Below are 144,179 nucleotides of genomic sequence, written 5' to 3' on the forward strand. Positions count from 1 at the left end.
AACAAAAGGGGCCCTTGAGAGAGCTAGCGATCGGATGAAGAGGTACGCCGACAAGAAACGCCTTGACACTCCCCCTTATCAGGCGGGCGATAAGGTCTGGCTATCCTCACGTTTCGTTCGCCTTAAGATCCCCTCTTATAAATTGGGTCCACGTTATATTGGGCCTTTTGAGATTTTGAGTCGCATCAACGACGTGGCCTATAAACTAAATCTACCTGCCTCTCTGCGAATTCCCAATACCTTCCACGTATCGCTCCTCAAACCCACAGTATTTAATCGCTTTCACCCAGCCTCCTCCCGCGCCCCTCAACCTAGCACCGCAGAAGACATCTTGGATGTCAAGGACATCTTGGCAAAGAAGACCGTCAGGGGTAGGACCTTTTTTCTTATTGATTGGAAAGGGTTCAGTCCTGAGGAGAGGTCATGGGAACCCCGAGAAAACATCAATGCCCCTCATATCATGAGAAAATTCTTGTCCCGCCTTAAGAGGGAGGGGAGTAAGAGAGGGGGTACTGTTGCGCCCGCCGGCGCTCACTTGGGGTCCTCCTCCTGCCGGCGCCCCCCCTCTCTGCTCTCGCGCCGTCCCCTGTCTGGCTTTGCAGGGGTTCGGCGCGTCGGAGGTCCGCGCATGCGCGCTCGCCCTTCCTCAGCCTCTGTGCATCCTGGGGGCACGTGACCCGGTGGCACCGCCACCATCATGGCGGCGCCCACCGGGTATTTCAGCTGGGCGTCTGGACAGGTAAGACGCCTGTTTGTCTTAGCCCGTGGCGCCCGCTATCCTTGCGCAGCGTCACCCTTGGCCATCAGGTCCCCGCGCACCCTCTGTGCTGCGCTCTCCTGTATCTCTGCCTTTGTCCCCGTCTGTAGCCTGCTCCCGTGTCTCCCTGTCTCTGCCTACCGTCCTCCTTGGTTCCTCTGCTTCCTCCTCCTGTGTTCCCCGTGCCTGTCCCTCTCCTGTACCTCTGCCCTATTGTTGCCTGCCTCCTGTATTTTACGCTCCTTCCCCTGTCTCGTTCCTTGTCTCATTTCCCAGGCCCAGCCTTTCCTAACCCCCTTTCCCTCATCTTCCTTTCAGCTTCTGGTCCCGGTTCCGTCCTGACCCTTCGGACATCCACAGCCTGCCTCCTGTTACTTTGTATCTACTCTACCCCTCGTATACCTTCCCACACTCTGATCTGCTCTCCTGTATTTACCCTGGGTCGTCCCTTTGGTTCCGGCTGTCGTGGTTCCATCTCCCTTGGGCCTGCCCCTAACACTCCCTGTATAGGGGGTGGTCATCACCTGGTCCGCTCGCCCTCGGGGGCTCTGGAGCCACGACCCAGAGGGTCCACTCTCGGGTTTTCTACCTAGAAACCCTAACACAGGCAAACAGTGTAAACAGCAATAATGTAAACGGTATTTCCAGAAATGAACTTAAGAGTCTGAAGGGGACTTGCTTGCAGGGTCGAACTTCTCCCACGTAAGCGCCGAACAACAGCGGCACTTGTCATCTATAGTCTCTGTGAACTCTGTTGTCTTTAACAATCCCCAGCTTGCGTTTCAGGGGTTACTGTGAGAGTCAGAGGGGATATGAGGCAAATGGGTCCCCTCCGCTCTGGGTCCTTCGCTCCAACACTACAGTCTCTCCTAGAGAGGTGAAGCTCCGTCTGCAATTGAGTCCCTCCACCGGAATCAGGGGCTCTGCACTAACACTGCAGGTAACGGGGCTTCATATGGGGGTCACAGTCTCTGCATGGGTCACAATTTCTGCACGGGCCACAGTCTCTGCACTGGCCACAGTCTCTGCACGGTGGTCAGGATGCACCTCTCCTGTCACTGCAGACTCCGGATTCACGTACTCACAAGATGCAGTCTTCCTGTGCAGTCCACCCGTATGTGTCCTTTGGACGGGAGTTTTCTTTCCTCTCCTGAGCACAGCTGCGTCCTGCCCTGTCCACTGCCCAAGCTGCTCGGAGGACTGCGTGCATGCTTTCCCGCTCTCTGCCTGGCTTCCTTCCTGTACCAGTCTCCTTTTGGGTCCCATGGGGAACCTGCTGTGCCACTCAATGGTTCCGGGCACGGAGCAGAGTTGGCAAACGACCCCCCCGACTCTTCCTGTGTTTCACCCCCTTACACATACCAGGATTGGGGGGTGAGGGGGCCATGCATATCAGGTTTGGGAGATGAGGGGTACCATGCATACCAGGATAGGGGGGTGAGGGGTGCCATGTATACCAGGATGAGGAATGGGGTGCCATGCATACCAGGATTGGGGGGGTGAGGGAACCATACATACCAGAATAGGGATGAGAGGGCCATGCATACCATTATAGGGATGACGGGGCCATGCCAGGGACGTACAGCCAATTAGCGGTGCCGCGTGGCTTTGGCGGGGGATTCAAATCCCACGTGGCGCCGCTCATTGGCTCAGCCGTTGGGGGCGGGGGATTTGAATCCCATGCCGATCATTGGCTGAGCACCAGGGGCGCTCAACCAATGAGCGGTGCCACGCGGTTTTGGCAGGGGAATTGAATCCTGCGCCACTCAAAGCCGCGCGGCACCGCTCATTGGCTGAGCTGCAGCCAGCTGAGCCAATGAGCGGCGCAGGATTCAAATACCCCGCCCTGCCGGCTGAGCCAATGAGCGGTGCCGCGCGGGATTTAAATCCCCCGCCACAGATGTTCATGTCGTTTTTTTATGTTTTGGTGCTTTTATGCAATGAAAACAATTTTATATAAAAAATAATTATTTTTGCATCGCTTTATTCTGCGAGCTATAACTTTTTTATTTTTTCGCTGATGATGCTGTATGGAGGCTCGTTTTTTACGGGACAAGATGACGTTTTCAGCGGTACCATGGATATTTATATGCGTCTTTTTGATCGCACGTTATTGCACTTTTTGTTCGGCAGTATGATAATAAATCATTATTTTTTGCTTCGTTTTTTATTTTTACTTTTTAAGGGGTTTGCTAATGGGACAGTATTTTTTTTATTTCCAAGAAATGAATTTATTAGGGAATTTTTTTTTTTTTTTTTAAATTATTTTTACACTTTTTTTTTTTTTTTTTAACTTTATTACATTGTCCCAGGGGGGACATCACTGTCATGTGACAGATCGCTGATCTGTCACATCACAGATCACTGTGACAGATCAGCGATCTGTCACAGGCATAGAAGCAGAGTTCCTCATGCCTGCGCTTTGCAGGCACTGAGGAAGCCAGCTCCCTGCAGGCCCCGAAGGTCCCCGTCGCCATCTTGGATCCGGGGACCTGAAGGGAAGGAGCCCCCCGCAGCAGCGCTGCACATTGCGCTGCTGTGGGGGGCTCAAGGAAGCACAGAGGGAGCCCCCTCCCTGCCGATGCTTCCCTTTAACCCCCGGTACACCGCGATCGTGTTTGATTGCAGTGTGCAAGGGTGACACATAGTGCCGGGTGTCAGTGCTGCTCTGTGAGCGCGTCTGATCGCTGTGACGTACTATCCCATCCCTGGGAATTTAAGTCCCAGGGCACATGGACGGGATAGTACGTCACATGGTAGAAAGGGGTTAATAGAGTTAATCCAGAGCCCTTTTTTCTCCATTTGCTTTTTGACAGTGCATAACACAGACAGATCCTTTTCCTAGCAAAGCGTGAAGATCCTGCAATTTTAAGGGGGCCCCAAAAATCCCTTTAGAGTGCGCAGAGAAATATTTTATTTTTATGTGGTACGATTGAGTAGATTTTTTTTGAGTGTCTTACACAATTTCTCGACACTGTTTTGCTGAACCCCCCCCCCCCAAAAAAAAAGGCCACATATTTTACAGTGCGGTATATCTGTGACACACCTCATCTGTCCGTCTGCTAAAAATTTTGGTCTTTTTAGCCCTAAATGCAATTTTTTTTGCTGTCTGTCACTGTACTTATATACAGAACTATTTAGCCCCAAAAAAATACAGGCCACACATTTGTCGGTGTGGTATCTCTGTGCCAGTTCATATCTGTGCGGGCTCAGAGTTGAGCCAGTTTAGGCCGGTTTTCCTTTTTTGTCCTGTATGTCACTGTACTTATATACAGCACAATTTAGCCAAAAAAGCCAAAAATACAGGCCACACATTTGTCGGTGTGGTATCTCCCTAACAGGCCTCATTTATCAGTGCCAAAAATTTGGCCATTTTAGGCCTACATATTGTATTTTTTTTGCAGTCTGTTAACGTACTTATTGACACAAATCTGATAAGGCAAAACACATTTTTACCTACAGTCCAGATAGGTAAAAGTGGGGTTTTCCAGCACACGTATCACATACAAGTTGCCTCCCAAATCAGTCATTTGTAGTGAACGTGTATGATATTCTAGTCCATTTACAATGGGCAAGGTGCGTGGTAAGGGACGGGGAAGTGGATGTGATGGTGATGGTGCAGGACAAGGCCGAGGCCGTGGCAAGCTGAAATTGGGCCACCAAAAATACTCACATCTTCTCGCCGCTGGACTTTAGTATCCGAAGTCCTAGGGGACCGCGGCAAGACAGCACTATTGAAGCCCGAGCAGTGTGAAAAAGTTGTTGGTTGGATAGCGGATAATACTTCAAGTTACTTATCCACCACTACCAGCACCCTGTCTTCCACATGGTCAAGTCACTGTAGCCATGAATCTGGACAGCATATTCCTTACCATGATCCTCCGTCCTCCCACCATGCTGAGTGCCCTGAGACAACTGGTCCCACACTCGGACACTCCGAAGATATGTTCAGTTTTCCATTTGGACATTCGGGCCTCTCGCCCGGTCCACTTGAAGCAGGGCAAGATGATATTCCATGTAGCGATGCACAAATATTTGAGCAGCCACGGTCACAAGAGGTGGATGATGATGAGACACAATTGCAGGGAAGTCAGGAGGAGACCAGGGTGGGGAAGTGGAAGATGAGGTGGTGGATGATATAGTAACAGACCCAACCAGGCAGGAGGACATGCAGATCGAGGATAGCAGCACACAGGGGGAGGTAGGCGTCGCACCACTTCAGGCAGGAAGAAGCAGTGTGGTGGCTGCAGACAGAAGGCGTGCAACCGTTCCTCGTAACACTAACATGACGGAAGTTGCCAGTCCAACTGTTAGGTCTTACCGAATCTGGTTATTTTTAAAGACTCTGCCGATAACCCAAAACAGGCCATTTGCAACACCTGTCATGCCAGCATCAGCAGGGGTAGTAAAACTACCAGCCTGACCACCACTAGCATGATCAGGCACATGAAACAAACTATAGAACAAATATTATAGTGCCACCATATAAAGGGCAACAGGAATACTCAAAAAGCATATAGTATACCACAAAGAAAAGAGTACAAAAAAGCCAGTTTAAAATATCATGGAAAAATCAATTTTTATTAATCATACACATAATTTAAAATTAATATGGACAAAAATTGTTCAAAATCCGAAAGACACGAACAGTAATAAAGTGTACTCTTTTCTTTGTGGTATGCTATGATCAGGCACATGGCAGCAAAGCACCCAACTTTGTGGGACCAACCGCATGCTGCAGGAACAGTGTCTGGTGACACCACAGCTTCTTCCACTGTTGTGCATGCAAGCCAATCCCCTCTCCATGGTGCATGCGAAGATGCCTCCTGCCCTGCACCTGCCGTTACCCACAGTCAAATAGCCCCATCATCAAGCACGTCCACGTCCTTGTACCAGCGCAGCCTTCAGTTGTCCATATCCCAGTCATTGCAATGTAAATGTAAATACGCAGCCAATGCCCCACAGTACTCAATTCTTATATTTCTCGTCTGCTTGTGCTCGAAATGTTGCCTTTTAGGCTCGTGGAGATGGAAGCTTTACGCAACCTGATGGGGGCGGCCGTCAAAAGGTACTCGGTCCCCAGCCACCACTATTTCTCCCGCTGTGCCGTCCCGGCATTACACAAGCATGTGTCCCACCACATTACCCGTGCCCTCTACAGTGCAGTTACTGGGAAAGTACACCTAACCATGGACACGTGGACAAGTGCTTGTGGCCAGGGACGGTACATCTCGCTGACAGCACACTGGGTTAACATAGTGGAAGCCGGGACCCAGTCAGACCTTGAGATGGAACACATCCTCCCAACGCCAAGGATTGCGGGCCCTACGTCAATCAGGGTTGCCCTGACTGTGTACATACAGCTCCTGCACCTCCTCCTCCTCTTCAGCCTCCATCTCCGAGATGAGCACATCAGTCACAAGCTGGAAGCACTGCAGCACTTCCAAAGCCAAGTGGCAACAGGTTGTGCTGAAGCTAATTTTCTTAGGAGGCAAACTGCACAATGCTGAAGAGTTGGTGACAGCTCTGAAAGAACAGGCAGATATGTGGCTGACACCACTGAATCTCCAGCCAAGCATGGTTGAGTGTATCAATGGCAGGAACCTGGTGGCGGCTCCGAGGCGAGGCGAACTGACACATGTACCATGCCTGGCCCATGTGCTTTTCTAAAAAGATACCCGGAGCTGCCGGATCTGCTGGTGAAAGCACACCACCTGAGTGCCCATTTTAGAAAGTCAGCTACAGCTTCAGCCGCCCTTGCCGTGCTTCAGCAGCAATTGTAGATTCCGGCTCACGGACTGGTGTATGATGTCCCCACGTGTTAGAACTCTACACTGCATATGTTGGAAAGGATTTGTGAGCAGAAGCGGGCAGTTGTTGAATACCAGCATCAACAAGGCCGTTGTTTTTCAGGTTTGACTCCACACATAAGACCTTAGGAGTGGACATGGATGTCAGACATATGTAACATCCTCCAAAACATTGAGGAGTCCACCAAGATGGTGAGCGGTGATGACGCCATAATTAGTGTCACCATCCCGCTCATCTGCATTCTGAAAAGCTCTCTGCTCACAATGAAAGAGGATACATTGCAGGCGGAGCACGAGGACATGGATCAAGGAACCATACAGGGTGATTACACACAGCCCAGCCTCATGTCATCCCAGCGTTGATTGGCTGACAATGAGCAAGAGGAGGAGGAGGAAGAACAGAAGCTACTTTCATGCGCTATAGACGGGACTACAACCACAACTGTCATACCATCTGTTCAGCGTGGATGGCCTGAGGTCAGGGAAGAAGAGTAAGAGGAGGAGGAGGACACCTTGGTCAGTCATCCTGTTGGTGAGGACACAGAAGGCTTGCTTGTTACCAGTCTGGCACGCATGGCTGACTTTATGTTGCGCTGCCTTTCCCGTGACCCTTGTATTGTGAAAATATTGGGTAACAGTCATTAGTGGCTAGTGACACTTTTATATCCACACAACAAGAAGAACTTTCAATCTCTTATTCTAGAGGCAGACAGGTGTACCAAAATGGTGCAGTACCAAAGGGCCATTGTTGCTGAATTATTAAAAAAAATTCCCATCTCAAAACGCTGGCAGCAGAGATAACAGTTCATTGGCCAACCAAGGAGGACAGGCGAGAGAGACACAACTTCAATCCAGCAGAGGCAGGGGAACACTGGCAAAGTTCTAGGACAGTTTTCTAAGACCCTCCCATTGCCCTGGCACTGAGGCGTGGGGTAATCTCACAAGGAATGCAATGTTTTCTAAGATGCTAAGGGAGTACCTTGCTGACCATACCTACGTCCTCCGTGATTCCTCTGTGCCTTTTAATTATTGGGTATCCAAGCTGGATACGTGGCATGAACTGGCTCTCTACGCCTTGGAGGTCCTGGCCTGCCCTGCCGCTAGTGTTTTGTCAGTGCAGGTTTTTGGAATTATCACAGATAAGCGCATTCGCCTTTCAGCGGAAAATGCAGACAGGTTGACTCTTATAAAGATGAACAAGGGATGGATTGGGCCTGACTTCTCGACACCACCAAATGATGACAGCGAAACATAAACTCCAATGTAGTGTTTTTTTGGGAGATGTATTTCCATGCACCTCTTCACAACCAAACATTGGTATACACTTCATGATTTTGGCTATTTGGTTTCCTCCTCCTCCTCCTCCTTCTCCTCATCCTCACTGTCCACCACCACTCGAACACCAGGGTGAATATGTTCTGGCATGCTCCAGCCACTCTATTTTTAGGCAAGGGTGTTATGATACCCGTCACCAAAATACAAAAAATATGTACACCCCACAGGGTAAATGTTTGACAGCCCATACACTAAGCGTATGGGCATTCCAAGTCTATGAGACCCATTCATAGAAATTGGGCCTATTTTTTAATCAGACCTTCCTCGAAGTCTCATCACTCACCGCCACTAGATCAAAAGGGTTTATGTGTACGGTGTAGCTACAGCCAGTATCGAATTCCGAACAAGGGTGTGTGGTTTTGCTGGGCATAAAATACTTGTTATGGAAAAGGTTGAAGTGTACCCCACAGGGGAATTGTTTGCCAGCACATACACTTAGTGTATGGGCATTACAAGTCTAGGAGACCCACTCCTTTTTAATGGGACATTTTTGGTTTAGAGGCCCTCCTCCATGTTTCTTCCAAGGGGGATTGGTGTAATTTGGGTGCAGAATAAGAGTACAAAATGAATAATGTCAAGTGGATTTTCCTGTGCCCATCCAGTACCTGGGTTCAAAGGCATATTGGGGTGCATATGACTTGGCAGCAGTGCAGGCCTTGCAGTCATTGCATAAGAAAAGTTTGGGATTACAAAATTAATAATGTGAAGTGGATTTTCCGGTGGATATCCAGTACGTGGCTTGAAAATCTTATTTGGGCTGCATGTAACTATGGGGCAGGCCAGGCCTTGCATTCAATGCAACATTTTTTCTGGAAGCCCTCCTGGACCTCTTGTGAAAGGGGTATTGGGGTGCGTCGTAGTTCTTGGCAGCCCATTCACTCACTGCATAGGCAATAACAGTTTAGGAGACCCACTGTTTAATAATGGCCCTTTAAGCAGATTAATGCTGCCTGATGCCCCGGTAAAAATAGGCTCTATGACTTTGAGTCCCTCCTTCATAAATGAAACATGATTGGTCTGCTTATGTGTCACACACCACATGGCCAGGTAGGGTTGGTAAATGTTACAATGACATTTCCCAGTGAATGCATTTGTAGTGGTTGAAAGCAATGTTAAAGTTGAAAAACGCTTCAAAGACACTGCGTCTGAACATAGCCCAAGTGGTGGAGGAACATTTTGGTTTGGGGTTAATTATTTTGCCTTTTATACAAGTCATTAACCTGGAAAGGATGTACCTTTACATATTTCCCAGCAAAATCCGTTTTGGTATGTTTTTTGGTGCACCGGTAAAAATGGCATGAAACTCTGTCAACATTGTTTAAAGCTGTGAACTAGGAGTCAGGAATGCTTCCAGGGGTGATCCCCATGATGTCCCCGTGTCATTTGAGCAGTGTTTCCATCATTTTCAGACATTTTTACACCTTAAAAGGACCCCCGGGGGGATCGCGGTAAAAATGCTCGGGTCTCCCATAGACTTACATTGGGCTCATTGTTCTGTCCGAGTACCCGAGTATTCCAATTTGCTCGACCCAAACAACGAGCACCCAAGCATTTTACTGCTCGCTCATCACTAATCTTTATATTGCAGAGAGAGATAGGAAGAAGAATAGCCGGTAATTCATTAGTCAGCATCTGTAAAATCACTGCAGGAGCCAACAGGATAGAAGACATGGTTTGCATACACTAAATAGATGCAGAATAGTTAGATATGCATATGTCAGTGACCAATACAATTAGTAGTGTGTGTGCAAATTAGGGGACATGTATGTAATTAATAAAATATTATTTTTTGGTGAAAAAAATGGTGTGGGCTCCCGCACAATTTTCCAATCCAGAGAGAGAAAGCCAGCAACTGGGGGCCAATGTTTACAGCCTAGGAAGGAGCTAATACCTATGGATTTCACCAGGCTATGAATATTAGCCCGGAGCTGTATACAGAGTGTCCGTAAAGTCATGGTGCACTTTTGGCGCCCTTTCTCTGGCCCAATCACATCAGACCTGTTCATGAGGAGAGATAACAAGAACCAATCAAACAACACAAACTAATTTAAGCTGTCTCTGAACCCCCAGTCAGCTTAACCCCTGATAAACTGAACTCTGATTAATACACTGCCAGGTCTGTGACATCATGCAACCACAAGCTATCGTACGGATGTGTGTAGGGCAGCAAATGGAGCACATATCGAACTGCACTGAATAGGCATGAAACTGGTAGAGTTTTTCTTTTAATTGGGGGCAGATTTCACATTTCTGTCGTCTTTTGTTGCTTTCCAGTGACTGGTCAAAAGTGCACCCTGACTTTACGGACACACTGTTTTTAGCATTTCCTGGCTATTAAATTAGGGGGCCCCCCAAAAATGATGAGTCCCCTTATAAATAATAGCCAGAAAGGGTATGCAGACAGCTGCAGGCTGATATTCATAACCTATGAAGGGGCCATGGATATTGACCCCCCCCCCCCCAGCTGCAAACACCAGCCCTCAGCTGCCCCAGAAATGGCGCATCTGTAAGATGCGCCAATTCCGGCGCTTAGCCTTTCTCTTCCCACTGCCCTGTAGTGGTGGCATATGGGGTAAGTTTGGGGGTTGATGTGACCTTTGTATTATAAGGTCACATCAAGCCCATTTAGTAATGGAGAGGCGTCAATAAGATACCTATCCATTACTAATCCTATAATCATTACAGGTTCAATAAAGATGCAGCCAGAATAAAGTATTTTAATGAAATAAAACACTAAACACAGTTTTTCATCTTTATTGTCCAGCTAATCCATGTACCACCCTCATTCTCCTGTAATAAATAGAAAAAAAACGACAATATATCATACCTGGCCGTCGTTCTGTCCCATGCAATAATCCATATAGGGAAAACACAGTTTGCAACCAGGAGTGGTACTAAGATGCGACTGCCCCGGCTGCAAACTACTGGTGAATGAATGAGATGATGCCAGAGCAGCTTCAGAGAATAGCGGTGACATGACTGAGTCTGCCCTCCCTGCCGGCCTGAACTGCGATGAACTCTGCAGCGTGGGAAAAATGAACTAGCATTAGGCTGTTTGCCCACTTTGATGCCAGTTCTGATGCATAGAACCCATTTGGGCCAGGTTGGAGGAACCTGGGTTTGATGCGGGGCATCACTTTCTGTGTATTCATAGTGTGACATCAGTGGCCCAAAGTCATTTAACCCCTTAAAAACATCAGTTACTTATTCAAACTTGTGAAAATCGACGTGTGCCCACTTTGATGCCAGTTCTGGTGCCAATAACCCATTTGGGCCAGGTTGGAGGGACCTGGGTTTGATGTGGGGCTCCTTGTTCTATATATCTGCAGTGTGATTTCAGTGGTCCAAAGTCTTTTAACCCTTCCATTAATGCCCTTCGGTGCCCACTTTGATGCCCATTTTGTGCCAGTTTTATAATTTTTGACGCTGATTTTAAGTGTATTCACATCAGGGCGCCTTGCTGCATTGTTTTTTATTATTGTGTTGCTGATTTTTTGTTGTTAAACCTGTAAAAATAAGAAAAGAATAAATTGCTGAATAAGAAACTGGATGAATAAGATGCCAACTTCAGCCTCGTCAAAGACGTATAAGAAACTGACAAATAAGAAACCAACTTCAGCCCCGAAAAAGAAACTGCACAAATAAGATAGCAAATTCAGCCTCATCAAAGACTTGGCATCTGGAGCCGGAGCTCCTGCAAGGTAACTCCGGACATGGGGATGACTGTTGGTGCCTGTTGTGTTCTATGAATATTAATGAACTGTACAGCGTGCTGTCGCCCACGGTAACTGGACAGTGAGGAGGTCCAGCGTGTTTAGGGACTGCAAGGAAAAGCCATATGTTGAAATGTTATGAGCTATGTGTAAGCCTGTGAAGTATAACATGGCTTCAGTGCGGTTTATGGTGCCATAATAAACTGCATTGGACTGTTTTAACGGAAAGTGTTCCTGTGTGACGTGAATGCGCTGCCAAGCAAGTGTCTCCGAACACTAACAATAAGCGCTACCTTACAGTACATATAATCTCCCCCATAATAAAAAAAAAAAACCCGGAACATCCGATTGTTACGAATACTTTCTGTATATTTTTTAATGTAGATGTACGAAAAGTTATCACTGACGTCATACGGACGTAAAAAAATGGACATAAGGATGAATGTTGGCCAAGTTATTTTTCATACGCTTTTCTTAAGATGAGCAATGAATCCCTACTGTAGCTGTGATGCCTGTGAGATTTGGCCATTAGAAGCCAGGACGTATCTCATACATCCTTAGGCACTGAGTTGCCACCCTGTGAGGGCTTATAAAATAAGTGCTTGCCAGGTAAAAGGTTAAAAAAAAAAAAAAAAAAAAAGTAGTATATAAAATAAACGCAGCCTGTGGATAAGACATCCACTTTGCTGGTAATGCAAAATGTTGGGCCAATAAACATGGAGCTTCCCAGCCTATTAATATACGCTTAGAGCTGTCTGCTTTGCCTTTACTGGTTATTAGACAAAAAATGACAACCCGATTACTAACCCCATAGTCGAAAGAAACACACGCACACACAAAAGTTCTTTAATTGTAAAAAGCATTCCTCCACAAATTCCATCTTTTACCAACTTAATACAGTAAAAACAAAATACACGGGGTCCGCTGTAATCCAAATGGAGGTGCCACAACGATCCCCGTCTTCTTTGTCCAGTGTACGGCTCTCCGTTCGGAGAATGAAGTTTGCAGCCATTGTCGGTTCTCACTCTACGTAGCGGAAGAATCTGGCTGCTGTGTTGAGCGGTGACATCAGTTAGGTTACCGCAAGTCACAGCTGCTGAATTGTGTTAACCTTACTGATGTCACCACTCGAAGCATGAGAACTCACTGCCAGTTCTCAAGCTGCTGTGAGTGGTGACATCAGTAAGGTTACTGCAGTTCAACAGCTGTGACTCACCGCTCGTCACAGCAACTGGGTTCTTGTGCTGTGGGAGACCCAGCAGTAGCTGCTACTCCAGTCTATGGAGCTGCGTTCTCCAAACTGGGCTCCATAGACCAGACGAAGGGGACGGTGATAGGCTCAGAAAACTCCTGTGAATTATTTTTTTGGGGGTAATAAATGGGTAAAAGAGGGTAACTGTCAGGAAGTGCTTTTTACAATTAAAGGACTTTTCTGTGTATTTGTTTTGACTAAGGGGTTAGTAATGGGGGTGTCTGAGATGCCTCTTCATTACTAACTCTTGGGATTGATGTCAGCGGACATTACACAGCTGACATGAACCCCTAAACGATTACCCCCGCACCAGGGCAGCCGGAAAGAGCCGAGGCAAAACGCCAGAATTTTAGCATCTAAAGCAGTGGTTCCCAAACTCAAGTCCTCATGGACCCCAACAGGTCATGTTTTCAGGATTTCCATAGTGTTACACGTGAGAGAATTCCTGATGCCTTGATGATACCTCCATCACCTGTGAAATACTAAGGAAATCCTAAAACATGACCTGTTGGGGTCCGCGAGGACTGGAGTTTGGGAACCACTGATCTAAAGGATGTCCCATTTCTGGGGTGACTGAGGTCTGGTGTTATTAGGCTGGGAAGGGAGAAATATCCATGGACCTTCCCAGCCTATTCTATACAGCCGGCAGCTGTCTGCTTAGACTTTGCTGGTAAATAAAAATAGGGAGGACCCCACGTCATTTTTTTTTGGGGGGTCCTCCCTTTGTAATAAGAAGTTAAGGCTAAGCAGAGCAGTGTGAGCTTATATTAACCCCTTTCCTACAATGGACGTAATCCGTCCATGTGACCTGGGACCTAATTCCCATGGACGGAATATTACATCATAGCGATCAGCGGCGCCAACGTGGTGAGCGCCGCTGATCGCGACCGGATGTCAGCTGATTATCACAGCTGACACCCGGCACAATGTGTCAGGGGCAGTCACGGACTGCCCCCGACACGTTAACCCCAGGCACACCGCGATCAAACACGATCGCAGTGTACCGGGGTTTAAAGGGAAGCATCGGCAGGGAGGGGGCTCCCTCCGTGCTTCCCTGAGCCCCCACCACAGCGCAATGTGCAGCGCTGCTGCGGGGGGCTCCTTCCCTGCAGGTCCCCGGATCCAATATGGCGACGGGGACCTTCGGGGGCCTGCATGGAGCTGGCTTCCTCATGCCTGCAAAGCGCAGGCAAGGAGGAAGCCTGCAGCACTGCCTGTGACAGATCGCTGATCTGTCACAGTGATCTGTGATGTGACAGATCAGCGATCTGTCACAGGACAGTGATGTCCCAGCTGGGACAATGTAATAAAGTTAAAAAAAAAAAAAAAAAAGTGAAAAATAATTTCAAAAATAATCGCGAAATAAATTAAAAAAAAAAAATTCCCTAATAAATTCATTTTTTGGAAATAAAAAAACAAAAAAAACAATAGAAGTACACATATTTGGTATCGCCACGTCCGTAACGACCCGCCCTATAAAACTGTCCGATTAGTTAACCTCTTTAGTGAACCCCTTAAAAAATAAAAATAAAAAACGAAGCAAAAAATGATTTATCATACCGCCGAACAAAAAGTCGCATATAAATATCCATAGTACCACTGAAGTCATCTTGTCCCGCAAAAAATGAGCCACCACACAGCGTCATCAGCGAAAAAATAAAAAAGTTATAGCTTGCAGAATAAAGCGAAGAAAAATAATTATTTTTTATATAAAATTGTTTTCATTGCATAAAAGCGCTAAAACATAATAAAAAAAAAAAAGACATAAATGAGGTATCGCTGTAACCGTACTGACCCGAAGAATAAAGCCGCTTTATCAATTTTACCGCAGGCGGAACGGTGTAAACGCACCCCCCCCAAAAGAAATTCATGAAACGCTGGTTTTTGTTCATTCTGCGTCCCAAAAATCGGAATAAAAAGCAATCAAAAGATGTCACGTGCCCGAAAATGACACCAATAAAAACGTCAACTCGTCCCGCAAAAAATAAGACCTCACATGACTCAGTGGGTCAAAATATGGAAAAATTAGAGCTCTCAATATGTGGTGATGCAAAAACTATTTTTACAATAAAAAGCGTCTTTTAGCGTGTGACAGCTGCCAAACATAAAAACCACCATAAATAGTAAATCAAATCCCCCGTTATCACCCCCTTAGTAAGGGAAAAATAAAATTAAAAAAATGTATTTATTTCCATTTTACCATTAGGGTTAGGGCTGATATTAGGGTTTGGGGTGTGTTGGGGTTAGAATTGGGGGTTTCCACTGTTTGGGCACAGCAGGGGGTCTTCAAACGTGACATGGCGTCTGATCTCAATTCCAGCCAATTCTGCGTTGAAAAAGTCAAATGGTGCTCCTTCCCTTCCAAGCTCTGCCATGCACCCAAACAGTGTTTTACCCCCACATATAGGGTATCAGCCTACTCAGGACAAATTGAACAAAAACTTTTGGGGTCGAATTTCTCCTGGTACCCTTAGGAAAATAAAAAAATTGGGGGCAAAAATATTTTTGTGGAAAAAAATGATTTTTTTATTTTCACGCCCGGGCGTTATAAACTTCTGTGAAGCACTTGGGGGTTCAAAGTGCTCACCACACATCTAGATAAGTTCCTTAGGGGGTCTAGTTTCCAAAATGGTGTCATTTGTGGGGGGTTTCCACTGTTTTGGTACATCAGGGGTTTTCCAATCGCGACATGGTGTCCGGCTCTGCTGAATTTCCATTTTTGTCCCTGATCAGTTAAATCTCTTTTGCTCTGTCTTCAGAATATATCGGAGTGCTGATATAGGGATTTTGAAGTCTAGTGACTTCAGGGCCGTTTTTCCTATCAGACGTGTTGGGACATTTTTGGTAGGGTTTTTGCGGATTGCAGCCAGCATCTTTTCTGTCCTTTCCTATCTAGTTAGTTGGGCCCCATCGTTTGCTCTGCCTGTCTTTCTGTTTTCATCTGTTTTCACTGACAATACATGTTGGGGGCTGTCTATTGCTTTGGAGTCTGCTCTGGGGCAGTTTAGATTTTCCCTTTCTTTCTTTAGGCTTATTTAGATCTCCGGCTGTGAGGAGGCGTCTAGGACCACCGTAGGAACGCTCCACGGCTACTGTTAGTTGTTGTGAATAGGATCAGGGGTCTGCAATCCGCTAGCTACCAACCTCTCCGTTTTTCTGGACTTAGCTTGCAGTTTTGTTTTTTCCTCCTCCGGTGACTCATTCATAACACCATTCCATCAAAGTCTGCATTCCAAAACGTCAATACTTCCCTTCCGAGCCCTGACGTGTGCCCATACAGTAGTTTTCTCCCACATATGGGGTATCAGTGTACTCAGGACAAATTGGACAACAACTTTTGGGGTCCAATTTCTCCAGGTACTCTTGGGAAAATGAAAAAATTGGGGACTAAATGATCATGTTTGTGGAAAAAATGTTTTTATTTTCATGCCCAGGCATTATAAACTTCTGTGAAGCACTGGGGGGTTCAAAGTGCTCACCACACATCTAGATAAGTTCCTTGGGGGGGTCTAGTTTCCAAAATGGTGTCATTTGTGGGGGTTTCCACTGTTTTGGTACATCAGGGGCATTCCAAACGCGACTCAATTCCAGCCAAAAAAGTCAAATGGCGCTGCTTCCCTTCTGAGCTCTGCCATGCACCCAAATAGTCGTTTACACTCACATATTAGGTATCAGCGTACTCAGGACAAATTGCACAATAACTTTTAGGCTCCTGTTACCTTTGGGAAAATAAAAATTGGGGGTGAAAAGATCATTTTTGTGGAAAAAATATGATTTTTTAATTGTACTGCTGTACGTTCTAAACTTCTGTGAAGCCCTTGTGGGCTCAAAGTTCTCACCACATATCTAGATAAGTTCCTTGGGGGGTCTAGTTTCTAAAATTGGGTCACTTGTGGGGGGGTTTCCACTGTTTAGGTACATCAGGGGCTCTCCAAATGTGACATGGCGTCCGATCTGAATTCCAGCCAATTTTGCATTGAAAAAGTCAAACGGCGCTCCTTCCCTTCTGAGCTCTGCCATGCACCGAAACAGTGGTTCCCCCCACATATCAGATAGCAGCATACTCAGAACAAATTGCATAATAACTTTTGCAGTCCAATTTCTCCTGTTACCCTTGGTAAAATAAAAAAAAAATTGAACCTGACTTTTTTTTTAAATATTCAAAAAATTCCTGTGAAGCACCTGAAGGGTTAATAAACTTCTTGAATGTGGTTTTGAGCACCTTAGGGGGTGCAGTTTTTAGAATGGTGTCACTTTTGGGTATTTTCTATCATATAGACCCCTCAAAGTGACTTCAAATGTGATGTGGTCCATAAAAATAAAATTGTGTTGCAAAAATGAGAAATCGCTGGTCAACTTTTAACCCTTATAACTTCCTAACAAAAAAAATTTTGGTTCCAAGATTGTGCTGATGTACAGTAAACATGTGGGAAATGTTACTTAAGTTTTTTGTGTGCCGTATCTCTGTGATTTAAGGGCATAAAAATGCAAAGTTGGAAAATTGCAAAATTTTCAAAATTTGCCAAATTTCCGTTTTTTTCACAAATAAACACAAGTTATATGAATGAAATTTTACCACTAACATGAAGTACAATATGTCTCGAGAAAACAATGTCAGAATCACCGGGATCCATGGAAGCGTTTCAGAGTTATTACCTCATAAAGAGACAGTGGTCAGAATTGCAAAAATTAGCCAGGGAGTTGACGTGCAAACCACCCATGGTAGTGAAGGGGTTAATATCAGGTTAATATCAGCCGAGGTCACACTTGCAAGTGTGATGCGAGAAACTCTCGCATCAATACCCGGCACTGCTGCCGCCACTTGGACCGGAGTGTGCGGCTGCATGTATTTCTAATGCAGTCGCAGACTCCGGCCCCGAGTGCTGGGTATTGATGTGAGTTTCTGGCATCACACTCGCAAGTGTGAGCCTGGCCTTAGAGTCATCCCTCCAGTTACATCTTCTGTCATTTCAGATGGAGGCTTTTCCTGCCAATATCTACATAAACACTGTATATGGAGTGAGACGTAGCCTTTAGTTCTGTGTATAGTACTCTACAGCTGGATTTACACATTCTCATTTTATCTAAAAACAGAAGTATTGCTCCTTCACTTATACCTTTTCTTCCTTTTGGATCCTTTGTTGTCTTTAAGTAAACAAAACTACATAAAAGAAGGCATTTGATTCCTGTCTTATTCCCAGCATTCCATTGTTATAATGCTGAATTGAGCTTCAGGAAAATGGACGCCGGAGGCGGCGCATGCGCAGAGTGAGCTCTCAGCAGACGAGATCTCACTATGCGCGGCCATTTTCAATTCAGCATTACAACAATGGAAGTGCGGGGGCTCCGGCCTTTCACAAAACACCGGTGGAGCCTCTGCACCGCCGATCACCTGCAAAAGTGCCGCACCAGCCCGGGATGGATGTGCCGGCGGAGCCCCCGCACCACCGATCATCTGCCAAATCACCGCCCATCAGCCTCAGATGGTGTCCCCTGGTAAGTGCATCTGGACCATAAGACGCACCCCCATTTTCCCCCAAAATTTTTTGGGAAAAAGTGCGTCTTATGGTCCGAAAAATACGGTACATTTTTTTAAATTTATTTTTGGAGTCTTCGCCCCAGTTTCTTTCAATTCAGCCAAAATGGGCATTACAGGGGCAGGACAAGGGTGTGACAACCGCCTCTTGTTAAATTCATGACAAGCTGTGGCATTCTGTACTTCAGAAGTCTTACTCCAGTACCTAACTGGAGTGAGATTTCTGGTGTAGCGCACAAAGCACACGCTACTAGTCAGATGTTCCAGATTCATGAATAGGTGTGCACCTCTTCATGGATCAGGAGTGGATCAGGAGTGGCTGACTCCAGCACTCCCACTCAATGACTGTATTGATGAATCGAGCCCACTGAACATACTGGAGATCTCACCAGTAGTGCCCATAATAGCTCACCCTATGGAGTTGGTGATTCAAAACTATGGTGTTGGATAAGATTCAATCAGGCAGATAGGGAATAGAAAACTTCTGGATATAAATGAAAGTCCTGTAAATAATCAGTATGAAGTTGTCTTTATATAGGTTCTGTGTGCCGCACTGATGGTTATAGGACAGGGGCGTTCCAGCCGGTAGCGTACCTGGAAACAAAGAACACGATCCTTGCGACTGTGACATTTACTGACATCATGTTACCTTAATATACATTGAATACATGGTTCTGTTATTTAGGTTTGGGATTTCAGCTATTTTCCCATACTCATGTGAATATCATATATCCAGCTTTCACTGCCACCATCTTGACATTTATAGCAAGTGCGGTGATATTTTTACCTTTCTTATACTATATTAAATATATGGTGGAATGTGAAATTCTGTACAGTAAATCAGCTCTGGGTAAAGGGATGTTCTTCTTTGGAGAGGTTGTACAGTATCCGACATAGTGCGCTCTGATTGACATTTCTGTAGGCTTGATGCAGGTCTGTAGGATTCAGATTATTTCGGCCATTGTGTGTATAACAAATGACTCAGATTTGGGTGGTACGGTTCTCTAGGTAGATTTTCTATTATCATTTATTCTTTATAACGATACAGTCAAGATAAAAACAAAAACTCTTTAGAACAGATTCGGCACAAACGATAGCATAAATGCACTTTTTCAGAATTTAATAACATTGAACATGGTACAAAAAAAATAATAAAATATAATAATAATGATGGTCTTGGTTGCTAACAAAAAACAAACCTAAAATGCCAGCTGCACACTAGCAAAGGCAAGTATGTGGGCTAAACAAATGTGATGGTAGTCAGACCCTGCAGCAATTTTTGTCTACATTATATGGAAATGCAATGGGGTTTAAACATTTTAATAGTGGGACCGTGGAACCAGATTACTGAATGGATAATGAACACCATGCACAGCTCAAAGTCACACTCATAATATTTTACCATACTGTACAGTAATAAATAATGCCAAATATACAGCCACAGTCTTTTACAGTCATGACTACATATGGGCTTCTGTTATTTATCAGTGGTAGTATTAAAGTGAAGCTACGCAGAGCCGCTCTCACCTGGAGAGTGCAGCCTGTGCTAATCCAATTCAGAAAACTAGATACTCAACTGAAGAAGACATTTAGTGTTCTTTATTCCAAGATTTTTTGATGCAGATTTCAAAGTTTTTAACTAAAGGCCAAATGTGTGGAGCCCCTTTAAACCACTGGAAAGCTGATATTTCCAATTTGTTGCTGGAATTAAAACTTCGGCTGGTATAGGGAAACTCGTCCACTAAGGCACCCTGACGCTATCTGACAGTGTGTGGGAGAAAACTTGGTTGTGAGGACCACATCCTTATGAGAATATAGGGAGCGGATTTCTTGTAAAGTCCCAGCTTCCTTGGGCATACAGTCTACAAGCTCACTGCATTGGGAATCAAATCCCAACAATCGGATACCATATCCATGTGGGGAGGCAATCATACGTCCATCTGGGCTAAAACAGAGTTCTTTAATGTACCCCTGGCCAACGTTGGCCTCTTCTATGTAGTGAGTTAATCGCAAAGAACAGCGAGGAGAGATGGGTCGAATGGGAGCGCCTTCTTGAAACTCGTACACACAGGTCCACTGATTAGAAAGAGACAGAAAAAGGATTAGATCAGCTGAAAATTATTCTTTACAATGTTTCACTTCTAAGCTTCTAACATTGATCACATCTGTTTCGCCACTTTAAAGGGGGTTGTCCATTCTTTGGCTCCAAGTCTGCAGTCACTCTAGGTGACTGCAGACTTGTGAATCCTCACATTGTGTACTATGGGGATTCTTCAGTGCCAGCAAAAGAAGGCAATACATGGAAAGTAAATGTTAACTGCCATTTCTTAATTACATTTCATATTGAGGAAAGCGCAACTTGAAAACACTTTGCTATCTTCTTATAGTCTTCTCCTGCTTTGTGGGCCTCCACCATTTTCATTTTCTGAGTGCTAGGCAGCTGCTTAAAAGAACCCATGGCTGCTGTTTTTTGGCACAAGGATAGAGGAGACTGGGTGTTTATAAAGCTGTGAAGTTTGCATCACCTGGCCTTTCCTAACGTTGATGGTGGACAAGCCATAACCCTAACAGGCTATGCAGTCTGAAACTTTGATCAAAGTTATCTGATCACACAAACTTCTAAGGGTGCCCAAACTTTTCCATCGGCCCATTTTCCTTTTTGTAAATTTTAATATGTAAAAAAAATTACTTTTATCCCCCCTAAAATACAAAGGAAATGTCATCTTTAACGTTAGGCCTTTTGAAGATCATTAACAGATTCCTGACCACCCAGTCTTTTTACAGCAGATAATGTGGGTCTGCACAATGAACGCATCAGGTTATTTAGTGAACATGTTTTGTGAAACGTGATCACTGTAGGTGGACAGAAAATAAAACATTTATTTTGATTTATATATAAAATTATATTTACTCACACAAGCATAATATTGACAATTAAATTTTATTCTGAACAATAATATAAAAGCCCTTATATTTTATCAACACAGACGCTCAAACTGTTTTCCATCACAATTTGCATTTGAAGTCTGCCTCTTACGCTTCCACAAACATTTTTGTACAAGAATCTTTGGGTATTAATTTCTTGAAATGCATCTCTTATGTAATTTTACAAATCACTGACACTTTTTGGTTTTCGACTATAAACTTTGTCCTTGAGTACTCCCCAAAAGAAAAAATCCATTGGGGTCAAGTCTGGTGAACATGCCGACCAATCCATTTATTAGGAAATGTTTCATTACCCTATTATTATACATACTGTCCACCTACTTCTGGAACACCCTGTATATTTATTTGAAAAAAAAAAAAAAAAAAAAAAGCACAAAAGTATTCCTCAAAATCCAAGATCTAGCTAGGCTTTGGTTACTCTACAGGGAAATAGAAGCACTTACCTCTTGGTCATCGGTATTGCTAGAGCAGCGTAATAGTGTAGCCCAGCCTTTGGGATGGAGCTGAAGTGAAGTAATACAATTGCCTCGCTCTCTCTCACCTGGGACTTCTGGAGTTAAAACTTCAAGGCTGTTACGAGGGGAATTGCCTAATGTAGACATATTACATGAAGATTCAATTATTGTTATCTGCTTCCTAGAGTTCAGCTGTTGTGTACATGCTTTAAATATTTATTTAACAAAAAAAAAAAAAAAAGAATATCCAGTACTTTAGTTACAGGAAAGCACTCTAAATCTATATGAATACACATAGGAGCATGCGCATAATTCTGTGTCTGTAAGGACAGTTCCACCGCTGTGATGGACACCATGGGCCCGATTCATTCATGCAATTATGGCTGGTTTTTGTTTTCAGTTTCTGCAGCTTTTACTTTTTTGTTTGAGCCATATTCATCATTTGAACCTTTTTATCTGCTTTTTTCCATTTTAAACCCTTAGAGACCACCAATATGACTTAAAACTGACCTGAGACAACAGTGAATAGCATCCCCGATGGGTTAAAATGCCTCATCTGTCCAATATAGCCAACATACTGACGCATCAGTCACAATTGGTGTTGGCACCGACCATGGCAGTTTAACCCCTATGCTAGTGTCAATAGTGACTACGGCATCTGGATGGTTAACAGATTATTGTGCTCCTTCTGTGACCCCATTGGCCTCCTGAGATCATGGATTGTGTAGCCCCAGTGGTTGTTATGGTAGTTCATGGCCTAATAACAGTCTCTGCCAACTAGCGTGGCCAGTTCAGAAGTTAGGTAGTAAAGATAACATTTTTCTTTCCCGTCATGCCACTTTGTATTAATTCATGAAAAGCACCTAAATGGTTAATACACTAGTTCTGGATATTTTGAAGGGAGTGCTACTGCTTTTGGGGGTTTTCCAATATACAGGTCCCCCAAAGTCACTTCAAAAACTGAACAGGTTGCTTAAAAAAACAAAAAAAACAAAAGCTTTGTAAATCTCCTTGGAAAATTGAAAAATGAATGCTAAAATTTTAACCAGGGCTGTGTAGTGGGTAAGCCAAACCTCCGACTCCTCAATTTCCCTGTCCCCCACAGCACTGGTCACAGGATGTACATAAAGGGCAGCACAGATTCATCTTCACTACGACCCCACAGCACTGGTCACTACTGAGCATGTACATAAAGTGCAGCACAGATTCATCTCATCTATGACCCCACAGCACTGGTCACTACTGAGCATGTACATAAAGTGCAGCACAGATTCATCTCATCTACATCTCCACAGCACTGATCATTACTGAGCATGTACATAAAGGGCAGCACAGATTCATCTCATCTATGACTCCACAGCACTGATCATTACTGAGCATGTACATAAAGGGCAGCACAGATTCATCTCATCTATGACCCCACAGCACTGGTCACTACTGAGCATGTACATAAAGGGCAGCACAGATTCATCTCATCTATGACTCCACAGCACTGGTCACTACTGAGCATGTACATAAAGGGCAGCACAGATTCATCTCATCTATGACTCCACAGCACTGATCATTACTGAGCATGTACATAAAGGGCAGCACAGATTCATCTCATCTATGACCCCACAGCACTGGTCACTACTGAGTATGTACATAAAGTGCAGCACAGATTCATCTCATCTATGACTCCACAGCACTGGTCACTACTGAGCATGTACATAAAGGGCAGCACAGATTCATCTCCACTATGACTCCACAGCACTGGTCACTACTGAGCATGTACATAAAGTGCAGCACAGATTCATCTCATCTATGACCCCACAGCACTGGTCACTACTGAGCATGTACATAAAGTGCAGCACAGATTCATCTCATCTACGACTCCACAGCACTGGTCACTACTGAGCATGTACATAAAGTGCGGCACAGATTCATCTCATCTATATCTCCACAGCACTGGTCACTACTGAGCATGTACATAAAGTGCAGCACAGATTCATCTCATCTACGACTCCACAGCACTGGTCACTACTGAGCATGTACATAAAGTGCAGCACAGATTCATCTCATCTATGACCCCACAGCACTGGTCACTACTGAGCATGTACATAAAGTGCAGCACAGATTCATCTCATCTATGACCCCACAGCACTGGTCACTACTGAGCATGTACATAAAGTGCAGCACAGATTCATCTCATCTACGACTCCACAGCACTGGTCACTACTGAGCATGTACATAAAGTGCAGCACAGATTCATCTCATCTATGACCCCACAGCACTGGTCACTACTGAGCATGTACATAAAGTGCAGCACAGATTCATCTCATCTATGACCCCACAGCACTGGTCACTACTGAGCATGTACATAAAGGGCAGCACAGATTCATCTCATCTATGACCCCACAGCACTGGTCACTACTGAGCATGTACATAAAGTGCAGCACAGATTCATCTCATCTATGACCCCACAGCACTGGTCACTACTGAGCATGTACATAAAGTGCAGCACAGATTCATCTCATCTATGACCCCACAGCACTGGTCACTACTGAGCATGTACATAAAGTGCAGCACAGATTCATCTCATCTATGACCCCACAGCACTGGTCACTACTGAGCATGTACATAAAGGGCAGCACAGATTCATCTCATCTATGACTCCACAGCACTGATCATTACTGAGCATGTACATAAAGGGCAGCACAGATTCATCTCATCTATGACCCCACAGCACTGGTCACTACTGAGTATGTACATAAAGTGCAGCACAGATTCATCTCATCTATGACTCCACAGCACTGGTCACTACTGAGCATGTACATAAAGGGCAGCACAGATTCATCTCCACTATGACTCCACAGCACTGGTCACTACTGAGCATGTACATAAAGGGCAGCACAGATTCATCTCATCTATGACCCCACAGCACTGGTCACTACTGTGCATGTACATAAAGTGCAGCACAGATTCATCACATCTACGACTCCACAGCACTGGTCACTACTGAGCATGTACATAAAGTGCAGCACAGATTCATCTCATCTACGACTCCACAGCACTGGTCACTACTGAGCATGTACATAAAGTGCAGCACAGATTCATCTCATCTATGACCCCACAGCACTGGTCACTACTGAGCATGTACATAAAGTGCAGCACAGATTCATCTCATCTATATCTCCACAGCACTGGTCACTACTGAGCATGTACATAAAGGGCAGCACAGATTCATCTCATCTACGACTCCACAGCACTGGTCACTACTGAGCATGTACATAAAGTGCAGCACAGATTCATCTCATCTATGACCCCACAGCACTGGTCACTACTGAGCATGTACATAAAGTGCAGCACAGATTCATCTCATCTACGACTCCACAGCACTGGTCACTACTGAGCATGTACATAAAGTGCGGCACAGATTCATCTCATCTATATCTCCACAGCACTGGTCACTACTGAGCATGTACATAAAGTGCAGCACAGATTCATCTCAGCTATGACCCCATAGCACTGATCACTACTGAGCATGTACATAAAGGGCAGCACAGATTCATCTCATCTACATCTCCACAGCACTGGTCACTACTGAGCATGTACATAAAGTGCAGCACAGATTCATCTCATCTATGACTCCACAGCACTGGTCACTACTGAGCATGTACATAAAGGGCAGCACAGATTCATCTCATCTACATCTCCACAGCACTGGTCACTACTGAGCATGTACATAAAGTACAGCACAGATTCATCTCATCTATGACTCCACAGCACTGGTCACTACTGAGCATGTACATAAAGGGCAGCACAGATTCATCTCATCTACGACTCCACAGCACTGGTCACTACTGAGCATGTACATAAAGTGCAGCACAGATTCATCTCATCTATGACCCCACAGCACTGGTCACTACTGAGCATGTACATAAAGTGCAGCACAGATTCATCTCATCTACGACTCCACAGCACTGGTCACTACTGAGCATGTACATAAAGTGCGGCACAGATTCATCTCATCTATATCTCCACAGCACTGGTCACTACTGAGCATGTACATAAAGTGCAGCACAGATTCATCTCAGCTATGACCCCATAGCACTGATCACTACTGAGCATGTACATAAAGGGCAGCACAGATTCATCTCATCTACATCTCCACAGCACTGGTCACTACTGAGCATGTACATAAAGTGCAGCACAGATTCATCTCATCTACATCTCCACAGCACTGGTCACTACTGAGCATGTACATAAAGGGCAGCACAGATTCATCTCATCTACATCTCCACAGCACTGGTCACTACTGAGCATGTACATAAAGGGCAGCACAGATTCATCTCATCTATGACTCCACAGCACTGGTCACTACTGAGCATGTACATAAAGGGCAGCACAGATTCATCTCATCTATGACTTCACAGCACTGATCACTACTGAGCATGTACATAAAGTGCAGCACAGATTCATCTCATCTACGACTCCACAGCACTGGTCACTACTGAGCATGTACATAAAGGGCAGCACAGATTCATCTCATCTATGACTCCACAGCACTGATCACTACTGAGCATGTACATAAAGTGCAACACAGATTCATCTCATCTACATCTCCACAGCACTGGTCACTACTGAGCATGTACATAAAGGGCAGCACAGATTCATCTCATCTACATCTCCACAGCACTGGTCACTACTGAGCATGTACATAAAGGGCAGCACAGATTCATCTCATCTACATCTCCACAGCACTGGTCACTACTGAGCATGTACATAAAGGGCAGCACAGATTCATCTCATCTATGACTCCACAGCACTGGTCACTACTGAGCATGTACATAAAGGGCAGCACAGATTCATCTCATCTATGACTCCACAGCACTGGTCACTACTGAGCATGTATATAAAGGGCAGCACAGATTCATCTCATCTACATCTCCACAGCACTGGTCACTACTGAGCATGTACATAAAGGGCAGCACAGATTCATCTCATCTATGACTCCACAGCACTGATCACTACTGAGCATGTACATAAAGGGCAGCACAGATTCATCTCATCTATGACTCCACAGCACTGGTCACTACTGAGCATGTACATAAAGGGCAGCACAGATTCATCTCATCTACGACCCCACAGCACTGTTCACTACTGAGCATGTACATAAAGTGCAGCACAGATTCATCTCAGCTACGACTCCACAGCACTGGTCACAACGGAGCATGTACATAAAGTGCAGCACAGATTCATCTCCGCTACGACCCCACAGCCCTGGTCACTACTGAGCATGTACATAAAGTGCAGCACAGATTCATCTCCTCTACGACCCCACAGCACTGTTCACTACTGAGCATGTACATAAAGTACAGCACAGATTCATCTCATCTACATCTCCACAGCACTGGTCACAACTGAGCATGTACATAAAGTACAGCACAGATTCATCTCATCTAAGACCCCACAGCACTGGTCACTACTGAGCATGTACATAAAGTACAGCACAGATTCATCTCATCTACATCTCCACAGCACTGGTCACAACTGAGCATGTACATAAAGTACAGCACAGATTCATCTCATCTAAGACCCCACAGCACTGGTCACTACTGAGCATGTACATAAAGGGCAGCACAGATTCATCTCATCTACGACTCCACAGCACTGGTCATTACTGAGCATGTACATAAAGGGCAGCACAGATTCATCTCATCTCAAAGTGGTTTATGATCCATGTAGGCCTGGACACTTGTTTATCTGCTAAATACATTTATTGTGTCCTGCTGTCCTAACTTAGTTTGATTGATTGCTAACGAGTAAGGAGAGGAAAAAAAAAAAAGGAAGATCTTAGAAGTGGCCTTCTATAAATTCAGAGCTAGCCTGGGGAAGGCATTTATGTACATGTAATCAAAGTACATGTATCTAAGTACGCTGGCAGTTATAACATGGCAGTTAGACAGGGCAGGAGACAGGTAAGACAAATAAATAAATCTATTCCCTGTACACTTGGGCAACCCAAGTATTTACCATAGGCATTTGTATCATTTATATCCTGGCCGCTGCATTTACACACATCCACCGCCCTGGTATTAACTCTCTACACTCCGTCCATATTGGCCCCTCACTCCTTTCCTCTCCTATGTATAGCACTCACGCTCTTTTCACATTGCTAAATTGCACAGATCCATTCAGTCCCACCATTCAACATAAGAGACGCTCTCACAAATCACTTAACCATCTGCTCACTCTTTTTATCCTCCTTCTCCTAGTCGCAGGAGACATTGCTCCCAACCCTGGTCCCCCATGTTATAGAAAGTCAACCCCCCCAACTGCTACACTCAGAAACCCCTCTAATCTTATTAATATTCCCTGCAAGCCATCTGTCTCTCTTAATTGTGCTCTTTGGAATTCTCGCTCAGTGTGTAATGACTCTCCTTCACTCATGACTTTTTCCTTTCTAATTCTCTTAACCTCCTGGCTCTTACTGAAACCTGGATCCAGCAGTCAGACACTACCACTGCTGCTGCGCTTTCATACGGGGGACTACACCTTCTCTCATACCCCAAGATCAGACAGAGCAGGTGGAGGCATTGGTCTGCTCCTATCATCAAAATGTACCTTTCAGGTTATCCCTCAAGTACCCTCACTTGTCTTTCCTTCTTTTGAGGTCCATGCCATCAGACTTCACACCCCCTTCTCCATGCGAGTGGTGGTGGTGTATCGTCCTCCCGGCCCCTCCCATCAGTTCCTGGATCATTTTGCCACTTGGCTTCCACATTTTCTCTCCTGTGACATCCCTACCCTCATCATGGGCGATTTCAACATCCCCATTGCTCTTCCCCTCTCCCCATCTGCTACTCACCTTTTATCTCTAACCTCCTCGTTTGGCCTTTTGCAGCTTACTAATTCTCCAACGCATGAAGACGGAAACTCCCTCGACTTCTTCTCTCTGCTTTGTACAGTAGATGATTTTGCAAACTCCCCTCTCCCGCTCTCTGACCACAACCTTCTTTCATTCTCTATCAAGAACTGCCAGGCTGCTAAGGTCACCCCCACTGTCCATATTTATAGAAACATACAGGCCATTAACACCCAGAAACTTTTGAAGAACTTGCAGTCTTCATTGGCCCCTATCTCCTCCCTCTCATGTCCTGATTCTGCATTGAAGCATTACAATGTAACACTTCAAAGTGCCCTGGATGAATTTGCTCCTCCTATTCATAGAACACCACAACACAGACGGCGACAACCCTGGCACACCCTGCAAACACGTTTCCTGCAGCGGTGCTCCAGGTGCGCCGAACGTCTGTGGAGAAAATCCAACCTACCCGAAGATTTCATCCATTGTAAGTTTATGCTTCGAACATACAACACTGCCCTTCACCTCTCAAAACAAACCTATTTCAACACCCTCATCACCTCACTGTCCAATAACCCGAAACGTCTCTTTGACACTTTTCATTCTCTACTCAGCCCAAGAGTACAGGCCCCTACCACGGAGCTTCGAGCTGACGATCTGGCCAATTACTTCAAAGAAAAAATTGACCAGATCCGACAGGAAATTATCTCCCAGTCATCTCATCCCATGCACTGTCCTCCCTCCCCCACTGCATCTAGCTCACTCTATGACTTTGAACCAGTCTCAGAAGTAAGCAGGCTCCTTGCATCTTCCCGCCCAACCACTTGCACCAGTGACCCATTTCCATCACATCTACTCCAGACCCTTTCCCCTGCTGTCACCCCTCACCTAACTAAAATATTTAACCTCTCTCTCTTCTGGTATCTTTCCCTCCTCATTTAAGCATGCCATCATACATCCACTACTTAAAAAACCATCCCTCGACCAAAACTGTGCCGCTAACTATAGACCTGTTTCTAATCTTCCCTTCATCTCTAAACTCCTGGAACGCCTGGTCCACTCCCGTCTTATCCACTATCTCTCAGAAAACTCTCTTGTCAACCCTCTCCAATCCGGTTTCCGCTCTTTACATTCTACTGAAACTGCCCTCACTAAAGTCTCTAATGATCTACTAACAGCTAAATCAAATGGTCATTACTCCATGCTAATTCTCTTGGATCTCTCTGCAGCATTCGACACTGTGGATCATCAGCTCCTCCTCACTATGCTCCGTTCCATTGGCCTCAAGGACACCGTTCTCTCCTGGTTCTCCTCCTATCTCTCTGACCGCTCCTTTACTGTATCTTTTTCTGGCTCTTCCTCCTCTCATTTTCCCCTTACTGTTTGGGTTCCTCAAGGATCAGTCCTAGGCCCCCTCCTCTTCTCTTTGTATACTGCCCATATTGGTCAAACAATCAGTAGATTTGGTTTCCAGTACCATCTCTATGCTGACGACACCCAATTATACGCTTCTTCTCCTGACATCACGCCAGCCTTTCTAGAAAACACCGGCAATTGTCTAAACGCTGTGTCTAACATCATGTCCTCACTATATCTGAAACTGAACCTGTCAAAGACTGAACTCCTTGTGTTTAATCCCGCTACTAATGTACCTATACCCGACATTGCCATTTCCGTGTGTGGTTCTACTATTACTCCCCAGCAACATGCCCGCTGTCCTGGGGTCATACTTGACTCTGAGCTTTGTCTCCCACATCCAATCACTGGCTCGCTCTTGCTATCTGCACGTCAAAAACATTTCTAAAATTCGACCTTTTCTTACTCTTGATTCTGCAAAAACTCTGACTGTTTCTCTTATTCATTCTCGTCTCGACTATTGTAACTCCCTTCTAATCGGTCTCCCGCTTACCAAACTCTCCCCCCTCCAATCTGTCTTGAATGCAGCTGCCAGGATCATATTCCTCGCCAATCGTTACACCGATGCCTCTACCTTGTGCCAGTCATTACACTGGCTACCCATCCACTCCAGAATCCAGTACAAACTTATTACCCTCACCCACAAAGCTCTCCATGGCTCAGCACCACCTACATCTCCTCCCTTGTTTCAGTATATCATCCTACCCGCGCCCTCCGTTATGCTGATGACCTGAGGTTAGCATCCTCATTAATCAGAACCTCCCACTCCCGTCTTCAAGACTATAGACGTGCTGCGCCAATTCTTTGGAATGCACTTCCCAGGTCAATACGATTAGTCCCCAATCCCCACAATTTTAAGCGTGCCCTGAAAACGCATTTATTCAGACTGGCCTACCGCCTCAACACATTAACCTAATCTATCCCTATGTGGCACAGCCAAAAGTTTTTTACCATAACCAGGTTCCCCGCATTATGTTCCCACATGCTTTATGCATCCATTAGCCCTCTGCATCCGTACTGTTACACACTTAACATTATGGCTGGTCCATACAATCAGGGCAAAAGTTACCACGCACCTTTCGTGTCTACCTCTTTCCTCATAGATTGTAAGCTGGCGAGCAGGGCCCTCATTCCTCTTGGTATCTGTTATTATCTATGTGATTATTGTTATGCTGTAATGTATATTGTCTGTGCAAGTCCCCTCTGAAATGTAAAGTGCTGCGGAATATGTCGGCGCTATAGAAATAAAATTTATTATTATTATTATCATCTCATCTACGACTCCACAGCACTGGTCACTACTGAGGGTGTACATAAAGTGAAGCACAGATTCATTTCATCTTTGACTCCACAGCACTGGTCACTACGGAGCATGTGAATCATAGAATCATAGAACCATAGAATCGTAGAGTTGGAAGGGACCTCCTGGGCCATCTGGTCCAACCCCTTGCTCAAAGCAGGATTCGCTAAATCATCCCAGTCAGATGTCTGAGCAGCCTCTGTTTGAAGACTTCCATTGAAGGAGAACTCACTACTTCTCGTGGCAGCCTGTTCCACTCATTGATCACTCTGTCAAAAAGTTTTTTCTAATATCTAATCTGTGTCTCCTCCCATTCAGTTTCATCCGATTGCTTCTAGTCTTTCCTTGTGCAAATGAGAATAAAGTTGATCCTTCTACAATATGACAGCCCTTTAGATATTTGTAGACAGCTATTAAGTCTCCTCTCAGTCTTCTCTTTTGCAAACTAAACATTCCCAAATCCTGCAACCTTTCCTCATAAGACAGGGTTTGCAGACCAGTCACCATTCTGGTCGCTCTTTTCTGAACTTGCTCCAGTTTGTTAATGTCTTTTTTAAAATGTGGTGCCCAAAACTGGACACAATATTCCAGATGAGGTCTGACCAAAGAGGAGTAGAGGGAAATAATGACTTCACGTGATCTAGACTGTATGCTTCTGTTAATACATCCTAGAATTGCATTTGTCTTTTTTGCTGCTGCATCACACTGTTAACTCATATTCAGTCTGTGATCTATTAGTATACCCAAGTCTTTTTCACATGTGCTGTCACTTAGCCCTATTCCTCCCATTCTATATATGCTTTTTTCATTTTTATTGCCCAGATGTAGTACTTTGCATTTCTCCCTGTTAAAAACCATTGTGTTAGTTGCTGCCCACTTCTCCAGTTTATTTAAATCTTTTTGAATCCTCTCTCTCTTCTCTAGTATTAGCTATCCCTCCTAGCTTTGTGTCATCAGCAAATTTAATCAGTTTACCCTCAATTCCTTCATCTAAATCGTTGATAAAGATGTTGAACAATACAGGGCCCAGGACAGAGCCCTGTGGTACTCCACTTGAGACATTCTTCCAACTGGATGTGCAGCCATTTACGACCACTCTTTGGGTCCGATCACTAAGCCAGTTATGAATCCACCTAACAGTTGCCTTGTCCATTCCATACTTAGTCATTTTTTCAATAAGGATTGTATGAGAGACTTTGTCAAATGCTTTGCTGAAGTCAAGATATACTACAGTGGGGCAAAAAAGTATTTAGTCAGTCAGCAATAGTGCAAGTTCCACCACTTAAAAAGATGAGAGGCGTCTGTAATTTACATCATAGGTAGACCTCAACTATGGGAGACAAACTGAGAAAAAAAAATCCAGAAAATCACATTGTCTGTTTTTGTTTCATTTTATTTGCATATTATGGTGGAAAATAAGTATTTGGTCAGAAACAAGCAATCAAGATTTCTGGCTCTCACAGACCTGTAACTTCTTCTTTAAGAGTCTCCTCTTTCCTCCACTCATTACCTGTAGTAATGGCACCTGTTTAAACTTGTTATCAGTATAAAAAGACACCTGTGCACACCCTCAAACAGTCTGACTCCAAACTCCACTATGGTGAAGACCAAAGAGCTGTCAAAGGACACCAGAAACAAAATTGCAGCCCTGCACCAGGCTGGGAAGACTGAATCTGCAATAGCCAACCAGCTTGGAGTGAAGAAATCAACTGTGGGAGCAATAATTAGAAAATGGAAGACATACAAGACCACTGATAATCTCCCTCGATCTGGTGCTCCACGCAAAATCCCACCCCGTGGGGTCAGAATGATCACAAGAACGGTGAGCAAAAATCCCAGAGCCACGCGGGGGGACCTAGTGAATGAACTGCAGAGAGCTGGGACCAATGTAACAAGGCCTACCATAAGTAACACACTACGCCACCATGGACTCAGATCCTGCAGTGCCAGACGTGTCCCGCTGCTTAAGCCTGTACATGTCCGGGCCCGTCTGAAGTTTGCTAGAGAGCATTTGGATGATCCAGAGGAGTTTTGGGAGAATGTCCTATGGTCTGATGAAACCAAACTGGACCTGTTTGGTAGAAACACAACTTGTCGTGTTTGGAGGAAAAAGAATACTGAGTTGCATCCATCAAACACCATACCTACTGTAAAGCATGGTGGTGGAAACATCATGCTTTGGGGCTGTTTCTCTGCAAAGGTGCCAGGACGACTGATCCGGGTACATGAAAGAATGAATGGGGCCATGTATCGTGATATTTTGAGTGCAAACCTCCTTCCATCAGCAAGGGCATTGAAGATGAAACGTGGCTGGGTCTTTCAACATGACAATGATCCAAAGCACACCGCCAGGGCAACGAAGGAGTGGCTTCGTAAGAAGCATTTCAAGGTCCTGGAGTGGCCTAGCCAGTCTCCAGATCTCAACCCTATAGAAAACCTTTGGAGGGAGTTGAAAGTCCGTGTTGCCAAGCGAAAAGCCAAAAACATCACTGCTCTAGAGGAGATCTGCATGGAGGAATGGGCCAACATACCAACAACAGTGTGTGGCAACCTTGTGAAGACTTACAGAAAACGTTTGACCTCTGTCATTGCCAACAAAGGATATATCACAAAGTATTGAGATGAAATTTTGTTTCTGACCAAATACTTATTTTCCACCATAATATGCAAATAAAATGAAACAAAAACAGACAATGTGATTTTGGAAGATAAAGTTGTCAGCAAGAGAGGATAAGAATTTCCTTGACCTGTTAGTTTTGGATGAGAGAGATTCCCAACAAATGTCTGGATAGTTGAAATCTCCCATGACAACTATGTCATATTTTTTGGAGAACTTGGCCATTCGATGCATAAAGAGTTCATCCATATCTTCAGCTTGCACAGGCGGCCTGTAGTAAATGCCTACAATGGTGTCCTTTCCATTGTTCTGTCCTTGTATTCTTACCCAAACAGTTTCCACAGAACTCCCAGTCTCTGAAGCTTCAATCTCTGTGCAGATATACGCGTTTCTAACATACAATGCGACACCTCTTCCTCGTTTATCAAGTCTGTTTCTTGCAAATAAGTTGTATCCTTCTAGTCTTGTATTCCAATCATGTGTATTGTCCCACCAAGTTTCAGTGATTCCAATGACATCATATTTCTTTTCCTGTGTTAGTAGTTCCAATTCTCCTTGTTTGTTGCCCATGCTTTGTGCATTAGTATAGAAACATTTTAGTTTGTGATTGGTTTCTCTTTCTCCAATATTTTTATTAATTAGATTCTTTCGTCTTTGTTCTTCCTTTCCACTTCTAACAGGAGAGTTCTCAATAGCATTTGTCAGGTGTATGGCTTTTTCTGGTCTTTTGCTTCCCTTCCCACGTTGTTCTAGTTTAAAGCTCTCCTTACAAGTGTAGCAAGGCGACTTCCAAATACATGCTTTCCAGTCTTCGTAAGGTGTACCCCATCTCTAGCAAGTAGTCCATCGTATAAGTAGTTCACTCCGTGATCCAGAAATCCAAATCGTTGCTGACGGCACCATCGACGTAGCCAGTTGTTCACCTGCAGAATCTTATTCCACCTCCTTGTTCCATGGCCATCCACTGGGAGGATGGAAGAGAAGACCACCTGCGCTCCCAGTTCTTTCACTTTCTTGCCTAAGTCTTCAAAGTCTCTGCAGATGGTTTCCAGGTCGTTTCTTGCGGTGTCATTTGTCCCCACATGTAGTAGCAGGAATGGGTAGTCATCTGTAGGTCTGAAGAGTCCTGATATTCTGTCAGACACATCTTTAATTTTTGCACCTGGAAGACAGCACATTTCTCTTGAAGTTATATCCGGTCTGCAGATAGCGGCCTCTGTTCCTCTCAACAGGGAATCCCCCATGACCACCACTCTCCGTTTCTTCTTCACAACATTTTTCTTTCTCCATCCAGGAGGACTCTGAAGGCGTACAAGGTTGCTGTTTGTTGGCAAAGTCTTATCCTGATGTATTTCTTCATCGTTTTCCTGCGTGAGAGCCTGGTACTGGTTTCTGAGCAGTATGGGTGCTGACTGCCTCCTGATCCTCCTGCTTCTATGGGTCACATGTCTCCATTCCTCTGTTTCTTCAGGTGCACTTCGAATTTCTTCTCTTTCTGTAACATGAAGAGATAATTCTGCTCTGTCCAAGAACTCTTCACCTTCCTTAATGATCTTCAACGTAGCTAACCTCTCTTCGAGATTTTGCAACTTTTCCTCCAACAGGTACACAAGCTTGCATTTGTGGCATGTGAAGTTTGGCTTTTCCACTGGTAAATCTGTGAACATGTAGCAAGAAATGCAGCTCACCAAATGGCTCCTGGCCTCTTCCATCTTGAGATTTCTTAAAAATGATGAAAGATGAGCCAAATTTCCGGTTTTTCCGATTTCCTCTTTTCAGCTGCAACGGCCAAAACCCAGTGATCGTTGAGCTCGTGGAGACTCTTCACTTATCCCAGAAGGCACTGGGAATATGCAAATGATCTCCTCAAGACTCTTCCCCTGGTTTTCCGATTTCCTCTTTTCAGCTGCAACGGCCAAAACCCAGTGATCGTTGAGCTCGTGGAGACTCTTCACTTATCCCAGAAGGCACTGGGAATATGCAAATGATCTCCTCAAGACTCTTCCCCTGGTTTTTTTTCCCCCTGCATAAAGTGCAGCACAGATTCATCTCATCTACGACCCCACAGCACTGGTCATTACTGAGCATGTACATAAAGTGCAGCACAGATTCATCTCATCTACGACCCCACAGCACTGGTCACTACTGACACGTACATAAAGAGCAGCACAGATTCATCTCAACAACTACTCCACTACACTGGTCACTACTGAGCATGTACATAAAGTGCAGCACAGATTCATCTCATCTACATCTCCACAGCACTGGTCACTACTGAGCATGTACATAAAGGGCAGCACAGATTCATCTCATCTACATCTCCACAGCACTGGTCACTACTGAGCATGTACATAAAGGGCAGCACAGATTCATCTCACCTCCGACTCCACAGCACTGGTCACAACTGAGCATGTACATAAACTGCAGTATAGATACATCTCATCTACGACTCCACAGCACTGGTCACTACTGAGGGTGTACATAAAGTGAGGCACAGATTCATTTCATCTATGACTCCACAGCCCTGGTCACTACTGAGCATGTGCATAAAGGGCAGCACAGATTCATCTCATCTACAACTCCACAGCACTGATCACTACTGAGCATGTACATAAAGGGCAGCACAGATTCATCTCATCTACGACCCCACAGCACTGATCACTACTGAGCATGTACATAAAGTGCAGCACAGATTCATCTCATCTACGACTCCACAGCACTGGTCACTACTGAGCATGTACATAAAGGGCAGCACAGATTCATCTCATCTATGACTCCACAGCACTGGTCACTACTGAGCATGTACATAAAGTGCAGCACAGATTCATCTCATCTACGACTCCACAGCACTGGTCACAACTGAGCATGTACATAAACTGCAGTATAGATACATCTCATCTACGACTCCACAGCCCTGGTCACAACTGAGCATGTACATAAACTGCAGTATAGATACATCTCATCTACGACTCGGTATAAAATGGACCGACTCCTAAAATATATAATAAATTGGGTACAGTAGTTCAATGCAGAATGTGCTGAATATTTTTTCATAGGAATTTGGGAAAGTTATGAAGTGTCCTATAAATGGCTGTTCTATTCCTGATCTAAGGCTACATTCACACACATCCTTTTTCCTGCGTTTTTTGAGGATACGTTTTTCAGCTGCAAAAGCAGATCAGCTTTTTAAAAAACCGCATCACCTGAAAGGTTTTTGAGCTCATAGATAATGTTTTCAATAGCAAAAGCAGGTTAGAAATCTGCTCTATCCATTTATCCATATCTGTCTATCCATATCTTATCTGTACCAAAAAGAGACTAACACTCCTTTTTGGACACAGACTAAAGGGCATGTCACACTAAGAGATATCGCTAGCAATATCGCTATAACTAGTGACGTTATAGCGATATTGCTAGCGATATCTGTGTGTCTGATACTTACCTCCGACCGGTTCCCCCGCTGGTTATAGCTGATCGCGCGAGAACGTCCTGGACTGTTTCTCGTCGTCAGCTTCCTGTGGCGCTTCCTGCTGTGAGGACGAGCGACGCGTGGAGCCGGGCGGGAGGACGCAGGATCGCCTCGTCTGACAGGTAAGTAGCGATCCCCGTCCCCAGCGATGTCGCTGGTGAGATCTGCCTGTGTGGCAGCTCACTAGCGACCACTTAGCGATGTACCAGCGATCCTGACCGCGTCATATCGCTGGTCGGGATCGCTGGTACATCGCTAAGTGTGACAGTACTTTAAGACTCCTTTTTTTTTTTTTTTTTTTTTTTTAGCACCAGTCAGGTACACCTCATAGCTGCCCAAAAGGACGCCCAGGACAGGCATTTCTCATCTTCAGTAACACATCAACATCAATTGATAGTTGGAATAAATACACTGCATTCATCACCACATCTTCTTAAGGTGCAGGCTTTATTTTCAAATGTAGGGGTGTGCAGTATGAGGTTCTGCAGCAGCTGAGGTGTGCAGTATGAGGTTCTGCCCCCCCAGGTTTGCCATTACATAATGTAATACATATTTACAGTTTATTACAGTTTTGTGTTCTAAAGTTGTATTCCAATAAATATATCTTATGTTCTATCTAAATATCTTGATTATTGTATCATAAAAATGATTAAATGGCTGATGTTCACATTGTACTACAATACATTTTTCACTTAAATATAAGCAATATATGTGGGAGTCGGTGTAAGGGAAATTGAGGAGTTGGAGTCACAGGTTTGGCTTACCGACTCCAAAGCCCTGCTGGTCACTACTGAGCATGTACATGAAGTGCAGCACAGATTCATCTGATCTCCGACTCCACAGCACTGGTCACTACTGAGCATGTACATAAAGTACAGCACAGATTCATCTCATCTACGACTCCACAGCACTGGTCACTACTGAGCATGTACATAAAGTGCAGCACAGATTCATCTCATCTCCAACTCCACAGCACTGGTCACTACTGAGCATGTACATAAAGTACAGCACAGATTCATCTCATCTACGACCCCACAGCACTGGTCTCTACTGAGCATGTGCATAAAGCGCAGCACAGATTCATCTCATCTCCAACTCCACAGCACTGGTCACTACTGAGCATGTACATAAAGTGCAGCACAGATTCATCTCCTCTATGACTCCACAGCAATGATCACTACTGAGCATGTACATAAAGTGCAGCACAGATTCATCTCCTCTACGACTCCACAGCACTGGTCACTACTGAGCATGTACATAAAGCGCAGCACAAGATTCATCTCCTCTATGACTCCACAGCACTGATCACTACTGAGCATGTACATAAAGTGCATCACAGATTCATCTCATCTACGACCCCACAGCACTGGTCACTACTGAGCATGTACATAAAGTGCAGCACAGATTCATCTCACCTCCGACTCCACAGCACTGGTCACTACTGAGCATGTACATAAAGTGCAGCACAGATTCATCTCATCTACGCCTCCACAGCACTGGTCACTACTGAGCATGTACATAAAGTGCAGCACAGATTCATCTCATCTACGCCTCCACAGCACTGGTCACTACTGAGCATGTACATAAAGTGCAGCACAGATTCATCTCATCTATATCTCCACAGCACTGGTCACTACTGAGCATGTGCATAAAGGGCAGCACAGATTCATCTCAAGTAAAAGCCGAGATCGAGAATAGATGTTTATATGACATTGTGTAGCTTTACCAAATTCTTATGAAAATATTTACAGAAAGAACATTTGTGTGGTAGATAAATAACAGGAATGTCCTCATTCATTAGATGTGGACGGGAGCAGGAGTATGCAAAGCCCTTGATCATATTCCGAGGCCTGGGACAAGGAGTATAGTCCCCAACTGCTCACGCCCACCGCAACTAGGGGAGTCTACAATTAGCCCCATTAAGAGGCCCTTCACTCCCCCTGTGTGCGTCCTCACGCTTCTATAATACATATAGTGTATAGAGTTTCTGGTGCACAGATATAGTCACTCCTGTCTGTCTTTTTCAGTAGAGAGCCTAGTATCTATGGGGCAGGAAATAAATGACTAATCAATCCTTAGCAGTAACAGGTGTTGGTATAAAATAGACAGACTCCTAAAATATAAAATAAATTGGGTTCAGTAGTTCAATGCAGGATGTGCTGGAAATGTTTTCATAGGAATTTGGGAAAGTTATGAACTGTTCTATAAATGTCTGTTCGGTTCCTGATCTTGGCTTTTAGTTGAGATGAATCCGTGCTGCACTTTATGCACATGCTCAGTAGTGACCAATGGTGTGGGGTCAGGGAAATTGGGGAGTCAGAGGTTAGGCTTACCCATTCCACAGCCCTGGTGTTAAGTGTAAGGGGTACTCCCAGTTAAAAGGGTATTCCTATCTCCAAGATCCCATCCCAATATGTAGTAGGTGTAATAATAATATTAGCAAATACCTCCAATGAGAAATTTAGTATAGTTCTTCAAATTCATTAATGTCACTTACCCCGTGTGCAGGGCATTGCATTAGTTTGATATCCATGGTTATGAGAACTCATTTAATGACAGAGACACCTCTTAGTGGTCGTAACCATAGATACTTAAGATATTGAAATGCTCTACATGAGGTACAGTTGTGGCCAAAAGTATTGACACCCCTGCAATTCTGTCAGATAATACTCAGTGGGCCAGACAAAAGTATTGGCACCCTCAGCCTAATACTTGGTTGCACAACCTTTAGCCAAAATAACTGCGACCAACCGCTTCCGGTAACCATCAATGAGTTTCTTACAATGTTCTGCTGGAATTTTAGACCATTCTTCTTTGGCAAACTGCTCCAGGTCCCTGATGTTTGAAGGGTGCCTTCTCCAAACTGCCATTTTTAGATCTCTCCACAGGTGTTCTATGGGATTCAGGTCTGGACTCTTTGCTGGCCACCTTAGAAGTCTCCAGTGCTTTCTCTCAAACCATTTTCTAGTGCTTTTTGAAGTGTGTTTTGGGCCATTGTCCTGCTGGAAGACCCATGACCTCTGAGGGAGACCCAGCTTTCTCACACTAGGCCCTACATTATGCTGCAAAATTTGTTGGTAGTCTTCAGACTTCATAATGCCATGCACACGGTCAAGCAGACCAGTGCCAGAGGCAGCAAAGCAACCCCAAAACATCAGGGAACCTCCGCCATGTTTGACTGTAGGGACCGTGTTCTTTTCTTTGAATGCCTCTTTTTTTCTCCTGTAAACTCTATGTTGATGCCTTTGCCCAAAAAGCTTTACTTTTGTCTCATCTGACCAGAAAACATTCTTCCAAAACGTTCTAGGCTTTTTCAGGTAAGTTTTGGCAAACTTCAGCCTGGCTTTTTTATGTCTCGGGGTAAGAAGTGGGGTCTTCCTGGGTCTCCTACCATACAGTCCCTTTTCATTCAGACGCCGACGGATAGTACGGGTTGACACTGTTGTACTCTCGGACTGCAGGGCAGCTTGAACTTGTTTGGATGTTAGTCGAGGTTCTTTATCCAACATCCGCACAATCTTGCGTTGAAATCTCTTGTCAATTTTTCTTTTCCGTCCACATCTAGGGAGGTTAGCCACAGTGCCATGGGCTTTAAACTTCTTGATGACACTGCGCACGGTAGACACAGGAACATTCAGGCCTTTGGAGATGGACTTGTAGCCTTGAGATTGCTCATGCTTCCTCACAATTTGGTTTCTCAAGTCCTCAGACAGTTCTTTGGTCTTCTTTCTTTTCTCCATGCTCAATGTGGTACACACAAGGACACAGGACAGAGGTTGAGTCAACTTTAATCCATGTCAACTGGCTGTAAGTGTGATTTAGTTATTACCAACACCTGTTAGGTGCCACAGGTAAGTTACAGGTGCTGTTAATTACACAAATTACAGAAGCATCACATGATTTTTCGAACAGTGCCAATACTTTTGTCCACCCTCTTTTTTTGTGTTTGGTGTGGAATTATATCCAATTTGGCTTTAGGACAATTCTTTTTGTGTTTTTTCATTTAAAACAAATTAAATGAAGATAATACCAAAGAATTTGTGTATGCAATCATTTTCAGTAAGAAACTGAGTATTAGCTGACAGAATTGCAGGGGTGTCAATACTTTTGGCCACAACTGTATGAGACATAGAAATTTAGTATAGTTCTTCAGATTTGCTAACTGGAGGCATTTGCTAATATTATTACACCTACTACGTATTGAGATAGCATCTTGGAGATTGGAATACCCTTTTAATGCCCAGTCCCGCATCTAGAGGGTGTCCCATTGATAATTGTGTCCTCAGTAAGTTATTGGTGCTCATGACGACATCACTTCCGGCAGTTGGAACGCATGCCTGTTATCATTTCCGGTTGCCGTGGAGCGCAAAAGCGTTTCAGCATTTGGAAAGCATAAAATTCACAGCTATCCCCTCTATGTGGCTTGGGCACACTTTCAATCCCTATGAAATAAGGATTCTCAATACTCCTCCATGACGGTTATTTATCTGTCTTGCTATCGGTGTATGCCTTTTGTGTTTGATGTCGCCGATATGGTCACCCACCCTGTGTCTGAATTCCCATATGGTCTTGCTGACGTATTCCATACCATTGTCGCAGGTAGCCTTATAGATCACCCTTTGGGTACTGCAATTGATGAACTGTGGGATCTTGTATAAAGATGAATGAATATTTCAATATTCGGTTTGGATTACGATTGCCGTATTTGCAATATTCGCCGAACATAGCCAAACGCTATTGGAGTCAATGGGAGTAGAGATGAACGAATGTTCGTAAATGATCAAACATAAAATCGGCACAAATATGACCGTTTTCAAAACATATTTGCTCATCTTTAATCTTGCAGTCCCTACCAGTTATTTTACTCTTGAAGATGTTACCCATCTCAATACGCAGACAGGTCACACAGCTGCAACATTTCCAGCACCGTTTCACATCGTTGGTCAGCCAAGTAGATGCTTTTGGCTTCTTAAAATGGCTGTGCACCAATCATTGAGTGATCTTCCCTTTTCTATAGGTAATTTGTGGTTCATCAGTTAATTTACAACCAATATCAGAGTCCATCAAGAGGATTGGCTAGTGTTTGATCCCGCTGACTGTCCGTTTTCTGACCTCAAAAAAAAGAGGGAAAGGATCTCCATTACGTGCAGCAGGCCCTTTACCATTGTTGGAGTTCATTTTACCCATTATATGATTTCAGGCAGCATTGTTACATTTTGCTAAAAAGTTGTAACACTTTATAAACTCAGGAAGAGAATTTTTAATTGTGCACAAAATTCATGAACCACATGCGCCATATATTGATGAATGCGGCCACAGGACAGAAAAAAAAAAAAAGGTATAATAAAAAAAATAAAAAATAATGACTTGGGCCCATAGATTTCACACTGTGCACCACTGCCCCTTCCACAACCCAGCAAATGAGCTGTCATTTAAAATACCCAAGGGCAAGTTCAGACTTTTTGGCACAATACCTTGCCAACTGAGGAAAGTTTTTGAAGAAATACCTTCTCGTTGGGATGCCCGTGAAGTTTGCTTCTCAAACAGGGAGCCCAGATCACTATGATGACAAGGAGAGCTAGATGGTCTGGAGTCAGAAGAAGTAGGTGATGTGGTCACATCTGTGGGTAATACAGAATAAATAAGGCATTTGCATGTCTACTTCACCACACATACACTTACCCACCTTTACCACCCTCATAATCTTAGGTTAAAGGGATGCAATTGCACAATTAAGTTGTAGACACAATCACGATAACTAGGAGCCCCATTAACATATTAGAAGTTGCTGTAATGGCTAGCTGCTGCCCAAGAGCCCCAATTGCCATCCAAAATCAGCGTCTACATTAAACCCTAAAAATTATTTCTTCTGTGTGTTAAAAAAATAAAATTACAGTTCTAGGCGTCCTACTACACACAATTTGTAAATGTAGTTGCTTCTACCTGACGTGGAAGCTGTTCTTCTTGCTCTCAAGATGGGGTAACTGCCAACCTCTAGGGACTTGGTTAGGTCTAAATCGTGCAAGATTAACAGATAACCGGAGGAAGTAGAAATCAGCATTTTTGAACAGTCGGGAGTCAGCCTCATGCGCATCAGGAAACGCGTGTGAAAGAATTTTTTGTGCGGACAGCCATCCTCAGTACACCTGTAAAAGGCAAGCAATGAAAAAAATAAAACAATGGAACCGGGAAACTGTATAATGACCTTTATTTTTATATAGCGCTAACATATTCCGCAGCGCTTTACAGTTTGTACACATTATCATCACTGTCCCCGATGGAGCTCACAATCTAAATTCCCTATCAGTATGTCTTTGGAATGTGGGAGGAAACCCACGCAAACACGGGGAGAACATATAAACTTCTTGCAGATGTTGTCTGCAAAAATTGCCCGAGAAAATGGGTACGTCATGTATTCAAAGTTCCCTTCTGTTCCAGTAATGAATGGATTTTATTGGCACCACTTGTTTATTATATAAAAGGGGACAAAATGATCATACATTGTATATATACACGCACACACGTTATACGAGTACCAATATTTAATAGTCCTAACATTCAATACAAGAGTGACCATTAACATACAGTCTTTAAAAAAAAAAAAAAAAGATACAAAAAATATAAAAAAAAACTTCCTTATTACATAGGCCTCATTCAGACATCCATCTTTACTTGTATGTGAAATAAACAGGCTGATTTTCACCTGTGTTGAGGGTAAGAATTTCATCAGTGTGTCAGGTCCTGTTTGCAGCAACGTAGCGAGCGGGCGGCCACAAACAGCGATGAGAACTGACAAAGACTCTATAACTGTCTCCACACGTTGCGTTTTTTCTGCTCTCTTGGCAGTAAAGCTGCTGCTTACAAAAAGCAGTTTTACGGCAATCTTCAGGATCCCAAAGTTCGACTTTGCTTCTACCACAGAAGCATGAACAATGCAAGGTGTTACATCACCAATGCAAGACATAAGTGACACCATAAAACCATTTGGGGGAAAAAAAAAAAGCACAATTTGAGCAAATTATTTAGTAGAAAAAGATTTTTGTCTGAAAAAATAGTGACTGTTCAGAACAAAAAAAAAAAAGTTTACACGAGTTCATGAAAAAATACACAATTAAAAGTATAACAGTGGGGAGGTGATTTGATCAGGAATAGTTTACCTAAGACATTGGCAGGGCATGGAGTTTGTAGGACCCTGTTTCACACGTTGGTCAGCCCTTGAGTTGATCAGGCATTGTTCAATTTCACACCTCTGCAATTGGCATGAGAAACTACATCTGCCTCGGATAAAGTCTATATATGGTCCCCTCATGTATACAAAAATTGTGTCAGCAGATTCAAATTGCAGCAGAAAATCCTTTACTCACCTATTTGTATCCCAGATTATGACATTGCCATCGAATCCCGACGTTACCAAAAGCCTTGTATTGGTATCAAATTCGATGTTCTTTACCCAGCTGGTATGCCCATGTAAAGTGCACACCTTAGTGTTTAGCTTTCTCAGGTCCCACAGGGCTATTGTAGTATCATCGGAGCAGGTGGCAAACATTCTGTTGTCCAGGAATCTGCACAAAAAGGAAAAACGATTATTATTCTGAAGTTGGCTGCAGCATGCTACCCTGCCCTGGCCTAACAGGGGAGAATCAATAGGGTTTTCCAGTCTACACTTACAGTATGTGCCCAGAGTCCTGCCTGCAACCATCTCCAGACTGGCGGCCACCTCATCAGGCAGGATGAGGTCCAAGGCCCCGACTTGGTTATAGCAGTAGGTTGCAGAGGTGGGATCGGCATCTGTGGCATACACTGTGGATATGCCATAAATGCCTAATGTGAGCATTACACCTTTAAAACACTTCATGAAGAAAACAAATTCTGTTTTTACAGAAGCCATGAGTTATAAGATGGATCCATTATGATTCATTTGACATGTCTGGATACAATACTATTGGCATGCTACCCTATTCTGACCATCAAAAAAAACAAAACACAAAACAAAAAGTAATGGAAAAAGAACTAGTGCAACAAGGCCTTAAAGGAAGTTATCCATTATCCATGTTGTAGGGGATAACTTACTGATATTAGGGGGGTCCCAGGAATCCCAAGAGCAGAGTTCTGCAGAGCCCCATTATTGTGAATGCAGCAAAGGTGAAGACACTCTACCTCTGCTCTATTTGTGGTCCATGGGACTGCTGGAAATAGCTGAGCATTGTGCTCCGATTTCTCCAACTGAACCAAAAACAATGGATGGAGCAGTGGTCGAGCATGGAATTTTTAGCTCATTCAAGACAGGACTCTACAGAGGACTCTACAGAGCCCATACCTCTAAGTTCCTGAGCGTTATTCTTGGGATTTCTGCTAATTATGCAAATTGTCTCTTCAGAGAGGAAGAGGACTTGAACTCTAGTGCCACCTATTGGAAGTAGCAATCCTAAAAGTCAATGTCAACTCTTTAACGAGCCTTGTTACATGACTAGGACATGACTTGGGATTTCTGGCACAGAGGTGGTACCCCTAGAAATCAGTATATTACTCCATAGCCTGTGAATAGGGGATAAATTACATTATTGGGAAAACCCCTTTAACCTTTGTGTCACGGAAGCTACAAAGTTCATCTTTACAAGCTTTTAGTAAAATGGAAGGCTGAGTAGGGATACAGATGACAGTAACATGTTGTGATCCATCTTTCGGGCTGTTTGTGGCTTCTCCTTCTTTAAACAGGCACAGAACCAAAAAGTAAAACTTTGTAATGTCAAATCAGTCCGGCCTCAGAAGTATAGCACCTAGAACTTTGATCCTGATATAATGCAAAGCTGAGATTTAAAGATTTTATAGCATACTAATCAGGTTCTGTACAATATTCCAGGTACAACTATTTTTTTTTTTTTTTTTACAGCCATGTTATATTCTACATGTCCTTGGCTGTAAAAGGGTTAGCAACCTTTGAAACAATTTTTTATTGCCCCAATATATCTTAAAAAACAAAACAAACAACAAAAACAACAACCCCTAGCAACTCCTAAGTGGGTCCAAACTGCAGCTGGAACTCCAATCATCTAGGTGGGCCATTGGCTACTCAATATTTAACCCCTCTTCACGACATACGACTTATATTTACATCATATGTCATGTCCCTGACTCAGCACCGGAGCCCGCATCTTTCCCCACACACGACAGTTGATTTAAATCGCCAATGGGTTGTCATGGCAAGCAGGGGTCTCCAGAAGACCCTTGTGCCTATCATTACGATACTCCTGTGAATGCTGGCTCGTGGCTGGCGTTCACAGATCGTGATTTCTGCTATGTGTAGCATTGAAGCACGGTGGCCCAGTGGTTAGCACTGCATGTTGCATTCCTGTGCAGTTGGTGGGCATGTCAAAACAACGCACGTGGACGCATCCACATACAACACATGTCCATGTGTACCCAATGTTAAAGATAGGTACGCAGGACGCATGCGCATCTATGCGGATCTGAAGGGAAGAAGTACACAGCCCTACGCAGATCACCCAAACGCAAGTGTGAACTTAGTTACTGTCAAGAATGTTTCTGTTTGTCTTCACTCTGACCACTATAATCCTTCACTTTCTGCTACCGCCCCCCCCTAGTCCCCACACCTAGTAATGAACTGTCTATCTCTCCCTCCATCCTCCCCATCTATCTCACCTCCTCCTCGGAAGTGTTCCTCCACATACAATCTTCTGTCTCCAAACACAGACAGCCCCCTCATGCCCTCTCCTGCTCCCACCTGCTAACACTTTCTCTGCTCCTCCTCACTGCTGGTGATATCTCTTCATATCCTGGCCCTGCTCACCTCATCTCCACAGTCATTTCTACCTCATCCACGCTCTATCACAAATTTCTGCAACCTTTCTATCCTCAGTACAAAAATGGAAGGATCCAGCGATGTCAGGTGACTGTTAAAAACCAATATTTATTATCAAAATGGCATTAAAATATTCTCAGGCTCATGATGTCTGGCAACACTGCATGGAAACACAGACGCGTTTCGACATAAGGTCTTTTTCAAGATCTTCAAAAAGACCTTACCTTGAAACGCGTAGATCTGTATTTCCATGCAGTGTTGCCAGACATCATGAGCCTGAGAATATTTTAATGCCATTTTGATAATAAATATTGGTTTTTAACCGTCCTCTGACATCGCTGGATCCTTCCATTTTTGTACTGAGGTTTGCTTGAGCTCACTTGGATCTGTGCAAGGCGTTGGCTGATGGTGAGATAAGTTGAACATAGCAGAAAAGTGAGCTGACGTCTACATTTTTTCCTTTCTATCCTCATACCCATTCGCCCGGCTCCACTTCCCCAGAGCGGCATGTGTGTTGTCTTCATGTGATGCTCTGATTAGGTATTCATAATGCAGCCTGCTGACAGGTTACTGATCCTTCACTGACCTGCCCCCTAGTTTACATAAAGAATATCGGCACCATCTGACTAGAGAAGAAAAAAAATTCCTCCTCCAAGGTGCCGCTGCTGGCAAACGCGCAGTAGAAGCTATCGGATCACAGCTATAGACACCGATAGCAGATACTGTGCAGGTGTGACGGGCCATTTTCCAATTGGTTTTTATTTTTCCTTAGCTGAATAACGTTAATAGAATGTATTTTTGGCACATAAAACATGCGATTATGCTGCACAGGATGAACCACAGTTGGCACCTGCCTGCAAAAGGTTTTTTTTTTTCCTTCAGTATGTACAGATATTCATTATGCAAACTAGGGGGCAGAGCAGTGAGGGATCAGTGACCTGTCAGCAGCCTGCATTATGAATACCTAATCAGAGCACCACATGAAAGACCGCTCCCCTCCCCCACAGGCCAACCCGGGGAACGAGCGTGTCATTAACTCAAAACTACAAATACAGATTACACAACAACCACGAGACGGATTTCATCAACACAGGTATCATTGTGATCAGTAGAACGGCGCCGACCTGACAGTTTCTGTAGGTTACTGTGCACAATCCTGCTGATAGGGTCCCTTTAAACAATGCTGATGCGGCTTGATATAACACAAACAACAGCTGCAGCTCTCAATTCGGTCACCCCCCTGACACAAAGCAAAAATGACAATCAACAGCAGCCTTACTTAAAAACGGAGGCAGGCTTCCAGCGTTGCTGAGCAGAGTTGGAAAAGATCCCACTCCAAAGAGCACCGCATCACATTCAAACAGTCCCTCACTACAGGCCACAATCGCTGCAGCAAAACATACCTACTTGTCATCTTTCATATCCTCCTTGTCCCACAAACATCTATTCAATACTTTCAATTCTCTACTCCGTCCTCCAGCGCCACCTCCCTCTCCTCTCATCTCAGCTGAAGACTTTGCCTCACTCTTCAAGCAGAAGGATAACAGACAAAGCTTTGACCTACAGTCCCCACAGCACCTCCTCATAACTGAGCCATCCTCCTCTAAAACTAACTTCTCCACTATTACAGAAGATCAACTTTGTTATCTACTCTCCAGATCATATCTCACCACCTGTGCACCTGACCCGATACCATCCCACTTCATTCCAAACTTCACCAGTCTTCACCCAAACCTATCACTAACAACTGGTGTCTTTCCTTCTTGCTTCATACATACCTCGATCACACCCATCATCAAAAAGCCCTCCCTTGACCCATCCTCTGTGTCAAGCTATCGCCCCAGATCACATCTCCCCTACACCTTAAAACTATTGGAACAACACATCCATTTTGTACCGTAATCCCATCTCTCCTGCTCCATCTTTGAACACCAACAATCTGGTTTCCGACTGCATCATTCCACTGAAACTGCCCTGACTAAAGTCATTAATGACCTACTAAGTGCCAAATCCAAGTGACGTTACTCTGTCCTCCTCCTGGACCTGTCCTCTGCCTTCCACACAGTGGACCATTCCCTCTTACTATAGATTCTCTCATCTTTGGCATTTCTTCCACCTGCAATAAGTGCCCTCGGTCTTTAGTATGGTCCTTGAAAGGAATAAGTCATGTGCCAGTCCTCTGTACTGACCACACATATTTATACATGTAAATGAGATCTCCCGAGGCGTCTTTTTCCCCCCAAGCTAAACAAGCCCTTTTCCATATGCCGTTAGGATTTCGCTCCACTTGCCGATTCCAGTGTTGTCACATGGTCGCTCACATGCGATTTGCAGACTTGCGGTCATGTGACGACTAACGTCTCCTCCTGCTTCTGTCAATTGAAAATTAGAACAATGAGAGAAGCAGGAGGAACGCGAGTTGTCACACAACCACATGTTTGAATCATAGAATGGTAGAGTTAGAAGGGACCTCCTGGGTCATCTGGTCCAAACCCCTGCTCAAAGGAGGATTCACTAAATCATCCCAGTCAGATGTCTGTCCAGCCTCTGTTTGAAGACTTCTATTGAAGGAGAACTCACCACCTCTCGTGGCAGCCTGTTCCACTCATTGATCACCCTCACTGTCAAAAAAAGTTTTTTCTAATATCTAATCTGTATCTCCTCCCATTCAGTTTCATCCCATTGCTTCTAGTCTTTCTTTGTGCAAATGAGAATAAAGTTGATCCTTCTACAATGTGACAGCCCTTTAGATATTTGTAGACAGCTATTAAGTCTCCTCTCAGTCTTATATTTTGCAAGCTAAACATTCCCAAATCCTGCAACCTTTCCTCATAAGACAGGGTTTGCAGACCGGTCACCATCCTGGTCGCTCTTTTCTGAACTTGCTCCAGTTTGTTGATGTGTTTTTTTTTTTGTAAATGTGGCGCCCAAAACTGAACACAGTATTCCAGATGAGGTCTGACCAAAGAGGAGTAGAGGGAGATAATGACTTCACGTGATCTAGACTGTATGCTTCTGTCAATACATCCTAGAATTGTATTTGCCTTTTTTGCTGCTCCATCACAATGTTGACTCATATTCAAGTCTTTTTCACATGTGCTGTTGCTTAGCCCTATTCCTCCCATTCTGTATATGCTTTTTTTATTTTTATTGCCCAGATGTAGTACTTTGCATTTTTCTCTGTTAAAAAACCATTCTGTTAGTTGCTGCCCACTGCTCCAATTTATTTATATCTTTCTGAATCCTCTCTCTTTTGTAGTAACTAGTCTGTAAATATTTAACATTGGGTACTCAGGACATACGGATGTGTCGTTTTGACGTGCCTGCCGACTGCACAGGAATAAAACTTGTTGTGTTCCTGTGCGGTCGGTGGGCGCGTCAAAACGACGCATCCGCATGTCCTGAGTACCCAATGTTAAAGATAGGTACGCAGGATGCATGCAGAAGTAGGCGGACCTAAATGGAACAAGTGCAGAAGTGGGCGGAGCTTCAGGGAGGAAGTACGCAGCCGTCCGCAAAGCCTCCAAACACTAATGTGAACTTAGCCTTAGGGACCTTTTGAAATGCTTAGGAAGCCTTTGCAGGTGTTTTTTGTTAATTATTCTAAATTTACTCAGATAATGACTTTTGGGTTTTCATTGGCTGTAAGCCATAATAATCAACACTATCAGAAATAAACACTTGAAATAGATCACTCTGTAATGACTCTATATAATACATGAGTTTCACATTTTGTACTGAAGAACTGAAATAAATTAACTTTTTGATGATATTCTAATTTTGTGAGATGCAGCTGTATGTCCACGAAACGATCTATTACTGATTGTTCTGAGCACATAGGAAGCACGGTCTGCCTGTCTATACAATGGCACCAACAAGTAGCTGACCACTGGTCGTTTAACGGCCGCCAATGACTAGTGTAAACCAAGCATTACTCAGAGAGCTCTCTCTTTGGGATGTAGAACAAATGTTTGCAGTCACTGACCTGATGTTATTTACACAGTCTTCATGTGCTTCTGATAACGTCTTTATGTGCTTTGAAGACAGAGGGTCAAATAGTAGGACTTCTGTCTGCTCACATGCAACTGTCAGTACAGAGCTAAGAAAAAAGAAAAACATCTGGTGTATAACAAAGGATCACAGAATACCAATATGCTCTACGACTTACAATATATCTACAATACATACACATTAACATACAGGAAATTACAGTTTCAGATACGGTGATAGATTTCCTGATTCATGGAAATGCCAATCAGCACCAGGACGTGCTGAAATAGGATTATTATTGGGGACAGGGACATCGAGTCACTCAAGACTGTTATACCGGGGCAATTATTAACAAGACTGAGAACAAATGGTAAATGTGTCATTATAGATTACCCAAATCCTTTGCAGATTAATCATTATTTCTCCGCTATAAGGCTCCTCTCAAATAATAACATTATGGCAGTCTGCAGTTATTATGTACAAGTATAAATTTATACAGTTCTCCTTAAATTCTATAATAAACACTTACAGAAAGTGCCACTTATAGAGGGCAATAGGGTGCTCCCCCCCCCAATCAGTGGTGGACAATAGAGTGCTCCCTCCATCAGTGGTGGACAATAGTGTGTTCCCTCCATCAGTGGTGGACAATAGTGTGCTCCCTCCATCAGTGGTGGACAATAGTGTGCTCCCTCCATCAGTGGTGGACAATAGTGTGCTCCCTCCATCAGTGGTGGACAATAGTGTGCTCCCTCCATCAATGGTGGACAATAGGGTGCTCTCCCCCCCAAGAGTGGTGGACAATAGGGTGTTCTCCACCCCCCATCAGTGGTGGACAATAGGGTGTTCTCCACCCCCCCATCAGTGGTGGACAATAGGGTGTTCTCCACCCCCCCATCAGTGGTGGACAATAGGGTGTTCTCCCCCCCCCATCAGTGGTGGACAATAGGGTGCTCCCCCCCAATCAGTGGTGGACAATAGGGTGCTCCCCCCCAATCAGTGGTGGACAATAGGGTGCTCCCCCCCAATCAGTGGTGGACAATAGGGTGCTCCCCCCCAATCAGTGGTGGACAACAGGGTGTTCCCTCCATCAGTGGTGGACAATAGTGTGCTCCCTCCATCAGTGGTGGACAATAGGGTGCTCCCTCCATTAGTGGTGGACAATAGGGTGCTCTCCCCCCATCAGTAGTGGACAATAGGGTGTTCTCCCCCCCCATCAGTAGTGGACAATAGGGTGTTCTCCCCCCCCATCAGTAGTGGACAATAGGGTGTTCTCCTCCCCCCTCCCATCAGTAGTGGACAATAGGGTGTTCTCCTCCCCCCTCCCATCAGTGGTGGACAATAGGGTGTTCTCCCCCCCCCATCAGTGGTGGACAATAGGGTGCTCTCTCCCCCCCATCAGTGGTTGACAATAGGGTGCTCTCTCCCCCCCATCAGTGGTTGACAATAGGGTGCTCTCTCCCCCCCATCAGTGGTTGACAATAGGGTGCTCTCTCCCCCCATCAGTGGTTGACAATAGGGTGCTCTCTCCCCCCATCAGTGGTTGACAATAGGGTGCTCCCCCATCAGTGGTGGACAATAGGGTGCCCTCCCCCCATCAGTAATGGACAATAGGGTGTTCTCCCCCCCCCCCCATCAGTGGTGGACAATAGGGCGCTCTCTCCCCCCCCATCAGTGGTCGACAATAGGGTGCTCTCTCCCCCCCATCAGTGGTTGACAATAGGGTGCTCTCTCCCCCCATCAGTGGTTGACAATAGGGTGCTCCCCCCATCAGTGGTGGACAATAGGGTGCTCTCCCCCCCATCAGTAGTGGACAATAGGGTGTTCTCCCCCCCCCCCCCCCCCCATCAGTGGTGGACAATAGGTTGCTCTCCCCCCAATCAGTGGTGGACAATAGGGTGCTCCCCCCCAATCAGTGGTGGACAACAGGGTGCTCCTCCCATCAGTAGTGGGCAATAGGGTGCTCCGCCCCCCCATCAGTGGTGGGCAGATGTTTATGATGTAACTGTAAGGCAGCGTTAGGCTATGTGCACACGTGCAGAATTGCCGCGGAAATTTCCACGGCAGTTCTGCAACTCCCTGCCATAGGAAATACGCTAGAAATCTGCATGTCTAATTCCCGCGTAAAACTAGTTTTGCAAGCATAATTAGCTTGCAGAATGCTAGTGTTTTCCAACCAATCTGTGGCATCGCTTGGAAAACTGATTGACTAGTGTGACCAACTTTTTACTATTGAGGCTGCCTATGCGGCATCAGTAGTAAAAAGATATAAAGTTTAAAATCTTAAAAAAGAAATCGTGATATTTTCACCTTCCGGAGTCCCACACAGCGTCCCCGATCATCGTGATGCTCCCGGTAAGTTCCGTTCCCAGTGATGCCTTGCGACAATGACCTCAGATGACGAAGCATCTCACGAGACCGCTATGTCATCACAGGTCATTGTCACAAGGCATCACTGGGAACAGGAACTGCCGGGAGCATCGCTGAGGCCTGGGAAGGCTGCGGGGGCCGCCGGAAGGTGAGAATAACACAATTTTTTATTTTATTCTTTTTTTAACAGGGATATGGTACCCAGGGCCCGGAGGAGAGTCTCCTCTCCTCCAGACCCTGGGTACCATCCGCACATTTTGCGCTTACTTTGCGCATGGTGGGCATAGCCACATGTGGAAAGTAAGCGGAACAATGCATTGCTATGTGTGAGGAATTCCTGCGATTCCGCACAAAGATTGAGCATGGTGCGTATTTTTCTGCGATGCGATTCCGCTGCGGAAATATACGCAGCATTAGCACAGCATGTGTGGAATGCCATTGAATTCAATGGGCTGCTTATTTTATGTGTTTTTGCGGCGAAAAAACGCAGCAAAAAAGCATGAAATCCGTGGGAATTCCAGACGTGTGCACATAGCCTAAAGATAGGAAGTAAAAAATAAAGGATGGAACGCTTCATGAAAGGGGTCGTCTTCAGAGGCACACTGCTCCCATGTTTCTGACAGTTCAGTACCATTATGAGTAACAGCGGTGCTGACAAGCTCTATAGGAGAGAGCTTGTAAGCGCTGCCCAGGAGACAGCTGCAGAGATGGCAGGTTCCCTAAGCAATGGTCATTTATATTATGAGAAGAGCTCGGTGCCGAGCGGTGACCCCAATGATTGGCTGCTGACGTGCGATCACCACTGCAGACTATTATATGGTCGGGGGAACACACGTGTGATGTGCAGCTCTTACCCATCCGGGGAATACTCCAGGTTGAAGACTGCGCCGTGAGTCCTTGTGCTCAGGTTCACAGAGTCGGCTGGCTGGATGGAGTGGTACAGACTAGTCATAGCCCGGTAGTTGTCCCGGGCTGGGTCCACACACAGACCCCGGCCCTGGCGCCTGCCCCGCAGCCAGAAAAACAAGCTCCCAGCAGCTCCGTCCGCACAGCTCGTGGCGTTGTCGGCCGGCGGCTCTTCCGCAGGGGCGGGGCTAGCCGGCTCCTCCTCCCTGTCGTCACTCACATCTTCCTCCGCTGGCTCCTCCGGTCTCTCGTCCCTTGTGCCGCTCATTCTTCCAGCTTCCCGCCGCCGGAGGCCGCACTGGTACGGCGTCCGCCTTCCTCAGCCGGAGACAGCCCGGAGCCCGGGAGGTGGTGCAGGGCACAGGGGCATAGCCGCAACCACTGGCTACCAAGGTTCCCAGCGCAGGAGTGTCGCTGCTCGGATGACGCTCGCAGAAGGGGTGGGCACTTATTGCGTCATCATAGCGCGCCGATAGAAAGTTCCCTTCTTCCCTAGTGCTGCACGCAGGCCGAGATGGCGGCTTTCACCCGCGAGCCGGCCCCACTACACGTGTACGCGCACACAGGAAGTACGGGATTCTATTGCTAATAGTCATACGGTGCAATTGCCCAAAAGCAGCATGGCCGATCGAATACTTCCGGTGCTGGCAGCGGCTCTGACGTCACTGCGTTCTTCGGCTGCTGCGATCTGATTTGCTGCACGGTGTGACTTACCCCGGGGGATGGTACAACTGAAACTCAACCCTGCTTGTTGTGACCTCGCCTCACGTCACTCCGTAACTGCAGGAAACCGCACTGTTCCGTAACACCAGCACGGAAAGGAGAGCATGAGCGACATCTACTGGTCAAATTCGAATATTACATGCACCTTCATCATTGGAGTGTTAACACAGTGCAAAGCTGCTGTAAGCAATAGTGGGACCACGGGAGAGCCTCCAGTACAAAGTTAGAGGCTATTTAAAGGGAACCTGTCACCAAGTTTGACAGATATGAGACACGGCCACCATCTTTCAGGCCCCCAACCTGACCTGTAAGACAAGAAAAATAAATTATACTCACCAGCGGGGCAGTCCAGTCCGAGGGGTGTCAGTGGTCCTGGTCCGGCGCCTCCCATCTTCTCACAATGCCGTCCTCCTTGGTTCGCGTGGATGACGCTTTCCTGCGTCATCCACACAGACTCCTCAGCATCACGCTGGGCCTCTCTGACCTTTCCCAGCGCCTGCGCACTGCAGTACTTTGCCCTCTACAAGGCAGAAAAGTACGCCTGTGCAGGAGCGCGATACTGGGGAGACTGTGGATGACGTAGGGGCGCATCATCCACACAAAACGAGGATGGCATCACAAGAAGATGGGAGGCGCTGGACCAATACCAGCGACAACCCTCGGACCGGCCCGTCCCGGAGGCGAGTGTAATAAAAGGACTTTTCTCTCACAGGCTGAGTTGCGGGCATACACACAACATTATAGAAAGGTGAAAGGTGGTGGTCGTAATTCATATCGGCCGAACCTGGTGACAGGTTCCCTTTAAAATTAGACCAGGTAGACATTGTGTGGTGCCCCCAGTAGTACGTTCGCCACAGTGGCATTACCTTCCTCCTAGGGAGTGTGATGTCATGCTTGGAAGCAATAAAGGATCTCTCTGGCAGTTAACCCCAACACACAACACAGCTCCCACTCCAGGCCAGCAGGGGGAGCTCTGAACCCAAAACTGGGGGAAGAGCTGCTTTCTGGGGGCCAGGAAGGGGAAATTAGGAGTTCGTGTGAGGAGGGCAACGTGTCTGGACGTGAGAAGAGCTGGGAGATGGAGCAGAGAGTTCAGGCTCATTCCCAGCTATAGCGCATGATCTGGAGCCCGGTCTCCAAGGCTGTACGGACACTGATGGTCCTGCAACAGAATCCGGAGGAATAGGAAGCTGTAAATGCTCTATTCCCACATAAGACTCGGAGGCACAACAGCGACGTATGAGCCAGAAGAGGAAGGCTACAGCTGTCTGCCATACGAGGGAGTTCTAGAGAGAATAAGCAAGTGGAACTTCAGTGTAACACAGTACTGCAAGTACCTAAAACTAAGCGCTAGAAGGAGACTACACAACCCATCTGCATAGTGAGATTCCTAAGTTGCTTCCAGGCTAGCCAGCTCCTGTGCCATCTGTAATCTGGACCCTGGACTGCATTTGCCAAGCAAAGTAAAGGTAAAGAAACTGCACCCTGTTGTGTCCTTGCCTTCTTCCTGCAAACCCTTCAGCACTGCTACATCTCTGTGCCAAACACTGCACCCTCTTCCTCAACACCTATCCTCACTGCCCTGGGATTACTTCCCTACCTGTGGAGGGCCACAACATCATAGCTGCACCACACCATCTGTCCCAGGGGATCTGTCTGCAGCGTCGGCTTAACATCTTCATTGCCGAACACCACAGGTGGCGTCACGAATCATTCACTCATAAACTTTATTCCATCACTTCATCCCTTTTACATGGGCGCCCAGGGCCACGGACCGGGTCACCGCTGCTATGACATTCCCCTCTGAGAGACCGGTACCGAGTACCCCACAGCCCTGGGAGTGCGACCCATTTTGGCATCACGAACAGGATTTACGGAGCCCGGTGTCCCCGGGTCCTGTGTGCCAGAGACTGTGTTTTGTGCCATAGACTATTTGTGCAAATTGCCATCATTACCCCGCTGCTTGGTGCACGCGGGAAGCAAGAAGGGGCAGGCCGTCATGGGCGGAGCCAGCCAGGGAGCCCGAAAAGTGAAGTGCGGCGCGGGAAGAGGCCAGCGCGCGAGAAGTGGGAAGCTGAGGCCTGCAGTCTCGGCGTCCCCCGATCATCCAGCCGGTAAGCCAGCGCAACCCAGGGCCTGGCCAAACGTTAACTGGGGGTGAAGAGAATGTCTGAAGCAAGAGCAGACGCAGCGGCGGACGCCACAGCAAACCCCACAGTGCCACAAGCTGCAGGGCCCAGCGCAGCTGCGGCTTCCATAGCGCCGCTGCCTCCAGCAGCCAGCTCTGCCTCCACAGCGCCGCCAGAATCAGCACCCACCGCAGCGGTCCACCACTGTCCATGCCCTATATCCCGGGAGTGGCCTGGCTACCGCAGTACTCAGGGGAGTCACATACCCTGAGTGAGTTTAAAGAGAGACTGTGCAGTTTGTTTGAGGTGTATCCTCTGTCTGAAAGCCAGAAAGTGAATATCCTTATTGGGCAGCTAACTGGTGCAGCGCAAAGAGAAGTAAAAGCCTGGCAGGACACTGATAAAGAGACTGTTAAAAAGATCCTGGCTAAGCTAAGAGGCACCTTTGACACCCGCACTGCAGCTGAAATAAAGATGAGATTCTTTGGGTGTAAGCAAAGAGTGCAGGACAGTATACGGGACTATGCTCTTAACCTGCAGGAGGCGCTGCGAGCCATCAAGCAGATTGATCCTGACAGTGTGAAAGATGGAGACGGACTGTTAAAGGAGCAATTTATTGAGGGCCTCCTATCCAGTACCCACAGAGCACAGCTGCGCATCATAGCCCTACAAAACCCTGACCTAGACTTTGCAGACTTCAAAGACAGTGCTATTTGGGTGCTGCATGAACCAAATGTCAGCCGTCCAGCGCCTCCTAGGCGCCAAGCGATCACATACCATCAAGAAGCCGCATCTTTCCCTCTCAGCCCTGTGGAGGCTGATGCACAGGCTCTGTACAAAGACCCATCTGCCGAACTGCGTCTTCAGGTCCAGGAGCTGACCAAAAATATGGCTGCACTTGCCAAAACTGTGCAGTCCCTGCAGGTGTCATCAAAGGAGAAGATCCAGCTGGCCTCCAGTCCAGAGGATGTCCCATGGCTACGGAAGAAGAGGATCCAGCCACGCCGAGGGAGAGACAACGATCGCTATGACCAGGACTGACGTCCCATCTGTTGTCACTGCCACAAGGCAGGCCACACTGCAAGGTTCTGTTATTTAAACGAGCAACCACTGGGGCAGAGGGACAACCCCCAAGAGTAGGACCACAAGGCTCAAAGAACTGGCGAGCCAAGTATGTTGGAGGGTGACCGGTCCTCCCAGTGGTGATTGACGGCATCCCCATGAACGCTTCACTGGACACTGGCTCTCAGGTAACAACTATGCCCTATATCCTTTACAAGCGGTATTGGGCTGATTCTGAACTTACTCGCGGCCCAAGTGATGAACTCATAGTAGTTGCCAGTAATGGTCAGTCTTTGCCGCAAGTAGGATGTAAAGAGATTACTATTAAATTGGGGCGAGTAGAGTTAAAATCTCAAGGTCTGATAGCTGTAGACATTGATCGACGAGAATGTAACCCAATGATGACCCTTGGTACCATTGTGATTGAAAATTGTCTTTCCGAGGTTATTGTCTTGTTGCAACAGGTAGCCGAGACTGCTGGTTCCAGTGAACAACGAGTCCTGCAGAAGGAGATCAAGGCCCTGATGCAAAGACAGCAGGTAGAACTGTCTGGCAGAGAAATTGGCAGCGACAGAGTGAGTGATTCTTTCCCCATTGCGATACCCCCCAGATGTGAAATGTTAATTTGGGCAGCCATAGGCCGCAGAGGAAAAGATTACCAAGCATTGGTAGAGCCAGTGTACTCTGATAGCCGGCCCACTGTCCTGACAGCCAGAGGGGTAGTTGATGTTCGCAAAGGGAGAGTATCTGTACGCCTCTTGAATTGTGGGAAGGAGGAGGCCACAATACCTCGGTAAGCCACAGTTGCTAAGCTGCTTACTGTCAGTAAAAACGCAATACAGGCAGCAGAGCCTTTGATCTCATCCGACCAGGTGGAGAACAATGGCTCTGTAAAGCAGCTGGAGGAGTGGTGTCAGCAGCTGCAGGTGGGAACTGACTCCACCCCTTCGTACCAAAAGAGTGGGGTTTACCGAGTGACTCAGGAGTGTGAGCAGGTACTCAGTAAACACCCTCTAGACTTTGGGAAGGCAAAAGGGGTTCAACACCATATCCCCACTGGAGATCATCCACCCATTAAAGAAAGGTACCGGCCTATACCCCCAACACAGTACCAATGTGTCAAAAGTATGTTGCGGGAAATGAAGGAGGCTGGGGTGATCAGAGACAGTTGTAGCCCCTGGGCAGCTCCAATAGTCTTTGTGAAAAAGAAGGATGGTGTCATGAGAATGTGTGTTGATTACTGAAAAATTAACAGCATTACACATAAGGATGCCTACCCATTACCCAGAATTGAGGAGTCATTAGCTGCACTTAAAACTGCTAACTATTTTTCCACCTTAGATCTCACTAGTGGGTATTGGCAGGTTCCCGTGGCAGAGGCAGACAAGGAGAAAACAGAGTTTACTACATCAATGGGTCTCTGCGAGTTCAACTACATGCCGTTCGGGCTCTGCACCGCCCCTGGGACATTTCAACGGCTGATGGAGTGCTGTCTTGGGCACAAGAACTTAGAGACAGTTCTGTTATACCTTGATGATGTCATTGTTTTCTCCAAGACATATGAAGACCATCTGAAGCACCTGGCTGAGGTGTTTGAAGCCCTGTCCAACTTTGGCCTGAAAGTGAAGCCATCCAAATGCCACCTCCTGAAGCCCAAGGTACAGTACCTCGGTCATGTAGTGAGTGCAGAAGGTGTGGCACCGGATCCTGACAAAGTCACCGTCATCTGGGACTGGCAGAAGCCCAGCAACCTCCATGAGGTACGTCAATTCCTCGAGTTGGTAGGCTACTACCGAAGGTTCATCAAAGGCTTCACTGAGATAGCCACGCCTATGCAAAATGTTCTGGTGGGCCAGCCCAAGAAAGCCAGAAAAAGAGTCCTACATTTGAATGGAATGAGGAACTGGAGAGGTCCTTCACTCGACTGAAGATGGCTCTCACAGGAGATGAAGTTCTGGCCTACCCAGTTTATGACCAACCATTTGTTCTGTATACTGATGCCAGCAACGTGGGACTGAGAGCAGTACTGTCACAGGTACAGAATGGCAAAGAAAGAGTGATCTCCTACGCCAGCAGGAAGCTTCATCCCACTGAAAGGAACCCTGACAACTACAGTTCCTTCAAACTGGAGTTCCTCGCCATAGTCTGGGCTGTGACTGAACGATTCAAGCATTACCTAGCTTCAGCCAAGTTTACCTTCTTCATGGACAACAACCCGTTGACTCACTTGGAAACTGCAAAACTAGGTGCACTGGAGCAGCGATGGATGGCCCGGCTGTCTAACTATGAATTTACCATCAAGTACCAAGCGGGGCACAAGAATGCCAATGCTGATGCCCTGTCCAGAATGCCTAATCTGCCAGATGCTGGAGAAGACCCTGAGGCACTCGAAGAAATAGAGTTACCTGCCTTCCACCGGCCAATTGCGGCCCAACGTGCCCAAGGAGTGAGAAACAGACGGTCTATCATGAAAGAGGCCACCCTAAATCCATTGCCTCATCATGACTGGGCAGAAACCCAGGATAGCGACCCTGCAGTCCACCTGGTAAAGGAGCTACTGTCACAAGCTGACTCACGCCCATATCCAGATGCTCCTGAAGAAACTCAGCAGTTGTGGAAGGAGAGAGGCAGGCTGTTCCTCTATGAGGGAAAGCTGTGCCGGAGGAGTATCAATGCCCGCACTCATGAGTTGGTCTGGCAAGTAGTAGTTCCAAAGAGAGAGGCATCAATGGTCTTGGTGTTGAGGTAGGGCTAAATTAACCCTTCACGGTTGATCCAGTGATTTCCAAATTAGTTCACAGGATGTTGCTAGCAACTGAGAATGACCAGACGGAGATGTGTCTCTGTATGGGAGGATCAACGCAGACCACTAACCCCGTTTATTGAATCTCACATTACATAGCATCCTGCTTAATTATGCAAAGTATACAGCTACCAATAGAATCGTAATACATTTAAGCCAATAGTATTGCAAGAAAATCGGAATATGTCCCTAGCTGTGTGACGTAGAATATAGAACAATAGCACATTCTTTTAGGGTCTCATCTCATATCTTGTACAAGCTGGAACAGTCTGGTTTCATAACAGCCGTGAACTTTCATCTAGTTAAGTTACAAAATTTAACTCGTAAATAACAAAATGGCGTCGCAAGCACAAAAATGGACCCTGTAGAACAAGATGTCCCGTACATCTGAATACTGTACTTCACAATTCCCCCCTAGATAAATTTTGTTAACACATATGCAGCATCAGAGGTGCTATCCCAAGCTAACAGCTTGAGGGGTACTGGTCTTCACATGACTGATGCCGTGTTACCAGTCATGGCTGTCGCGGCGCACCCGTCCCCCCTGTATACTGCAATTCACGAATAACAACTTTTGATAACGGTGGTGGAGATCTTTTGTAGGTAGCCATGCCCTTGACTTCATCATCTTCATCAAGTAGCCTTTTGAGATCGGTGCAGAGCTGTCTTAGTGCAGAATTTCCTAATACATACAGAAATACACCAAAGAACAAGTTTTAGTATCACATATACAACAAGGATACAGGCAGCAATGTGTAACAAGCTCTGTAAGATCCCAGCTATCCAGCCCCCAATTCCCTTAAACCAATTGGCTGGATTGAGAAAGGAGAAGGTGTCTGACCACCAACTGTCCTTATTACAATCATTGTCTTTATCGTATTGATCTCTGAGTCTTTGAATGTCTTTTAACTTTAACTTCATAGTACTGTTAGGATCTATATAATGACAGCAAGCGGGTCCAGTGACCTGACACATACCACCTTGTGCTGCTGTTAAGTAGTCCAGCACTATAGTATGTTGATTAGTGACTATAATAAGATGATTTTGGATGCAACAGTAGTATTAAGTATGTCCAATATATCCCAAATTTGATCATCTAGATAGTCTGTGGCCCTAACCAATTTATCCCACATTTGTGTAATCATAGGGTAAATGAAAATAGAACTGACAATTTTATTGGCCACACTCATCTGTACTGTATGTGGTCTCCCTGAAGGGCGGGGTGAATTGTCCGCAGCTCTTTTGTATAATATATGTTTGGGTATAGCCTGTGTATCCAACTGTTTGTTCGGAATAACAAAGGTGGCCGGGGTCAAGCGACCCAGAGTACAAGTACCTCTTAACCCTACTGGCAACCATTTATAAGCATTGTCTCCACATACTCAGAACATGTCATCAGGTAAATCCCTAAGGGCTGAATGTTGCAGTACCAATCTATGAGTTAAGTCTATGAATGCAGATGCATTCTGAAGCATGCACAAAGTTGGAGATTGTCCTAAAGGACTACAATAACCTACATCAGGATTTCCACAAGTGGGGGTTCCTGGTACATATTCAGAGGATTCATTACAAGATATATTGCCAGGAATACTGGCACAGGCTTCGTTAGAACCCTGGGGAAACAAATTAGAAAATTCCCATGACGCATTATGTAACCTTCTTTCTAACAACATTGGTTTGAAGGCATCAGTAGAGTGTGAAGTTACATTGAAACTGACTTGTAAGCCATAGGTTGGAACTTGCCCCAGATTGATTAACCTAGTCTTATTCTTAGGGACCCAAGCCTCTCCTTTGTAGGCCAAATATTGAAGTTGTGTATTACTTCCTGAAAGGTTATCTTGCCACCAGGGGTATCCCACCCATCCCACAATAGGTATACAGCAGTTAAATTCCATAACTTAGCATTATCTGTGGCATTATTAGCGAGTGTGTCAGAGCAGTCAGTCCAAGCAAATAACTCCTCGGGTGGAACAGGGATAGCCAAAAAGGGGATGCTTGTGGCTGACACTGGTGAATACGTGCAAATCCAACAGTCTGCCAGAGACTGGGAATTGTCCAACAAATCTCTCAGTAATTTTTCATGATGTTGTATAAACTTATTATTCAAGGACGTTGGGGAATTTAGGCTGTCCCATGCGGTTACCAATAGTAATATGGAAAATGCGAAAGACCAAAACATTATGCCCCCTTATTTGCTATTGGCTTGTTTAACCAGCTTGCAATGCGATGCGTGAATCCAAGTCGGTCTTCCTTCTAGTTTCATTGATGTAGGGGTGATGAGGAGGACTTGAAAGGGACCGTCATACAAAGGTTCCAAATCACCAGGCTTCAGGTTATGACAGGTGTCGGTTTCTGCTGAATCTGGAAGGGAAGAAGAAAGTAGAGCATAGGTGTTAGCAAGATTTTTACTAAGCTGAATAACATACTGAACAGCACGGTCAGTTTCTTCTGGTAACTGCTGAGGCTGGAAGTTTGCAACTGGGGGCCTAGTACCAAACAATATCTCATATGGGGACAGGCCATGTTTTGCAATAGGGGTAGTATGAATGTGGTATAGTACAATGGGTAGGAGCTCTGGCCATGGAGCCGTAGTCTCCTGCATCATTTTGGTCAATTGTCCCTTCAATGTGCCGTTCAGCCTCTCAACTTTCCCACTGGATTGTGGGTGGTACGGAGTATGGAGGGCTACAGTGGATCCAAGCATTGTCAGAACTTCCTGGTACACATGAGAAGAAAAGGCCGGACCTTGATCACTTTCAACAACTTCTGGAACCCCATATCTGCATATGACTTCCATCACCAGTTTCTTCGCTGTGGTTTTTGCAGTCATGTTGGTAACTGGAAATGCTTCCGGCCAACTGGAGAACATGTCAACAACAACCAAACAGTATTCATACCTTCCAGACTTAGGCAACATGATGTGGTCCACCTGGAGCCTTTGGAAAGGATAGTCGGGCTTAGCAAGATGCTTCGGGGGTACACGTTGAAGTTGACCGGGATTACAAGTCTGACAGATATTGCAGGCACGGTTGAGCGCTGTCAAAACTGGAAATTCCCGGGGCCCAGTAGAATTTTTGCACCAGTGCGAGGGCCTGATTCTTTCCTCGATGTGTAGGTCCATGTGCCCATGTGGCAATAGCAGGGTACATCCGCTTAGGGAGACACACGAGTTGGTCCTTTTTCCAGAGACCATTATCCATACGTGCCCCATCAGTCTTCCATTGCTTCACCTCTTCCTTTGGAGACATTCTCTGCATCGTCATTAAGCGGTCTCGAGGGGTCCGACAGAAAACTTCAGTCTGTTGTAGATCATCAGGTTCTTGTAAGGTCAATGCTTCTTGTAACTGTTTACGCTGAGAGCGTGTGGTCACCATAGTTGGTATGGTTGGTTCAACGGGTACAAGAGCTGCGGCTTTTGCTTGCATATCCGCAAATGTGTTGCCAACAGTCTGTGGACTGTTCCTAGGACCGTGCGCCCTAACTTTGATAATGGCCACCTGAGTAGGTAATTTGATTGAGTCCATGAGGGTTTTAACTGCTTCAGCATTTTTCACTGGGGTTCCGGCAGAAGTAATAAACCCTCGATTGGCCCATAGAGCCCCAAAATCGTGAGCAATACCAAATGCATACCGTGAGTCCGTGTATATATTAGCCCGTCTGTTCTTGTCCAAAGTACATGCAGTAGACAGAGCCTGGAGTTCTGCTTCTTGTGCTGACTGTGAGGGCGGGAGCGCAACTGCGTGCACTACAGTGTCCTCTGTGGTAACAGCATATCCCGTGTGGAATCTACCAAACTCATCAGCATATCTTGAACCATCCGTGAATAACACCAGATCAGGATTTGGGAGTGGATTCTCACTGACATTTGACGGAGTAGCTGTTTCTTCAGTCAAAAGTTGGGAACAATCATGTTGGAGAAAATCCTCATCACTGCCATCTTTCTTGGGGATTGGCAGTAAAGTAGCGGGGTTGATTGTTGTACAGCGATGCAACTTGACATAATCAGGCAAAAGGAGTGAACACTGCAGCCGTAAGTGTCGTTGCACAGTCAAATGTCTTGGTTGCTGCAGTGTCAGTATTGCTGCAATATCATGCGGGGCAAAAATGTGCGTTTCATGTCCAAGAATTATGTCTGCAGTCTTGTCAAGCAACGAGTGAGTGGTGTGAACTGCCCTCACGCAACTTGGTGATGCTCGGGCCACTGGGTTGAGGCGGGCCGAATAATAGCCCACTGGTCGTTGCCTATTGCCATGTGATTGTGTAAGTACCCCTGCTGCGTGTCCATTCTCAGACACATACAAATGGAACAGTCGCGTATAGTCCAGGATGCCCAAGGCAGGGGCGGAAGCAATAAGCCGCTTTAACTCAAAGAAGGCATGATAAAGGCTTTCCATGCAAACCGGTGATCTTTCCTTGTAGCTCATTATGCCGTCTTTCAAGGCACTGTAAAGAGGTTGCATTATGCTTGATGCATCCAGTATCCACTGACAACAGTAGGTACATAGTCCAAGAAAACGCTGGAGTTCAGTTTCATGGGAAAGGAAGGGAGCTGACAGCTATTTTTCAGTGCTGCCAGATGCTTGAGGAGGCTAACAGTGGCAAAAATGGCTTCCTGCTCCGTCCGTGCACACAACAAAAGATCATCCACATACTGAAGCAGCGTGATCTGGGGGTGATCTAACTGCCAGGGCAAGAGACACTCGCTCATGTTTTTTGCAAACTGGTTGGGACTGTTTTGGGCCCCTTGTGGCGTAACCGTCCATGTTAACTGTCGTTCCTGATAAGTGAATGCAAACAGAAACTGGCAGTCTGGGTGTAATGGAATGCTAAAGAAGGCGTTGGTAAGATCGATGACTGTAAACCAAGCAGCATCCTGTAGTATTTGGGACAAAAGAGTATGTGGATTAGGTACCACTGGAGTTTCCAGGACAGTAGCTGCATTAACTGCCCATAGATCTTGTACCAGCCGGTACACAGAGGGCTGGTCAGCTGGTTTTTCTTAACGGGAAACAAGGGCGTATTACACGGAGAAACACAGGGTACCAGAGCACCGTTATCAAGTAACATTTGTATTTGTTCCTGGAGGCCCCGCTCCTGATCATGTTTCAAAGGATATTAATGGACTTTGGGAAAAGGGGCGCCAGGTTTGAGAAACACTTTTACTGGTTCTACAGGCATTTTCCCTATATCATTTGGCCCTTTTGACCAAAGTTTAGATGGTATCTCTGAGAGATATGGGGTGAGGCGTTGATCCTCAGGCAATATTGGGGTGGATCTGGGCCTATCAGGGCCATCATGACTGTGGGAAGGGCATGCAAAATACAGATTTGCTCACTGTCTTCATCTGCATAGGGATTATGTAAAGTAAGAACCATCCGACCGTCATCTTGGAATTGTATTCTGGAGCGGAACTGTGATAATAAATCGGCCCCTAATAAATTTACTGGACATGTGGGAGAAATCACAAACTGGGCAGTAACTTCGGGGAAGGGTCCTACAGGGATGGGTTTTGTAAGAGTATGTTTATTGGGTCTGCCATCTACTCCAATTAGAACACGCTCTTGATCTGAGAATTGAATAGGGATATCCGTAGGTACATCTGATGATTTGATTATAGAATTGGCCACCCCAGTGTCTACCATGAACCTAACAAGAGTGTCCCCTACAGGGAGCGTGACGGATGAGCATGCCCCAGGTTTGGTGGAGGACATTGTGATAGCAGACTCTGGTTGGCCACCCCTTCAGTATGGACGATTATCAGGATTTTGGGGCTGTCCGTAACTGAGGTACCCTCTAGAGTTCCCAGTATTTAGGTTACGATTGGAAAAGGAAACTTGAGGGTAGCATCTGTCAGCGGGAGTGTGACAGTCTCTCTGAAAGTGACCCAGTCAGCCACATCGCCAGCATTGTAAACGAGAATTGGCACGGCGGATCTGGGGAGTAAAGTTCCCAGTCATAGGATCAAGAGAGTAGGGAGCTGAAGTCTGAGAGGGTCCAGAGTTTGTTGTGTGGGCCATTGATAAGGTACGAGTTGTGTGCTCGCTGCTGCGGTGGGGGTTGGAGGCTGCTGTGGGAGCTGAAGGGCACACTGATAAGGGACAATCTGTGTGCTGGCAGCTGGGGGGGCTGTTATTGGAGGACCTGGAGCTGCTACAGCTGCAGCTGCTGGCTTGTTCTTTGCTTTTCCTCCTGATTCAGAACGGGTTAAATTGTTTTGAAAACTTTTTATTACTTTCAATTCATCATCCGGAGTGGAATTCTCGACGTCAGGTCTAACTGACATTATTGCCTCTTGCAATTCGGATATGAGACTGGACATCAAAGCCGCCACAAAAAGGTGTGTATGGGCTTTATTATACAATGAAAATCCCAGATCTCTAAATACTACCATGAGACACCCATAGAACTTCTCGGCAGTCTCCCCCTTGTCCTGTGTGACATCTGTGAGAGAAGTAGCTTTGTCTGCCAGTCTATCTTGTGCCCAAACTTTTAGCATTGCAGAAATCAACACCACTCTCATAGGTTCCCCCATCCAGGTTCACATTATACATTATGCCACCCTCAATAATTGGAAAATACCCCTCCCCAGCTTTTACTCGAAGTATGTGTAATAGATCTCTTCAGGGAGTGGAATAAATCTCTCAATTTGATGCCATTTGCCTGTAGAAAGCCATGGGGGAAGTCTCTGGATTGGGTAATTGATTGCAAAGAGTGTCTATTTGTGATGGGGTGAAGGGAGTATACTCATAACCACTAGCAATATTAGACATAGCGGGGACTGAGGCTAACGGTAGATGATAATAGGTACCGTCAGCATTCAACAAAGGAAAAATGGGGGCTGTTATTCCCGGTCTCCTTGTACCACAATTATAACAGACCTCTCCACTGAGGATTAGTAACTCCGCATACAGCACAGGTCCACCCAGCAGGATCATAGGGTGGGGGCGTACAGAGTTTTGGTAGTCCAGGATATATCGGTGCCTTAGGGTTAAGGGGCACAGAGCTTACAGTCGGGAGGAGAGGCTTGATTTCCTGGGGAGGGACCTTATCATCTAGCAGGGAAACTTCTTGTTTCAAATCATTCTTAACTATTTGTCTGCCTGACACATTAGTCTCGATCTCGTTTTCTTCTTTAATCACATTCTCAATTCCTTCTTGTACCACAAAACTACAAGTCTTTTTCACAGTGGTAGACAATTTTCCATTTTCAACATAGCAGTAAAAACAATCAGAATTCACTTGCTCTTCAATTTCCACATAACCTTCATTATACAATTCATGTGCCAAGCCACGGAATTCTTCAGCGTCTTTAAGTATTCCACCATCAGTCAACCTCCCTTTATTCTTTTTAACTCCTTCGTCCCATAGCGTAGGCTGTAGCCTCCCGCCCTTTGGAAATCCCAGAATCAAAAATATTTTTTCTGCATTCCTGACAGATTTCTTTCCTCGTCTTTGAGTCATAAGACTAACAGTATCCGATCCTTCACACAATTCCAAACTTTTATTTTTCTTCCACGGAAACATAATTCTCTCCTTTAGAGCTAAATATCCTTACTTCAGTTGTGCACAATACTGGAGCGGCCGTCTCAGTTTGTTCCACCAGGTCAACCCCCTCTGGGAAGCCCAAAATTCGCGGTACTCAGTGAAAGGAGGAGGGCATCTCAGACTATCCCTCCGGACACCTCTGGTTATATATATATCTATATATACCTGAGTTACGTATCCTACTCAGTCTTCGATCACTTCACCACGCCTGACTCTAATAGTGAATTCAGGACTTCAGGATATTTTGACTATAAAGAGAGTCACAATCACTGGTCAATCTGGGGTGTCCGTCCCTTATGAGGTACGGTTTGAGCACTGGGCCCCCAACGGGACTGCTATATGATTCCACCCATGAATCACCCCACCACGGGGACAAACCTCAGATCCTCTTTGCAGCAACAAGCACAGGAAAACCACACCAAAACGGTTAGTCTGAACAGTATGACTGCCAACTTACCGTGGTTGTCGTGGGGGATGATCAGTCCCAATTTTACAGCACCTGTGTTCGGTCCGAGGGTCCTTTCTCTTGTTGTCCTCCGGGGGCAGAGGCGTCCCTGTTCGGGGGCCGCACGTTGGGCGCCAAAACTGTTGAGGTAGGGCTAAATTAACCCTTCACGGTTGATCCAGTGATTTCCAAATTAGTTCACAAGATGTTGCTAGCAACTGAGAATGACCACACGGAGATGTGTCTCTGTATGGGAGGATCAAAGCAGACCACTAACCCCGTTTATTGAATCTCACATTACATAGCATCCTGCTTAATTATGCAAAGTATACAGCTACCAATAGAATCGTAATACATTTAAGCCAATAGTATTGCAAGAAAATCGGATTATGTCCCTAGCTGCGTGACGTAGAATATAGAACAATAGCACATTCTTTTAGGGTCTTATCTCATATCTCATATTTTGTACAAGCTGGAACAGTCTGGTTTCATAACAGCCGTGAACTTTCATCTAGTTAAGTTACAAAATTTAACTCGTAAACAACAAAATGGCGTCGCAAGCACAAAAATGCATGCCGGAGAACAAGATGTCCCGTACATCTGAATACTGTACTTCACATTGGAAGCATACCACAATGGAGCTGAACACTTCGAATGGAAAAAGTTGGAGGCCTTGCTCCGAGAGAGATTGTACTGGGCTGGTATGAGGAAAGCCATTGAAAATTGGTGCCGGGAGTGTGGACAATGCAACCTGCGCAGGAAGGACTGTAACAGCCAGCGAGCTCCATTGCAGCCAATAATAACCAAACAGCCACTTGAGTTGGTCACCCTGGACCATATGAAGCTGCTTCCAAGCCGTTCAGGCTACGTTTATGCTCTTACCATCATTGACCACTACTCGAGATGCCTGGTAGTCGTGCCTGTCAAGGATCAAACAACCAGGACAGCAGCCAGAGCATTCCAACAGCACTTTTGTCAACCACACGGATATCCCAAACGAGTGCTTATAGATCAAGGTCCAGCCTTTGAGGCAGAAGTGTTCCAGGAATTCTGTAACTTGTATGGTTGCAAGAAGATCAGGACAATACCGTACCATCCACAGACCAATGGCATGTGTGAAAAGATGAATCAAGTGGTGATCGATCTACTGAAGACCTTGCCTTTGGAAGAGAGGAATCTGTGGCCAGAGAAGTTGCCAGATTCGGTAGACCTCTACAATCACATTCCTGTGAATTCCACCAACTGCACTCCAGCCTACCTAATGAGAGCGAGGCCTGGCAAGTTGCCTATTGATTTGGATATGGGAGTCCTTACACCTGAGGTTACATCACCAGATGCTGACTGGGATACAGAGCGGCAGCAACAGTACCGTAGAGTACAAGAGTGCGTAGAAAAGAGTCTAGCTTAGGCGAGACAAAAACAAGAGAAGAACTACAATCAACATGCACCTGCAGTTCCCTTGTCACCAGGAGAACAAGTCCTAAAGAGGAAAAGGAGGAGGCATAAATTGGATGACCAATGGGAAGCTGAACCTTACACCATCCTACCATCAAACTTTGACAACACCAAAGTGTGCCTTATCAGTAAGGATGGAGGAGAAACCTCATCAGCAGTATCGAGGGATCATCTGGAACTGTGCCATGACCAGCTAAAGCACAGAATGGAAGAGCAAAACAACCTTCAACCCATAGAAGAAGTAAACAGGTAAAAGACATAATATATGTGGGGGCCAAAAGTAACTGGCCCAATAGATTAAAAAATCAATTGAACATAATATATTCCCACATATATATTAATATAGATATAGGACTAAGCATGAAAACTGCAAAATAATAAGCTAGCACCAATGAAAAAAGCAGTCAGAAATTCATAAAATGTAACATTTTTATTGAAAATACATATACAAAAGGACACAACAGTACATGGAATGGGGGGGGATATCAAAATAGACGTGCACAGTGGTACAAAGGATCAAGCACACCGCGTCTATAGTCCCAGGATTAATCATGGAATGTGCAGAATAATCAATGTATGTCCCTGATAAAGGGTTAAGGCAACTCATCATAGATACACCAATACATAGGCTACAAGCTCAACTATTACTACTGCCCATAACTGAATTGTCATAATTCCCTAACAAGGCATAAAGAAGATAAATGCAGAGCAAATGCTCAAGACAAGCACCATGTCAGCACAATCAAGTGCTCAAAATAAGATCTATCCCACCGCTACTGCAGCATTGAATCTATTGTTGTGATGCTTATTTTGAGCACTTGCTTTGCATTAGCTCTTCCACCATGGGTTTAGGTAACTGATGCTGCTTTAGCATTGACGCGGTGTGCTTTATCCTTTGTACCACTGTGCACGTCTGTTTTGATATCCCCCCCATTCCATGTACTGTAGTGTCCTTTTGTATATGTATTTTCAATAAAAATGTTACATTTTATGGATTTCTGACCGCTTTTTTCATTGGTGCTAACCCATAGAAGAAGAAAAGGTCAGCACTGTACTCGGAGAATTCCCTGCAAATTGGACTAGAGCAAATCAAGCCATAGTGGTGCCAGTTTTGACCTTTCCCCAACTGGTAGTACAAGAAGTGACTCAAGACCACTCTGAAAACCAGCAAGTACAAGCAGCGGATGCGACACCAGCAGTGGAACAAGAGAATTCTCACCCTGCCAGTGGTGAATCTGTCATGCCCACAGTGAGTAGTAGTGGTCCTAGGAAATCTAGTATCCCTGTGCTATGCAGAACCAACAGTAATGTAGCCAGTACAACACACACTACACCAGTAGTAGTTAATACTAAGGCATCCAGTAAGGTAAGGTTCCGCATAAGATAAGTTTTGTAATTGTTAATCTGTAAATATGCAACGTTTCAAGATTATGTGCCTACAGAGACTCTAAGAACTTTTGAACAATCACAGTTTGTTTTGATGGATAATTGGACCACAGGACTATGTGTGGTCAAAACTATCTTGTACATAGTTACCAACTGCTCAGGAAATGGACCATGGACCTTGACGCTTGGACTAATCATCATCAGGACTGTTATGAGTTCATCTTCTCCGTCACCTCTGATGTCTGATGAACTCCCTCTGCTGGTGAAAGGAGGTAGTGAAATTGATCTGGATGGGAAGAACCTGTCATCTGAACAGGTGGAGTGTGATTGGACATCCGGAATTTCTGAGTGGATATAAGGCAGCCGACGCCCTGCAGGGTTGCTGGTGATCCTTTCTGCTCTGAGCTCTGGCATCCAGTTTAGTTCCTGTCTACTAAAAGCTAAGTTTTTGCTCTGCTATTTTTCCATGATATTTTGTCTGTTTACTTAGTGTTTGTGTTCAGCCTGCCCTGGTTGGGACGGGCTGAACTCCATTTTTGTCTCTGATCAGTTGATCTCTTTGCTCTGTCTTCAGAATATACCTAAGTGCTGATATAGTGATTTTGAAGTCTAGTGACTTCAGGGCCTTTTCTATCAGACGTGTTGGACGTTATTTTTGGCAGGGTTTTTTGCGTGATTGCAGCCAGCATCTTTTCTGTCCTTTCCTATCTAGTTACTTGGGCCCCATCACTTGCTCAGCCTGTCTTTCTGTCTGTGTTTGTGTTTTCATCTGTTTTTCACCGACAATACATGTTGGGGGCTGTCTATTGCTTTGGGGTGTGCTCTGGGGCAGTTTAGATTTCCCCTTTCTTTCTTTAGGTTTATTTAGCTCTCCGGCTATGACGAGGGGTCTAGGGCACCCCCCACGGCTACTGTTAGTTGTGGTGAATAGGATCAGGGGTCTGCAATCCGCTAGCTACCAACCTCTCCGGTTTTCTGGACTTAGCTTGTGTTTTTGTTTTTTCCTCCTCCAGTGACTCATTCATAACAGAATCACCAGCCATACCGCAGATTCTAGGGTAATCAATAGCAGGAAAAAATTGTAAAAAAAAAAATAATGTGTCAGAATTTTTTTCTTTGTGTATATTTTTTCCTCTATTTCTCTGAGGCCATAGGGGGAATTTTTTCTCAATGGAGATTAAGCAATTGTCTGATCGTGTGGAGCAGCTCGCTGCTGAAGTGCGGGGAATTTCCGCCTATCTTGCTCATTCACATGCTGCTGAACCAAAGATCCCTACTCCTGATGTGTTTTTTGGTGATCGGTCTAAATTTTTGAATTTTAAGAATAATTGTAAATTATTTTTTGCCTTGAAGCCTAACTCATCAGGGAGCTCCGCGCAGCAGGTTAAAATTGTCATCTCTTTGCTGCGCGGCGATTCCCAGGATTGGGCGTTTTCTTTAAAGCCTGATGATCCTATTCTAACTAATGTGAACGCATTCTTTCAAGCCTTGGGGTTGTTGTATGATGAGCCTAATGCTATTGATCAGGCTGAAAAGGCCCTGTTGGCATTGAGCCAGGGTCAGGATTCTGCAGAGTTGTACTGTCAGAAATTCCAAAAGTGGGCAGTCCTTACTACCTGGAATGATGGTGCCTTGGCAGCTCTCTTTCGGAAGGGTTTGTCAGAAACCGTAAAAGATACTATGGTGGGATTTCCTGTTCCCTCTGGTCTTGACGATTCTATGTCATTAGCCATTCAGGTTGATCGGAGTTTGCGTGAACGCAAAACTGCACGAGAGGTGTTGCCACCTGTTGAACAAATGTCTGAACCTATGCAATGTGATAGAGTTTTGTCTAGGGCGCAAAGTCAGGAGTTCAGAAGGCGTAATAAGCTGTGCTTTTTTTGTGGAGATGCCTCTCATATTATTTCTGTCTGCCCTAAACGAGAGAAACGTTTTGCACACACATTTGCTGTGGGTGGTGTTCAACCTAAGTTACTTCTGGCAATTACTCTGATCTGCTCCCTGTCCACATTTTCCTCTAAGGCTTTTGTGTATTCGGGAGCAGCTCTGAACCTGATGGACTTGGATTTTGCTAAACGTTGTGGGTTTCCTATGACACCTCTGCGGATGCCTATCCCTTTGAGGGGTATTGATGCTACTCCTTTGGCGAAGAATAAACCTCAGTTTTGGACCCAGGTGGTAATGCGGGTCGCCCCAGACCATCAAGAAAATTGCAGATTTTTTGTTTTGCATAATTTGCATGATACCATTGTTCTGGGGTTTCCTTGGTTGCAAATCCATAATCCAGTTTTGGATTGGAAATCTTTGTCTGTGGTGAGTTGGGGTTGTCGGTGTGCCCTTAGTGACGCTCCTGTTTTCTCCACCTCTCCCCAGTCGCATGATGTTCCTGACTATTTGGCTGATTTTTATGATGTATTTAGTGAGAATGAGTCTGCGTCTTTGCCTCCTCATAGGAGTTATGACTGTGCAATTGAGCTGAGCCCTGGGTGTAAATTTCCCAAGGGTCGACTTTTCAATTCTGTACCCGAGCACGAGGCTATGCGATCCTATATTAAGGAGTCATTGGAGAAGGGTCATATTAGACCATCCTCTTCACCCTTAGGTGCTGGGTTTTTTATCGTGGCCAAGAAAGATGGTTCATTAAGGCCTTGTATTGACTATCGTTCCCTCAACAAAATTACTGTTAAATATCAGTATCCGTTACCCCTGATTTCTGATCTATTCTCCAGAATTAAAGGTGCTTGCTGGTTTACCAAGCTTGACCTCAGGGGGGCGTATAATCTTATTCACATTAAGCATGGGGATGAATGGAAGATGGCGTTTAATACTCCAGAGGGACATTTTGAGTACCTGGTGATGCCTTTTGGGCTCACTAATGCCCCTTCTGTCTTCCAGTGCTTCATGAATGATATTTTCCGAGACTTTGCGGATAAATTTTTGATCATCTATCTGGATGATATTTTGATCTTTTCCAGGGATTGGGACTCTCATGTGGAACATGTTCGGACTGTGTTCCGGATTTTGAGGGAGAATTCCCTGTATGTCAAGGGATCGAAATGCCTTTTTGGGGTACAGAGGATTTCATATTTGGGATTTATTTTGTCTCCGTCAACTATTGAAATGGACCCGGCCAAGGTACAGGCCATTTATGATTGGGTTCAGCCCACTTCTTTGAAGGCCCTCCAGAAGTTTTTGGGTTTTGCTAATTTTTATCGTAAATTTATAGCTAATTTTTCTGGTATTGCCAAACCATTGACTGATTTGACTAAGAAGGGTGCTGATGTCCTGAATTGGTCTCCGGAGGCTGTTTCTTCCTTTCAGGAGCTGAAGTGAAGGTTCACTTCTGCTCCGGTCTTGCGGCAACCTGATGGCTCACTCCCGTTTCAGGTAGAGGTGGACGCTTCTGAGATTGGTGCAGGAGCTGCTTTGTCCCAAAAAGATCCTGTAACATCTAAAATGAATCCCTGTGCTTTCTTTTCCCGAAAGTTCTCCCCATCCGAATGTAACTATGATGTGGGGAATCGGGAACGGTTAGCCATGAAATGGGCATTTGAGGAGTGGAGACATTGGTTGGAGGGAGCTAAACATCAAGTCGTGGTCCTTACTGACCACAAGAATTTGATTTACCTGGAGTCGGCCAAACGCTTGAATCCTAGACAGGCTACGTGGGCCTTGTTTTTCACACGTTTTGATTTTGTGGTCTCTTTTCATCCGGGCACTAAGAATGTCAAGGCACATGCCCTCTCTAGGAGTTTTTTGCTGATTCTCCTATTGTGACCAAGCCTGCTACCATCTTAGGTGAGGGGGTAGTTCTTTCTGCCATCTCGCCCGATTTGAGACGTGCTCTGGAAGAGTTTCAGGAGGACAAACCTGAGCGTTGTCCCATTGTAAAATTGTATGTTCCTGACCAGTGGAGGAAGAGAGTAATGTCTGAAGTTCATTGCTCCGCATTGGCTGGTCATCCAGGTATTTTTGGTACTAGAGATTTGGTGAGTCGGTCTTTTTGGTGACCCACCTTGTCTCGTGATGTCAGGAATTTTGTGCAGTCCTGTGGGACTTGCTCCCGGTCTAAACCTTGTTCTCGCTCTAGTGGGTTGTTGATGCCTTTGCCGGTGCCCAGGAGGCCATGGACCCATATTTCAATGGATTTTATCTCTGCTATGCCTGTCTCTCAGAGAATGACTGTTATTTGGGTGATTTGTGATAGATTCTCTAAGATGGTCCATCTTGTACCACTCCCTAAGTTGCCATCTTCCTCAGAGTTGGTGCCCTTGTTTTTGCAACAGGTGGTTCGCTTGCACGGGATTCCTGAGAACATTGTATCTGACAGAGGAGTTCAGTTTGTTTCTAGATTTTGGAGGACTTTCTGTTCCAAGCTGGGAATTCAGTTGTCCTTCTCCTCTGCATTTCACCCTCAGACCAATGGGCAGACGGAGAGAACAAACCAGACTTTGGAGTCGTATTTGAGATGTTTTATTTCTGCTGATCAGGATGATTGGGTTTCATTTTTGCCCTTGGCCGAATTTGCTTTAAATAATAGAGCTAGTTCTGCCACTTTGATGTCACCTTTTTTTTGTAACTTTGGGTTTCATCCTCGATTCTCTTCAGGGCAGGTGGAGTCTTCTGCCTGCCCAGGTGTTGACACTGTGGTGGAGAGAATGCACCAGATCTGGGACCAAGTGGTGGATAAGTTTTCTCTCTCCCAGGAAAAGGCCCAGCGGTTTTCCAACCGGCATAGGACCATTGGTCCCCGGTTTAAGGTGGGTGATATGGTTTGGTTGTCATCAAAGAATATCTCTATGAAGGTGGCTTCTCCAAAGTTTAAACCTAGATTTATTGGACCTTACAAGATTTTGGAGATTCTTAATCCAGTCTCGTTTCGATTGGCTCTTCCTATTACATTCAAGATCCATAACGTGTTTCATAAGTCTCTGTTAAAGAGGTTTGTTGAGCCAGTAGTTCCTATTGGTGGCACCTCCTGACCCTGTATTGGTTGAAGGTAATGTGGAATAAGAGGTTGAGAAAATACTGGACTCTCGTCTGGCTAGACGGAGACTCCAGTATTTGGTTAAATGGAAGGGTTATGGCCAGGAGGATAATTCTTGGGTCTCTGCATCTGATATTCATGCCGAAAGATTGGTTCGTGCTTTTCATCGGGCCCATCCTGATCGCCCTGGTGGCGTGGATGAGGGTTCGGTGACCCCTCCTCAAGGGGGAGGTACTGTTATGAGTTCATTTTCTCCTTCACCTCTGATGTCTGATGAACTCCCTCTGCTGGTGAAAGGAGGTAGTGAAATTGATCTGGATGGGAAGAACCTGTCATCTGAACAGGTGGAGTGTGATTGGACATCTGGAATTTCTGAGTGGATATAAGGCAGCCGACGCCCTGCAGGGTTGCTGGTGATCCTTTCTGCTCTGAGCTCTGGCATCCAGTTTAGTTCCTGTCTACTAAAAGCTAAGTTTTTGCTCTGCTGTTTTTCCATGATATTTTGTCTGTTTACTTAGTGTTTGTGTTCAGCCTGCCCTGGTTGGGACGGGCTGAACTCCATTTTTGTCTCTGATCAGTTGATCTCTTTGCTCTGTCTTCAGAATATACCTGAGTGCTGATATAGTGATTTTGAAGTCTAGTGACTTCAGGGCCTTTTCTATCAGACATGTTGGACATTATTTTTGGCAGGGTTTTTTGCGTGATTGCAGCCAGCATCTTTTCTGTCATTTCCTCTCTAGTTAGTTGGGCCCCATCATTTGCTCAGCCTGTCTTTCTGTCTGTGTTTGTGTTTTCATCTGTTTTTCACCGACAATACATGTTGGGGGCTGTCTATTGCTTTGGGGTCTGCTCTGGGGCAGTTTAGATTTCCCCTTTCTTTCTTTAGGCTTATTTAGCTCTCCAGCTGTGACGAGGGGTCTAGGGCACCGTAGGAACCCCCCATGGCTACTGTTAGTTGTGGTGAATAGGATCAGGGGTCTGCAATCCACTAGCTACCAACCTCTCCGGTTTTCTGGACTTAGCTTGTGTTTTTGTTTTTTCCTCCTCCGGTGACTCATTCATAACACAGGACTATTATTGAGCTTTGGTTTTTGTAATTTTTCATTTTTGAAATCTTGTTACTGTTACAATTGTTAATTTGTTTATATGTTTACATGTTTTTCTCTTCAGTCCGGGAGTACTGAATTGCACTAGGGGGGAATGTGGCGCCCCCAGGAGTATGGTCGCCACAGTGGCATTACCTTCCTCCTAGGGAGTGTGATGTCATGCTTGGAAGCAATAAAGGATCTCTCTGGCAGTTAACCACAACACACAACACAGCTCCCACTCCAGGCCAGCAGGGGGAGCTCTGAACCCAAAACTGGGGGAAGAGCTGCTCTCTGGGGGCCAGGAAGGGGAAATTAGGAGTTCGTGTGAGGAGGGCAACATGTGTGGACATGAGGAGAAGAGCTGGGAGGTGGAGCAGAGAGTTCAGGCTCATTCCCAGCTATAGCGCATGATCTGGAGCCCGGTCTCCAAGGCTGTATGGACACTGATGGTCCTGCAGCAGAAACCGGTGGAATAGGAAGCTGTAAATGCTCTATTCCCACATAAGAGTCAGAGGCACAACAGCGACGTGTGAGCCAGAAGAGGAAGGCTACATCTGTCTGCCATACGAGGGAGTTCTAGAGAGAATAAGCAAGTGGAACTTCAGTGTAACACAGTACTGCAAGTACTTAAAACTAAGTGCTAGGAAGGAGACTACACAACCCATCTGCCTAGAGAGACTCCTAAGTTGCTTCCAGGCTAGCCAGCTCCTGTGCCATCTGTAATCTGGACCCTGGACTGCATTTGCCAAGCAAAGTAAAGGTAAAGAAACTGCACCCTGTTGTGTCCTTGCCTTCTTTCTGCAAACCCTCCAGCACTGCTACATCTCTGTGTCAAGCACTGCACCCTCTTCCTCAACACCTATCCTCACTGCCCTGGGATTACTGCCCTACCTGTGGAGGGCCACAACATCATAGCTGCACCACACCATCTGTCCCAGGGGATCTGTCCGCAGCGTCGGCTTAAGATCTTCATTGCCAAACACCACAGGTGGCGTCACGAATCATTCACTCATAAACTTTATTCCATCACTTCATCCCTTTTATATGGGCGTCCAGGGCCATGGACCGGGTCACCGCTGCTGTGACATTCCCCTCTGAGAGACCGGCCCGGTACTGAGTACCCCACAGCCCTGGGAGGGCGACCCAATTGCATGGCAGCCTATGAGGACTGGAGTTCAGGCATAGCTAGGGTATCAGTACAGGGGTGACCAAACACATTTGCACAGGCCTCAACACCAGGTTACATCACTAGACAACAATGCTGTTGGGTCACCTGCCAGGGGCCGTGGGGTACTCGGTACCGGGCTGGTATCTCAGAGGGAAGTGTCACAGTAGCGGTGACCTGGTCCGTGGCCCTGGGCGTGCATGTAAAAGGGGGTAGAATGATGGGGATAAAGTCATTGAGATGATTCGTGACGCCACCTGTGGTTTCTGGTCAGTTTGACCAGCGCTGCAGGGTTGCTTCTCTGGGACAGATGGTGTGGTGCAGCAATGATGTTGTAGCCCTCCACAGGTAGAGCTGTAGTCCCAGGACAGAGTAGATGAGGTTGGTGTAGATGAGGAGATAGTGAGAAGTAGATGGTGCAGTGTTAGGCACAGAGATGTAGCAGTGCTGAGTGGGTTGGCGCAAGAAGAAGGCAATGAGACAGATGAATGCAGTTCCAGTTCTTTTACTCACGGTCTTGGCACAGACAGGTGCCCACTTCAATGCTGCGGTCTCCAGGTCAGGGGCTCAGCCAACTCCCAGGCAGATGGAATTAAGCCTTACAGCTCTCCCTTTCGTGTGCCTGTTCTGAACATCTCCTCACTAGCGCTTATACTGAAGTACTTGTAGTTGTGTGTTAAACCCAAGTTCCTCCTTTCAGATGTTTCTTCGAACTCTACTTGTACGGCAGACAGCTGTAGCCTGCTTTGGGGACTCCTTGCTCTCAAGTCCCAGCTCACTCACGTTGCTGTTGGGCCCCCAAGTCTTAGGTGGGAATAAAGTGGTGACAACTTCTATTCCTCCGGTGTCTGCTGCTGCAGGACCATCAGTATCCATACAAACTCGTGGACCGGACCCAGGCCATGCGCTTAGAACTTGAGCAAGGGCTTCACTCCGACCCTAGTCCTTAGTTCTCTTCTCTTTACGTTCCGCACTAATCTTTCTTCCTTCTGGAGAATCAGGCTTTCTATTTCTCTTTCCCATGCCAGCAGCTTCAGGTCACTGAAGTCTGCTGCAGCACCTCCTTCACTCCATCCCTCTCAGGGGATCTTGACTCACAGACTGACCTAGTCCTAATATTCTCCCGCTCTCTTGTGCAGTCTAAGCTCCACCCACCTCCCAGCACTCTTTGTGTTCCAAGCAGGGAGCCACCAAAGGTGCTTTGCTACACTACTATGTTGTGTGGGATGCAGGTGTTGGAGGCTGGTCAGGTGTTACCATCTTACCTGGAGAGTGGGATACTACACCTCATGAGGAGGTGCAGTACCTCTGTGGCGAATGAACCCTCAGGGGCGCCATATACCCCCTCCGCTAACCGCAGCACGTCAGCGAGCTGTAAACAAATGAGAAGTAAGATGCTACATAAGGAACTTACAAAATTTTTAAAATGCAATTTAACAAGTAAACAATTTTTAAACTAAACTTCCCAATATGGGAGGTACTGATTCTTAAACATTGCAGAACAAGTTAACAGATTACCTATAATTTAACATTTTCCCTAATTTAAAGTGCTATTGGCAGTAACCGTTACTAAGAAGTTCACTACCAGATCAAGTATTACCATTTTCACTTCAACACCTTTTTCTTTTGTCATTCACATTTTCACATTCTGCTGTTTCTTCTAGACCCATAGGTGACAACCGCTGACTCCTGGTTCGTCACCGGAATTCAAAATTTTTATTCAGTTTCATTTTTTCATTAAACATTGCTACCAACTCAATCCTATCGAAAATCTGTTCTAATGCCATAACTATTCTCTACTGCTATCAACATTTTTATTAAAGGCACATTATAAAATACTTCACAGTAAGACAATTCTTGCACATGCTGGACACCACTCCCAGCCGGGATTTCTTGCAGTGTTCTTGGGGTTGGAGTAGAACTCCAGGTCTGAGGTAGTCCTTATTTGAAGAAGGTTCATGTAAAACCAAGAAAGAGCACCTTAAAAGGCACAAACTATTTACAGGAAAGTTTGTGAATCATTTCAAGTTCATGATCACTGCAGTTCTGATTTCAATGCAACAAATGCCAAAAACTAGGCAAAACTGAAGAAAAGAAAAATCAACAATGAGGGCACAACGGTGCCCATACCCTCCTGGGTAACAGTTCAGTTAGTAATTTGTAAGCATGTTCCTTTACTGGTGGTCTCCTCCTGGGGTGCCGGAAACGGGCCTCTTCAGCGGCTTCCAGGGGAGATTTTCAGGATGTCCACCTCCTGGCGGATTAACAAATTGAAGATGCTCTTCCTGTTGGGCTTTGGGGATGGCTACTTGTGCAGATGGGGTGGCAGCTGGTTTTTCAGCAGTAGCTGCCTGTGAGGGTAGCACAGCAGCTGTTGATGGTCCGGTAGCTGTTCTGGTTTTTGGCCTCTTGCATGGTAAAACAAGGGTGCTGCCACATGATGACTGTGCAAGCACAGGACCATTTCTGTCCATAGGCACCTTGCCTAGCGCCAGGATCATGGACTTCACACCCGGTGTCTGTGTGGCTGGTGTGCAGCTGGTGTCACTGCTGCAATGGAAATGGAGGCTGCGGTGACTATTGGGACAGGTGGGGACCCGATGGGGCCTGACAGGGCTTCCTAGGACTTAGGGGCGACGGCAGTACCTTTTTCCTCATAGCCGCTCAGGTCCTCCGCAAGCATCGGCAGCAGGTTGGGTGGAGCATCCTCCGGTGTTGGAGAGGTCAGGTCGGTGGTAGCAGCAGGTGCCAGTGTCGGGCCCGCACAGCCGCATCAGGTCCGGGCAGGAGCACAGCCTCCACAGCGATGTTGGTCCCTGGACCCGAGGATAACATCTCCTGGCAGGCGGCGGCATCCAAAAGCGGTGCCAGGGTGGAGGCAGCAGCAAACGCTGGCGGCGATGTTACGGGTGCCGTGGGGGTAGCAGATGCTGCTTTTGATGAGGCTAGTGCAGCGGTGATGGGTACCTCTTCAGCAGGCCCCTGGGTGCGCTGCCTCCGCTGCTTCAGCAAGTCCTGCCTCAGCTGCTGGCTGTCATTCAGCTGGGCAATCTCTTCCTCCAGCTGCTCAAGGTCCATGGTTTCCAGCGGGCCAGTGCTTGTGACTATTGCGCCGGTGGAGAGGTGTTCTCCTCCGTGATCTCCTGGCCTCCGTCCTCCTTCCATCATGGCTTTCTGGCGTTCCCTCTCCTTCCTGGGCTCCTTTCCTGCCACAGGGCTTTGCTCCTCCTTCCTGGGGCGGCGTCTTCTTCCTCTGCCTCCATACCAAGCCAGTATATGAATCCCTCTGGGGGTGGGCCATGTTGCTGTTGCATAGAAGTTCAGGCAGGGGAGGCCCAGGACAGTTTGCGCTCTTTTTATAGGGCCACCCATGTTGTCATGCCCTTCACCGCGCCAGCGGCCATTTTGAGAGTCCATTTTACAGTCTATCATTTTGGTTGTTTTGCACATTTTCAGCAATTTTAAGTCCAATAAATCTTCGGCACACAGAACCCGGTGGTACTGGGCTTCGTCATCCTGTTCGTGACGTCAAAATGCGTCGCCCGCCAGGGGCCGTGGGGTACTCGGTACAGGGCCGGTATCTCAGAGGGAAGTGTCACAGTAGCGGTGACCTGGTCCGTGGCCCTGGGCGTCCATGTAAAGGGGGTAGAGTGATGGGGATAAAGTCATTGAGATGATTCGTGATGCCACCTGTGGTTTCTGGTCAGTTTGACCAATGCTGCAGGGTTGCTTCTCTGGGACAGATGGTGTGGTGCAGCAATGATGTTGTAGCCCTCTACAGGTAGGGCTGTAGTCCCAGGGCAGAGTAGATGAGATTGGTGTGTGTAGATGAGGAGATAGTGAGGAGAAGTAGATAGTGCAGTGTTAGGCACAGAGATGTAACAGTGCTGAGTGGATTGGCGCAGGAAGAAGGCAATGAGACAGATGAATGCAGTTCCAGTTCTTTTACTCACATTCTTGGCACAGACAGGTGCCCACTTCAATGCTGCGGTCTCCAGATCAGGGGCTCAGCCAACTCCCAGGCAGATGGAATTAACTCTTACAGCTCTCCCTTTCGTGTGCCTGTTCTGAACGTCTCCTCACTAGCGCTTATACTGAAGTACTTGTAGTTGTGTGTTAAACCCAAGTTCCTCCTTTCAGATGTTTCTTCGAACTCTACTTGTACGGCAGACAGCTGTAGCCTGCTTCAGGGACTCCTTGCTATCAAGTCCCGGCTCACTCACGTTGCTGTTGTGCCCCCAAGTCTTAGGTGGGATTAAATTGGTGACAACTTCTATTCCTCTGGTGTCTGCTGCAGGACCATCAGTATCCATACAACCTCAGGGACCGGACCCCGGCCATCCGCTTAGAACTTGAGCAAGGGCGCCACTCCGACCCTAGTCCTTAGTTCTCTTCTTCTCCTTACGTTCCGCACTAATCTTTCTTCCTTCTGGAGAATCAGGCTTTCTATTTCTCTTTCCCATGCCAGCAGCTCCAGGTCACTGAAGTCTGCTGCAGCACCTCCTTCATTTCATCCCTCTCAGGAGATCTTCTCTCACAGACTGACCTAGTCCTAATATTCTCCCGCTCTCTTGTGCAGTCTAAGCTCCACCCACCTCCCAGCACTCTTCGTGTTCCAAGCAGGGAGCCACCAAAGGTGCTTTGCTACACTACTATGTTGTGTGGGATGCAGGTGTTGGAGGCTGGTCAGGTGTTACCATCTTACCTGGAGAGTGGGATACTACACCTCAGGAGGAGGTGCAGTACCTCTGTGGCGACTGAACCCTCAGGGGCGCCTCACCCTCACTGTCACTACATAAAAGATGCAATGTACAAAAGACCAAGACCAGTATTATAAGCACACAGTGACCAGATTGTGGTAAATACCATAAAAACAATAGAAACACAGCAGTATTAGCCAAAAATAAAAGGGAAAAACTTTATTGAACAGAATTCCAAGACATATTAGAAGGAGAGTGTCGGGGAAGCCACATCAGAAGCCTCCAGATGTAGCCAATATTAGTCATTACATTGTGGTAAATGTACGCACCAAGAATTTTATATACAAAAGGGCACAAGATAAACAGCAATGAATGATCAATCTCCAAGAGTATACTTCAGGATGAAATGAATACAAAGTGCAATGAACGCCTACAATAGAACAAACAGATGCAGAACTACTCATTTGGAATATGGCGAGGATGTTTGCTGGGAAAAAAGAGGTATCAACAAGGCAAATGTTTGCTGAAAAAGGTTGTGCATTAACCACAGGAGTGTAGTCACTGGTTCGAAGATGTAGAATAATATATAAAGGCGCAATTATTATCATGAAGGGGACCCCGTGTGCTAGACTGAATAAGAGCTATAAAATAAAAGCAACAATGGTATAAAGTGAAAGGAGGTGAATAAACCTGCGTGCCAGCCAACGAATCACCCCTGACGCGCGTTTAGCTTTCAACTATCTTCGAGGGGGTAAATACCAGTTCTGCAGACCATCAATGGGATTACAGTAGTGTCATCTAAAATGACTCACAAGTGGTGTCCTCTTGTGTTTCCCATCTGACCCAGACCGCCATGTCAACCACTATTCGTCTGAAGAGTACACAACAGAGACACATTTAGGAGGAGTTTGTCTGCCCAAATTGACAGAATAAACTGAACACATAGCCTTGTAGGGGATACAGCCCCCGTAAAAATTACACCTTTTGTCAGGAATGGTATCTCTGTACCTGGGCGGGCCCCTTGCGCTCCTGGGCCTGCTCCGTCTCTCTGGCGAATCACCATTCATTGGCCATGAGGAGTGGTGTGACCTCCAGGGGCAGAGCTTGTGGGGGTGCTCAGTCCAGATGTCGCATTCTAGGAGATACACTCCTAGCATCATTGGAAGACAGGACGCCAGGTCCCCTGGTGTTATCTGCTGCCAGCGGGTGCAGGACGCCATAGCCACTGGGGCAGTCAGGTGGTGGAAGGTTCCTTCCAGTCCTCTCTCCCCTCCTCCGGTGTTTTTGTGGTCTGATGGTGGAGCTTGGGCATTGCCCAAGTATAGTCAGGTGACTGCTGGGAACCAGATTTAAACCTGCCATTTCCTCCTTTTGTTGCTGATAATTCTCAGTTTTGATGGGTGGTTAAGGTCAGTGTTTCTGTGCTTCTGAGGAGGTTCATGCTTTGGAACCTGTGCTTGGTTTATCATTGTTCACCTTTGTCCCTGCAGTTACACTGCATTTTTTGGTCCTGGTGTGTTTGCCCTGTCTGCTGATTGTGTGTCCGGTCACCAGTCACCGTGCTGCTCGCCACCTAAGAAGGGCTCTGCTAAAGTTCCCCCTTGCCAGGACGGGGAGGTGGGTGAAGAGTATAACTGGCAATCAGTGGTGCGCGGCAGTGCGACGGCTAGTGCCAAGTGTGACCGACACACTGCTGTTACTGGCTAGCAGTGGGTGGTCAGTTCATCATCACCCAGCATAACACTTTTATTCTTAGGGTACTTAGGGTATGTGCACACGGTGCGGATTCTGCTGCGGTTCCGCAGCGTTTCTGCACCTGCGGGTCCGCAGCAGATTCTGCTGCGTTGTACAGTACCTTTATTTCCTATGGAAATAAAAAAAAAAAGCACATGCTGCGGATTTTTCCGCGCGGTTTTGCTGCGGTTTACAATCCGCAGCATGTCAATTGTTTGGTGCAGAAACGCTGCAGTTTTACACCTCATCCATTATGAGGTGTAAAACCGCAGGGCAAAACCGCAGATAAACCGCAGGACTTTTGTCCTGCGGATTTACCTGCGGTTTTCTCTACAAAATCCGCACACCCAAAATACTACGTGTGCACATAGCCTCAAAGTCACTGCCTCCACTCTGCAAAAACTGAAAATTAATAAAATATGCTAATAAATATGCTAGTACACTCTTGGCTGGTCAAGATGCTCAGTATACCGTTCCCCCCATTGGTTTTGTCTGTCCACATCTCCTTCATTAATGATTGACAACGATTTCTAGACAGTGATTTCTCCAGGCAAGCAAAGTGGGGACATACAAAGCAAGAAGGCAGAATGGTGCATCAGGCCTTTTGGTCACAACAAGGGGGCACCAAGCATCCTAATTAGCATTGTCATGTCCCATGATTTAGAATCATACAGACAGCACTGCATTTAATTATATTGTTGTTTTTTATTGCTGTGTATATAGATCTGTCCCTTTTAGAGGTTGTGTCCTCCCCCCTCGCATGTGACTCTCTGTAACCCCTCCCTTCTTCTCCATCTTTGAGTCTATCTCCATCTTGGAGACACACGTTTATATAGCTCTGTACAAGGAAAGTCTCTTTTTACCTACTGTAACTGTGCATTATGCAAAGATTCAGCTGAGATTAAATCTTCTACTGGACCCTTCAAACGTGCTCTTTTCCAGTCGAGTTTAAGCTATCTGCGGACATCACTAAACGTGAGTAATGGTAAACAGATGCCATGGGATGGCAGTCTAAGGCTACTTTCACACTTGCGTTTTTTTGCGCTGCGTGCGCAGTGCAAACGCGCATAAAAAACGCATCATGTGTTTTTTATGCGTTTTTTTGCGCATGGTTTTTACAAAAAAACGCATGCTTTTTTTTGTGCTGACGTGTGCATGACCATGCGCACGTCAGCACACCCATAGACTACAATGTGTTTTTGGGTGAATTTGGTGCGCATTGCGTGCGCATGCGTTTTTTTGAGACAGGTCAGGTGCACAAAAAATGCAACCAGATGAATTTTGTGCGCCCGGGCGCACACTACAAAAAAACGCATGCGCATACAAATGCGTACAAACGCATGACTATGAGCACTCATGTTAAGTATAGGAAAAAAACGCATGCGCATGGCCATGAGGCAGAATAGTAAAAAGAGACTCCTGCAGTTACATCTGTAAAGTCAGTCTCCAGCTTCTGCAAGTCAGAACAAACATCAGAAGATCTGCTTACATCATATACTGTAGATACCATCAGCTTGTATCATCCCGTGTGCAGCACAGCCCCTCCCCCAGCCTTCACCCTGCAGAGACTGTAGCAGCTCATATTACACAGATCTCATCTGCCTGTGAGTGACAATGGATGAAGGAAAGTCTGCAATATCTTTACAAGAATTCTCAGCCAATGACAGACCAAAGCGCTCTGCTAAGCCATCAAGGAAAGCTATAGAGAACCTTGAAATCATTCAACATGAACTTTCTTGTGATATAAATCCGTCTTATGGCAAAGACTGCAGAGTCACATTAACAGCATCGCCCAGTATGCCTTTCACGAGTTACCAACAAAGGGAGCCCTTGAATAATTGTACTCTGCATACCAGTCTTACAAAGACACTTGCAAAAAATACATCTCTACTGAAATTAAATACGCCAGAGTCACTAAAGGAAAGCCAGGACTTCCAACAGCTCAATGCCGAATGAGATAGCACCGTGCGCGACATCGTGAACAAGACAGAAGCAAAAATTGCACAGATGTCAGAAGAAGCATCGCACAGATCCAGATCCGCAAGGACCTCAAAGCACTCAGTCAAGTCAAGCTCATCAAGGTACTCAACCCTCAGTGAGCAGTTCATAAGAGCGCGTGCTGAAGCAGAATCTACAAAAGTGCAAGCCATTTTCACTCAAAAGAAAGCAGGGAGGGAAATGGAATCTGCACGCAAGAAAGCAGAGATAGAAGTCGAATCTACACACAAGAAAGCAGAGATGGAAGCTGAATCTGCACGCAAGAAGGTGGAAATGGAAGCCCTGCAGAAGGAATACGAACATGCAGCAGCCGTGGCAAAACTAAAGGTCTTCGAGCAGGCTCTAGGTGGGAGCCAAGGAGGCAGCCTCAATTTGTACGAACTCGACACCGAAGACTCACTTAAGCGCACAAGAAATTACATGCTGAGCCAAACCAACGAACCCCTGACCCCCAACAACATTCCCGTCAGCACCGACCTCTCTCTAGAGCATCTGGACATTGATCCGCCTGCAGCTCCCAGCTTTCAAAGTCAGTCCAATGTACCACAAACATTCAAACCCAAACCTCCTTCATGCGTCAATACACGTCCTGACCCTACACCTCAGCAACCGCCATATGCCAACGTCTACATGCAACCTAACATGCTGACAAGGCACTACGCTCCCGACAACTGTGTGGTTCCAGCCCCGCATACAACAGATATCATATGCCACAAACCGGTTGGTGGTCTAAACGCCTACGCCACTCCGTATCTTCCCATGTTCTTGAACCAAGAAGCTACGGCCCATGCTAACAGCATCACTCAGCCAGCAAATGTTTCTCCAAAGTCAGAAAGAACAGACATGTCCGATTTTGCGAGGTACATGATATGCCGAGAACTCACCAACACCGGTCTCACAAGGTTCGACGACCAGCCTGAGAATTACAGAGGTTGGAAATGTTCCTTTAAAGCCGCAATTAGTGACCTTGGCATCACTGCTGCTGAAAAGCTGGATCTGCTAATCAGGTGGCTCAGACCTCAATCCGCAGAGCGGGTCAAGAGGCTCAGATCCGTCCACATCAGCAATCCAGCAGCTGGTCTCATGGCTGCATGGGAAAGACTAGAACGTAGCTTTGGCAGTCCTGAAGCCATAGAGAATGCCACATCAGCAATCCAGCAGCTGGTCTCATGGCTGCATGGGAAAGACTAGAACGTAGCTTTGGCAGTCCTGAAGCCATAGAGAATGCACTATTTAAGCTTCTACAGGATTTCTCCAAAATATCTGGCAAGGACAGTTCAAAATTCCTAGAGCTCAGCAACCTGCTCCTAGAGCTCCAGTTAGCCAAGGCAGACACGCACCTACCTGTTCTCAGCTACCTGGATAACGCTCGGAGTGTTAACCCACTACTTTCTAAGCTGCCACTTAATATACAAGAGAAGTGGACCACTATTGGGTCAAAATACAAAAGGGCCAATCAAACCTCTTTTCCTCCATTTTCCTTCTGTGTTTTTATCAAGGATATTGCAGAGCGTAAGACCGACCCAAGCTTTTCCTATGTAGAACCCAGCAGACCTGGTCCAACCCCTCCTAAATATGAGGGCCCATGTACTAACCTGAAAAGCCAAGGAGGCCCAGTGTCAGCTAAAAAGACCGACATCCTTCTCACACCTACATCAGCTCCAGACAAGAGCAACACAGGGGACAAGGTCGAAGATCCTAATTGTATGTGTCCCATTCATAAGAAGCCATATTTACTAAAGAAGTGCATTGGCTTCAGAAAGAAGCTGCTCCAGGAGCGCAATGAACTTCTAAAGACATTTGGTGTATTTTACAGATGTTGTGCTTCTACTGAACACTTTGCTAAGGACTGTAAAATTCTTATTAAGTGTTTGGAGTGTGACAGTGAGGACCACGTGCAAGCACTCCATCCATCCTAACCTAGCTCTGCTCAGCTTACACTTTCCATACCCACCACAAGCAATGGCGGGGAGGAAACAGAGCAAGCAAGTCCTACCAAGGTATCATCTTCATGCACAGAAGTTTGCGGGAAAAGACCTCTGGGACAAGTCATGCACAAAGATATGCCTGGTGAACATATATCCTAAGGGTCAGCCCGAAAAGAGCACAAGGGTGTATGTCATCCTGGACGATCAAAGCAACCAATCACTTGCAAGGTCAGAGCTCTTTGATTTGTTTGATTTAAAGGGAAATGCTTACCCCTGCACCTTGGGTACTTGCAGTGGTGTTACAGAGGTCTCTGGGAGAAGAGGCAATGAACTTATAGTATCTTCACTTGAAAACAACGTAGAGATACCTCTGCCCACACTCTTCGAGTGCAACCAGATACCATCCAATAGAGAGGAGATTCCAACGCCAGAGGCTGCTCTTCACCACCCTCATCTAACGTCGGTAGCCAACAAGATACCAGCTCTTGACAACAGTGCTGATATCCTGATCCTGGCTCAGTAGAGACATTCTCCAACTGCACAAGGTACGTCAGCAGGTCAATGGACCGCATGATGCTCCATTTGCTCAACGCTTTTATCTAGGCTGGGTTATCATAGGCAATGTCTGTATAGACAAGATGAAGAGGCCTACAAAGATTTACTCATGTAAGACTCATGTCTTGCCAAATGGTCACAGTACACACAGTCAACCATGCCCACATCACTACTGGGTGAAAGAAACGCTGAGTGACTGTAAGCGGCAGCAAGAAACCCATGACAACATGAGCATGTTCTGGTCCCGCGACGACAACCTCGGGTCAACGGTGTTTGATTCTACAAATGAAGATAACAAGTTGGCACCAGCAAGAGATGACAAAGAATTCATTAAGGTCATGAACAAGGAATTCACCCAGGATGACTCCAACAACTGGACTGCAACCTTACCCTTTCGTTCTCCAAGGACAAGGTTGCCAAACAATCTGCAGCAAGCAACTGCAAGACTTGCATCTTTAAAACGCACTTTAAAAAAGAAACCAGAGATGGAAAAACATTTCATCAACTTCATGCAGAATATCTTTGATAGAGATCATGTGGAGCCTGCTCCACAACTAAAGAAAGGAGAAGAATGCTGGTATCTTCCATTCTTTGGTGTCTACCATCCTCGCAAACTCAATCAAATCAGAGTGGTGTTTGAATCCAGTGCTCAGTATGAAGGTATCTCTCTCAATAACCTGCTCCTCACCCGACCCAACCTGAACAACAGTCTCATAGGAGTACTGGTTTGCTACAGACAGAAACCCGTTGCACTAATGGCCGACATCCAACAAATGTTTCACTGTTTCATCGTGAGGGAAGACAGTAGAAACTACCCCAGGTTCCTATGGCACAAGGACAATGACATCCGCAATGAGGTAATAGATTATCGGATGAAGGTACACATCTTTGGCAACAATCCTTCACCTGCTGTGGCAATCTATGGACTGAGATGGACAGCCCAACAAGGTGAGATAGAGTATGGATCGGATGCTCGTCCATTTGTGGAAAGGAACTTTTACGTTCAATGATGGACTTAAATCTTTGCCCAGGAGTTAAGAAGCAATTGATCTGCTGTGTAGAACACAGGAAATGCTGTCTGCAGCAAACCTCAGACTGCACAAGATTATCTCCAACAATTAGGAGGTAATGAAAGCATTCCCATCTGAAGACCATGCAACAAGCCTGAAGGACCTTGATCTCGGTTCTGATGTTCTTCCCATGCAACGTAGTCTTGGTCTGTTGTGGGACATTAAACAGGACACGTTCACATTCCAGGTATCGGCCTGCGATAAGCCTTTCAACAAACGAGAAGTCTTATCCGTGGTCAACAGCATTTACAATCCCCTTGGATTTATAGCACCCATCGCTATCCAAGGCAAGATACTGTTGAGACAGTTAACCACTGAGAACACAGATTGGGACACTCCGCTACCATCCCAGAAACAGCAAGGGTGGGAAACATGGAAGAAATCTTTAAAGATCTTAGAACATCTTCAAGTCCCACGTTATTCTTTAACGTCCCTTTCAATTGCCGTCCGAAAAGAGGTCCACTTATTTTCTGATGCATCTACAGAGGCTATAGCTGCCATGGCCTATCTGAAAGCCTCAGAATCCAGCAACAGGGTACATTGTGGGTTCATCCTGGGTAAAGCAAAACTAACTCCGAAACCCGCACATTCCATACCAAGGCTTGAACTTTGCGTTGCCGTACCGGCAGTAGAAATTGCAGAAGTTCTAAGGTATGAATTTGACATTGCTATTGACTCATTTATATCCTACACAGACAGTAGAGTGGTGCTTGGTTACATATACAATCAAACATAACAATTCTACGTCTATGTCAGCAATAGGGTAGAACGAATCAGAGCATTTTCTACTCCTGAGCAGTGGCATCACATCCCCACTGATCTGAACCCGGCCAACAGAGGAACAAGACTTACAGCTGCATCTAAACTCAATGACAACACGTGGCTGTCGCCTCCAATTTTCCTGTATAAAGACCCTTATTCAAAGGACATCAGCAACACTTATGAACTGATAGAACCAGAATCTGACAAGGAAATCAGACCAACCATCTCTACTCACTACACTTTTGTGATACCAAAACTGAAGCTAAGGTCTCATCGGTTTGAACGCTTTTCAAGCTGGTCGTCTGTCGTGCGGGCCATAGCTCGTCTTCTTCACATCGCCCATTGTTTTAGCAGCAACAAATCATCAGAGTGCCGTGGCTGGCACATGAGCAAAGGACACCCTACTGTTGCCAACATTGAACATGCAGGACAGATCATCATCGGGTGTGTCCAACAAGAATATTATTGGCACGAAATCAACAGCATCACAAGAGGTACCAGCTTATCCAAAAACAGCACATTACTTGAATTGAATCCAGTGGTTGATCATCTTAAACTACTATGAGTACATGGTCGTATACGGAAATCCAAATTATGCAGTAAGGAGCAGAATCCTATCATCATTCCAGGTCGACATTACATTGCTACGCTTTTGGTTCGCCACTATTATGAACGAGTTCAACATCAAGGAAGACAGCTCACCGAAGGTGCCATTAGATCAGCCGGTTTATGGATCGTGGGAATGAAGAGATGTGTCTCCTCAGTGCTTCACAGATGTGTTAAGTGCCAAAAGTTGAGAGGGAAGCACCAACATCAACAGATGGCAAATCTTCCAGTTGATCGGTTAAGTGCAGACCAACCATTCTCATATGTCAGGGTAGATGTTTTTGGCCCATAGTCGGTTGTTATGAGAAGGACTCGTGGCAGAGCCACAAGCAGTAAACAATGGGCCATGCTGTTCACCTGTCTTAGCATCCGTGCAGTTCATATTGAGGTGATCGAAACTATGGACTCTTCTAGCTTCATCAATGCTCTCAGAAGATTCTTTTCCATCCGGGGACCAGCTAAACAACTCAGGTCTGACTGCAGCACTAATTTCATAGGAGCCTGCAAAGAACTTCAGCTTGATCATTTCTTGACTGACAATGGGTGCGCTTGGGTATTCAACCCTCCACATTCATTGCATATGGGAGGATCCTGGGAGCGCATGATTGGAATCACACGAGGAATTCTTGATTCGATACTGCTGGACCACAAGCTGCCACTCACCCATGAAGTCTTGGTCACCTTCCTCGCGGAAGTGTCTGCAATAATAAATGCCAGACCGCTGGTGCCTGTATCATCAGACCCTGATGCCCCAATGATCCTTACACCAGCAACTCTTCTTACACAGAAAATTCGAACTGCCACACTTCCTCCTGGAAATTTCAACAACAATGACATGTACAGATGTCAGTGGAAGCAGGTACAACACCTGTCTAATGTCTTTTGGCACCATTGGAAGACAGAATACCTGCATCTGCTCCAGAGCCATCACAAATGGCAGACAGCAAAACCTAACCTCCAAGAAGGAGACCTCGTCCTCCTCAAAGACAAAGAAGCTCATCGCAATGACTGGCCAATGGGTCTTATCACCAAGGTTATGCCCAGTGAGGATGGAAAGACTCGAAAGGTGGAAGTCAAGGTAACTAAAGGTGGTTCATCACGAGTTTTCCTTTGCCTAGTCAATTAACTTGTACTGCTTTTACCAAAGGAGGACATCACATGAATGATATTTCTACTGGACACAGCTCATGATGGAGAGCAAACCGACATACGCCCTTAGCTGTAAAGACCTTGAACTTTCATCTTTGGATTGTTTGGGTTGGTGGAAGTGTTTGCATGTTGCGGCTTCCCCAATCTGAAGATAGGTTCTCCTATGGACTTGGACTATCTATCTGGTGAGGACTTCACGTCATCAACCAAGAATTGGACTTAGAAATGTTACAGTTTATTTTTGCATGTTGTGTTTCTGTTTTGTCTTCCAGGTTTCTAGGATGTCGTTGATCATCATCGTAACACGTTGTGTCAAGTTGAATCATCATGAAATCTAAAGATTTCAGACGGGGAGTGTCATGTCCCATGATTTAGAATCATACAGACTACTGCATTTAATTATATTGTTGTTTTTTATTGCTGTGTATAGATAGTGTCGAAGTCACGAGCGATGTGGGATGCCACGCTTCCCAGTTGTTTTGCGGCCCGGGAGACATGAGACACTGTGTCTCATTGTTGCCAGGCAATGCAGGACACTGCATTGTCTGGTGTAAGCCAATGGTGGGAAAGTGTGCGCCCTACTGCTCAGGTGAGCAGGTGGTGGCTCCCTGGACATGACTAGGAGGAATGCATCACCTGAGTATCACCATAGGGTTTGGGCTGGCTTTATAAGGCCTGCTTCTAAATCATTTTAGTGCTCTTTGTTCAGTTCCCCTGCGTAGTGGTATGGTGAGTGCTTCTGTGGCGCCCCTGAGGCTCAGTCACCACAGAGGTACTGCACCTTCTCCTAAGGTGTAGTGCCCCACCAACTAGGTAGGTTGGGAACTCCTTTCCACAATCCAACACCTGCACCCACACAGGATAGTTCAGCAATGGACCAGATTGCGGCTCCATGCTTAGAGGATAGCAGAGCACCTTTCGTGGGTCCTTGCTTCGTAACACGAGATGTGCTGGGAGGTGGGTGGAGTTAGATATAAAAGAGTGGGAAAGTTTAGAATTACAGATCAGCCTGACAGAAGGTCAGAGAGGAAGGAAGCCACTCGGGAGGAGTGGGGATCCCTGGAGGAAGGGATGGAGGAAGGAGTGCTGCAGCTGCCTCAGTGACCTGAGCCAGCTGGCACGGGAAAGGAACAGAAGGAGAAAGATGTAGAACTGCAACCTAAGCTTCCATAAGAGAGAGAAGGAACAGCGCGGAACGAAGGAGTAGGAGAACAGAGAGGAGTTGTGGGTTGGAAGAGGAACCCTGCCTATAGGTTCTCAGCGCAAGGCCGGGGCCCGGTCCACGAGGTTGTATGGACACTTATGGTTCTGCAGCAGACACCGGTGGAGTAATTGGCTGTAAATGCACTACTCCCATCTAAGACTTGGGGCACAACAGCAAGTGAATAGAGAGCCAGGACTCCAGAGAAGGGAGTCCCCGAGAGAGGCTACAGCTGTCTGTCATACAAGTAGAGTTGTTCGGAACATCTGACAGGAGGAACTTCAGAGTACCACGGTACTGGAGCTCTTCACACTAAAAGACGCAATAGAGGAGTCGTTCAGGAAAGGTACATGTTGACGGAGTGTTGGAGAGGAGAATCCTGACTTTCCCGGGAGGTTGATTGAGTCTCTGCGCCGGAGGTCACGGCATGGAGGCAGGCACCAGTGTGTACCACGAACTGCGAGTAAAGCTTTGGAACTACAAGTCCTGGTGTCTTCCATTCAATTGTGCGCCAACACCGCCAGCACCGCTACATCTGGGTACCAACATTCCTCACACCGCCTGCGCCTATTCTCATCCATTGCAATTACACTACCCTGGGGTTATAGCTTCACCTGTGGGGAGCTACACCATCTATGCTGCAACACACCATCAGCCCCAGAGGATCTGCACGCAGCGTTGGCTTATCATCTCCCTTGCCAAACACCACAGGTGGCGTCACAAACTATTCCATTCCACTTAAACTACATTAACTACAAACCACCATTGATTTGGGTGCCCAGGGCCACGGACCGGGTCACCGCCGCCGTGACACATTCCCCTGACACCGGCCCGGTACCGAGTACCCCACAGCCCTGGGACGGGGCGACCCACTTCCTGGTTGGGTTTTGGTTACTTCTCAGTAGTTGTTGTTGAGTCTTGGAAGGGCAGTGTAAAGCCCCCCTTCCCTACAAGAGTGGGTCAATAATATCCTAGCCCTTAAGGACTTGCCTAGCATTGGTGGCTGGCACAATGCGAGTCTGTGACTTCGCTCTTGCTGGTCCCATGCAACTAGCTATTCCTGCGCATTACACTTCCTTTAACTTTTCACATTTGCAGCACCATCCCTATGTATTCACAGGAAAGAGATTTCCTATCCTGCTGCTAATCGCATTTTTGATCCTGTTTCTGCCCATTTCTTCCTATTATGATGCATAGTGTAAGATAACGTGGGATGTGTGTGGTGTTCTCATGCCATGTTGTGCTGCATCACGGTACATTGTGTGTTCGAGTTCGATGACTCATTGTGACTGATTTCATTTGTTGCTCAGTACTCTAAATAATGCAATTCAGAAACATTAGTGTTTTCATTATAACTAACCTCTACCCCTCCAATACTGTGTAACACATAGAGCACACAAATAATGCTTTAAAATAATAGATTGTGGCCCATATTGCAGTAATGCACAACACAATAGTAGGGCCAGCATTTGTGCCCCAAATCAGTAACAGTGCCACGATTATTGCCATACATATTACTAGTGCCCCTTTGAGTCCTCAAGTCTGTAAAATTGCCTACTACAAAATAATACTTTCTAAGATGCACAAAGGAAACTATTAGGGTTCCATTTTTACCCCTCATAAAGTAACAATGCCCATATTCCCTTTTGAAGGTTATAATTCCATAAGCGCTGCTTAAAAAGTAATAATGCCATAAAGGGAGCTTGTCACTTCGGAGAATGCTATTTACCTGCAGATATAAGGTAAATCTACAGGTAAAAAGAATTACAATGCTGCCTTGCCCCCTTAATCAACCTATTACCTCTTGGAAGTCTTCAACCTTCTGTCATAGGGGCGTGAATGGAGCGGCTACAGTTACCACTCGCAGCACCACGCTCTATTCTGTGAGTGGCGACTGAAATTTTGATTTGTCAGCTCGATCTACATAGATGTACTGCAGAGAGATCTGTGGACATGCTGGGGTGTGCTTAAATAGCTGCTGCTCAAAGAATCGAGAGCACTGACTGCAGTCACTCCATGCATGCCCTCATAAATGAAAGCTGGCGGCTCCCGAGAGGAGTCCTTTATGTACATGTAAATAACGTTTAACAGGTGACAGGTTCCCTTTAAATGCCATTTTGGAAAGCAATAATGCTCCGACTATCTCTATAAAATAGTAATTGCCTTTATAAAGTAATAATGAACGTTGATTATGAATATTGCCCTCAAAAAGCAATGATAACCTGAATGTTGCTCAAAAAGTAATATTGCTCGCTGATCACCCCCTTAAAAAGTAATTCCATTGAAGTGTGCAGTTAATGCTCCAATTGCCCTTATTTATTTTTTTATTTTAAATGTGATATTGCCATTTGGGTGCATATGGCAGCTCTAATTATTCCTCTGAGTTGCTACTGGGTAAACGATTCTCTCCAAGGCTGGCCATCTCTCGTACCATATTCATCCTCAAGTTTCTACACAAAGGTCTGTGATTTATGTGGTCCCATCAGAATGTTACCTATAAAGGTACCTGTACCGTGTCTTGTGCAATACTTCTGATTTGTTTGTTTATGGTTTACCTCCCCTTCAAAGGGGTAGCTTATTGAGATAGATCAAATGCATTTCACTTATTCGTGGGTTTTAGAGGATATACTCTCCACAAATTTGGGGACTTTGCCCCACACTGGTCACTATTTTATTTTAGGTCACCAATGGGATCAATGGAGGTGCGACACCCAATCAGCTGGTGCTGGATGGATTTTCTCAGTTGTAAAGTTGCACAGCTTCCTCGATATTCCAGTTGTATATTGCACCTTTCATTCAAATCAATAGGGAGCGTTACTTGGTCACAGATTGCACCTTTCATTCAAATCAATAAGGAGCGTTACTTGGTCACAGGCACTTTCTGTTCACAGCTCCACAACTGAGCACATCCGACCACTGGTGGAACTGGGAAAAGCCGATCCTGGGGATTGCCAGGTGTTGCACTCCTACCGATGAGATATTGTTTACCTATGCTAAGGATAGACTATCAATGTAAAAGTCCTAGACAATCCTTTTAACTTGTCAAATGGCATACTACTGTAGCAATGTAGCTTGCTAATTAAAAGATTGCTACATCTGTACAGGATCAGAACCAACCTCAATATACATATACAGCACTAGAACCAACATCATCAGCATATACACAGTTGAAACTAGAAGTTTACATACACTATATAAAAAGACACATATGCATGTTTTTCCTTAATATCTGACATGAAATCAGAATAAACCTTTACCTATTTAGGTCAGTTAGGATTACCATAATTATTAATATTTGCCAAATGCCAGAATAATGAGAGAGACAATGTTTTAAGGCATTTTTATTACTTACTGTAAAGTCAAAAGTTTACATACACTAAGATTTCTATGCCTTTAAAGAATTCTGGACTGACCATATGATGATGTCATGGGTTTGGAAGCTTCTGTTTTTTTTGGCAACATCTGAGTTAATTAGAGACTCAACTGTGGATGTATTTTAATGCACACCTGAAACACACTGCTTCTTTGTGTAGCATCATGGAAAAGTCTCAAGAAATCAGCTGAGATATCAGAAAGAGAATTATGGACTTGCACAAGTCTAGCTAATCCTTGAGTACAATTTCAAGATACCTGAAGATGCCTCGTTTATCTGTACAAACAATTATACGCAAGTACAAACAAGAAGGGAATGTCCAGCCATCATACCGCTCAGGTTCTGTGTCCCAGAGATGTACATGCTTTGGTCCGACATGTGCATATCAACCCAAGGACAAAAGCAAAAGACCTTGTGAAGATGACGGCAGAAGCTGGTAAGATTGTGTCAATATCCACAGTGAAACGAGTACTGTATCAACATGGGTTGAAAGGCCACTCTGCCAGGAGGAAGCCATTAGTCCAAAAGAAACATAAAAATGTCAGATTAATGTTTGCAAATGCACACAGGAACAAAGACCTTAATTTTTGGAGCCATGTCCTGTGGTCTGATGAAATTAAAATTGAACTTTTTGGCATAATGACCATCGTTACGTTTGGAGGAAAAGGGGAGAAGCTTGGAAGCCTAAGAACACCATTCCAACTGTGAAACACGGGAGTGGCAGCATCATGCTGTGGGGTTGTTTTGCTGCAGGAGGGACTGGTGCACTTCACAAAGTAGATGGCATCATGAGAAAAGAAGATTATGTGGCAATACTGAAGCAACATCTCAAGACATCAGCCAGAAAGTTAAAGCTTGGGTGGAAAGGGGTCTTCCAAATGGCCAATGACCTGAAGTATACTGCCAAAATGGTAACAAAGTGGTTTTAGGATAATTAAGTCAATGTTTTGGAGTGGCCTGTTACAGGTGTGTCAGATGCAACAGACTGTCGCTCTGCATCTGGCTGCAGAAGGTCTCTGCGTTTTGCCTCATAGACGCCTCCTTAATCCTTCTGACTCTTGGACTCAGCGGCAACCTCCCTACAGCTCTAGTTGACACACCTGGACCTGGATGTTTATAAATCGCCAGTCTGCTGCAGAGAGTTGCCGGTGATATTCACATGTTTCTCTTGTGAAGGCTTGGAGCTATAGCAGTTGGCTAACTTCCTTTCTGGACCTGTTTGAGGACATTTGGTGTTACCTCACTGAGTCTCCTCAAGCTGAGTTCATTCCCATTGTCTGTCTACCTTTTTGTCTTTAGTTTATAGTGGGGACTGACCAGTGCTCATCCCACACCCTCCCTATCCAGGGCTTAGCTCTAGGCAGATAGAGGGCTTTGGTTTCCTGCTCGGTGATTGGTGAGGAATGAATTTAGGGATGGTAGGGCAGGTAGGGTGTTATGAGATCTGCCAAGGGGTCTCCACTCACCCTTTCCCTAGTGTCTAAGCTTTCTTCTCATCCCTTCATGTTGCACTTAGTCTTTCCCACACTGTGTGTGACATGGCCATCACAAAGCCCTGATCTCAATCCTATTGAAATTTTATGGGCAAAGCTGAAAAGGCAGCTGCGAGTAAGGCGACCTACAAACTTTTTTTTTTGTTAATTATTCTAATTTACTGAGATAATGACTTTTGGGTTTTCATTGGCTGTAACCTATAATCATCAACATTCACAGAAATAAGCACTTGAAATAGATCACTATGTTTGTAATGAAGATCTGAAATAAATTAACTTTTTGATGATATTCTAATTTAGTGAGAAACACTTGTACATCTTCTGTTATTTATGTTGTTATTTTACTTTTCTTTTCCTCTGGTTCTGACCGCCATGATGACTGCTCAAAGCCCCAACTCATCTCTGTAGACTTTGCTGCACAGATGTCCTCTGTTTCTGGAGTAATTCTCAATACTGTACCCTGAAACTTCAGTGTCACAATAAGGCCGGGGTCACACTTGCGAGTGCAATGCGAGAAACTCACGCGAGTCTCTCGCCTCAATACCCAGCACTTCCGCCGGCGGTTCGGACCAGAGCGTTCAGCTGCATAGAAAAAGACATGCAGCCGGACACTCCGGTCCCGAGAGCCGGGGATTTAGGCGAGAGACTCGCGAAAGTTTCTCGCATTGCACTCGCAAGTGTGACCCTGGCCTAATGGTTCTTTCTGGATAAAAATATTCACCCACACTGTGTCCCAGAGTAAAAAAAAAAAAAAAAGCTCCACACTATGAATCTGAATTAGAATATGTCCCATGCTGTGTCTGTGAATAAGTATATGCCCCCTGCACAATATGACTCACAGACTGTGCCCTCTCATGGGTTTCCCCAGCAAAACAAAAATATTGATAGATGATATTTAAATAGGAAGTTATAACAAGCCCTGGTCCTCACATAGTTGATCCATCCCAGACCCCTGCTTCTGCATTGTTTGACAGTGTTTCTTGTGTCATTGGTGAAAGCAGCTGATCGCCTTTTTTAAGTAACTGGACTGATCCCGAAGCTTTTTCTACAACTGAAAAGCAACCAACTCTCTTCAAACGGTGCTTCACTATCATGACTACACATGCAGCAATGTCCTGCGGTGGGTGAACCCAGGAGTGGAAGACCAATGCCTGGAATCCAGGATGAAGCAGCTTAGAGAGAATTGAGGCTTCAGTAATACGATATTAGTAAGTTCTATAACTTAATATTTAAAAATCATTCATCTATTTTTTTTGGTTTCGCTGGAAAAATCTTTTAAAATATAGCCCCCAAATTATACTCCCCCGGAATAAAGGATAGCTCCATACTCTTCCCCCTGTTTAAGATAGCCCACACTGCTCTCTGATTAAAATATGACTGTGCGTCTGAATAAAAATATGTTCCTAGCTGTGCCCCCTGCATTCCTTAAGGCCCAACACTGCTACATCTGATTGAATGAGAATTCCAGCTAAAGGAAAGTATAGATGAATGATCTTTAAATAAGTTGCATAACTTGCGAAAATAGTTGTATTAGCCCAGGTGAGCTTATGCTTCGATTTCTGCGCTCTACATGACATATGGCTCCACATTGTTCTCCCTCATTAAAAAGTAACCCCGCATGCTGTTTTTCAACCTTAAAATATGGCCCTATGCTGTGCTTCTTGATTGGAATATGACCCTTATGAATAAAATATGGCATCCACAGTGTCCCCCTCCCATTATAACACATGGCACACACAAAAAACATGGCCCCCACTCTGTCCATCCTTATGACCTCTACACTGTCATCTCTTATGAATTATGGCCTCCACATTGTCCCCCCTATGACATACGGCCCCCATTTATGAAATACGGCCTCTATACTGTCTCTCCTTATGACATGTAGCCTTTACACTGTCCACCTTTTATAAAATATGGTCTCCATATTGTCCACAATTATAAAAGACTGCCCCCACTCTGTCCCCTTAAATATGACCTCTACACTGTTCACCTTTATGAAATAGGGCCCCCACACTGTCGTCACTTATGAAATAAACTCTATGCTGTCTCCCTTTTATAATATATATTCTCTCCTGTCACTATGAAAAATCACTTTCACATTGTTCCCTCTCATGAAATGTGGCCTCCACACTGTCCTACCCCTTTGAAATATGCCCCATACACTGTGCCCACTTATAACATATTGGGGCACAGTGTGCACCCTTATTATACAGTATATGGTCTCCACATTCTGTCACTGCCTGGGAAGAGCACTCACGTTTCCCCCAACATCACTCAGCCGCCTCTGCGTTCCATGCTCCTATGGAATAACACAAATGGTCCTAAAAAGGCCCAGTATGGCTTCATTGCACCTGGCGGCGGCAGCAGCAGGTCTATAACTGGTCTAGTATTCTTCCGCTCCACCGCTTCTCCAAACCAGTTGGTATTTTAGTGTTCAATTCAGAAGAACTGGCCGAATCCCTCCTAATTAAGAGTCTTCATTTGCTCCATGTTTTCTTTCCGACATTGGTGCTTAACTTTTGCACTTTATGCTTGTATTTTACTTGCTTCCAGGCAGAATTTAGGATATTTTGTCTTCTCCATGCACATAATACTTCAGTATGACCAGTAGATGTCGGTCATGTACTCCTCAGGGATGTCACCTACACACTGTATGGTTCTACGTGATATTTATTATTGTAGAATTGTGAAGAAAGATTTAGTATATCTTAATAATCACTGGATGTTATGGACACATTTTTTTTCCTACTCTTTATGGCCAATTGAAATGCTTTTCATAGGCGTCAATGATGTCAGCAGAGGTATTTCAGCAACCTGTTATTCCTCATAACATTGATGCAGAGCATTCCTTGGTGTGCCCGGAGAGAGCGAGAGCAGCTTTTAATATTTAATTTGGACAAATTGTAACAAAATAAGGGTATAATGGTTGTATTCTGCATGGCTCAATGACTACCCCTGTAATTACAAGTAGATAGAATTAAAAGAATCTACAGCTAGAAAATAAAGATAGGCTAGAAAAGGAGTTGTATCAAGATTACAGCTTACAGCCATGATTGCAGCTCCATTAAAACATAGCCACTGCCCCCCCCCTTTCTCATAATCGATGTGGGTCCCATGATCATTTGAGTTATTCCCTATTCCCAGTAGGCAGATCCCAAATGAACGAGCAATGTTGCTCCGTCCGTAATAGAGTAGAGGTGTGCATGCTCAACCTCCGCTCCTTGGTCTAAAGGATTGCTAAAGGAAGCCGAGTGCTGAATCTTAGGGTTAAGTACTGCCAGAAATAGTGGAGGCCACAGATGGGCATCTCTGTTCTACCAAAGAGGGGGGACTACTTAGCTCCATTCTCTGTATCCCTGAGAAATCCCAGGGGTTAATCCCCGCAATCAGCAAGTTATCACCTATCCCAGAGGGAGGGAGGGGGGAGAAAATTTTTTTTTTTGGGGGGGATGGTTGGTCACCTTCTGCTCTTACTGGCGCCATTCCTACAGCAGCCCGTGTCAGACTGGAAGCCAAAATCTCTCGAAGCAATCTATCAGCGATTTGGTCTGACCTCATAGACTAACATTGAGAAGGCACCTCCAAGTCACTAGGCAAAAACTGGAGCGATCACAACTTGGAAGAAGACAACCAGAGTGGTGTTGATTAAAGACGACGTCAGCTTGTGAGTCTAGTACTAGGGGCAGGGACCTTACATTATTTCACCACTAGAGTGTAATCACTAAAGAAAACAAAAAAGACAACCCAGATGGAGTGGCGAATATATTTACACAGTTGAAATTGTAGAGTATGTTAATTTTATATATAAAAAAAAATTATAAGTTTATTGTAATTTTTTGGAAAAATACCTTTAGATGGTTTCTTGTAGTCTGTCTAGACAAGTTTGATATGAAGGGCACATTCAGATGACTGTCAGCTTTTGCAGATTTAAAAACATCTGAATAAAATGACGGCACAGAGAAGCTTGTGGACGTCTCTCAGATATGCCAAAATCGTTCAGAAGGGCAACACAGGGGTCAGCACTGTTTTGTAGCAATGGGGTCCTGGGTTCATGTCTCACCAAAGACAACATCTACAAGGAAAAAAAGTAGACCACTATGGAGGCAAAGGCAAGAATAAGCAAACACAAAAGTACAATCAGGACTGGGTTGGTTGAACTTCCTGTACCGAGACACTTTAATGAAATGGGTCACTCTGTGAACCAGCTACGTTTCAGGGTGATTGATGATGTACCTGTGTTGAGGCGGGGAGGGGACAGAGTAGCCCTCCAGAAGAGGAAAGAACTCAGATGGATTTTTGAATTGGACACTCTGAAGCCCAAGGGCATGAATGTTGAATATAACCAATGTTGTCTATTATAGGAGGATTGTGGGCTGCTGTTTTGGAGTGGTTCTTAGTTTGTCTTCTCAGTATATTGCTTTTAACCCTTTTTTTGGACATATCTTAGAGTTCCTGTCTGATTACCATTTGGATTATGGACTGAAACCATAGTGGGTATATGAATAACACTATAATACTTATCTGTATACTGATGTATTGATTATGGATATTGTTGAATTTTGGGTCTGTATTTGAATTCTTTAAGGTTAATGGTTATCATGTATATGGGGATATTTATTGTACAGGTTGGTGCACCTTGAGATATCCAGATGATATTTTGATATTTCTTTTGAGGCTATAAGGCTCCTGATGGGTTGGTTTAGACTCTGGGATATTCAAATCATGAGATTTGGTTTATGTGAGATTACCCAGGGTGCACTATCCTTTATGATGGTATTTGTGTGATATTCATGTGCCTACATAATGATTTTTTGTGTCCAAGTATAGCTATTTCTATGATACATTTTGTGTGTTTGATATCATGCTGGCAATTAGCTTTAGGTATATTTATGTGCTGGAAGATGTGCATTAGTTTTTCTCTTATGCGTGTTTTTTTCCCTATGTATGTGATTCAGTCACTATGTATTGGTCATGCACAGTTATATATGGGCGGTCCTTTTTGTCATTAGGATGGAACATTTGTATATGGATGCCGGGGCATGCGCATTGCCCAAATTATGACAGCTTCTTATGGACCAATCGCATTAGACCCCCCCCCCCCAAAGTATGCACATATGGTGCGAAGACCCTATTGACCAATAGATTTAGGATGCCGGGCCATGCGCAGTTATGCTATAGCCGGATTGGCTCTGGAGTACCGGGTGGCGGACCATTGCCCACGGCAGAGTAGAGGATACTGTGAAAGCGGAAATGCCACACATGGATTGGTGGAGAATTTGTTTACATTTGGATAATGCAGAGGTGTAATTTGATAATTATGTTACGTGTTTTTGTGTATATTGACGATCGGAATTAACGTTAGTAATCAAATTGGTGCTCAGTTGTATTGTTTTTAACTTTTTGATGGGGTTTTGACTCCATGTGTTGTGAAGTTTTTTTAAGTTTGTATTGGATTGGTGCTTGTTAATTGGGGGTGGTACTTGCACTATATAGTTGGGGATGAAACACTTGTACTGTGCTTGAGAAAGATCTTCGGATCGAAACGTCACCGCAGGAGGCAGAATATGAATTTTTTTCTGTTCACTAACAGTTGAGGCGCTGTCTTTCTAGTTTGTTGATAGAGTTTTTTCTGGGATGGACTCCCTGGATTTGACGTGCACCCTAATGTTTGTTCATAAGGACTATGCCTACTGTGAGGTGCGGTTTAACTTTGAGTTTTTGATTAACATCTACAAGGAGTCTATGTTGTCCTTGCGTTTGCGTGGCTTTCCGCCGGGTTCTCTGGTTTACTCCCACATTACAAAGACATACTGGTAGAGACTCTAAATTGTGAGCCCCAATGGGGATATTATGACATGGTTTGTAGAAGCGCTGTGGAAAATAATGGCTATTAATCCAATATTTTTTATGATGTTAAAAAAATGACAATGGAAATTTATCCCATTAAATTCTATTGGCTGTGAAATATGTAATTGATGGGGATCATTCACCAGGTTTAGCAGTGATCTACCACAAGGTAATCTTACTAATTTGCCACAAACCAAAAGTAGCATTCTTGAGGGCTGGATTTACCTGCCATCATGTGCCAGCTTTCTGCCTATATAGGTATGTTTCACATGCACATCGTAGGATGGCCTCAACGCTTCTCATTCCAAATGTCTAAAAACCTGAAGCCTAGAAAGAACTTGGCCTGGAATAACCAGGGTGTTTCAGTACGTTGTGGTCCTCTGCTTGGACAAGGAAAGTTCCCATTATACACATTCAGTATTTGGTGAATTTTTACACATCAGTATCTGTAAGCCAAAACCAGGCATGGAACAGTCAGAGGAAAAGTCTAAGGCCGGGGTCACACTTGCGAATGTGAAGCAAGAAACTCGCATCAATACCTGGTACTACTGCCAGAACTCGGACCGGAGTGTGCGGCTGCATAGAAAGACATGCAGCTGCACACTCCGGTCCCGAGAGCCGGCGGCAGTGCCGGGTATTGATGTGAGAGACTCACGTGAGTGTGTTGCATTACACACGCAAGTGTCACCCCGGCCTAATAAATACAGAAGTGGTGACTTGTTTCTATCACCCACTCCTGGTTGTGGCTTACAGATACTGAGGTAAAACAAAAGCCTCAATGTATGGACGTGGCCTTAGGCATTTAAAGTTACTTAGTCATTTAAAGCCGTTGTCTCAAAGTTCGTTTTAAATTATTAGATCTTGGAATTATTTTTTAACATGCAATTGTGGCAATTAAGTGTTTCTACAATAGATAATCTTATAAATGTGCCCTGTTGTGTAATGGCAGTGTCTGACCGTGCAGGACCATGGTCTAATCATACCACAGCTCCTGGAAAGGGGATGGAAGCAAAGAATGCAAGGCCATGCTGTAATGTCTTTATTCTTTCATTGACGAAAGACTCTTTAAAAAATAGGCAGGGAAGTGTTTTACCTCACAAAAAGCCATCTGCTGTAATGTCAGCATATCCCCTTTTGCTCCCCCCCCCCCAGGAGATGTGGTCAGCGTCGACTGGAGCACCTTGGGCCCACCAGAGAAAATCTTTCTTGGGGCCCACTATGTAGTTACATAGAGATAAATACAAGACCACCAATTGTGCTGTAAAACACGCTAATATCAGGGTATAATATAAGGTAGTACATGTCTTAATTATGTAGCAGAGGTTGGCATAGCCCACTCATGGAATAAAATGCAGCCCCCCCACCTCGTGAAATATAATGCAGCCCCCCCTCATAGGGTATAATGCAGCACCCCACAAAATATAATGCAACCCCCTCATAATGTGGGCCAGTCTGACCCTGGATGTGGTATGATCAGACCATGCTCCTGCATGGTCAGACACATTCATTACACAGTACAAATTATGGACACATTTATAAGATTCTCAGCAGAAGATTCTTTTTTTTTTTTTAAATCACATCCAGTTGTGGAACAAATTATTCCAAGATGTATTGATTAAAATAAACTTTAAAAATTAACTACTTGTGGGAAAACCCCTTTAAGAAGGAAAAAAAAAAATTGAGAGTACATTGGTCAGGTATCATGGCATTGTTTTTTGTTGCTCTCTGAAATGGTTACATCAATTTTTACTGAGACACGTGCTTAATACTATTACCAGGACATGGCACCCTCTTCCACCACGCAATTCATTTTACATCCATATGTAATGTCTCCTCCTGATGAAGGCATGTTGCTGAAACGCATGTAGGGGCAGTGGCACCTTCACATGGTCAGGTATACATCTAGTCATTCATTTGCAGCACACTACCTGCACCCTTACCTACTGCACACTGCTTAAGTCCTATGGTCTGTACTAGCACGATGCACTTTAAGGGTCTGTGCACACGCTGCGGATCCGCAGCGATTTTGGCCCTGTGGATCCGCAGCAGAATTAGATGCATTGTACAGTACCATTATATCCTATGGAAAATGGAAACCGCAGACGGCGCGGAATTTTCCGCGCGGTTACTGCTGCGGTTTCCAATACGCAGAAAGAATTGACACGTCATTCTTTTCTGCAGATTTCGCAGCAGTTTGCCATCTCCTCCATTGTAGAGATGATAAGCCGCAGGCTAATCTGCAGGTCTTTTGACCTGCGGATTTTGCAAAATCCGCACGGAAAAATCCGCAGACCATTCCGAGTGTGCACATACCCAAATACGAGTTAGGGACATGCATTCATTACTATCTATTTTCAGTTAGGATTTTATAGGTTCTATTTTTAATTTGATTGTGCTGTTTATAATTTTCTTGCCTACCATCAGGTGGTGCCACTTGTGTTCTGACTCACCAATATGCATCTTATTGGCTCATAAGTTTTTTTATTTTTAAATCTGAAATAAAGTATTGTCTTTTATTCTGTTCTATGAGCGTCTCCCTTTATATTTTCCTCTTCTATATGGCGTTGAACAGCATCTAATCAAGTCCTATTTAACCCCAACATCAGGGTTCCCCAACTCCAGTCCTCAAGACCCACCAACAGATCATGTTTTCAGGATTTCCTTTGTATTGCTCAGGTGATAATTGCTTCATCTGTGCAATACAAAGGAAATCCTGAAAACATTATCTGTTGGTGGGTCTTGAGGACTGGAGTTGGGGAACCCTGCTCTACATGACCAGAGCTTTTTTTCATTTTTCGCTCCCCTTCTTTCCAGAGCCATAACTTATTTTTCCATCACTATGACCATGTGAGGGCTTATTTTTTGCGGGACGAGTTGTACTTTTGAATGACATCATTGGTTTTACCATGTCGTGTACTCAAAAACAGGAAAAAAATTCCAAGTGCGGTGAAATTGTAAAAAAGTGCAATCCCACACTTGTTTTTTGCTAGGTTCACTACATGCTAAAACTGACCTACCATTATGATTCTCCAGGTCATTACGAGTTCATAGACACCAAACAGATCTGTATTCTCTTTTATCTAAGTGGTGAAAAAAAAATCCAAAGTTTGCTTAAAAAAAAAAAATAAAATGAAAAAAGCCATTTTCCGATACCCACAGCATCTCCATTTTTTGTGATCGGGGGTCGGGTGAGGGCTTTTTATTGTCTGTCGGGCTGACGTTTTTAATTATACCACATTTGTGCAAATAGGTTCTTTTGATCGCCCGTTATTGCGTTTTAATGTAATGTCGGGGCGACCAAAAAAAACAACCAATTTTGGCGTTTTGATTTTTTTTCGCACTACGCCGTTTTAGCGATCGGGTTAATGCTTTTTTTATTGATAGATTAGGCAGTTCTGAATGTGGCGATACCAAAATATGTGTATGTGATTTTTTTTATTGTTTTATTTTGATTGAGGCGAAAGGGAGGCGATTTGAACTTTTAGTTTTTATTTTTAAACACTTTTTTTTTTTAACTTTTGGCATGCTTTAATAGCCTCCATAGGAGGCTAGAAGCAAGCCACACTTGATCGGCTCTGCTACATATGGGCGATGAGCAGATTACCCATATGTAGCAGAATCACTGCATTGCTATGAGCGCCGACCACCGGGCAGCGCTCATAGCAATGTGCCTGCAGCAACCATAGAGGTCTCTGAGACCTCTGTGTCAAGGCAACGTGTCGCCGACCCCCGATCACGTGATGGGGGGGGGGGGGGGTGTCGGTGATGCGCTCACTTCTGACCCAGCGGCCGCTAAATGCCCGCTGTCAGCGTTTGACAGCAGGATTTAACTAGTTATTAGACGCGAGCGGATCACGATTCCACTCATGCCTATTGCGGGCACATGTCAGCTGTTTATAACAGCTGACATGTCGGGGCTTTGAGGTGGCGTCTGACCGCTGACATACTATCCCGTCAGCAGTCAGAAAGGGGTTGAATGTTTAAATGCTAGTAATATTTTTCCATGATTGTCTTTACTTATGAATATTTAGCATAATTTCTAGGGATTTGCATTTGTTATATTTATATTTCAGATGATATGTGAATTGAATGTGGGACCACTGACACAGAATTGGACTTGCTGTTATTTTTAAAATTTCTTGGAAATTTGACAACCAACAGCATCAGATTGCAGATATCAAGGCATTATTATATTCAGCTTCCAATGACCTACATGCCCATGTAGACTGCTTAGGAGGGCTGATCCTACCGATAGATTCTCTTTAAAAATAACAACCTTAATCTATATGCAATGAGGACAATAAGATGTCCAAGTAGGGCCCCCTCCTGGGCCGTCTAGCAATATATTTTACAGATCTCTGTTCTCCGGCATATAACATTGCATTTTCCCTTTAAGACATTTGTATAATCTATTAACCTTCCATGGTTTACAAAATACTGTATTTTGAGAAAATCAGATGTTTAAAATTTGTGAAGCATTTGGACCCACTCAGCCTACAGCTTGCATTGATCAGTGCAAGATCTCAGCAGGGAGAAGGGACATTGAGGAGCTGCTAATCAGGCTTGATGGGCTGCAATTGAATCAATTTTCAGAAAGTACAGCCACTGACCAGGATTTTTTTTTTAAAGGAACTAAAAAAAAACAAAAAAAAAAAAAAACAACTCGATTAGGTCTAAGATGTATTCATAACTTATGCAGTCCATATTGGAAAATCTGCTCAACACTGGGTTTTAACTAGCAAAAAAAAAAACCCCACAAAAGGTAATGATGCATTATGTTTATTTTGAGGATTATTTTAATAATTAAATGACTATTGAGATTAGTGTCCTAGTACAAAAGTGTAAAAAAACATGAAGTAGTCTTCATTTAGAGAATACCCAGGTAGTAACAGCTCTAACAAATTTCTCTCAAGACTAAAGTCATTTGCCCTCTAAATTCTGTCACAGGCCATCTTCAAAGTTCTTTCTACTCAGATGTTTCCTTGGGAACTCTCCCAAGTATATAAAACTCTTCATTTGGGCGCATGTCAGTCAAGTGAGCAATTCTGTTAGCCATAGCAAAGAATGCAGTGACCATCGCAATATCCCATGCATCTTCACGATTAAAACCATGTTCCTCCAATTTTCCAAAATGCTCCTCAGTTATATTTTCTGGCTTGGCAACTGCCAAAGCAAACTCCAGCATAGCCCGTTCTCTAGGACTGAGATCTGCTAGCTCAGGATTGACAATAACCTAAAGAAACAAAAAATTTAGTCAAGAGCAGTAAAACAGAATTACACACTTGCTAAAATCACAACATCTTTAAAGATAGTAGTGTAAAGATCTGAAGAATATTCATTACTGCACATAGAGCTGGGTCCCAAATTATGGGTGGCTGTTTTTTGCAACTCAAGAAAAGCCCTCTGCTGATTTAGGAACATTTCGCATAGTGTAGTATTGGAAAGCGCCACTGAAGGTTTTTACTGCAGAAGGAGATCTCTCATGAAACTAATGGAAAACTCCATACTGGCTAGATTTAACATGCCGTGTGGTCGATTGAAATATCAGATCTCTGCACCCAAGAGGTTGCCAGGGCCTTGTGGAGTGAGCCTTCAAATCTTATGGAATTGCTTTGCCACTTGTTGAGTAAGCTAAAGAAATGGCCTCTCTGATCCACCTAGCTATTGTGCACTTTGAAGCTCAAATGGTGCCCGTGTCATGGCTGTTAGGATCAGATTTAAATTCCATGGCACCAATTTCTCTCCATGTGTCTACACCTAGATGAAGCTAAAATCTTGAGACAATAATTTCCTGCTCACAGTTATACAGAGCCAGCAGTGTCAACACTTGGACTTTGAGGGTACTGGTGGATAGGCCTAATTTCAGACATTTTTGCAAGAATTCCAGAATATGACCAACTGGCACCCCACCCTCTATTTTGGACGCTGAATAGGTTAAAAACTTTCTCCAGGTTGTAGCATAGATTTTTGTCCTCGCTGCCTTCCTACTCTGTAGTAGGGTGGAAATAAGATTAGGAGAAAAACCTCTCTTAACAGCACCCTCTCGCTATGACCGGGAGGCCCTACATCTGTACCATCTGGTCGAAGACTGACTGATTTAGCTCCCACTCCCCTTGCCTTAGTTGATTGCAGCTTAGGAAGTCGACCTTGATGTTTTCTTTTACTTTTATATGAAGAGCCATCAAGGAAAGGAGATGACCTTCTGCTAGCTGGAATAAGCAATCTGATCTGCGACCTCCATTGAGTGTCTGGACCAGGTTCCCCTCTGGTTATTTATGTATACCACTGACACCTGATTGGCAGAGAAGATTCTGACATGAGCTCTTACTGTCAGTTCTACTGCTAGCAACTCTTGAGTTTGATGAAACTGCCTTCTCATGCCCTGTCCAGACCCCCAGGACTATTATATCCTCTAGATGAGCTCCCCACTAGAGATGACCGAATATTTCAATGTTCAGTTCGGATTACGTTCACAGAGTTTGCAATATTCGTTGAACATTACCGAACGCCATTCACTTCAATGGGAGGCAAAAATAAATGCATGCACAACACCTTATAATGGTCCCAAATGCTGCCAAAACATCAAATGAGGGACAGACACCAGGAAAGTGGCCTCAATTCACCCACAGTACAGATTTTAGCATGGCACTGCAGCAATCAGCCAGGCATGAGGTATCCAAGTCTCGGTCAGCATTTACAGCTTTCAATTGAATGTCACAGTAAGTGGCCCGTCACACAGCGAGATCACTAGCGAGATCGCTGATTGTGATGCATCAGCGATCTCGCTGCGTGACACCTATCAGCGACCGCCCCCGCCGGGTATCGCTGATCGTGCAGGAATGTCCTGGGCCATTTTTTGTGTGGGAGCAGGAGACCAACGATCAGCGGACTCCCAGTGCTGTAAGCAGACGCTGGGAGCTGGTATCCAAGGTAAATATTGGGTAACTAAACGCTGCGCGCTTAGTTACCCGATATTTACCTTGGATACCAGCTCTCAGCGTGAGCACACTGGTATCCAAGGTATACAGCGGGTAACTAAGCGACACGTGCATTTAGTTACCCGATATTTACCTTGGATACCAGCGTCCTCGCTGGTCTGGATCGCTGGTGTCTGCCTGTTTGGCAGCTCACCAGTGATCATGTAGCGATGCACCAGCGATCCTGACCAAGTCGTATCGTTGTCGGGATCGCTGGTGCATCGTTTGGTGTGATGGGACCCTAAGACTAGGTAGGTGAGGGATCGGTGTAGGGCCCCTTTGCTGGGAGCAGATACCACATACGACACCACTACCTGCTTTCATGCTGAACCACACATTTGTGCCACCTATCAGTTTTGTAGACTACCATTGTCAGAAAAATTTAAAGGGAACCTGTCAGCAGGGTTATGCATAGTAACCTACACTGAGGGAGCAGTGACCTGTCAGCAGCCTGCATTATTAAAATCTAGTCAGAGCACCACATACCCCAGCCCTGCCTTAGGGCACGAGAATCTCATTAACACAATTCAAAGATTTAGAAACAGCCACAAGACAAATTTCATCAACCAAGGTTTCATTTTATTCCGTATATCGGCGTTGTCCTGACAACAGGGTTATGCATAGTAACCTACACACTTTCAGGTTCCCTTTAAGGATAGTAACAGGTAGTTGAGTCCAAGGAAGTGGCGGCCTTATGGTCTCGGGGGCCTACTGCTACCGGCAACACACATGAAGGAGAACCAACCAGGAGTGTTTATATTTCCAAAACTTTTCGGCAGATACCACAAAAGTGGCATCAATTTCACCACATTAGAAATAGTATAATAGGGACTGACAGTTCTTGCACTACACCCAATCCAGCAGATGGACATCCAACCAGGAGTGTTCACATTTAAACAAATGAGGGCCACAGAAGTGGAATAACTGTCACGAGAATAGAAATAGTATAATTGGGACAGGCATCTTCCACAACAACCAACTCACCAGATGTAGACCAACAATGACTGTTCACATTTCCACAAATTTGTGTTATCAGCAGCCACACTAAAGATGTGAGAGCAGTTACGTGACAATATTTTTAGTGTTCACACTAACAAATACAATATCACCTAGTCTGTACAATATGCGATTGGGGTGCAAAAGTCCTTGGAGATCATGATTTGTTCATCTTAATGAAAATTAGGCTGTCAACACTTTCGGGGGACAGCCGGATGTGCTAATCCGTCAGGACACCACCAGCAGTGAAGACACGTTCTGAGAGAACGCTGGCTCCCGGGTACAATAAAACCTCCAAGTCATGTAAGGCAAGATCAGGCCACTCACCCATTTTTTTTTAAATTTGTTTATTAACCCCTTCCTGACATCCGACGTACTATCCCGTCCACGGGATAGTACTTCTACCGCGATCAGCGGCGCCCACGTGGTGAGCGCCGCTGATCGCGGCCGGGTGTCAGCTGATTATCACAGCTGACACCCGGCACTATGTGTCGGGGCGGTCACGGACCGCCCCCGACATGTTAACCCCTTGCACACCGCGATCAAACATGATCGCGGTGTACCGGGAGTTAAAGGGAAGCATCGGCAGGGAGGGGGGTCCCTCCGTGCTTCCCTGAGCCCCCCACGGCAGCGCAATGTGCAGCGCTGCTGCGGGGGGCTCCTATCCTCCAGGCCCCCGAATCCAAGATGGCGACGGGGGCCTTCGGGGACCTGAGGAAGCTGGCTTCCTCAGTGCCTGCAAAGCGCAGGCAAGAGGAAGTCTGCTTCAATGCCTGTGACAGATTGCTGATCTGTCACAGTGATGTGTGATGTGACAGATCAGCGATCTGTCACAGGACAGTGATGTCCCACCTGGGACTATAATAAAGTAAAAAAAAATTTAAAAAAAATGTAAAAATAAATTAAAAAAAAAAAATCGCCAAATAAATTAGTAAAAAAAAAAAAAAATATTCCCCAATAAATTCATTTTTTGAAAATAATAAAAAAAAAAAAAAAAAAAAAAAAAACACAATAAAAGTACACATATTAGGTATCGCCGCGTCCGTAATGACCCGCCCTATAAAACTGTCCCATTAGTTAACCCTTTTAGCGAACCCCTTAAAAAATAAAAAACGAAGCAAAAAATGATTTATTATCATACCGCCAAACAAAAAGTGTAATAACGCGCGATCAAAAAGACGCATATAAAATATCCATGGTACCGCTGAAAACGTCATCTTGTCCCGCAAAAAACGAGCCGCCACACAGCATCATCAGCGAAAAAATAAAAAAGTTATAGCTCACAGAATAAAGCGATGCAAAAATAATTATTTTTTATATAAAATAGTTTTCATTGCATAAAACCGACAAAAACATAAAAAAACGACCTAAATGAGGTATCGCTGTAACCGTACTGACCCGAAGAATAAAACCGCTTTATCAATTTTACCGCACGCGGAACGGTGTAAACGCACCCCCCCAAAAGAAATTCATGAAACGCTGGTTTTTGTTCATTCTGCGTCCCAAAAATAGGAATAAAAAGCGATCAAAAAATGTCACGTGCCCGAAAATGGTACCAATAAAAACGTCAACTCGTCCCGCAAAAAATAAGACCTCACATGACTCAGTGGGTCAAAATACGGAAAAATTATAGCTCTCAAAATGTGGTGATGCAAAAACTATTTTACAATAAAAAGCGTCTTTTAGCGTGTGACAGCCGCCAAATATAAAAACCGCCATAAATAGTAAGTCAAACCCCCCGTTATCACCCCCTTAGTTAGGGAAAAATAATAAAACTAAAAAAAAAGTATTTATCTCCATTTTCCCGTTAGGGTAAGGCTGTGTGCACATGCTGCGGATTAGGTGCGGATAGAGGAGATGGCAAACCGCAGGAGAATCCGCAGAAAGAATTGACATGTCAATTCTTTCTGCGGATTGAAAACCGCAGATAATCCGCGCGGAAAATTCCGCACCGTCTGCACTGCGGTTTTTGATTCCCATAGGGAATCATGGTACTGGGGTCCGCAGCAGCCAAAACCGCTGCGGAACCGCAGCAAAATCCGCAGCGTGTGCACACAGCCTTAGGGTTAGGGCTAGGGTTAGGGCTAGGGTTAGATTAGGGTTAGGGGTGTGTTGGGGTTAGGGTTGGAGTTATAATTGGGGGTTTCCACTGTTTGGGCACATCAGGGGCTCTCCAAATGCAACATGGCGTCTGATCTCAATTCCAGCCAATTCTGAGTTGAAAAAGTCAAATGGTGCTCCTTCCCTTCCAAGCTCTGCCATGCGCCCAAACAGTGTTCTACCCCCACATGTAGGGTATCAGCCTACTCAGGACAAATTGCAAAACAATTTTTGGGGTCCAATTTCTCCTGTTACCCTTAGGAAAATAAAAAATTGGGAGCAAAAATATCATTTTTGTGGAAAAAAATGATTTTTTTATTTTCACGTCCGAGTGTTATAAACTTCTGTGAAGCACTTGGGGGTTCAAAGTGCTCACCACACATCTAGATAAGTTCCGTGGGGGGTCTAGTGTCCAAAATGGGGTCACTTATGGGGAGTTTCAATAGTTTAGGTACATCAGGGGCTCTCCAAACGCACATGACACCCGCAGACCATTCCATCAAAGTCTGCATTCCAAAACGTCACTGCTTCCCTTCCGAGCCCCGACGTGTGTCCATACAGTAGTTTTCTCCCACATATGGGGTGTCAGCGTACTCAGGCCAAATTGGACAACAACTTTTGGGGTCCAATTTCTCCTGGTACCCTTGGGAAAATAAAAAAATGGTGACTAAAAGATCATGTTTGTGGAAAAAATACGAATTTTTTATTTTCACGCCCGGGCGTTATAAACTTCTGTGAAGCACTGGGGGGTTCAAAGTGCTCACCACACATCTAGATAAGTTCCTTGGGGGGTCTAGTTTACAAAATGGTGTCATTTGTGGGGGGTTTCCACTGTTTAGGTACATTAGGGGCTCTCCAAAGGCAACATGACACCCGCAGACCATTCCATCAAAGTCTGCATTCCAAAACGTCACTACTTCCCTTCCGAGCCCCGACGTGTGCCCATACAGTAGTTTTCTCCCACATATGGGGTATCAGCATACTCAGGACAAATTGGACAACAACTTTTGGGGTCCAATTTCTCCTGGTACTCTTGGGAAAATAAAAAAATGGTGACAAAAAGATCATGTTTGTGGAAAAAATACGATTTATTTTCACGCCCGGGCATTATAAACTTCTGTGAAGCACTGGGGGGGTCAAAGTGCTCACCACACATCTAGATAAGTTCCTTAGGGGGTCTAGTTTCCAAAATGGTGTCATTTGTGGGGGATTTCCACTGTTTTGGTACATCAGGGGTTTTCCAAACGCGACATGGTGTCCGATCTCAATTCCAGCCAAAAACGTCAAATGGCATTGCTTCCCTTCCGAGCTCTGCCATGCGCCCAAATAGTGGTTTACCCCCACATGTGGGGTATCAGCGTACTCAGGACAAATTGCACAATAACTTTTAGGGTCCTGTTACCTTTGGAAAAATAAGTATTGAGGGTGAAAAGATCATTTTTGTGGAAAAAATATGATTTTTTAATTGTATGGCTTGTTATAAACTTCTGTGAAGCCCATGGGGGTTCAAAGTTCTCACCACACATCTAGATAAGTTCCTTAGGGGGTCTAGTTTCCAAAATGGTGTCATTTGTGGGGGGTTTCCACTGTTTTGGTACATCAGGGGTTTTCCAGACGCGACATGGTGTCCGATCTCAATTCCAGCCAAAAACGTCAAATGGCATTGCTTCCCTTCCGAGCTCTGCCATGCGCCCAAATAGTGGTTTACCCCCACATGTGGGGCATCAGCGTACTCAGGACAAATTGCACAATAACTTTTAGGGTCCTGTTACCCTTGGGAAAATAAAAATTGGGGTGAAAAGATCATTTTTGTGGAAAAAACATGATTTTTTAATTGTACCGCTGTACGTTATAAACTTTTGTAAAGCCCTTGTGGGTTCAAAGTTCTCACCACATATCTAGATAAGTTCCTTGGGGGGTCTAGTTTCCAAAATGGGGTCACTTGTAGGGGGTTTCCACTGTTTAGGTACATCAGGGACTCTCCAAACGTGACATGGCATCCGATCTGAATTCCAGCCAATTTTGCATTGAAAAAGTCAAACGGCGCTCCTTCCATTCTGAGCTCTGCCATGCGCCGAAACAGTCGTTCCCCCCCACAAATCAGGTATCAGCATACTCAGGACAAATTGCACAATAACTTTTGCAGTCCAATTTCTCCTGTTACCCTTGGTAAAATAAAAAAAATTGAACCTGAAGTATTTTTTTTGTGAAAAAAAGTTAGATGTTCATTTCTTTTTAAATATTCAAAAAAAATCCTGTGACGCACCTAATGGGTTAATAAACTTCTTGAATGTGGTTTTGAGCACCTTAAGGGGTTCAGTTTTTAGAATGGTGTCACTTTTGGGTATTTTCTATCATATAGACCCCTCAAAGTGGCTTCAAATGTGATGTGGTCCTAAAAATAAAATGGTGTTGTAAAAATGAGAAATCGCTGGTCAACTTTTAACCCTTATAACTTCCTAACAAAAAAAAAAAATTTTGGTTCCAAAATTGTGCTGATGTAAAGTAAACATGTGGGAAATGTTACTTATCAAGTTTTTTGTGTGCCGTATCTGTGATTTAAGGGCATAAAAATTCAAAGTTGGAAAATTGCGAAATTTTCAAAATTTTTGCCAAATTTCCATTTTTTTCACAAATAAACGCAAGTTATTTGAATGAAATTTTACCACTAACATGAAGTACAATATGTCACGAGAAAACAATGTCAGAATCACCGGGATCAATGGAAGCGTTCCAGAGTTATGACCTCATAAAGGTACAGTGGTCAGAATTGTAAAAATTGGCCCGGTCATGAACGTGCAAACCACCCTTGGGGGTGAAGGGGTTAAACCACAAACAGAATATACAGCATACATACTTGCATATCGTGATAAGTACTGTATAGAATATATATAATTCACACAGCATTAGATGCAAAGCAAAAATGTGCACACTGGTTTACATACGGGATAAAACAATGTCAATTAAATTACACAAGCCTTTATATTATTGCTCAAGTAATAAAACCTAACTTTCTAAACCATAACTATAACTACGAAACTACTATTTCGCAGCCTGATTCCACACAATCAACTATTATGCGAAGTCTCCACTCTACAGAGTAAGATGAGAGGAATTCCACCTCTCCCAGATCCTCCCAAGTTTACCCGGGCATCCTCTGTTTTGATACAGTGTACGCTCATATGGGATAATTGAATTCACCAAATCAATCCAGATCCTAAGGGAGGGACATGAGCCTCCCATCCACCGCAGTGCCAGTACCTTTCGTGCCATAAATAGCGTCTCCCGCAAAAAGATCCCAGCATAGTGACCCCATGTCTCCTCATCCCAAACCCCAAACAAACAGACCAGTGGCTCAAGGGGAACAGGAGCTTGTACCAGGGAAATAATGACGTCACCTCCCAATATTGTGCGATAATAGGACACTGCCAGATGTGAATAAAGTCTGCATCTAATGAATGACATCTTAAACATTCCGATGATTGGAATCGGCCCATCTTAAAGAGTCGAGTAGGAGTCAGATATGATTGGTTTATGATATATAGTTGTATCATTCTGTAATTAATAGATGGAGACACCCCGATCGGAGACTCCAGAATTTCTTCCCACTCCTCCCCCTGTATATCAGGGATGAGCCTTTCCCATTTCCCTTTAGGCCACTCATCCATTTTGGAAGACCAAAATGTGAAAGGGTCCAAACCCACCCTGACAGTATTGATATTTTGTTCTAGATACTCCCACACCATCCTCTCCATTCGTTCACTACGTGTAAGACTTGAACTCTCATGTGATGGTGCACAAGTTAGTCAAAAAAAGTGTGAAAGGACTCACAGAAATTGCTTATTCCCCTTCCACCACTGCTGCTAATATTCTGGCGCTGATGAATTAACTGACCAGAGATTGGAAGTCTACAGCTGCGATGCAAACTATGTGCTTCACTGCTGTTTGGGGAAAAGCTCTCTTAAGGTTGTATAAAAGTGGGTTTCGACACTCCAGCATTCGTGGGTCCCATCTGGCAAAATTTGGTTTTATAACGTGGATCTAATAGAGTGGCAACCCAGTAGTCAGCATTATTCCTAATCATAACTATACAGGGATCATGTTACAGATAGTGCAGCAAGAAGGCACTCATGTCAGGCTCTACCATGAGGTCCAAGCCCATTGTTAGGCATCAGATTCCTGCGTTTGCTCTGCAGGAATCCAGACCCTCACATTCTGCAGTCTCCTGCTGTTTATCTACTGCAGAGGAGATTGCCTTGCAGCAAATCTCTCCAGAGGCCAAGTCCTTCTGTCCATCTTCGGAGCATGCTCATGAGACGATCTCACATTGGAGATCAGGAGTCATGTGCTCAGGTCATGTTCCAGATCTCATTGGTCCATCTCGGAGATCTGGAGGCTTCCGGAAGGTCCCGGCTGCTATAAGAGGCGCTGCTGTGTGAATGAGGATGGATGCATGAATCTGGTGAATGACTCATTTGAAACCCCTACCCTCTGATATTACGTATGTGGTTAGGGATTGAGTTTTACTACCAGCGCGCCTCTGCTTCATCATCCACAGTTGCAAACGTCCGACATTGTGCTTGCATATTAGCATTGTCATGTAGCAGCAGTGTCCCACGCTGCGCTGCAGTAGCAGCACTCCTTGGCGTCCGCAGTTGCGACGTCGCACACATGGTAGGTCTAGAGGGACGCAGTCCCGCTGTCCTTGGCTCTGCTCCTGTGACCAGATACCGTGTGTGCAACTATTCTGAGCACTGTGACTTCAACAGGCTCAGCCCTATTGTGTTTGTCTTGTGTTTTGGCATCTGACTCAGATTGCTCTGCGCACCTGGGTGAAGTTTAACCCCGTGCGCATCCCCACCATATTGCTCCTGTCACCTACTGCACAGTGGACCCTGAGCGGCGAACACACTTTATTTTTATTTAGTGCGTTCCACCGTTCCTAACACCAATGCAGAGTTGGTGACTGGGTAACAATGAGGCTCGTTTCCTCCGTCCCATCCCGCTAACCACGGACACAGGGGAGAATTAGGCTGGAGTCACACTAACCTGCGCAAAATACAGTCAGTATTTTACATGCGTAATACGGATGACAGACCCCTAAACAGTGCTCCGTATGTCATCCGTAATCAAGGTGTGGTCGCGTATTTTGCGCATGTCAGCATCTGTATGTAATCCGTATGGCGAGATTTTCTCGCAGGCTTGCAAAATGGACATATAATGGAGCCCTATGACAGTTTTAATAAAGAAATGAAAGAATAGACAGACACATAGAATGTATGTATGTATATATATATATATATATATATATATATATATATATATATATATATATATATATATATATATATATATATATATTCATTCTATGTGTTTATATCTATTCTTTCATTTCTTTATTAAACCTGTCAGTGTGAGTTTACTGTATAGCGCACTGAATTGCCGGCTTTGCTAAAAGACACCTGGTGCGTATTTCTCGCAAGTCACACATGTGGTCCCTGTGTAATCAGTATTTTTTGCGCACCCATAGACTTGCATTGGCGTATTACGGGCGTAGTACGCTGACAATCGCAGCATGCTGCGAGTGGCACGGAGTGTAGGATACTGAGGAGAAATATACACCTGGTGCGAGGGACCCCATAGAGAATCATTGGTCCGTGTCTAATGCGTGCTTTTTGCGCCTCTCACTCTCCCGTATTCCTCGCCAGTGTGACCCCGGCCATATCCTCTTCATCTGACATTGTTCACCCATCACTTCTGCCTCCATTTGCTCCTCGGATCTTGCACCTTCGATAAGTTTGTCTTATCACCAGCCCCTCCTTGATCGCAGTACTCCACCCTCTCTCCCTTGGCACCCGTCTGTGTGATGACAGTCGTGAACTTAAAGACCATGTTATCCCTTCCGCAACCTCCTCTGCTTCCTCTTCTTCTAGGACCACCATCTCCTCCCACAGGCTATTCGAAGTCTGCTCCAGCATATAGATGACCGGAATAGTGATGCTGATGACAGCGTAGTCAGCGCTAACCATTTTAGTAGCGCTTTCGAAAGTCTTAATCTGTGCCCACTCTGTAAACATGATATGCGCCACATCCATACTGCGTGGGCCCAGGCGACATGACATACTGAGTCAGGGCTCGTTGCTGCTGCCACAGTTGCTGCAACATGTGCAGAGTGGAATTCCGCCATGTCAGCACATCGCATATTAAACTGTTAACCGGCATGGACAAGGACCTCTATCGATTGCAAGTCGATGACCAGAGGTGTGCAAACGGCAGAAATAAACACACTGCATACATGCTTTCTGGAGCAGCTCACCCAGCACCCAGGCCAGGGAAAGTGGCTGAGTAAACACTGTACAACCAGGTTGAGGATGTGAGCCATGCAAAAATTCAGCCTTGAGAGATGTCCACAACGCTTCAGCTGTAAGACTGATCTCCAAGGCATATCAATTTTAAGACTGCCTTATTGCAGTGAGCCCTGCCTGCACAGTACAGAGGTGGTGGAGCCGGTTCGTTCTGCACTGTTGGAACGAGTCTTGTGAAGGCAGAGGTTGAGGGAGCAGGTGAGGCCCTAGAGGAGATGGAGGAGGCAGAAGCAATGGAGTAAGTGTTAAATGTAGAGGTTTGGCCTGCAAGCCTTGGGGATTCCAAGACTTGTGGAGCAGCGCCTGTCCCCACAGCCACCAGAGTCACCCAGTGCCCAGTCAGCAACATGTAATGCCTTTGGCCATGCTTACTCGTCCAAGTGACTGTGGTGAAATGCATCCTGGCAAACAGACTTTGTCAAGGAATGGGTCATGCCTGCTATACGCCGGTGTAGGGCAGGCACAGATTTCTTAGAAAAGTAATGGTGACTGGGTAATTGGTACTGGGGGACTGCAACGGCCATCAGCTTTCAGAAACGGTCTACCAAATCGGAAAGGCAGCATGTCCGTGACCAACAAATTTTAGATGGTGGTTTTCAACCTCTTAGCTTTGTTATGCGTAGAAGGAAACAATCTTTTATGTGACCACAACTGTGGAACCATGGGCTGGCTGCAATGCTGTGAGAGGGTGGAGTGCAGTGAACCAGATAAACTGCTGGACCGTGAGAGAGGTGCAGGCGGAGATGCTACTGTGGCTTGAGAAACTTGTGGTGTAATAATTCTCAGAGATCAGTCAAAAAACAGCAGGCATGTCAGCTTCCATTACAGCTGAAGGTGGCCTCTCAGTCAGCGTGACTCAAGCGGGTAAAGAACCCAAGGTTCTGCGGTCAAAGACCTGCATCTCATTACTTGGCAGTCACGGTAACAGAAGAGGAAGAAGCAGCAGATGTGATTGATGGGGTGGCTGATGGTTGTTGAGGTCTGCTGGTTCGCTTTTTTTGCGCAGTGGGATTACCACAGTAAAGCATGTTGATTGCGCATGTGAAGGGTCATACATGTAGTAGTCAAATTATTGCACTTTACCTCAACTCAGTTTTTTTTTTTTGCAAAGTTGGCAGATTACGTGAGTTAGCTCATCCTTTGCAGTGTCAAAAAAGGCCCAGGCTGCAGACCCTGCTGGTCAGAGGCACAGTTGTGGCCGAGGGTGCATCACTCGTCGTGACTGCATCACTACGTGTCTGGCGCAACGTAACAACCTCGTCTTGCTCCTCAGATCTACTCAGTTGTGTGCCTCCATGTTCATGCCAACTGGGATCTAACATCCTGTGTTACCACATTCCTCACCACTGGAGTCACCCCTCTCCTCCTCTTGCCCTGACAGCATAGAACAGTCTGCGTAAGCCTCAGATATCCGAGTCTCATCAGAATTACCTCCCTCCCCACCAGGGGTTAACGTCTGGTGACGAGGATCAGGATGCTGTTCGGACTGTACTTCTTCCTATCCCAGATCAAAGAGAAAATATTTTGCCCACTGATGCAGATTTCCTCCTCTTGACTCTGCAAATCCTTTGAGTACATTTCTGATTAACATGCCATAGAATGTGTGAAATGCTCTTCAGACTCACCCATCTGTGGTTCCATACAGTCAGTTGAACGGTTGGACAGTTGGTACGCGGGGGGGGGGGGGCATGGGGAATTTTTTTGGGTGTGATGTTGAGGTGGAAGAAGAGGTGGAGAGGCCACTTGAAGCTGCACTTGCCATTCACTCGAGTACATGCTCTGGGTATCATCAATAAGGTGTACCGCTGTGCATCTGCCAAAGAAAGGTAGTGGTGTAGCCTGTCCAGTAACAAGTTGTCAGTTGCCTTTGCATAGGACGTGACTAGTGATGAGCGAGCACTAAAATGCTCGGTTACTTGTTGCTCGGGTCGAGCAATTTGTAATACTAAAGTACTCAGACAGAACAAGGAGCCCAATGTAAGTCTATGGGAAACCCAAGCATTTTTACCGCGATCCCCCCGGGGGGGGGGGTCCTTTTAAGGTCCAAAAATGTCTGAAAATGATGGAAACATTGCTCAAATGATACGGGATCATCATGGCAAATGTCCGTGGAAGCATTTCTGACTCCTACGTCACAGCTGTAAACAATGTTTTACGCCATTTTCAGGCACACCAAAGAACATGCATAAAAGAAACCAAAATGGATTTTGCTGGGAAATATGTTGTTAAGGAACAGCATTTCCAGGGTAATGACTTGTATATAATGCCAAATAACTAACCCCAAACAAAAATGTTCCTCCACCACTTGGGCTATGTTCACATGCAGCGTGTTTGATGCGTTCAACTTTAGCATTGCTTTCAACCAATACAATGACATTACCCAGTGAATGCATCTGTAACATTTAACAACCCTAGCTGGCCATGTGTTGTGTGACACATAAGCAGACACATCTTGTTTCATTTATGAAGGATGGACTCAGTCACAGAGCCTATTTTTACAGGGGCATCAGGCAGCATTAATCTTCTTAAAGGGCCATTATTAAACAGTGGGTCTCCTATACTGTTGCCTATGAAGTGAGTGGCTGCGCTGCCAAAAATTAGGACGCACCCCAATACCCCTTTCATGAGATGTACAGGAGGGCCTCCTGAAAAAATGTTGCATTGAATGCAAGGCCTGGCCTGCCCCGAAGTTACATGCACCACAATAAAAGCTTCAGCAGATGTACTTGAGGGCCTCATGACAATTGTTCCCATTAGAAGAAAGTGTGTCTCCTATACCGTTTGCTTATGCATTGAATGCAAGGCCTGCCCTGCACTAATGTTACATGCACTCCAATAACCCTTTGAAACCATGTACTGGATGGCCACATGAAACAAAAGTTCCCATTATTATTTTTTTACCACCATAAGTTTTGTCGATGAAGTGAATACAAGGCCTGGCCGTAATTTGCTCGCACCACAATCACCCTTGGAAGAAAAGTGGAGGAAGGTCTCCTAAAAAACTTTTCACATTACAAAGTAGAGGTTCACCTATACTTGGAATGCCCATCCATGCCCAGGGGGGTATACATCAACAGTGTGCATCAAACATTGGAAACCAGTAACATGGTTTCCTACACAGTTGCTGCTGGAAAGGTCCATGTGTTTATTAAAGATATGGCGGGGAAATTGTTGGATGAGGTGATCTGGAAACAGGGAATAGTGATGGCAGGAATGGTAATGTACAGGATTTAACAACAGCGGTGGCTATGGGAAATATGACATCCAGGAAACAGCCTACAATTAGTTGTGTAACCACCAATTACCAGAATGCGTTTCATGGCCTTCAGAAGATCGGTGTAACAGATGCATGTGTGAAGCTTGGCATAAAAAATGACCGTAAAAATATGTTGCCAAAGACACACGAGTCCGCAAAGTGCAACATGTTCGTGAGATACTGAATTACAGAAAGCAGATCAGTGTTAGAGGAAAGCCAAACAAACTGATGGATGCTCATGAAAAACTAAGTTTAAAGAGGAGTGCACCGTCCATAACTATCAACACACCCGTGGGACAAGGATCTTCCTCTTCATCCATACATATTAAAAATATCAAAATATCAACCGAAAATTTGTTCTGGTGTAACAAACACTGTTAAAGGAATGCCACTAAACGTAGATAACCACTACCCTGGGAAACACTAGATTTCCTCTTTACAAGATATGGACGATGATGGTATTGATGACAACTTTGAAATTTACCACATCCACAAGATGATGAAGATCACAGCTGCAAAAAAAGGCCGTGAATATCTGGAAATTCATTTTCTCTTGGACAAACTTTACCTCTTACTAAAGTGGTACAGAATGATGCATATACAGCTCCCATGTCTACTCAGCATAACACTTAGCCACCTTTATTGCACACAAAGGCTCTAGCCAACGTGTCACGGACACTTGTCACAAAGGAGGCCAATTCATCAGTAGGGCCCACTCAGAGTACGTCTAACTCTTTAGAAGACCCAAAAATGACCATTATTAATTTGCATCCAAGAGAGTAAGATATTGTGGAGCTTTTTTGTGTACGAGTTGCCTTGAAGCACACCCGCTTGTTGAGTTCAGGAATTGCAGACGTTGTGTTTCTAAGAAAGGAAGATGCAGTTGGTGCCTACAAAAAATACAACAGATACCTAGATGGACAACCAATGAAAAGCAATATTCCTTTGAATGGTAGTGTGATACATCAGACCAACCAATATTTCTAAGAATAAGTGACACATCAAAGAAGGTTAATGTCGAAGAAACACAAACTCCTCCTCCTCCAGTGTGGCATAAAATCCTCAAGCTGAAGCTGATCCTGCTACTATCTTATCCCCTTCATGACCGGAGCTTTTTTTTTTATTTTTTTGTTTTTCGCTCCCCTTCTTTCCAGAGCCATAACCTTTTTATTTTTCCGCCACTATGACCATGTGAGGGCTTATTTTTGGCGGGACGAGTTGTACTTTTGAACAACATCATTGGTTTTAGCATGTCGTGTACTCGAAAACAGGAAAAAAATTCCAAGTGCAGTGAAATTGCAAAAAAAAGTGCAATTTCACACTTGTTTTTTGCTAGGTTCACTAAATGCTAAAACTGACCTGCCATTATGATTCTCCAGGTCATTACGAGTTCATAGACACCAAACATGTCAAGGTTCTCTTTCATCTAAGTGGTGAAAAAAAATTCGCAAGTTTAACGGGAAGCGCTAGTTAAATGCCCACTGTCAGCACTTGACAGCGGGATTTAACTAGTTAATAGGCACGGCTGGATGGAAATTCCGCCCATGCCTATTGCGGGCACCTGTCAGCTGTTCATAACAGCTGACATGTCGCGGCTTTGAGGTGGGCTCACCGCCGGAGCCCACCTCAAAGCAGGGGAGTCTGACTGCTGACATACTATCCCGTCAGTCAGAAAGGGGTTAAAAATCACTCTTTAAATCCTCAGGGTTATCAGCAGTCATCCAACCACCTGCATTTAAGATTAAGCTCTGAGGAGACCAACACAACTTGGAGACTGTAATAAGATTGACAATTCACCTATGGGCCCAGAGACTACTTAAAAAACAAAAAAACAAACATTTTTCGTTTTGTTTTACGCTGGTGATGATCACCAGGAGGTAGCTGATGTTTTTAAGGAGTGTGGCATCAAACATTGGACAATTTATCCTATTCACAGTATTGTAGTACAGTTCACCTTTGTTGTGGGGCAGTTGCGTTATTGCATCAAGAATTTCTGCTTTCCCCTTGCTCTAGTATTGTGATACAGCACAATTATGGTTCTACTGTGCTGTAAAGGGAAGCTGAAAAAAAAAAGCCTGAACAACTTGTTTACATTTCTTCAATAATCTTTCAACTGAAAAGATAATCGTTGTTTGGTACTGTTAGGCTATGTGCCCACGTTGCGTGTTAAAACGCACACTGAAAACCAGACTCCTTCCCAGAAATCGCACGTTTTTTTTCCCGCGCGATTTCACCGCGATTTTCTCAAGCACTTTCCAAGCGATTTGAAGCATCGCTTGGAAAGTGATTGACAGGTTTGTCACACTCGTCAAACAGTGTTTGACAAGTGTGAGCAGCTTTTTACTATTGAGGCTGCCTATGCGGCATTAATAGTAAAAGATAAAATGTTGAAAATGATAAAAATAAAAAAAATAAAAAAATCGGGGTATATTTACCTTCCAACGTCCCGCGCTGTATTCCCGGCCTAAGCGTTTCCAGTAATGCCTTGCGAGACCTGTGATGACGTTGGTCTCGCGTTACTATAGCGATCTCGCGAGACCGCTAGAGTCACGCGAGACTACGTCACTACAGGACCTTGCTGCAAGGCATTACTGGAAACGCTTAGGCCGGGAATGCAGCGCGGGACGTCGGAAGGTAAATATACCCCGATTGTTTTGTTTTTTTTTTACAGGGGTATGGTACCCAGGGCCTGGGGGACAGTCTCCTCTCCTCCACACCGTGGGTACCAACCGCACATGAGACGCTTAACTTCCGGCATGGTGGGCATAGCCACATGTGGGAAGTAAGCGATTCTCATGCATTCCTATGGGTGCGGAATCGCGGCAATTCTTTGCGATTCCGCACAAAAGAATGAGCATGCTGCGGTTTTTTCCGCGATGCGATTCCGCCGCGGAAAAAAGCGCAGCATTAGCACAGCATGTGCGGAATGCCATAGGAATGCATGGGGGGCGTTCTGTACACGATTTTTAAACATTTTCACAGCGTTTTTGCGCCGAAAGTCGCGGCAAAAACGCTTAAAAATCGCATCATGGGCACATAGCCTTAATATTGGAATTCCTACAAATGAATCTCAAGACCTTCATATTCCTTTAAATGGGGGGGAAGTTACTAAGTGTCCACCGACTGGTTTAGACAAATACATTTTTTAGGCCTAATTAATGTTTCACACTAACAAATGTAATCCAGAACTGTTCAATATGAATTATGTCTAGCAATAGGTCGTATAATGCTGTATATAAGGGAAAAAGAAAAATTGCTATTCATCTTGTTTTGCATCTACAGATCACTTGTGTTGATCACGTGACTTGTCATAGGGGTTGTGACTTGTCACATGATACATTGGGAAATGGACGAGCACACCTAAACGGCTTGGAGCCCTAGCTCCTCCCAATCCCCGACTGCCTACACTTACCTGTTCCAGTTCCAAGAGGTACATATTCTTGTGTACAGAAGAAAATAGAAAGTTGCACAGGTTTGCCACATTGTAGATACAATGTATTCCTTACACTAGTACAACATTATGCAGGTCTCGGGACAATGGAAAGCTCAATTTTCTGTCAAATATATTGAGTCATGTAGGATTCTAGGCTGTCAAGCGGGAGAACACTAGCCAGGAGAACCTCTAAAATCTCCAGTTTAAAATGACTGGTGGAGCACGCAGTAAACCCAAATTATGCCATTTCAGGACACACGTAGAGATTTACCTGGTCAGCCAATGTCTTTTTCTTGGAATATATTCTGTGTAATGCACTATGAGCAGTTACACAATAAGGACACTTGTTGTTCGCACTGGTAGCTACAATGATCAGTTCTTTGTCAGCTTTGGTCAGATTTACTACAAAAAAAAATAAAAAAATAAAAATAATATGTATTAGTCATTTTACAGCATCTATGAGCAAACCAATTCATCTATATAGCAGTTAAAATTAAAAAGGATATGCAATCTTCAAATAAAATATGTACAGAAAAACCACCTGTTTTAGGACACTGTCACATCTCTAGTCGTATGTGGTAATAGGGCATATACGGTAGATGTCGTAAAGGAGGGTTCCTCCATGGCTGACCCCCACCCACCATAAGACCCCTTCTAAGAGCTAATGCTAAGAGTCCCTACAAACTGACTTTCATGTATTAAATACCGGGTGAGTCATAAAGGACGGATGTATTTGAAGTGGCTATAACTCACCACCAGGTGGAGGTAGAGATGTGCGGGAGGCGGGGTTATGTTTGTGAGGTGAAAGCATTGTTTTTATTTTAGTTTCAGTTTAAGCTATGGTGCCGTGGACGATAGAACATCGCGTTTTTGCGTACGACAGTTTTGTCAAGAATAATGAGTGTATCACAGCCGTTCAGCGTGAGTTTCGGCGTCATTTCAATATTCACAGAAATCAAGCTGTTCCCGCTCGTAACACTATCCTACGTTGGGTTGAAGCACTCCGTACACGAGGTACACTAATGAACAAACGACCACCGGGGGCTCCACGAACGGCACGTACCGCTGCACAGCCCTAAGGTAACGGTGTGGTGCGCTATGGGCAAATATGGCGTGATCGGTCCGTACTTTTTCGAAGGCGATAATGGCAATACTGTTACCGTGAACTCACAACGTTATATCGCCATGATAAATAACTTCTTTGTTCCTGAGTTACGACGGCAACATATCCCCATCTCTAGTGTGTGGTTTCAACAAGATGGGGCAACGGCCCACACAGCCGGAGCAACAATGAACGTTCTTCGCCCTCTCTTCCCTGGTCGCATCATTTCCAGGTTTGGCGATATTAATTGGCCTCCTAGGTCCCCAGACCTGTCCATGTGCGATTATTACTTATGGGGTCACCTCAAATCACGTGTATACAAGCTTAAGCCTCGATCATTACAAGAACTGAAGGAAGCTATTCGAGTGGAAGTTGCCCAAATCGACAGAGTTGTGTTGGAACGTGTTGATGCCAACTTCCAAGAACGCCTTTGGAAATGCATCACTGATAATGGCCACCACATGGCAGATGTTGTTTTCCACACTTGAATTTGTCAAATGCTATTAGTATACGTAACCAAATCTGTGAATACATTTATATTTAATAAATATTTAACGATTTTATGATTAGTTTAAAAACGTCCGTCCTTTATGACTCACCCGGTACTAAATTTCCCCTGTAGCAGTCAATACAGAAAATGCATGGCGGGAGCTTCCACCATGTTAACATGTGATTGTGGTGGGTTTATAAAGACAGCCAGACCCAAGGTGATCAGCTTTTCAACAAGATGGCCTCAATATACGAAGACATTATTGCGCTTAATACACTCCCCCCCCCCCCCCTTTAACTGGTTGTTAGCCATAAAAGCAGCATAGTACAGTTCCCAGTCACATCCCAGATGGAACCATTAGTGGATTTACAGGAAAATGCTCTATGGGCAGTACATATAAAAGGCATGAGTTTTCCCCTTGAGAAAATCAGATTTTTTTGATGATTGCTCCCTAGCGACAAATAGCAACGTGACTGTAGAACAGCACCAGTATTGCCAGGCTTCTGTCATATACTCTGTAAATGAGATTCAATCTTTGCCGCTTCTCGATACAAAATGTCACATTGCTCACCAGCATAAACAGTTCTTTTATACCAGGTCAAGACCATCATGTATTGACCAACAGGGGTTAATCAATTAGCCTATTGCAAATATATGTAAATTGCATATACATAAGTCAAAACCCACAAGTTACATCAAACGTGCATGTATATTGTTATAGCACGTGTAGAAAATGCAAGGTAAAAAAAAAAAAGTTGCGTTGGGGCCTTAGTCTGGAATAAAACAATACTAATATTACAGTGTGACATTTTGGTTTTTTTTTTGCATCTCCATAATGCTGTCCAGCACTTTTGATCAAAGATGTCCAAGTACAGACTGGTGCATGACATATCCAGTGAAGACGAGGAGCTGTATGATTAATACAGAGATGTATAGAGACCAATAAAAAACAAAACAAAACCCAGAGAAACTGAGTATAGCCATACATCATCCCCTGAAGCACCCTTTATTTTTTTTTGTGTGTTTTAAACTTTAGGGTTTTAACCACTTTTTTTTCACCTTTAACTAGTGATGAGAGAACATGCTTGAACAAGGCATTATCCAAGCACGCTTGGGTACTAAGTCTCTGCTGTAATCCCTGCACGTGATGTGGCTGTCAAACAGCCGCGAGACATGCAGCTGCGGCAACTTGAACATAGTAATCAAGCACACCAAAGATACTCTTCACACCTGAGCGTGCTGGGATAACCCCTTATCAGAGCATGTTCGCTCAACACTATTTACAGTGCCTCGCAAAAGTATTCGGCCCCCTGGAACTTTTCCACCTTTTCCCACATATCATGCTGCAAACAAAGATACCAAATGTACATTTTTGGCGAAGAATCAACAAGTGGGACACAATTGTGACGTTGAACAAAATTTATTGGTTATTTTAAATTTTTGTGGAAATTCAAAAACTGAAAAGTGGGGCGTGCAATATTATTCAGCCCCTATACTTTCAGTGCAGCAAACTCACTCCAAAAGTTCATTGTGGTTCTCTGAATGATCCAATGTTGTCCTAAATGACTAATGATGATAAATATAATCCACCTGTGTGTAATCAAGTCTCCGTATAAGTGCACCTGCTCTGTGATAGTCTCAGGGTCCTGTGATGCACAGAGAGCATCATGAAGACCAAGGAACACAACAGGCAGGTCTGATACTGTTGTGGAGAAGTTTAAAGCTGGATTTGGATACAAAATGATTTCCAAAACTTTAAACATCCCAAGGAGCACTGTGCAAGTGATCATATTGAAATGGAAGGAGTATCATACCACTGCAAGTCTACCAAGACCCGGCCGTCCCTCTAAACTTTCATCTCAAACAAGGAGAGGACTGATCAGAGATGCAGCCAAGAGGCCCATGATCACACAGGATGAACTGCAGAGATCTACAACTGAGGTGGGACAGTCTGTTCATAGAACAACAATCAGTCGTACGCTGCACAAATCTGGCCTTTATAGAAGAGTGGCAAGAAGAAAGCCATTTCTCAAAAGATATCCATAAAAAGTGTTTAAAGTTTGCAACAAGCCACCTGGCGGAGACACCAAACATGTGGAAGAAGGTGCTCTGGTCAGATAAAACAAAAAAATAAAAAAATAATCGCACTTTTTGGCAACAATGCAAAACGATATGTTTGGCGTAAAGGCAACACAGCTCATCACCATGAACACACCATCCCCACTGTCAAATATGGTGGTGGCAGCAACATGGATTGGGCCTGCTTTTCTTCAGCAAGGACAGGGACGATGGTTAAAATTGATGGGAAGATGGATGGAGCCAAATACAGGACCATTCTTGAAGAAAACCTGTTGGAGTCTGCAAAAGATCTGAGACTGGGACGGAGATTTGTCTTCCAACAAGACAATGATCCCAAACAAAGCATAATCTACAATGAAATGGTTCACAAATAAACATATCCAGGTGTTAGGCTGTGTGCACACGCTGCGGATTTTGCTGCGGTTCCGCAGCGGTTTTGGCCGCTGCGGACCCGCAGCAGTTTTTGCTGCGGTGTACAGTACCATGATTCCCTATGGGAATCAAAAACCGCAGTGCAGACGGTGCGGAATTTTCCACGCGGATTATCTGCGGTTTTCAATCCGCAGAAAGAATTGACATGTCAATTTTCTGCAGATTCACCTGCGGTTTGCCATCTCCTCCATTGAGGAGATGAAAAACCGCAGGGCCAAACCGCAGAGCAATCCGCAGGTAAAATCGCAGGTCTTTTTACCTGCGGTTTCACCTGCGGATTTTACAAAATCCGCGCGGATGAATCCGCACCTAATCCGCAGCGTGTGCACACAGCCTTAGAATGGCCAAGTCAAAGTCCAGACCTGAATCCAATGGAGAATCTGTGGAAAGAGCTGAAAACTGCTGTTCACAAATGATCTCCATCAAACCTCACTGAGCTCGAGCTGTTTGCCAAGGAAGAATGGGCAAGAATTTCAGTCTCTCGATGTACAAAACTGAGAGACATACCCCAAGCGACTTGCAGCTGTAATCGCAGCAAAAGGTGGTGAAAGAAAGTATTAAGTTATAGGGGCCGAATAATATTGCACGCCCCACTTTTCAGCTTTTGAATTTCCACAAAAATTTAAAATAACCAATAAATTTTGTTCAACTTCACAATTGTGTCCCACTTGTTGTTGATTCTTCACCAAAAATTTACATTTGGTATCTTTATGTTTGAAGCATGATATGTGGGAAAAGGTTGAAAAGTTCCAGGGGGCCGAATACTTCCGCAAGGCACTATTTTCTGATCATTATTCAATGGGGGAGTGAGGGGGTGGGTTCCAGTATCAGAACTGCTCGCGTTTTTTATTTTAGCAAAAACGCAACAAAAGACATTAAGGTTTCCACCTTCGCTTTTCCACCGACTTGTATACAGTGTTGCATGGGCAGAAATGTCAGAACAATGCACATGTTACTTATAAAAAAAAGATTAAGAAACATGAAATTATTAAAAGATGTTCAAAATCTTGAACATATCAAGTCGTTTTAGTTCTTTTGAGTGATTTTTCTGATTGTTTTTCTCCATTGGTTTCTGCATGAAAAAGACTGAGCCCGACTCTGCAAAGCTTTCATGCTAGAATTCCAACCTCGAAAAGTCAATATATGGGTGCAACTTGGTGGTGGCCCAATTTTTTTCAACTTTGCTTTTTCACACCAGTTTCGACAAAAGGTGGGATGGGACGATGGCATGGTGATAACCACTCGTCAAATTTATGACAAGCTGCAGCATTTGCTACTCCACAAAATCTTACTTCAGTAAGGAGTGGAGTAGGATTTATGGCGAGGCGCACACATGTACTCCGCTGGCTCATCACTCCAGATTCATGAAGGGGCATTCGTCTCTTGATGAATCCGGACCATCTGACTCCTGCAACCCCTCCTCATCAAAACTGGTGTGAACGATGTAGGTCTTGGCAAAATTGGGTCCCATGCATGCACGTGATCTAAAGCTTTAAGGTTGGATTCAAACAGCAATGTTAGCTTTTTCCCTGCATTTTATTAAGATTATGACTTTTGTGTTAGTAGCCAAAATAAGAAAAGTGCATTTACCGCTTTCTTTGTTTATAAGGACGTCATAATAAGCAAAAAATGCTCTGAACTCATTGGGTCGGTGTGACATTACTTTGAAAACGTTTGGTAAAAAGCCACCCTAAGGAAAACAAGAGATGTGTAAATGTGACATCATGCATTTCTATAGACTTTAAAATATTTTAAAGCGTAACTACACTTAAGAAAATATGATCTAAAAACATTTACTATGCATGCACAAAAAAAAAAACCCCACCTCTAATCCACCATTTTTAGTTTCATATCCAATGCATTAGAGCAATAGATTGGTTTCTCTTTTTCAAGGCATTTCATTAAAGCGTTCTTACCAAAATCCCAGTGAGATGTCATAGTGTACACGTTTACAGCCAAAACCACCCATTTTTAAACCTGTCCACCTTTGCACATATCGCACCTTCAAGGATGGCTCCATTTATCCTCCAGTTGCCATTGGAACCATCCTGTTGTAGTTCCACTGCTCCTGGTCATTTATGTGCAGTAGCTCAGCTGGCTTCTGCCACTCTTGGACCTGTCTAAGGCTAGTTTCACATTAGCGTTTTTTAGCGCTGCGCTTCGTGCGCAATAGAAATGCATCATGCGTTTGCGTTTTTTAGGCGCATATGTGGCGCCCCTGAGGGTTAAGTCGCCACAGAGGTACTGCACCTCCTCCTGAGGTGTGGTACCCCACTATGCAGGTAAGGTGGAGACACCTGACCACACTCATCCCACATGCACACCAGTAGTGTAGCAGAGCAACCTTTGTGGCTCCATGCTTGGAACACGAAGAGTGCTGGGAGGTGGGTGGAGCTTAGACTGCATAAGAGAGCAGAGAATATTTGGAAAAGGTCAGTCTGAGAGGAGATCCCCTGAGAGGGATGGAGTGAAGGAAGTGCTGCAGCAGACTCCTGGGACCTTGAGCTGCTGGCACAGGAAAGAGCCATAGAAAGCCTGATTCTTCAGAAGGAAGATAGTTTAGTACAGAATGTAAGGAGAAGAGAACTAAGGACTAGGGTCAGAGCAGAGCCCTTACTCAAGTTTGAAGCACATGGCCGGGGTCCAGTCCCTGAGGTTGTATGGATACTGATGTTCCTGCAGAAGAAACCGGAGGAATAGAAGTCATCACCACTTTATTCCCATCTAAGACTTGGGGGCACAACAGCAACGTGGGTGAGCCAGGACATGATAGCAAGGAGTCCCCGAAGTAGGCTACAGCTGTCTGCCGTACAAGTAGAGTTCTAAGTAACATCAAGAAGGAGGAACTTGGGTTTAAAATGCAACTACAAGTACTTCAGATTAGGCGCTAGTGTGGAGACGTTCAGAGAAGGCACATGTTGGAGGAGTGCTGGAAAGCTGTACTTTACCTTGCCTGGGAGTTGGCTGAGCCCCTGACCTGGAGGACACAGCACCGAAGCGGGCACCTGTATGCGCAACAGACTGAGTAAAGCTTTGGAACTACATGCCCTTGTGTCCTCCACTTATTCTTGCGCCTTAGACCCGGTTCTGCTACATCTACTTCTTTACATCATCTCCCCACTTGCCAACCTCATCTACTCTGCCCTGGGACTACAGCTCCACCTGTGGGGAGCTTCAACATCATTTCTGCACCACACCACCAGTCCCAGAGAAGCAACCCTGCAGCGCTGGTCAACCTGACCAGAAACTACAGGTGGCGTCACGAATCATCTCAACAACTTTATCCCCATCACTCTACCCCTTTTACATTGACTGCCTGAGGCCACGGATTGGGTCACTGCCACGGTGACATCTCCCATTGAAGTCAACGGGCCCGGCACAGAGCACCCCACGGCCTCTGGGGGGGTGAGTCACATGTGTTTCAACCAGTTTCTAGCCATGTTAACTCTTAAAATGCTTGCGATTTCAGATGCAGGCGTGCGCACAAAAACGCGTGCAAACGCTAGACCATGCGCCCACCATGTTAAACATAGGGGCGCATGGCACATGCGCATGGACACGCAAGATGTGCTGTGATGAAAAACGCTAATGTGAAACCAGCCTTAGGCCTTATTTACAGTGCAGACTTAATTGTAGGAAGCAGCAGTGTTTGTAACCAAAGAGGAGCAAGGTACTGGAGCTGTATACAGGGGCAGAGAAGAGATACCGCAGGAGGAGATTGTAAATTGGGGCGCAGATTATTGGGCTATTTTTTGCCTTGTTCTGAGAGACCAGTTATATGAAACTCAATCCTCTGTCATACAATCATTGCAAAAAGTGTTGCAAAGTTGAAATTGTTCCCAAAAAGAGGTATTTCTCCCAGAAAATTATTGCAAGTACAGTTTTGTTATATCCATAGTTTATTTCTTCTGTGTGTATTAGAACACCACAAGAAAAAAAAAAGTTGTTGAAACAATTTTGGTATGGTGTCAAGCATGTGATCCTCATTCAAATTCATATGTGGCAAGTAACAGGAGTGGGCAATATGAAAATCACACCTGAATCCAGATAAAAAAGGGAAGTTCTCAATCTTTGCATTGTGTGCGCCACAGCAAGCATTGAGAACAAAAAGAACTGAGGACTTGAGAACCAAAATTGTTGATTAACATCAAGGATACAAGTCCATTTCCAGAGATCTTGATTTTCTGTTGTCCACATAATTAAGTTTACAACCTATGGCACTGTAGCTAATCTCCCGAGATGTGGATGGCAGAGAGAAATTGATTAAAGGTTGCAATAAAGGATGGTCCAGTTAAGCAGCCCCAAAGGGAAAAAAAAAAACCAAAAAACACATTTACAGTGTTACAAATGGGTGTGCATGTAGCCTGTAAGCATAAGCTCACATTGGCCACTGGAAAAAAAACCAAAAAAAAAAAACCAGACAAACATAAGTTAATACCCTGCAGTAAATATAGTGCATGAAAATTATGTAGGGTATTTACGGTAGTTAATTTTTATTAAAAAAAAAAAAATCCTAACGCCTTCCCACCACTTCACGTGACCCTTGTTGGGACGGTCCTAGTATTAAAACCTTACAGTTTGTAAAGTGACATGCATGGGGATAAGGGCAATTATCACCTGAGCAATACTAAGGAAATCCAGAAAACATGATCTGTTGGTGGACCTTGAGGACTGGAGTTGGGGAACCCTGTTCTAGGACAACCAAAGCCCAAACCCAGGCTGCATCCTTTAATGCTGGGGCTCTTACAAACTGCAGATGGGAGAGCCAGGATTAATGTACTAGTGAACGGACTGCAAGGCCCCAGCCGTCCGGAAGACACAGGGAGACGAGCCAGAACCAGGTCTGGACAAATGTTATTAGGCTCGCTAGCCATAAGGTAGAGCGTTGGTATTCCGGGGGATGGTAGTGACTTATGGCCGTCAGTGGAGAAGGGGATCCACTGAAGAGTTTGTGACCAGTCATCACATCTCGTTCAACCATTGGGCAGTGGAAACGGAACACTTGCCTTGAAGGCTGCAAGAGTTGATGGCTGGAACTAAGGTCACATTCCTGAAAATGGAGGGGCAATATCACTGGTATGCAGCGAGTGTGATCCCAGAAAGAAGGAAGCATGATAAACCCTTCTTGAGGAAAGTGAACAGGCCTGAGAGGCAGAGGTGGATCGAGACATGGCTACTACCACCCCAGAGAGATTGTACTGTCCTTGGGGTTTCCCACCTCCTATGCCTGAGCAACCGATGGTGCAGGTGACACAGGGGGCTGGTGCCCATTTTTATATATCAGGGGCTCCGGTACTACTTGAAGTCGGGTCACTTACAACCCAGGCACCTGATAATCAGGCTTCAAGAAGCAAGTAGAGGCAGTCAAGAGGAAGGAGAAGAGACATCTGAAGAGATTTACTGTATTACCCTGCTTTTTTTTTCCTGGCTTAGTGCAAAGCCTTTATGACTATAGGAGTACACAAAGTACACTTAAAATATTTGAATGAGCCCCACCAGTTGTTACCTTTCAGGGGTCTATGGATGAACCACAATTTATCTGCTTTGCACTCTCTGCAAAGCCTTTTTAGAGTATACAAGTACATAAAGTACACCATCAAAATATTTTTATGTTCAAACTTTTTGGATTCAATGACTCATCTATACAGTTTAACATTGTCATTGTTGCATTATGGTGATATGTAAAACTTACAAAAAGCAAAAAAAAATTTGGGATTAGATTACTCAATAGAGTATTACGTGCTTAGTCACATTTTTGGTGTACAACACTACAAAAAAGCTTTTAAAAATGTTGCTTGTTTGTTTGCATTTCTTACCGATACACTATTCCGTGTTCTGGGGGTACATTTTTGTGATATACAACCATCAAAAAACGTGTTAAAAAAATTCATCTGTAGAATATATTGCTCATCCATAGAATTACATATTCTTGGGTAGATGTTATTGCTATACAAGTCTCAAAAAGCTTGTACAAAATTTTGTCGATATTATATTGCTCACCCATAGACTATTGCTTAGTCTGGAGTACATTTTGACTTGGTACATAACATTAAAAAAACACTTGTTTAAAAATTTAAAATCTGTATTATATTGCTCATCCACACAGTATAACGTGTTCTTGGGTACATTTTGTTGCCATGTATAAGCCACCAAAACAGGTTAAATTTATTGGTACTATATTGCTAATCCATAGGATATTACATCTTCTGGGTAGATTTTGGTGGTATACAAGCCTCAAAAAAAACTCATAAAAAATTTGGTATAATATATTGCTCACCCATAGTTCTTTTTCTAGGGTAGATATCATTAATAAACAAGGTTGTGTGCACACTGTGTAGATTTGGAGAATATCTTAGGTGTGGATTTGTGACAAAACCTGAAGCAAAGCCCCATATCAGCAAAGTGAAAGAGAAACCTAAAGTGTTGTGATGCACACAAATAATTTTGACTAGCAGATTTGGTGCAGGAAATTATCTGCAGCATGTCAATTCTCTGTGCGTTTAGCACTAGGAGCACAAGTACATGGCAATTTTGAACAGAATGTATATGAGGCCCTCCAGCCTGTATCAGAGTCCCTCTGAGTTCCTAATTTTTGGCAGTTCTTGGTCCAATCATAAATTAAACTGACCTTTTATTTAATAAAAAAAACAGATTTGGTTTACTTTAAAAAAATTATAATTTAATTTCTCCTTAAATACAAGTCATTATACGGTCAAATGTTTTAACTTTCCTGTAAAATGGAATTTCTCATCAGTTTGGCATGTTTATTGTCACTCCTTAAAGCGGAGAACAAGTGCGAGACCATTGTTCTCAGCAGCGATCTGGGAGTCAGATGCTTCCAGGGGTCTTCCCCATGCTGTTCTCCTTCCATTCAGCACCCCCCCCCCCCCCCAATTATGTGAACATTTTGACTGCCCTCAGGCCTCTTTGTAGGGTCTGCGTGGGGGGGGGGGGCTCAGCTTTCCCATCGACACCCATTATACTCGTTACTCGAAATGAGCATGCAAGTATTAGGATGTGCTCAGTTCAAGAAATGAGCACCAGAGCATTTTAGTATTCGCTCATCTTCATTTGCTTTAGTCGATATTCCTTTAGGCATTAATCATGTTCATGTTGCACTTTATTTGAAAATGATTTGGGCATGTCTCGTGATTTATTAATGTACATGCATCTCTAGCTGTGCATTGTTGTAGCCATTAATTACACTCATACCCACCTTATATCTCATTTTCTCTGTTTGGACCCTTTTTCTTCGGTCTTTAATGGTTTTTCAATAAAAATCTATCATTTGTATGTACCCCTGTGGCTTTTTTTTAACATACACTAAAAAGGCACTAGTCATTTTTCTGCTATTTTGCACATGGTTAGTATTCTGACTAATCAGCCACGCTTTTTGGATTTACCGCCATATCCATGGTTTCAGTTTGCTGCTTCATATATGTTTTGTATATCATACAATAGCTACATGGTTCAAACTAAATTACACGTATAGCTATATATTCAGTGTTGCGTTCCTTCAGTGACACCGTGACCTTTTAGCCACAAGTGTGCATACGTCAGCATTCCTAGATATTCAATGTATGGAGCGTATCCCTAGATATTCGATATAAGGGGAAAAAAAAAAAAAAAAAAGACAGAACGACAAAGGAAAAGAAAAAAGACAAAGGAAAAGAAAAAAGACAGAAATGAAAAAAAAAAGAACTTTAACCCCTTCATGTCCGGAGCTTTTTTGTTTCTCACTCCTTCTTCCCAGAGCCATAACTTTACTTTTCCGTCAGTATTGCTCTGTGAGGGCTTATTTTTTGCGGGACGAGTTGTACTTTTGAATGACCTCATTGGTTTTACCATGTCGTGTACTAGAAAACGGGAAAAAACTTCCAAGTGTGAAGAAACTGCAAAAAAGTGCAATCCCACACTTTTTTTTGGCTTTTTTGCTAGGTTCACTAAATGCTAAAACTGACCTTCCACTATGAATCTCCAGGTCATTACAAGTTCAGAGACACCAAACATGCCTAGGTTCTTTGTTTATCGAAGTGGTGAAAAAAAATTGCAAACTTTGGTAAAAAAAAAAAAAGTTGCGCCATTTTCCGATACCCGTAGCGTCTCTATTTTTCATGATCTTGGGTTGGGTGAGGGCTTGTTTTCTGCACGCCGAGCTGACGTTTTTAATGATACCATTTTGTTGCAGATATGTTGTTTTGATCAGCCGTTATTGCATTTTAATGCAATGTCATGGCGACAAAAAAAAAAAAAAAAAAAAAGTAATTCTGGCATTTTGACTTTTTCCGGCCACACCGTTTAGCGATCAGGTTAATCCTTTTTTTTATTGATAGATCGGGCGATTTTGAATGCGGCGATACCAAATATGTATTTTTTTATTGTTTTATTTTCAATGGGGTAAAAAGGGGGGTGATTTGATTTTTTTTTACATTTTTAAAACCATTTTTCTTTAACTTTTGGAATTCAATTGCCTCCTTGGGAGGCTAGAAGCTGCCATAGCCCGAATGGCTCTGCTACATAGAGGCGATGCTCAGAAGTTGGTTGAACTTTGGGCCCATTCCTCCTGCCAAAACTGGTGTAACTGATCCAGGTTTGTAGGACACCTTTGTCACACCTGCATTTTCAGCTTTGCCCATAAATTTTCAATAGGATTGAGATCAGGGCTTTGTGATGACCACTCCAAAACATTGACTTTGCTATACTTAAGCCACTTTGTTAGCATTTTGGCAGTATACTTCGGGCCATTGTCCATTTCGAAGACCCATTTCTGCCCAAGCTTTAACTCTTAGCTGATGTCTTGAGATGTTGCTTCAGTATTGCCACATGATCTTTTGTCATGATGCCATTTTGTGAAGTGCACCAGTCCCTCCTGCATCAAGAACAACCCCACAACATGATGCTGCCACCACCACCCCGTTTTACAGTTGGGATGGTGTTCTTAAGCTTCTCCTTTTTTCCTCCAAAACACAAAGATGATTATGCTCAAAAAGTTCAATGTTAGTTTCCGATAACAGGACATGTCTTCAAAATTGAAGGTCTTTGTTCCGGTGTGCATTTACAAACATTAATCTGGCTTTTTTTATGTTTCTTTTGGAGTAATGGCTTCTTCCTGGCAGAGTAGCCTTTCAGCCCATGTTGATACAGTACTCGTTTCACTGTAGATATTGACATAATCTTACCAGCTTCTGCCATCATCTTCACAAGATCCTTTGCCCTTGTTTTGATATGCACATGTCGGACCAAAGCATGTTCATCTCTGGAACACAGAACCCATCTCCTTCCCGAGCAGTACAATGGCTGGACATTCCCATCTTGTTTGTACTTGGGTATAATTGTTTGTACAGAGAAACGAGGAACCTTCAGGGATCTTGAAATTTTACTCAAGGATGAGCCAGACTTGTGCAAGTCCACAATTCTCTTCCTGATATCTTGGCTGATTTCTTTAGACTTTCCCATGATGCTACACAAAGAAGCTGTGTGTTTCAGGTGTGCATTAAAATACATCCACAGGTGGAAGTTTCCAGACACATGACATCATATGGGCAGTCCAGAATTGTCTAGAGGCATAGAAATCTTAATGTAAACTTCTGACTTTGCAGTAAGTAATAAAAAATGCCATAAAACATTCTCTCTCATTCTGGCATTTGACAAATATTAATAGTTATGGTAATCTAACTGACCTAAAATGGGAAAGGTTTATTGTGATTTCATGTCGATAGAGAAAAAAACAGGCATATGTGTCTTTTTATATCGCGTATGTAAACTTCTAGTTTCAACTGTGTATGAATTTTTACTAGTATGCAGCTTTTGATTTCCTACCCATCCTTTAACCTTGAGGCCCCATGTGTAGTCATTCCAGTTTATATTCATTATGTTATTACTCTTTAATAAGTTAATGTAAATTGTAACAAAGTTTAAGTTATGTGCAAAGGCCCCATTACACACAACGATATTGTGAACAATATTGCAACGTCACCAGTTTGGTGACGTTGCAGCGATGTTGAAACGACATCGTTGCGTGTGACACGTAGCAACGATCATTTGGCTAATCGTTGCCTAATGGTCTGGACCATAATTCTATCGTTGGTCTCCCGCTGGGCAGCACACATTGCTGCGTGTGACAGCGAGACACCAACAATCAGCGACACTGGGAGCTGGTATCCAGAGTAAACAGCGGGTAACTAAGCCGTGCGGCTCTTAGTTACACGCTGTTTACCCTGGATACCAGCTTGCTCGCTGCTCCTGATGGCTGGTGAGTCTATGTGACAGCTCACCAGCGATCCCATCCACGTCGGATCGTTGGTGGGATCGCTGGGACATTGAAGCGTGTAACGGGGCCCTTATTCTTATAGGTGTATACATCTGTAATTAGTAGTATTTGCTCATTTTGTTTTTATCTTAAGTTCTGCTTGTTAAGTGGCGAGTGTTTGGCTGTTTATTTTGTTAGGCTGGAGTCACAGCTGTATTTCTCCTGCAATAATCGCATCCGACTGGACAAACTGGCTAGCACCTCTCCTGACCTGAGCATTACAGCGTGATGGATTACTATGCAACTGTCAAGCTCAGGTCAGGAGAGCCGAAAGCCAGTGAGTTTTATGATGCAATTCTCCCACGAGAAATACGGCAGTGTGTCTCTGCCCTTACATAGCATTCCATGGGCAAGTGTCTGACGAGTTGGGACCAGGTCCTACTCTGCTCTTATCTATTTTTATGTCTGCATAAACAAGGTAAACTACAAGAGTTAGGTACTGTCCTAATTTGGGTACACAGTTGTGGTGGGATGGTTTTTACTTTATCAAATTGTTAACCAAGTACCCCATGTTATTTTCATGCACTATTACTATTTTTTTTTTTTAATGCATGGTATTTGCTCTTTTTTTGTTTTTTATCATTGGTGTTGCTTGTTGGCCACAGTGTGAATGCACACTTATGCGCATTGCACACCTATGCGCATTGCTCTTATGCCAACATATGTTCTGGATCAATGTTTTTAGGTTTGTTTGATTCTGGGAAATGTAGTTTTAGCAGTGCACTAGAACCACCCTTCAAGCTGGATGCATACAGGGACAGATAATGATTAGGGATGAGCGAATAGCTTTGGATAAGTCCTTATCCGAATAGCTATAGCGCTTACCAAGTAGCTTCATCGATAACCTGGAGCGCTCCTGTTGACCAGCTGTTCACCTCCGTGGCTGTGTGACAGTCACAA

The 144,179-nt window shown here is 44.8% G+C and overlaps 2 protein-coding genes across 2 annotated transcripts in view; both read right to left on the reverse strand.

Annotated features, from left to right (window-relative positions):
* Window positions 1-19,398: 19,398 nt before the first annotated feature.
* On the reverse strand, window positions 19,399-55,120 carry DCAF10 (DDB1 and CUL4 associated factor 10). Its single transcript, XM_073549678.1, has 7 exons — window positions 54,485-55,120; window positions 51,259-51,372; window positions 44,818-45,015; window positions 43,397-43,599; window positions 42,961-43,074; window positions 21,793-21,938; window positions 19,399-20,479 (listed from the first exon to the last, which is right to left on the reverse strand). Exons 1-7 carry the CDS (start codon window positions 54,802-54,804, stop codon window positions 20,111-20,113), a joined length of 1,464 nt encoding a protein of 487 aa, XP_073405779.1. The 5' UTR covers window positions 54,805-55,120; the 3' UTR covers window positions 19,399-20,110.
* Window positions 55,121-110,503: 55,383 nt separating this feature from the next.
* The window catches only part of LOC141052445 (uncharacterized), a 38,900-nt gene continuing 5,224 nt past the window's right edge, over window positions 110,504-144,179 (reverse strand). The window contains exons 3-5 of the mRNA XM_073549679.1: window positions 134,561-134,660; window positions 129,139-129,269; window positions 110,504-110,973 (exon numbers count right to left, since the gene is read on the reverse strand). Coding sequence (XP_073405780.1) covers window positions 110,707-110,973; window positions 129,139-129,269; window positions 134,561-134,660 — 498 coding nt within the window. The 3' untranslated portion in view covers window positions 110,504-110,706. The remainder of the gene's footprint in view (window positions 110,974-129,138; window positions 129,270-134,560; window positions 134,661-144,179) is intronic.

Source organism: Dendrobates tinctorius, unplaced genomic scaffold, assembly GCF_039654945.1.
Source record: "Dendrobates tinctorius isolate UK_male_01 unplaced genomic scaffold, ASM3965494v1 ptg000160l, whole genome shotgun sequence".
Taxonomy (NCBI): Eukaryota; Metazoa; Chordata; class Amphibia; order Anura; family Dendrobatidae; genus Dendrobates; species Dendrobates tinctorius.

Coding starts and splice junctions, on each gene's coding strand:
- DCAF10 (XM_073549678.1), bottom strand. CDS start 54,804: ATGAGCGGCACAAGGGACGAGAGACCGGAGGAGCCAGCGGAGGAAGAT. Junction 43,075..43,396: donor AAGAACAGCTTCCACGTCAG/GTAGAAGCAACT, acceptor TATTACCCACAG/ATGTGACCACATCACCTACT. Junction 21,939..42,960: donor ACGGGCATCCCAACGAGAAG/GTATTTCTTCAA, acceptor TGTCTACATTAG/GCAATTCCCCTCGTAACAGC.